Genomic DNA, 144179 nt, shown 5'->3' on the forward strand with positions numbered 1-144179 from the left:
GCAATTGGCCGTTTCCAAAAACAACGACCTGCAACTCAAATTATCTGGAGCGAAACAAATTCTCGGCTAATTTGCATAAATCGATAATGAGCAGAATAGCTGGTAGAATATTAGTGAGGGTTATCCCTGATCAACCTTGTTTATGTGAAAAGAAAACATAATTTAATCGCTTACTCGGGCAGCGACCATAAAAATGCTAAGTATTCCGTACGAGTGAAACAAAACATCGTTTGACCTTTTGCTTTTCTTGAAAATCGAGTCCACTTATCGTGAACATATTCCCAAACGCGTTTATAAATGAGGTCCATGTTTGCATGTAGCTAGTAGTGAATAAAACTAATCAACAAATTGGAACTGATACGATAGCAAGATTGAAAATAACCGAATCGAAGTAACTATAAAAACTGATAACAATTAGAAGAATTATAGAACGAGCGGGAACACATTTTGCAACAATCAAGGTTGGCGGAGCATGCAGGTTTTTTCGTCTCGGTTATTGGTGGTATTTAACGTCCGAATTGAAACAACGAATAAGTTTTTACAACAAGTCTACGCCCTCTTAAAACAGATTGCCACGTTTTTTTAAAACAGGGTGGTCCAATTATTGAGTTGTACTGAACTTCTGTATTTTGGCCAGGGTCGAACATGAAATATAATCTCTGGTACTTGGGCTAAAGTTCATATAACGTCATCATCTTGAAACCCTGTGGTGTAAAATAAAAATGGAAGCCGTCAAATACAAAATAAATACCGCATGAAGCAGTTTATAGAAAGACAATTTTTGGCAACAGTGTTTTTATTTGTAAACCGAAAATGAATGGTATGGATAGTTACGCGCCTGAGGAAAACTCTTCCTACCATTGAAAAATTATTTACGCTCATCTTGCGAGTGTTTTTACGAGAGCGCTTGCCGAGACCACCTTTTTGTTTCAAAATATTCAACCCATTGCCATTGAAGTACCGAAAGATAAATTTAAAAATTTGTCGTGTAGCATTTTCGGGGCAGTTTTAGGATAAAACCGTAATCTTCACAGACAGAAAATGACTACTTAATATCGGATTTATACCACGCGTTGTGATAGAATACAAAAAAATACTGGTAAATGGCAGTCAAAGCCACGAAAACGAGTCAATGTTTGCAAATTACGTTAGAAAACCTGTTCGGTTGAAAAAAGTGTCTGAGCGACTGCTGAAAGTTCAATAGTTACGACATCTTTAAAGCATTGCCACTGCCACTGTTATACAAAACCAAAAAGTCGATGCTTGGATGAATATATCCATTGCATACAGACATAAAGGTTAAACATTTTTCAGTTTTTCTGTACGAGCTATCACGACACGAGTGGACATGTATACCGATTTCATGTTTTCGCCAATACTGTTACTGAAAAATCTTCAATATTGATACACCGGTATTCGAAATTGTCGATAATGTATAATTATCATAATATAATATTATAGCTACCGGTATACTATAATATTGAGTGCGCGGGTTAAAATATATTCATCTGCAAACTGTATTTACAAAGAGCTAGGGCTATGGATTTGATGTCTGTGTTTCTTATGTTTACACTTAGTCGGAGCCGAAGTCGTATTTTCAATATCCTTCGAGTCGGAGTCAAAACCCACCCGTATCGGAAGAAGTGCTGCAGTATGCAATTTTCTACAGAATCTCAAAAGTCATTTACTAATCGTTTTCACAGTCTCTAAGTACGCATGCTTTGATTTTATAGGAATTGGGAGCTGGAGTCAAGTTGTTTTATTTTATAACCTGTAGCCGGAAATCGTCCTCAAAAATTTTCTTTAACCGGGTGTCGTTTGCAAACAGCCCTTCGCAGTTTGTGTTTGAAGAACATTATTATCAAATTATCAGAACGTGCGACTTCAAATCAGTATTTGTGATTCAGACACCTAGATGGCCACTACTAAGTGTTCGTTAAAATACTTGAATTATTAGCACCATAAATTGTTGCACGCTGTTTGAACTGTAAATAGTTAGGACAGGAATTATTAACCTAAATAATAAATTAAACAATTAGCAGTTTTTTATATTTTAGACCGGGTTTATTCTGGAACAAGCCTTTACGATTTAGAAACGACGATTTATAACACTTATAATCAGTCTTTGAATTTACTAATTTGGAGCAATAACTTTGAACATGGTGTGAATGAAGTTCATACATTTGTGCCATTATTTATTATACCGGATGCCAAAATTTTGCCTTTTCGGTTATTTTTCTTCAGGATCGGAGACAAAATCAATGTATCTGGAGAATGACATTATAATTTTTACTAAAGATCTAATATCGCAATATTAACAATAATCGAAAATTACCACGACGTTTCTTGTTTTGAGAATTTAAAAATTAGTAATGCGGATATGAACTGCAGTAACATCGTTGTGACAAGCGATGACGAAGCTGCGTATAAATAACATTGTTTGGTGCCCACGCTTCCTTAAAATGTTGCAAATGGCTCTCGTTGCATTATCTATGTACAACTGAGAATGGTCCTATCATATTTACTCAATTAGTAGGATGCGAGGTATCCATCCTTATTAGGATGCGAGGTATCCATCCATATCGAAACCGGAAGTGGTGCCAAATACCTTTTTTCTTCAGGTTTATATCGGTCGTTTATATCAACGTCACTATGTGAATTTAACTGGACTTTGTGCAAATGTATTAGCGTATATATTTACGGTATTAGTGCAACAACCTATACTTTGATAGTAACGAGTCGATAAAAATACTAATATCGTAAATTTTACGATTAACAACGACTTGGTTCTAATTCAGGACTGCGTTAGTTTGGGTTTTAGGACTGCCAGATTATATTATTTTGCACGCGGAATTAAAATTTAGACAGGGATTGTAACATTGCAGCTATATTTAAAAGTATTTAAATTTCAAGGTAAAAATGCAGATAATTTTAGGAATAATATTGTTAAAATACTCGACACGTATAGTTTATTTGGTAAGACATTTAAAAAAGTTTACAGGAATCATCTAATTAATAATCAGCTTCATCGTCTTACGAAGTGTTTATGATTCTTGTCCTAAATGGGCTTTGAACAACAAGTTACGAACGCACGAGAAAGCATATTTATTGTAATATTCAAATCCTCATAGTTATGCATATCTATTAGTTCTATTACCCATTCATTAAGTCGCTGTTAGAAGTTATAAGATAATGATAAGATAACGATAACGTTATTTTTCTTCATTCGCAAAGTTGGATTTTTATTTTGTGATATTTTTTATACTATAATTAAAATACTACTAAACCCCCAGTCACAGTTATAATTATCTTCACGCAACGCAGCGAGTATATAAGTCAGTGGTATGAATAAACATCATCTCAATCATATGCAATGCAGATTTTCATGTCTTTTCTCTGAAATGAACTGAAGATAACAGTTCCATTATCATTGCACCCTCGTACATTTGCAACCGTAAATTGCACCCAGGACATTTGCACCCATGAACATTTGCAACCATGTACATTTGGGGCCACAGACATTTTCACCCACGGATCCACCTAACCAAAGATGAACATACATAAAGTAAAATGATATTACTACAATTGAATTTGACCACAAAAAGCGAAAACCTGTTAAAAAAATTGAATGCTACTAAAAAGGAAAAAGGGATATTTTGGCATATTATGACAATACCAAACTATGATCTTAAAAAGATGAATTTCAATATCACTTAAAATATGTTTTGCATACATTATACAGATTATTTTCTATGTAAAAGTGCAATAAATTTATAACATGGAAAAGGATATTGATATATGCAAAAGGACTGGACTTTATCAAACAAAAAAACGCATGCTCTTCTCACAAAAAAGCTTCAGTGATGATGAAAGCGAGTCAGTTCACAACAGCAATCGCGGTTTTTTTTCTTGTAGCAGTTCTGATTATGACAGCGATTCCGAGTTTGAACAGAGAAAGCATCGTGCCGGAATGAACAAGCGTCGTGTAGCTAAAAAATGGAACTCTATCAGAAATCTCAATGAGATGAGAGCTAAATTTGACAGTTTTTTGTCCGATTGGTTATTGGAAAACAGAGAAGATGAAGTGAGACTGTCTCGGCACGAGACACGTCGACAATGGAGCTGGCGAAATTTATCTACTGGCAATTGTGAACCGACGATAAAGTCTATTCGTTATCAGTTTTCAAATAGAAATCAGAGCTTGATTATAGCCAAGTGTGTTCCACATGAGGAGGCGCCGGTGGTTAGTTATTTTTCAACGAAGATAAGGAGTAAAACAAGTCTAACCGCATGGAGTATCTCGCTTCCTGATGCCAAAATATACACTGTAGTCGGAGACGGTTCAGAAATTCATTGCTGGAAAGAATCTCCATCAAATAGCAATGAATATAACAGATATTTTTTTGCTGTAATGAATATTATGGGAAGGTATAGGTTTGTAACGATCAAAAGCGGAGATATAGAATTGGGTAGGGGTCAAACGGATATTGATACAGCTGCGGAAGGTCAGGCATTCCGTTATATTGGAGATGTGATGTCTGGAAAACGGCTTTTAGTTCCAGAGAATGACACCAGTCTCGCACTTAAAGTTCAAGAAGAAAATGGACGGCGACGTGTTTTGTTAACTGATATTTGGAGTGAGGCGGAATCTTGGGAAGGACTGGCCGATTTTGAATAGTTATTTTTTTGAGTATTAGACATCATAAATCTGCGACAATTCAAAAGACACAAAAATTGCATAGTAGTTTACTTATCTTTTCATAGTGTGCAAAAGATATTTTAAAAAACAAGGTTTTGTATTTCACTAACATTTAGGTTGTGTTTTTCAAATTTGATCACGGAATTTACGTAAAATCCAAACTGTAATATCAGTTATACCAACCAACAGTAAAAATGCACCACATGTAGTAGACAATTCAGTCTCATTAAAATGTTTTGGATGTTTGATGGCCTCGGTCATAAACCATTCTTCCTATAACTCACCAAAGATTCATTTATAATACTTATTCAGAGATTGTTTACCTAGCTTGGCTTGTTCGAACTGGTTATCAGCCGAATACTACGTCAACATCCGCTTAATGACGAGCCATTACAACGGGAGTAAACAAGGAAGTCAATGCCTGCGGAAGCACACACTGTATTCCTCATACATGTTATACATTTATCACGTTTATTTGTATTTTTATTTTATCTAGATTTGATTTTTGTATCAAATTAATATATTCATTTTTATGCAAGATAATAAAATAGTAGACTAGCACACAGTGGACTACCCCTCCACAGTCTTCGCCTGACCGAGAACGCGGGTCCGCCACGAGGTGCGCAATTTTTAATTTTGATGACGTCCTCGCACACAAACAACAAATCCTATAGAGTTCACAGAAGTTTTTGAAATGCATAAAAGCAATAACAGTCTAGCTCAGTGGTTCCTAAACTTTTTTGACCATCGCCCCCCTAAAGTAGTTTATACAACTTCATCGCCCCCCTGTACTACAAACAAATATAAAGTCAGAAACGAATATATTACAGACCAAATAAGAAGACAAATCATAGTTTATAGTGTTTTTTAATGAGATAGATGAGCTTGGTGTTCTTCAGCAAGTTTTTTATTATATCTAAAATTACCCCGTTTACTGATGGAAAGGTGATTTCGTTGTTTTAATAGCAATAGTAGCACGGCTGAAAACCCCCTTTTCACCATATAATAGGTCGGAAATAAAAGAATCCAGAGTTCTACCTCCTCAAAAACCGCCGTGTACTCTTGCCTTATAGCATTTCACTTCCTAAATTCACCCCATTTCACATTAAAATAATAAAACCAAAGTTAATTTTCCCAAACTTATAATAATGATTTTCGTACATCTCATTCATTCGTACAGCCTGATGACCTGCACCAAAAAACTTCGGAAAAATTCATCCCCGATTCCTCATCCTATCACGGCCTCCAGTCCGATCACCAGTCCATAATTAACCAGCCATTTGTTTTTGGATTCATAGACTCGGATGTGGAAGAAGCCGTGACTGACTATCGGCTACAGCCCAGGGGTCGGCAAATTTTATGTCGCTCGCAGGACAAAATTCAGGGTTGCTAGTATTTTGCAGGTAGCATATATTTTTCGAAAGTTAAAAACGGAACAGCGCGCAAAAACTGCGATAATTCGTGAACTCAACTCAGTCGTCTTATTAAAAAAATATTACAATGACATTTAATGTGACACTGTCTTATTGCTGCATCACGCTGGATAGCTATACGACGCCAAGATTGAAACATTTTCTAAATGGGCATCACCAAACCCATTTCTTCGCTTGTTCTTTGTAATGTTCATTTTCGAAAATAATGGTTTGCACAAATACGTACTTTCAAACATCGAAGTGAATATTTCCGCATGATTTGTGAAATTTTGTTAAATATTTTCTTTAAGAAGATACATTCTTACGAAAATTAAGCAGAGATTAATCTCTCAAATAGGATATGAATTTTATTTCCTTATTGCTTTGCAATATATTCGAATATTTACTGCGCTATTGAACCCCTCCCTGCACTCAGCATCAACTTTTCTGCGTGTTTCCATTTGTCTAATTATAATTAACTTGTAGGCTCGTTAAACGAGTGGCTGTTCACTAAATTGTTAGGATATAGTATAATTCAGTATAAACGTGTCTTACGATAAATTCTGTTACGTAAAAAAATGTAATTTACTCCTCGAGCGTAGATTATAAATAAATAAAAATTTCATCGTCAAAACCGCCGTTTGGATATTTCCCCGGGGATAGACTTCCTTGTTTACTTCGTGACATTGGCCAATCAGCAAGATGCAAAAAACGTAACAATGCCCCCTTTCGCATCCGCTCAGGCGCTCAGACACTCTCACTCAGACAGATTTTCAGGCGTGGTTGTGAACATTACCTCATTTTCGCGTTTTTGAATTATATTCGTTAGTTTTTAGTTGTTTTTCGGAAATTTGAATATAAATCAAATAAGTCAATGATTACTTTGTTTTTCTATGAGTTTCAGTTTAAACACAGCAATAAAAAATTAGTGTAGAAATAGCTGTAAAAGACTAGGCTAAAATTCTTTATCGGTACTTTTAAAAAACAGATTGTTAAATGGTGTGTATTAGAATGATAGTTTGAAACAAATACCCCATTTTACAGGCAACAATTCGCGAAACCACTCTTAAAATAAGTACCGAAAATTTTAAAATGGTAAAGTATGGAAAGAATTTTCCGCGATCAAAGGTCCATTCAGTGAATCGTCCCGGGCCAGATTATTTTATTCCAGCCGTAGAATTCGGTTGGAAACCGAAGACTTATCGATCGAAGGTTAGGGGATCCCCCAAAATAGGGGTCTCACCTCATAGTGACACCGTGTGTCCCATCACTAATTAATTAATAACTCGCTGATTATACGACATAATCCATCCAAAATCAATAGATCCTCTGATCCGAGCTAAGATGAATGCACATGCAAAATTTGGAGCAGATTGAACCTTGCTTTCGTGAGATATCGCGTGCATCTAACACACAGACAGACAAATACCTATTAACATAATTACCGATCAAGATCGATAAGTAATAACAAAACGATCCATGATTAATTTTGCGTCTAATTATGACCCCATATTTTATCATCTGAATCATCGAATCCACGATTCTCAATATATAGTGCGTATGTTAGCCGATATAAAAAGGGGTGGTTTACTCCAATTTTCGTTTTTAATCTTTTATCAGTATTAAAATCTTGCAAAATCAAATCTATCATAAACGAACATTATACGATTTGGCCCTGCTGTGCGTGGATGTGTGGCTAACGTCAGAACATAGCGCAAGAGAATAACTTACCCTGAAATGTCCATTAAAAAAACAGGTATTGGACACAAAGTGGATCTATGGACCGTTTTGTTATCATGTTGTTGTTCTTGTCGGTATTTTTCTTCTTATTGTTATGAAAAAATATCTTTTCTCTTTAATTACTAGACCAATTGCTTTGAAATTACCAGTGGTTAAAAACTGTATTTTTCGCTAGTAGTCTATTCCTTTTGTTTATTTTTAAAAAAAATTCTGTGGGCTATATAGGATTTGTATCTTGTGTGCCATGACGTCACCGAAAATTGTGCACCTTGTGGCAATTCCACGTTAGCGTTTGTTATGAAGGCTGCGGTACCACTAGTCTACTGTGGTAGATTGCATGCCTCTAGTCCTCCACTACTTCGTTTTGACTTTTATGTCCATATATTTGAGCATCGCTCTCTTGTTATTATTATAATGTTGTTGCAGGCTCTGGTATTCTTGTCTTTGTGGAAAATCGCCTTTCTCTTTAACCACTGGCCAGTGGTCAGTGTATTGTTGTTGTCGCTAGGAAGCTATTACATATTTTTGTTTCCAGATTCTCTATGAATCCTATGAGATCTGATAGTTCAATTTCACTGGTTTATTTTTATTTGGTCGGAAATTGTGGGTAAAATTTTTCTTTTTGGCTTTTGTGTCCATCTATTTGATCTTTCTTTGCTCTCTTGTAAAATATTTATTGTCAATAAAATATTGTATAAGCATTTCTAAAATTAAAATATGTTGGCAGAAAATAAGCAGCAACGATGTAGGTAGGACAAGTTGAAGCATTTCCCAAAGCAGTAAATCTAATAGCAAAAATGATTTCAGGGCGAAGTATGAGTTTAATGAAATGTAACATAATATATTCCAAATGGGGATATTGGCCGACTCCATTTTGCTGACAGTCCGGTACAAAAAACTAAAATTAGGCTATTAAGATTTGCAAGAACAATTTTTAGAACTATATGTATATATAAAAATAAGTCAAAGGATGGAGTAAATTTATAAATACTCATGATAGCATACTACTTTATTGAACACGTAGTGGACATAACAATCGTTTCAATATTATGTTGGTCTTGTTGTTGTTGTTCTTTGACACTTTTTGGACATCTAGTGGAAAATCTAAAAAAACGCTTTTCTCTTTTATTACTGGACCGATTGCTTCGAAATTTTTACTGGTTAAAGATGAAATTTTTCTCCAGAAGGCTATTACTTTCATTTATTTCAAATAATCTGTTAGCGCTGTGAGATTTGTTTTTGTTTGCTTTGACGTCACCGAACGTTCTGCGGACGCATAGCCGACACTCCTCTTCTTTTTGACCACGTGCCATCGAACGTCGATGGTTCGTAACGAAGTCCTTACGGTACTTTGCTACGATTTTTTCCTTACGCTGATCAACGGTACGGTAAACCGTACTGTACTGCGAACAGACGTGTCCATATATTTGGGCGTAGCTCTCTTGTAAATTAGTCTACTCAAAATAATCAAGGTAGCAATGGTATAGAAAGCTTGTGGTAAGACAATCGTAACGGAATGAAGTATTTCCCTCTAAGTAAAAGACAACCGAAATATTTCTTTCAAATTTAAGGGAAATACGAGAGTTCATCATCCGGTAGTCGGTAAGTACAAATGTTTATTGAATCAATTTATATTTTAACCAAACCTCCGTTATTGTGCATCCACACGTGGCCAACTTTCAAAAATATATGCAAATATTTAAACTGACTAACGTCGCGACTGTTTACTCGTTTTATCAGGAAGCTAAATCCAAGTCGTGCTTCAATGTCGTTACATTTCATGCTGACGCCATCGCGCTGCGTTTAATTTTAGCGACAATTGTCGGGTTTCAATTCGATGTTGATACGCGCTTAGAGGGTTGCAAAAATAGAAGCTAAAATGATGAATAAATGGCTTTTATCTGAGGTGTTTTAAATAGTAAGGGCTTTTCATTCTCAATCGCGTGGCGAACAATCATACTTTTCGGGGTATTATTGTTCGTGACTTTTTCTTCAGCGCACAGTTCTTAATTTCTTGTCTTGGTATTCCAGAATTTGTATTATGAGTTGAAAGATTTCGTTTATTCGCGGAATTACATAATATAAAATGTAGGAGAAATATTCAAGTTTTAATTCTAGTTGATACAGCTATGATTTTATGAGCCGCTGCAAAACAAGCATTTAATGAATGTATTACAATTTCGTGTTCGCACCAGTTATTAAACCAGGTTTGTTCACTGATGCATGTCGATGATTTTTCTATGCATAATGCCTCTGGTATAAATAACATACCTGTTGTGCGTGCATAATGTAATTACTGACGAGAAAGATATTGCTGCAATGTTCGATTGCAAAATCTGAAAATTGCTACACTTTAGTAAGGGAACCTTCACATTTACACGGATAAGCTCTTTATGTTACATATGGATTTAAAACGATTTCTAGATAGAATAAAATATGCTGGACCAACTAAACCTCTGGGTATCGATCTCTTGAATGAACTATGCGTGCATTTTGTGTCATCCATACCTTTTGACACGTTGGACAATTTTGGCGGAAAAAAACGAGATTTTCATTTGACTGTTCTTTACGACAAAATCGTACATGAACGAAGGGGGGAAAATTGCATCGGCCTCAATGCTATTTTATATTGGATGCTTCATGAACTTGGATATAGTGTTGAAATTTGTTTCGGTTGTGCTTATGACACTGGAAAGCAGTGCTTCGAGGATGATCGTCATCATATTGTCGTACTCGTAACTTTAGATAGTGGGCAAACATGGGTGGCGGATGTCGGTACAGGTGGACGATCTTCTTTGCTACCTCTATAATTAGACCGACTAAATGTAGAACAGTCGCAACCAAACGGTATATTTATCGTGACCAAACACGATAATTGGTACGTTGTGTCAAAGAAGAAACAAATTCAACTTGACACTGACGGAAGTAAGCTGCAACCACGGAACGCGCAAACGAGAACTTCTCAAAGCAAATACCAGATAAATGATGAATGGACGGGGATATTTGGGTTTAATGACGAGCCTAAACATTTAGATGACTTATCGGATATATATATTCACTCACAAGAGAAACATCCTCTCACTACCTGCAACAGTCTTGCTATCCAGCTTGACAGAAACCATCGAAAATTGCTATTGGGGAGTGTGTTCGTGGAAAAAAAGTACATTGACCCTATGACAGTTCAAGTCGTTCGAAAGCGAAATTGTGGGCATGGTAAAGTCATCATGTAATTCCATCAGTCAAAAGCAGATCTTTACTACAAAAATATTTGATGATCACAAAATGTTCATCTGTATAGTTTCACTTATTGCCGTTGTTCATATTGTTATTGTTGGGCCAATCGCCTTTAGAATATCGCGTTTGAAGATAAAATGATGGAAGGCTATATTATCTCATTCTTTATATACTATCTGAGCTCACTCGAGCTTGGTTAAATAAATTTGGAAAATTGCACGAAGTCATTGGTATTCTCGATTCCAGCGTGTTTGTAGTCAGCAAACACTGTGAGTTTAAATGCTGTCATCTATAGTCTATAGATCGATCCTTCATAATTCGGCTACTAATGCAAGTTTTATCTATAGACCTGTGTACGATTTCAGATGCGAAGGCACGTTTTATATATTCGCGCAAACGCTTGGAAAGGTGATCACATAAACTCGGCAATATGTTGCGATTGATTTGAGCGTCAATGATTATAATTGAATACTGTATTATTATCATCGGGAGTATGATGCATTGAAAGTTTGATACGTGACAATGACAGAAATGGCCAAAATTATTTAGACAGTTTGATCATTATATTGTTAACACGGTTTCTTGTGGCGTACGCACAGACTATAGCTAACCAGTAATTCATTCTGATGCATGAACTTGATTGTTGGAGATAATAATGGGTTTAGGACACTTCGGGTTATAATGAAGTATACAAGATCAACCGAGCCACTGAGTACCAATATTTCGTTTGATTCATCCGTGAATTTTGTGTCATCCATACTATTTGAGAAATTAGAGAATTTCCGCGGGAAAAGCGCGATTTCGATTGGGCAGTTCTTCATGAAAAATAGTACTTCAACGAAGAGGAAGAGATTGTATTGGTCGCATTGTGAGCTTAAATAACTTGGATATGATGTTGAAGTTTGTTTGGACCGAGTTTATGGTCCACAATGTGAATACTTCGATTAAAGTCAACACCATATTGTCACAGCGCTCTTACCTCATATTGACACCTTGTGTCTCATCACTAATTAATTAATAACTCGCTAATTATACGACATAATTCATCCAAAATCACCAGGCTTCTGGTACGACATATGATGAATGCACATGCAAAATCTGGAGCAGATTCAATCTCGTTTCCGTGAGATATCACGTGCATCTAACAGACAGACAAATACCTATCAACATACTTACCGATTAAAATCGATAAGTAACAACCACAACCAAATCTATATTCATAGTAGCCAAACACGATAATTGGTACGTTGAGTAAAATACAAAATTCGAATTGACGCCGACGGAAGTAAGCTTCAACGACGGAACTTGCAAACAAGAACTTCTCAAAGCAAACACCAGATAAATGATCAAAGAACGGTTATATTTGGATTTAATGACGAGCCTAGACGTGTAGATGAAGATTATTAGCAATAGTATAGCGATCGTACTTCAGAGAAAACTTTCGAAAATTTCCCCGGATGAATGTGTTTATAGAAAATAAATTCAGATTATTTGAAAACGAAGTTTCGAAGATGATGAACTTAATTAAATTCTTGAGATTGATTTTGGAATAGTTTTTGACTTGTACTGACACGTTTCTGCCTAAACCAGTGGGAAGACTAAGCACCCTGCAGCTAGGTAACGTACCATGCCCGCCGGAAGGTAACATGAATCTAAAGATCTATTTAAAAATTCATTAAAATTACTACGACAATGAATACTCAGTGAAACACACTACTGATTGTATTGAAGGTCACAAAAAATGAAATAATTTTTAGTATAAGAGCCGCATGCAGCAAGTCAGAAATGAATTCAGATTATGAATATTAGAGCTCGTTAAATCATTTTGCATTGTAACTGTTACATTGATACTAATTTGGGAGATGCGCCTTTGTGTAGTGCGACGCGAAACCGGAGTTTGGGCTATTGACAGCGACAACATCCACAATATTTTTTTTCACAAAATGCAGTCAGACTATGGTGTTTAGCACAAGCATTATTCCATGATATAACAAAACTGGCTTCAATTGTTGCATCGGATTCCTTGTTAAATGATATAATAAATTTCTGCTGTCTTAGTAATAATTTAAAATAAATTAATCTGTGTTTCCTTGCAGCTGATTAACGAGGGTAGTCTCGTACGAAATATTTGTGCTTCGTTTCATGGTGCCGTTCAAGATTGCTGACTTTATTCTGACTTAGCAGCATATGAGAGATTAAGCACGAAGGTTTATATTTTTGACTAGTCAATGCGTATTCTTCTTTTTATTTCCCATTCTGACTTGACAAGCCTATTCTCATCTTCGTATTTTCGCTTCTTACTTGACGACATATCGCACTGTAGATGAGACTAACCGCAATCTCTGCAATACCGCCAACGCAGCAACATTACATTTGACCATTCTGTGGTAAGATTATTTTTCACTTGCCTGATTTAAAATTCCACGCCACAACAATTTTCATACTAAAACATAATTTGTCCTAATCATTGATGAAAACTTCTTCTACCGCTTAATAAATTTAAAATACTGTTACATTACAGTTGCTCTCAAGTTAAATTTGAATTATTATAATTATATAAGAATAAATACTAGCGAGAATAGCCGCATCAAAACTCTCAGCGGCCCGCGAGTCGCGGTTTGCCCACCGTTGAAGGTTATAAATGCAATCGTAATGAGAAAGTCAAGCACTCGGCCACAGTTCGGTACACTAGTACGAAGAATCCTAACCTCGGTGAGCCAAAACGTTACATAAATACATTTGTGTGTTAGTATGAAGCAAGACCCTTGAATCTTATAGAATAGTCATTTTTATTCTTGCTACAGCATCCTTGCACTACACGCATACGACTCAACTCACGCAAATGCCTATAGAATAGAGCAAGGAATAGTAGTTAGTCTCGCATTACCCCAACCGATAGTTACATTAACTATAGCCTTTAGCAATTCCGTGTTGGGCACAGATGCAGTAGGTATGCTGTGATGAATGCTTTTTTTCATTTGGGCATTTGTAGATTGAAATCCAGTAACGAGAGGCCATCACTGCTATTGTGTAATAAAATTTTTCTTGTATCTACAACCTACCGATTCAAATTGTGATCCTCAAAATCTGTCACAATTATTGTCTACTTACACTCTACAGATACAGAAAAAAAAAATAGATCAGAGCTGTATCTGCCTTTGCAGTGGAAAAATAAACTTTTAACAAAAATATTCAAATGAAATGTTATAATAAATATATTTCAGGTGAATTTTCAAAATTTATTCGCAAAATACACCAACGGCTTGTTTGAAAACAATTTTTTTTTTTTTTTTTTTTTCAATTTTTCAACCGCGAAACTAAAGCAAAGTGGTGCGTGTTAGCACCTGTACACACTGTCGGAACAAAATTTTCTAAAATGTAAAAAAAAAATTGTTACAAGAGTTAATCTGCACCAGTGCGGCAGATTACGGCACCGAGTTAACACCACATTGGTTCTGTCCTGGTATGAATCAGGGGTGCCACAGCGAGCGTGTTCATAACGCAAGTTATTTCTGTATTGCAATAAATACCAGTACTATACCTGTATTCAGTGTATTAGTACTGGTACTTAGACTCTTACTGAAAATACTGAAAAACCGTAACAATGGAAACACAAATAGACTCACGTATGAATGACCAATCATGCGATCCACTATTCCTACAATGTTTTTTGTCGCGATACTTGCACACAGACTTCCTGCAGTGAGTTTTACCTTCCGTTGTGTTAGGTAGAATTTCCCGGTAAAGAGACCATATCCAACTTCTCTTTCTACCAGACATTTAGCAAACACTTCGTTACGGTATCGGTAGCGTTCCGATAATCGGCGCCTAACCGTTGGTGAAAGACGCAGCGACGACGTTCGACACCAGAATGCTCACTGAAAACCGAAAACTTCGCCACCTTTGTGAATCTGGCGGGTCGTAACTCCAACACGTGGTGGCGTAGTTGGACATTAGCGTTGTGCTACAGCTTGAGAGGGCGTGTTCGGGCAAGTCATCGCCCTGTCCGTAACATCCTGCGGCGTTTCGAATAGTTTATTGACTGAAAGAATCGATAAGGAGAGTTTTGCTCAATTTTTCCTTGTTTTAACCCATTTAATACAAAAAAAAAAACAAGTACAACCGCCACTTTGAACAATTCAGGCAAAAAAAAACATGATTTAAAACAATTGTTTCAAAACAAATTTTTTTGGACAAATCCCTATTCTGCAATATATAATTACCAACATGTTGCATATTTGAGGATTGCCTTTAGCTTCAATTGGTCTTCGTTATTCGATATCAGGTCAGGTTTTTTTGTCTTATACAAAATTCAACAGATTTCAACGCGCACAAGAGTTTGTGGCAAACACTTCATTTGAGTGACAATATGATTTTCACAATCCACTTATTTTATCATCCGAAGCAGTCAAGTCATATTCCAGAGTTTCCGTTTGATAATGACTAATGATTGACTTCAGTGGATCACGATCAGTGCAATACTAGAAGAAATCACGGGAGAAGATCTCAACCATGGCCGGAGAGAAATTGAAAATTTAAAAACTCAAATTTCAAAGCTGCCAATATCTAAATTTGGTATAGAATGTTTCGAAGCATCAAGTTCTATGACTAAATATTATAATGGCTTTGGTTAATCCACTGTCTTTGGAATAGTTAGCGCATGGGCTGATTTTTTTTATTTTGGCGTCCAGTCCACCACAATCTGGCCAAATCGTGGGCAAGTTGGTGAAAATATGTCAGTGCGTTCTGAATATCTGGATCATGAATCTCTAACTTCAATTTTTATTTTCGAAAGATTTCCCACAATAGTAATTGTTAGAAACGGCTTGTTCATGCCACTTTGCGTTTCCCAAATGGGTGACTTTTGAATGACTCCTTCTATTGCAGCTCGGGCTTCTCCCGACATGCCCGAAAGCAATGCTATTTAAAAATAGTGATTTTAAAACCCTACTGTCAGCAAACACGGGGTCATTGTACCGGATATATGTATTGTTACGTTACATTTATTGGTAACGAATAACTATTTGAGTATTTGGGACTCATTTCAGATTTGGGAATCTGATTTTTTCTCATCTTCAAATATAATCGACTTTGATATTGGTGAACAATTCGAAATATTTTGTTGGTATCACCATATATATATATATATATCAAATTCAAATGTGAAATCGCTTTAAATATATACTGTATATTTAAATAAAAGTGGGAATGAATTTCGCCTCGTTCCAAATAACTAAACGGTTAAACCCATACAAATGTGAATCAAGTATTGAGCCACAGGGAACTACACTGATTGGATCTATATCCCATATCACTATGATAATTAAGGTGACATCTTCATTAACGGCCGCAGGAGACGGTCGCAGGGGAAACAGTTTTATTACCAGCCCTATCAGCCCATGGTGTGAATGTGCACCGCAACATTCACGTGAGTTCATCAGTGCGGAAACATCAACAAATATTCCATAGAGAATTAATATATGTATGTACATCCACAATTTCAGATGCAATATTACCAATTCTAAGCGTATTTGAGTTGAATAACGCCTACCGCTGATGGTCCAGTGTGATTTAAAATCGTCCCTGTTCATCCAAAAATATTTGGAAAAAGGCAATACTAAACATGGAGTGGACGCATTTAGCGATTTGCGGTATTGTTGTTCTTGGTGTGACGTTGTTATTGGAAAAATTCGCTTTTCTGTCAACCACTAGCCCAGTCGATAACAAATTTGATTAACTACTAATGGAATCTCTTTTATTGCAAATTTTCAACGAGTATGGAGCCCGAAATTTTACCCCAATTTTGATCGTTTTGTGTGCATTTTCGTCACGCTTTTTATTGATCTTTTCGGTTTGGCAAAGAAAGACAGGGAAACGCAAGCTATTTCGCCTATTATTAACGTCAAAACGATTAACTTGGGATACTTGCTATCGAGTACACATCGATATTCAAAAATATGATGTAATACAATGAATTTGTAGATACCATAGTTTCGGTACACGTCATTATATACACAACGCGATAGCTTACGAGATCAGTAAAGTGTCGGTCTTCTCTGTGTTATCCGCATTTATAGAAAAAGATTGTAACAAACATAAACAGGTAAGGTGCGTTAAAACATTTAGGTTGTAGTATAATGAAGAAAAATTGTGCTAAATATTGGTTCGCTGGATCAAATCTCTTGGGAAAATTTTGTTTCTCGGAGTTACAGGTTGATTCACATACCACTGGTTCGTGCATCTGGAACAATGTCTTGATCAGATATTCCCAAAACTTACTGGCAAAAAGGGTCAATGGACAATATTATTACGATTTTAGGAATCTCACAGATAATTTTAGATGCACCAAGATTACCAATTCTAAAGTTTGTTAGAGTTGAATAACTGGCCTTCATCGACATATTATACTGCTGATAGTCTGGCGCAATTCAAATCCGCCCCTGTTTATCCTGAAATATTTGAACAAAAGTGGTCATTATTGAGGTAGGGTTTGGAAAATGACTTTTCTATGCAACGACTATTTCAACTGATTGCAAATTTATTCAATTACTCATGGAATCTATTCTATTGCAAATTTTCAAGTACTTCGGAGCAATGTTCCCTCTAATTTTTTGTAGTATGTGTGCGCAGAAATTTTGGTGTGTGCGCACTTTTTTTGTAATGACTAATATTTGTGCAAAAACCAATGAAGAAATTTTGGCGTTCTAACCAGGTAATGGGTGGGCCAACAACAAACTTTGTCAACCTGCCAACCGAGAACATTGTAACATTACATCGAAATACGTCTGTGCGCAGTAAATCTATGCGTGTGCGCAGCCTCTGGAAGCTGTGTGCGCGCGCACACGCGCACACCTTAGAGGGAACACTGCTTCGGAGCCCGATATTTCTCCCCAAATTTTGATTATTTTGTGCATATGTCGCCAGCACGGGTCATTTCGCCAGACTTATCGGTTGATTTTTTGGGATTGAAAAAGAAAGACAGGGAAACGCAAGCTATTTCGCCTAATATTATCGTCAAAGCAACTAACTTCAGAGTTCGGATACTTGCTATCCTTGACCTTGTATAAAAATTTCAAACCTAAATAAATAATGTGCTATCGATTGGGTTTCTACAAGACCAACTACTTTTCCGTTTTCTATGCTTTTGCGTCGGTGGATCCGTATGCATATAATGCAAGGATGCTGTAGCAAGAGTGAAGATAACTATCCTGAGTAATTCAATAAATAGTCTTGCTGCACACTAACACAAATATATTTCTGTAACGTTTCGTCTGACCACGGTCAAACTTCCTCAGACATACATATTTCATATTGAAATATGAGGAAGTTTGACCGTGGTCAGACGAAACGTTACAGAAATATATTTGTGTTAGTGTGCAGCAAGACTATTTATTGAATTACTATATAAATAAAACTGAAATGCGTGATTTTCACTATGACGTAACACGTCTATCTCACATGCCGAATATTTCGATACCACAGTTTCAGTACACGTCAATATATCGCGGGACAGCTTGCGAGTTGCTAGTATTAGTGAAGTCTCTTCCTCACCCACGGTTAACTGCCACTGTCGTAACTGGAATTTATACAGGAAAAGATCGTAGCAAAATATACAGCTGAGGTAAGGTGCATTAGAATGTTTAATTAAGTTGTAAGATTATGATGGGAGATTGGGCTCTTAGGCAAAGTTTGCCGAGCTTCTTGGCGTCAAAGTACATTCATCACTGGTTCGTGCATCTGGAACAATTTCTCGATTAGCTGTTCCTATAATTCACCCGAGCTAGTAATAATTACGATTTTAGTATTGTTTGAATCAAAACAACATGCTGGCCGTTTATGATAAGCTAAGTCGTAGGCTACTTCAGTCCATGCAACTTGTAAAAATCATGACCCCCTCCCTGAAGATTAGCGGATTTCTATATATAATGCACATGCCCTTTCTATAAGACTGTATGATCCTACTGAGAGGAACATCTCAAAAAAGGGTCCACTGAGCAAGCCTCTTTTTTTATAATAAAATAAGCTTATAACCTATTTGAAAACAACTAAGCCCTAAGTTAAAAATATAAGTTATGTCTTTTAATGAATATTAAGACTACCGGTATGTTTATTTGGAAAAGACTATAGAAAGGATATTATGTCGCTTCCAAACAGATATGCCTCTGAAAAGGCTATCTTTTCTAGAAATAAATTTGTTGTTGCTTCCTGTAGGCCAGGAGAGAGGTGTAAATTTCAGCTGTTGAAATATATGCCGTTTTAGATGTAGAATACCATTTTGCCGGTATAACCCAACCAATGCATTTTATTACCAGAATCATGGGTGGATCATGGAGTGGAGATGCCAGTCAGAGCGGAGGAAGTGGAAGCAGCAAATCGCACAATTATGCGAACGATAATAGATCAAACCAGTGCAACCCCAACCATTCTGAGTAAGAATATTTGCTGCATATCAGTAAAAAGTATCGTCGGCATATATAGCATTAAACGAAATTCTTATTATTTACTAATTTGTAAATTGTTGTCTTTCTATTTTTTGTTAACGTTTGCTATAATTTAGACAAGAGGAGCCTGTACTCTACTGTGTTTTGTCTTCTGTTTTAATATTTTGGATACGGTTTCAAAATCATGGAGGTTATGAATTCAAAAAGGAGAATTCGTTCATTTTCAGCCTTATAAAGAATATAAATCGCTCTACTTATGAACGAGAAATTTCAGTTTTTGATAACCGTTCGGTTTAAAATAATTTTGATAAAACTTTCTGCAATATTTTATTTTTAATCAGATATCGAGGTTACACGGGCAGTTACGGGGGCGATGGCTCGAAAGCAGATCGGAACAATCACTCCAACCAACTGAACCCCAATAACTGGAGGTGAGTATTGTTGAAGCTATTTCTCAAGAGTTTTATATGTGCATAAAGCAACACCAAAATTGAAACATTTAAACCTCCAACAACAACGTAAACTCCGGCCCGCCGACTTCAGATTAAAGAAGAATTTGATTGAAATCTTCATAGTATGCTTGCCTTCTTTAAATTGACTGATATATATTGTGTCCACATCAAGCCATTATCGTTTACGTAAAATTTTGTTGGTGAATCCTATTTCTGATTCGATAGTGTTCAAAAATTTTAGTGCGAACTCTCGGCAAAATAATACTAAATATACCCTAGCCTAGAATCCTAGATTATCCTGATCATTAAAAGTGCTTCTTGTAAAATGAACACTCGAGGATAGAACTGTCACAAATCAATGTTTGCTGCCCTCGCAGATCAGATGCCATCTCATATCCATAAGGCACGATGCTGTTCTATTACAAGTGAATTTCACCCATATCCTCGTTAAGGATGACCCATTGGAGCGAGTTTATAAAATGTTAATCGGTCATCGAGTACAACTTACACTTTATGAACTTACTTTCAATGCGTATCTTTTGGTCATGACTTTTATACTTTTAATATAACTTATTTTGTATTACAGATATTCTGGGAAGTAAATTGAAAAACTTATTTTCAACATCATAGCTTCATCGTATACTTTATTCTAATAATTCGATGTTTTTTGGATTGAATAAAATTCACTATGTACGAGAAAGTGTGCTTATCTAAACTATGTTTAAAATTCCGAAAAGCTATTTACTGAACTTTCGTTAGACATGCGTGTGATAATATCACAAAACAAGCAAGCCAAAGACTTATTTTATTCAATGGTAAATAATTAGAATAAAACTAGTAAAAGTGTCATTATTTTAAAAGAAATTAATGATATAGGTATCATAGGTGGGAGAGAGAGTTTTGGTTAGCTGTCCTCCAGCACAAATGCCATTTTTCATTTCTTGTTTTCTTCGGTAGACTAGTTTCCTATAAAACAAAAGAAAGGAGACTTAATACGTCTGAAACACGTTTCCCCTACTTTCACTTATAAGCATGTTAGTTTATGCATGCGGCCTCCGAACTAATTTTTTGCGACCCGACCTTTAATTCATGAAACAAAAATTGATCTGATTCTAAATTTGTTATTGTATTCACACGGATTTATGAAGTAAAAAATGCTGTACGGTGCTTGATTTGTGGTAAGTAGCGTCAGTTCTATGTCGTTTACTCGATGAACGTCCCATTGTAGGAGTAATTATATATAAGTTAGGTAAATCTTGATTTTTGAAATTTAAAAATGTCTGAGAAACGGTGGGAAGTTTGCAATGAACATCAAACATTGGACGGAAAAAATAATTTTTTTTCTTTGGCATTCCTATACCAGTTGCTTGAAATGCCAAGCCAGCATAGCAGTTGAGGGATATGATGTTAAACGTCATTACGAAACGTGTCATTGCAAATACGAAATTCGACCCGGAGTTGCGCCACTGCTCATATCTGCGTCAATGCAAAACGTATAATGTGCACGTTCGAAAGCACATATTGCTGAGAGCAGTTTTATATAAAATGCATTATACTAGGAAAAAATTTCGTACTCGCTTGTAAGATCATCATTTGGACGACGTACCGCGAGGCAAGTTGCCATTTGATTTTAACGCTTTGGCCATAACACACAAACAAACATCATCCTTGACATTAATATTAAGTAAATAAAAAAGGGGATTGTTCGATAATATATATATTGAAAAATTCTCATACACGTCTCATTGCGGCGGGTTTTCAACACGGGAATCGAAAGTGCAACAGAGTCATATGAGGTTTAATGTGGCGATTGTTGATATGCGGAATTAATGCGGTCCACACGCTACCGGAAATGAGTATATTTGGCCCGCGAGTACATAAAGTTTGCTAACCACTGGTTTATACCTTCAAGTTCCAGACGTCGTCGATTCGGCACTCTTATAGGCTGACATTTCTTGCCATCGCCGGTGTAATTTTCCCTGCTCAAAAAAGATAAGATATCTTTAGCGACTGTCACGAAAATAAAATATGAAAAAATAGTAAAGTCTGGGAATTTTGGTATTGAAAACTTCGGCGCACGGAGGCCTTCCACTGTTAATAAAGCGTTTATGGCTTTAAGGCAATTTTTTTTTTTTAAATCTGTGAGTGAAATTTTTTTTTATTAGAAGTCGGAAATTACGACTCCGGAGAATACAGAATTCGGACTCAGGACTCCAAATAGTTTGAAAATACAACAAATTTAAATAAAACATATCAAGCACCGACTAAACAATAATTTTGGGGTAGTGTAAGCCTACAAAAGACTATACGACACCGACCATCTTGCAACCATTCCGCTCATATAGGACATTGAATAGACTGAATATTGACTAAACTTGTCTGGAACATAGAAAGCAATAATTGCAACGTTATTTGATTACCTGCAAACACATTTGTACCCTCCATTCGTATTCACACATCTTGATATGTTTGTATCACAATCGTGTGTTTCCAACAAGCATTCGTTTGAATCTAAGAAAGAACTTTATTTAATTTTATCGAGTCTGGATAGCTTTTTTGTTGTTTGAAATTTGAGAAACAATTCATAAATTGGTTACTAAATGTTTAAGACAATGTCAACAAAATAGCGTACATACCTGTGCATGCTTTGAAATATCTGTGATAGAAAAAACCTTCCTTGCAAGAGCAAATGTAGGAACCAGGAAGATTTTTACAAAACCGGAATTCATCGTGTTGATTGCATTTGATATCCCGTTCGGTACATTCATTTATATCTAAAACATTTATTAAAAAATTTTAATGACTCCGTATCAGCCATATTTGTATTTCGTCGCGTGTATTCACAGATGCATTGACGCTCGCGATTAATCATAAGAGGAGATTATGAACCGATTGGCGTAGACTGAGTAAACACTTTACTCTGTTACATATAGTATAAGATAAATATATATAACTACTCATCGTATCTTATATATATTTAGCTTTAGTTAATCCCGGAAACATGTTGAAAATCAAACACGTAATCCAACCAACAACAAAGATCAGTTCGCCTGGCGTCAGTAGCTCAATTTTGATTCGGGACCGACTTAGAATCTATCGTGAAGGAACAACCTTCAGGCTCGTCAATTAAAAGCAAAGTATATTGTGACATAACGTAGTTGAGAGACACTTAGTTGAGATTTTGTGTCAATATAACACAGGCAACTGGGATTTGTGACTCTTGAGCTTTCAAGATATGAAAGATTACATTGACTCTGTTGTGACGCGGTGTATTTATGGTCGAATAACTGGAGCGGAAGCATAGGTGTTTGAGAATAATAACATTGATTGGAATTGGAGTATTTTAAAAAGATAAAGAAGCTCTTTGTCAATATATCTAAATATTGTATCGAAACGGGTACTGAAAGAAAGGCATTGCTGGGATTCGCAAGAATAGGCACGATCCCGTTCTTGGAATATCATGATAGTTGGCGTTTTTTGTACAGCGCCCCCCCTTACAGCACGTTATACATAATTTCCTTAGATAATTGCCCGGAAAAATATGGTATTGCATTGTACTAAAGGACGGATGATAATAATACCAGTATTCATCACTAACCTTTACAGCTTCTACCATCTTCAGATATCCGGTAGCCTCTCGGGCAAACGCATTTGGCATCTCCGCTATCCACATAACATTTATATTCACACTGTTTCAAATCACATGGTGGTATTTCTGAAATATATTATCAAACAAGTTTTTATAAACAGATAGACAATAACAATAATAAACAAAGAAAACTTGAAGGCATCAAAATAGAGGTTTATTATCGAAGTTCATGCAAAATATGCAGGCATATAAAAATGATTATAAGTTAATTAAAAAGAAACTTTGTGACGACAGAACAATCTCATTCAAAAAAATTACCTTTGCAACTTCCATCACTTTGTATCAGGAATCCTTCATCACAGATGCATTTATAACTGCCGTACGTATTCAAGCACCCATGTTCACAAACATCTTTTGCGCATTCGTTTTCATCTAATACATATGAATAAAAATTTCAACAATGTGATAAAGTAGCCTTTGGGGGTTGAGAGGAGTCCTTATTTTTTATATTTTAATTGGACCTCCTGAAGTATGTGCACCAAGATGACGCACAACCTGAACATAGTATGTGTACCAGATTAGGTTTCAGGTTGTGCGCCATCTTGGTGCACATACTTCGGGAGCGCCTTTTAATTTGTATGTTAAAATGTGTTATGGAATAATCAACTGCAGAGTTTGCATGAATTTAATATTCAATGTCTCAGTGATCTTATGGACATATCATAAGTGACTCAACTTGACTCGCGACTTGGGGTTTATGGATTTCCACTCAACATTAGTCAAGGGAATTTTATTTTGATCGGGACATCGATTTTTGTCATTTCTAAAGGGACGTAATAAGTATGTAGCCTCATCAGATTTCGCCAAACAAGACGTTAACTGGAGTATGGAATGGTCACCTTGTTAAAACCAGTATTAGTGCAAAAATTTGTGCTACGGATATGGAATATTTTAAAATGTGTCTTCAATAAAAAAAATATAATTATACCTATGTTGCACAGCGGTCCCAGGAACCCATTTCTGCATTTACATGTATGGCTGTTTTCACACGTTCCATGGACGCATGATTCGGAGCAAGATGCTGAAATGAGTTAATGATTCTCAATTATTGTTTTAAATCTGATAGTTGCAATCGAAAAATTTATATACGTTAAGTGATATCATGATGGTCATTACCAACAAATCGCCATCAAAATGCGACCTAACATTTCGCTGCACTCACTGTACAGGTCATGTTCAAATAAAAGACTAAATTATAGCTGAGTTGTGTAAAAGCGAAGGTTGCTTACTACACACTCAGTATTGAAGTTCATTCGTTTGGAGTATAGTGTACATACAGATATGTTAAAGCTTGGCGATAAATTTGAAGAGCTTGATTCAGGATACTCGAAATAATAGATTCAAATCATCAAAATTAAATAAAAAAAATATTTATATCAAAATTGGACAATATTGTGTTTTGAGATTGTATTCAAAACGCTTTCACAAGAGGTGGCTATAAATAACGGAATGTTCTGATGTGATTACTCTCAAAACGATACAATTGTAATTGAGCCACAAACGAGGCAATTGGGGGAGAGATACAACAGACTATTGCTGCAATAAATTGTGTCGAATGGCTAATTCATACTCACGTAGACAATAGCCCGTCAAAGCATGGTGACTCCATCCTTGGCAGCATTTTCCAATTTTGATATTTTTACATTTGTTTATGAGATATTTTCTCTGTCTCGTAAGAGAAGTTGTGGGATTTGATTTTTTCGGTCTTGAAATGTTGAATCTCATTCGATTATTTCCGGCTTTTGTTTGAGAAAATTTCCTTGATTTTTGATAAAAATTGGTGCCATCTGTACGAGGATTGCTCGTGTAATTGTGTGTCATAGATGTAGGTCTTGCCAAGATTGCTTGTTGAGGTTGGTGTCGAACATGGAAAAGGCTTCGTCGAATCGGAGATCCCGGGAAATATCCGCTTCTGTAGCGACTAATTCTAGGGAATGCTAAAATAGAAACTGTTTGTGGTTAGTAATGAACGCATGAAAAAAAAAAACATGTTTAATTGATTCAGAATAAAAGAAATGTGTTTCCGCACCGTAGTCTTAAATAAAAAAATCAAAAACTACTTGAGGTATCAATATCTAAAGATATTGGGCATTCGCCATTTTGATATTCGATCGATAATTTTTGGAACCCAATTTACCTTTTTTGGTTTAGTAAAATAACTTCTTTAGAGCGGATTCCAAGGATTAGAATATTTTGAAGTGCCTATATATATACATCTACCATTTATATTATACTGAGATAAAAAATTTATAAATTAAGGCATCGCATCGCCAAGTTAGTAATATGGGCAAATGACTGGTTAACTACAGTGAAATATCAGTGTTTTTCTACTATCTACGATATATGTAAATTATCATACACACCACGAGGTCGACGTCGTAAATCAGGGCTCCTTGAATGTCTTGAATATGACAATGTTGACTGAATTCCAGAAATTCCACGACGTCTAGGATACAATTTCCTAAAAGATAACGTACGTAGACAAATGTAAGGAGGATAATTATGAATCTTCAAATTATTTTTTGGATTTGTATTGCAAGCCATAAACAAAGTTCAACTCGCTATATTGTCGTATCTGAGAATTTTATCATTAACATGGAACCTAATACGACGAAGACAGTCGGTTTATATCAAATTGTTTTTCAAAGTATTTGCTAAAGTTTAACAAATAAAATACTTTGGAATGAATGAATCATTGAAAAATATTGAGGAAATAATCATAAAACTGAAGGAAGTATTTAAAATTATTAGATTTATTTGTATACCAGTGGGCCGCGCTAAAAATTCCAACTAAATTCCTTTTCCATTTTACTATTCGGGTATCACTTGAACAATTTGCTGACCACTGTTGAATACGAATGAGTATAAAATAACTATGAGACCAAATTTTTTACTAAAGATATTGTCAATGATGATTGTTATACCCAATCTGATCACTTTTCAAACGCTTTGAATAAATAGGTAAATTTTGAGGGCGTTGAATAATATTTCTCAAAATATATTAAAAATTGTCTGTTTTTCTTTGATGAGAAATTTTATTTTATCATTTTATTTCACTATTTGTTCATTTTAGTGAAATGAACTAAACGAAATTTCAAATATCCGTTAATTGCCAATCGATGTGAGCTGTATAAAATTCATTGAATTTTAATGCCATTTTATAACATGCAACCGTGAACTAGTCCCCGCGATAAAAAAAAACGTCCAAAATAATACAGTAATATAAGAGTTGGAAAATAGAAATGGCAATCATATCCAGTGATGTAAAATTACAAGGTAGTAGTAAACAACAATGAATACTTACCGATATTCACGCCCAGTTTTTGCTATTACTTCTGAAGATGAGCATGATATAATACTAAAAAGAATCAAGATACACAAGCAAATTTTTGTGCATGCCATTTCGTATACACTTTTCAAATATGCTCAGCTAACAATTGATATTTCATTATGACTGCAAATGAAAGAAAGACAGGATTATTATGTTACTTCTAAGAAGTTTAACTTAACCAAACTACGTCATTATAATATTGTAATTATACTTTTCTCTGGCACTGTTGGTGTTCATAAATAAACTGAAACACCCTGGAAAGTTTCCAATCGACCTTCTTCTGTAACCTCTGACTTTGAATGCATCTACAATGACAAAACTGGCATTTATACAAAGAGACGTCAACCCTTTTTTTTCATCCTTGTCGTTATCAACCATTGCCATAATTAGAAAGTCTACGCAAAGCCAAGTATAGAACGGCACTAAATGTGACATCATAAGCAAGTTATGGATAGAGATTGACTGTACAAAGCCGCTGTTAGAGTTGACTTGCCGATTTTGTTCCAATCTAGAACACTACTGATTCAATACGGTAAAAACAACAAATACCATGAACCTAATCAAGTATAATAATGCACTGATTAGATATGAAAAAGGAGGGACAAACTATTTGCAAGAAAAAAGCATACAAGTAACTTTGTATTAAACTATGAGCGCTTGTATAAGATAAATTTAGTTTACAATTTTTGTATCCTGGTGGACAATGTGAACCTGGCTCAATTTAATTAGACCGTGTTATTGTTATTCATTCGCTGTTTTGGGAGTTCAGCTTGATAATTTTTTTAATTGGCTCATAAAATAACTGTATCGCAATGATTTTTTTTACATATTCCAATGCCACGGATATATGTACTTATCTTGTTTCATTTGGTAGTTACTTAGGGACGAGGCCCGCAAATAATTACTTATCGATTTTAATCGGTAAGTATGTTGATAGGTATTTGTCTGTTTGATGTACGCAATATCTCACGAAAGCGAGATTGAATCTGGTCCAGATTTTGCTTGTGCATTCATCATATCTCGGACCAGAAGCCTATTGATATTGAATGAATTAGGTCGTATAATTAGCGAGTTATTAATTAATTAGTGATGGGACACAATGTGTCACTATGAAGTAAGAGCGCTGATATTCTCGTTTGTATATTATTGAAACATTACTATTACATAATAGTTCAGATAAAAAGAATAATAGAAGCAGGAACAGTGATAAAACTTTAGTATATCGTGTCCATGGCATTTTACTTTCAAATTGCTTCGCAAATATTAAGCTATATAGAAATGTAAGTTGTATTCAACCTATAAAACATTCTGGTAGTTGTGAGTGGCCTGAATTCTTCATGTTCAAACCCAGACAGAACCCTACAAGGCCGACCCTGCTTCGGAAATAGATAGCTCTAGATAGCCCGTGCTCCAAATAGATATACGATTGAGCCATATACACAATCAATGCAAATTGCATGATCGCCGTCCACTTTTTCAAACTCAAGTATCTAACAAAATCAAAAGACCGACCCAACTTGTACCTAAGGAGAAACTGCTATCGCTTAAACGCGGTTATTCAATTATCTGTCTCCCTCCGATGTTTGTTTTAGTCGTTAGGTTTGTCGACGGCGTCTCACATATGAAGACAACCATTTTATTCTTGATAACGTTAAACCTAAATGAAGTCATTGTGACCAGTATGTTCCCCAGCTTTTCTCTTTAGGGGGGGTGTTTCAAAATTTAGGGGGTGGTAAATAATTTGCTATCAGAGATAAAACTAGGCTATTTGTATTCTTAAAAAAATGGTATGTATTTAAGAGACGATGTACATGGGAGCACCCCCAAGTTGACTGACGGCGAGTCAAAATCCACAGCAGAATGAAATTGTAGGGCCAGAAAAGGGAAGCGAAGAAAAGTGCGGGACGACACGGCTGGGGTTCAGGGCGCGCTTAAGCGCCCTGAGAAAAATTTGAGAAATAGGCACCAAAATAGGCTCTAAGCTTGATTTTAGATACACCTAGCATCGCAGTTTGTTATGTAATAAAATCAATAATTATAATATTTAGCTGATAGAATTCCCGGGGAATAGATAACAAGCACGGCTTTCAACCGTAAATATATACTACTAAGTTTCAACAAGTAATTTGCAAATGATAGTGACTAATGAAGTAACTTGCTCATCTGTCATTGTATGAATGGCTACTTATGGCTAGTTTTGTTACACATTTCTAATTTTTTTGAACATGTTTGTTTGACTTTTGTATGAATTAAATTTTGAAATACGCTCGTCAACTGATCATAATGTTGTATTCCTTCAGAACTGAAATATTTTGTTGGTAAGAAGACAAATCGCTGAAGTTTGATTCTTTTTAATAAAGAAATAAAAACGCTGTCATTCATCTAAAAAACGTCTGTTTTCAGTGCCTAGTTTTCGTTTTGTGACATCTTTAAGCTTTCTTAATATACGGTGATATCTAAAATATTGCAGTGTGTAATCATTATACCCATACCTATACATAAGATACCAGAATAATTCAATTGTTACGAAATAAACGTGCTTAAACTGTGATAATGATGTAACAATAGACGGTATCTAAAATTCAAAAGGTACCACATGAAGGGTTAAACTATTTCACTCAAGTTCGGCAGGTCATTTTAAATGGTCACGCGGGCCGTAATTGGCCCGCAGACTGCGGTTTAGAACCCCTCAGTGTGGAATCGCACCTCAAAATTAGGAGGGGGGGGGGTGTTTTAAATTTTAGGGGGGGTGTTCACCCCCTATAGGGGGGGTGTAGGAAAATCACTGATTGTGACGTTTTCAAACAATGCTCTGTCATACTTATCTATGAATGGCGCCACTTGATATTTTATCAAACGCTGTGAATCTGTAAAGTATCCCCAACCTGTCCGACATGAGACAAGACGTGTATATAAATAATATATATATAAGTATCATTATACTGTATATTACCATGTTTGTATCTACTATGATGGCATAAATTACTGTGATAGAAGTTGTCTTCACACAAAGGTCAAAATGATTAGAATGTCGCAGACAGGCTACTAATTTACAGATCGCAACCATCGGGGTGCACTGCAATATCATACCGTTAGGTTGGAGGCAATATATAAGTGTTCGCAAAATAATAGTCAATTGCGAACATTATTGAATTAACACAACACAAAATGCCGCAAAAGATGCCTAAATATTTATGGTTTCAAGAAAGATATTATTCTTTTAAATCTACAACAACGGGTAAGGAAATCGACATGCATAACGTTATTATAAAAAAACGAGTTTATAAGTTCACGTAAAGCGCATAACCAGTATCCGTGGTAACCAAGGATGACATCAACAACTGTAAATCACTATGTGTAATGGACAGCGCGGGGCCTTGCCAGGGTAGAGATCAGAAGAATAACTGGATAATTAATAACTTTTATTTCAATCAAGTACTAAATCACGATTAAAGAAACTTGCAAAAACGATTTTTACGTACACAGAACATACAGACTGGGCTATACATGAATACATATATATTATAATGATTAAAATTAATAATTTTCACTTCAATTAGCGCGGCCCTGTGGAAGAGAGGGGCTCAGTGTGTTTATTTGATAGCTTTCCCTGTAAAATTGTATATGTGATATTATTAGACTACGCTGATCAACAGACTCGCATGACCGGCGTGATTCTGAAGCCAGACCAAAGAAAAACGCAATAAGCAAATTTAACATATGCTTTATTTCAGTTCAAACGCGCCCATGTGTATGTTGGTGATCAATATAGCTTTTTACATTTCTCACGGCTGTAGTTTGTTTTTGTTTATGTTTCGTCTGGCAATAATTTATATCCGATCAGTCTCAAATCATAGATAATCTCTAGTATCCAAAACGTTTTGTGTTCGGCCAAATATGAATATAGATATTTACCATCTAAAATCAAACGGGATAAAATTGTATATAAAATTATCAGTCCAGCGTGGCAGGGATCACTTTTGCAACGCAAGGTGACAGTAAAGTACGTCCGAGTTCTGCTGGAAGATTAAATTCAAGGTGGATAACATGGCAACACTGAGCTACTACGTTGTTCTCGTTTGCTTCGTGGCAACAACATCGTTTGCGAGTCTTTGTCCTGGAAATGGAACATATGAAGCGTTGGACCCAACAAAGGTAAGATATGAAAATGCAAATATTATCTTGTGCTGGTTGCAAACGAAGCCCTCGTCATCCAAATCAGAGTGTCAGGATTGGCGATAAAGTATTACTGTTCTTCATAAAACTATATAGCTTTGTTTGAGCGCAGCCTTCAAGATGCCTTATTTTTTTATTACTAGTCGGGGAAAAGCAATATTTTATATGAACATCTGCACTCTTGGTATCTCTGAACCGATTTACATATTTAAACAAAGAACAATGGAAAGCTACCAGGGTTATCCAACTCAGATAGATATCTTCATTTATTCCAATTTTCACTAGAAATACGAAGAACGCGAATGTACGCTCGTCTCCTAAGGATAATTTTCGTTAGTTTGAAAGAATGGGTGTGCTTTACACAAAGGGTATAAGATGATAAATTGAGGTTTAACTTTCAGCTGAGCAAAATGAGTTATCCCTTATACGACGTGATTGATATACCTGCTGCGATAAGTCATGTTGATTGCTGGGATCTCAAGGAGATTACTGGAAACAATGATGAAATTGTTCTCACATTTACTCAACAAGTGGAAGGGTAAGGTTTTGTTCTAGGGGCGCTTGAAAATTTGTTTATTTCAGTTCTGATATCGTTGTCTTTCAGTAGTTTCAGTCAAATAGGCATACTTCTTCTCTGAACACTAGGACATTTGAGGAAAAAATAGTTTGTATTCAGAGAATTAAAAGTGAATTCTACTGCCACGCAATATACGATATATTTGTGATGAATCACCATTCTTCTCAAACCGTTGCCAAACCCATACTTTTTAAAGTATTTGATGACTGAATTCTTGAAACACAAGCCCGCATCAGACCAATTTTAAGTGTTCGATGAGCAATTTTACTTTGAGATATCATAAAGAAAAATAGTATCAACTGCGCACTTGTTGGATGACATTGAATATACGATTTTGCAATGAAATCGGGAACAATATATTTTGGGCAAAAATTGATTCTGAATTCATCGTTTTCAAATTTTTACAATTGTAACAATTTTCACAATTGTTGGGTCCTTATCAATACAGTTAGTGATGTTCTTTTGAATTAAAAGCCACAGGTGATAAATTTGCGACGAACTAATCATTTTTTATGTAATTCTACATTATAAAGATGATTTGTACCTGAGATGTCAGTTAACGGTTATAATAAATCGTAACCGTTAACCATCTAAAATCGGTTAACCGGTTAACCATTCCCAGCCCTATTTTTTAGTCGTCCAGCAGAAGACTCGTTCGACGTGGATGTTTATTTTGTACATAATGGAGACGGAACGTATAAGGTCAATCCTAAAAACAGTAAGTTCACTTAGTTATGTTAGCTCGTTAGAAGCTCGTTAAAACTGCATAGCTTCATGTCCATGAACAAAATTATTTCGAAGCCAGTGAAAGCACAGCGTACCTCCTAAAGAAAAATTTGACGGGAATTTTGTCCTTGAACAACTAACTGGGTCTTCCTGTTTGAAATTCCCCAAATGTTAATATTTGTTAACAATCCTTGAGTGTGAAGGGAATTTGTCAAAACTAATTTTCACGACTATATAGAATTCAATTTTGAGAGCTCCTCAAAGTATTCACACGGCAGTGATGTCCACCTGGACTACCTGCGGAATCGGATACTGATATTATACCGACTCTGATAAAGCATTAGTTATATACAATGAAATATCAGGACTGCCCATGTCGTGCTGCAAATTAAATGAGAGATTATTTCTCACTACTCCATTCAACGTGTGCGGTGGTATATGAGTGATTTGCTCATGCTTTAAAATTTGTATTTTTTTGTAATGTTGAAATCTATCTCTTGGCTTGTCGTATCCCCCAATAGTAAATTTATTGCAGATTTACATTTCTCCGTTTTAGAACAAGAAGTGATAGAAACTTCTCAAGAATCTGTGAAACACAAAGCCGATGAAAAAATGCTGCAAGAAGTAGAAGATGGTAAAATGCAATTATATGCTTAGTGTTACATTCAAACGTAGTGAGAAATTGGTTTGTGTAAATTAAAAGTTATCTGATAACAGAGAAATACATTACATTTTCACGATGCTGGATGAAGTTCCCACTCAAATTGCCTACGGAAAAGTAGACTATTTCCTTTGAATAACCTTGTTCTGCGACTGATACTGTAAAATGTTGCAAATTCGATTTAAATTTCAATAGTTTTCATTGTATATGTATCACTATGTGGAACATAATGACCTAGACGAGTTTATGGAAATGAATTAAATTGTTTTGGATATTTCAGCTCTTCATAAAATATATGCATCGACTTATTTCTTCCTGACTGATTACAATAAATATTTCATCTTGAGTACATGTGCTCCAGGAAATCGTAAGTTCAGAAAATTAATTGTTTTTTGATTTTTTTTTTTTTCTAAAAATGAACCTAGCAAGTTGGGATAATTAACCAATAAATTATATCGCCTTTTGTAAAGCGATATTTTAAGTGAAATCTAATCAAAGTTTATGAGTTATAATATTCCTTCATGTTTAGTTTACATTTTTATTTTTCATTCACCTATTCCAACCTTTTTGCACTAATAATTTGAACTTTGTGACAATGTTCTATGTTATTGTACTTATTAAATAGGTCTAATCGGACTTGTGAAGCACATAAGAATGCGTCCTAGCGGTAAAGACGTTGTGGATATTTGGAACGAATATGCGAAATATGGCGAATCTACAACAGCAGAATGGGAAGAATATTGTACAAGCAGGAGAGAAACAAAGAAGAGCATTGGGCAAAAATGATCTGGTCGTTTAGGCCATGTTTAATTTATATTAGAGTTATATGGATTCCAGTTATTGAACGTTTCTCAATGTTTCATTCACTTCGTATTCAAGTGATGTGAAATACATGATGAAAGCATATTACACTTGCGATATATATAGTATGTTCAAATCAGATTTATGTTTCGGGGAGGCCCCGAGTCGGAAACGAGTCTTGTTTTTCAATAATTCGATTTATTTTTTTTAAAAACGCTTGTTTAACCTTCCGTGAGCCATCGAGATACCATATTGAGCCATCGATGACTCGGCTTGACCGTCACTTGATCGGACTCGCGCCTCGTCATTCAGAGGACTTCTACCCAACACTGGCATATAGGTAATGAGCACAAAACAAACTTAGTAGGAGAAATGTACGTAGCGCAAAGAATAGTAACCTCATGCCTACAGATACTGAAAATAAAGGATGCCTGTTCATTAATGTTGGGTTTAACTACGGACAGTGACTATTGGTATACAGTATCGGTTCACGAGTTTGGGACAAAACCTTTACCAGTTACAAATGGGACAGGCAATAAATCAACGACTAAATTTGAGTGATTTCGGTGCGGCCTACGATACACACGAATAGTATGTTCTATCTGATAAACACTCACGTTTATTCTCGAAAAGTGTAATATCCAACAGCTGTACCAGGTTAGGGTTATAGGCCATGATTGTATTCCGATTTTCCTTATTTTAGTTCTATTACGAAATCGTGGACTGTCTGTGTTAGCAAAGTGGATATACCCTCTGCTCATAACTTCCGTCTCTTTACACAACTTGATGTAAAGTAGGCGATCAAAATTAGTTACCAACATATTGGTTAAACACTTCTGAAGCGCCCAAATTTTTATTAAAAAACGTTGTTAGCAGTTATTCATTCATCTTATCCGCTTATATGATGAGTTTTCCTTTATACGACGTGATTGATATACATGCTGCGAAAAGTCTCGTGGATTGCTGGAATGTCAAGCAGATTACTGGAAACAAGGTTGGATTTGTTGTCACATATACTCAACAAGTGGAAGGGTAAGGTTTTTTACTGAGGCACTTGAAAATCTGGTTGTTTCGTTTCTGATATTGTTGTTTGTCTTTATATAGTTTCAGACAAAATAGTAATAATCTCATATTTCAAACTTCTTCCGTGCACACCAGGACATTTTGAGTACATATTTGTGATAAGTCACCGCTCGTCTCAAACCTTTGCCAAACCCATACTCTCAAAGTATTTGGAGTCTGAATTCACAAAACCGCGCCTGACCAAGTTGGCCCCAAACTTACGTTTGATATTGTTTGTAAGTCGTCCAGCAGAAGACTCGCTCGACTTCAATTTATATTTTGTACATAATGGAGACGGAACGTATAAGCTCAATCCTAAAAACAGTAAGTTCACATTTTACCGCACGTTAGCTTTTCAGAACTGCATAGCTTCATGTTCATAAACAAAAATACTCGAAGCGAGTGAAAGCAAAACGTACCTTCTTCTGACATTTGGTTTGACGGGCATTTTGCTTTCAAACAATTAACTGGTCTTCCTGTTTGAAATCCCCTAAGTGGAATATAAATATTCTTAACGTTTCTTGATTTTAAAAAATTATTTTCTCAAGGGAATTTGTCAAAACTGATTTTTCCGACTTTGGAATTCAATTTTGAGAGCTCCTCAAAGTATTCACACGGCAGTGATGTCCACCTGGACTATACCTGTACAATCGGATACTGATATTATACCGACTCTGATAAAGCATTGGTTATATACAAAAAAATACCAGGACTGACCATGCCGTGCTGAGTCGAACAACTCAAATTAAATGAGAGAATATTTCTTACAACTTCATTCAACTTGTGCGGTGGTATGAGTGAGAAAATCATTTTGTTAGTGCTTAAAAATTTGTAATTCTTTGGAATTTTGAATCTGTCTTTTTTTGTCGTATCCCCCGGTAGTAAATTTGGTGCAGATTTACATTCTCTGTTTAGAACAAGAAGTGATAAAAACTTCTCAAGAATCTGTTAATCACAAAGCCGATGAAAAAATGCTGCAAGAAGTAGAAGATGGTAAAATGCAATTATATACTTAGTGTTGCATTCAAACGTAGTGAGAAATTGGTTTGTGTAAATTAAAAGTTGTCTGATAACAGAGAAATACATTACATTTTCCCGATGCTGGATAAGTATTTCCAATCAAATCGCCAACGGAAAAGTAGACTATTTTCTTCGAATTACCTTGGGCTACAAATGATTTTGTAAAATGTTGCACATTCGATTTAAATTTCAATAGTTTCATTGTATATGTATCACAATGTGGAAATACAGAATAACCGAGATGAGTTTATCTATATGTAAATGAATTAAATTGTTCTAAATATTTTAGCTCGACATAAACTATTTGCATCGACTTATTTCTTCCTGACTGATTACAAAAAATACCTCATCTCGAGTACCTGTGCTCCAGGAAATCGTAAGTTTGGAATATCAGTTGCCTTTTTTAATTAAACCATATACGTGCCATATAGAGATTAAAACACAACGTAAAAGCTTTCACGGTTAATTTGAATTTCAGCAAGTTGGGGGATGAGCTTTAAATTATATCTCACTTGACAGTGTAACAATAAGAGGAAGTTCTGCCAAACAAACAGCTTGTTGCCTGGTGCCTTGTTTACAGCAATATTTCAAATGAAAATCTAGTTAAAATTTATGATTTATAATTTTCTTTGATATTTAATTTGCATTTTGATTCACTTATTGTAATCATTCTGTACTGATAATTTGAACTTTGTAATAATGTTCTGGGTAATTGTACCTATTAAATAGGTCTAATCGGATTTGTGAAGCACACGAGAAAGCGTCCTAGCGGTAAAGACGTTGTGGATCTTTGGAACGAATTTGCAAAATATGGCGAATCAACCACCGTAGATTGGGAAGAATATTGTACAAGCAGAAAAGAAACAAAACAGAGCATTGGGCAAAAATGATCTGGTCTTTTAGGCCATGTTTAATTTCTATTAGAGTTATATGGATTTCAGTCATTGAAAGTTTCTCAATGTTTCATTTACTTCGTATTCAAGTGATATAAAATACATGATAAGCATAATACACTTGCGATATATATATTCGAATCAGATTTATGTTTGGGGAGGAGCCGAGTCGGGAACGAGTCTTGTTTTTCAATAATTCGATTCATTTTTAAAAAGACGCTTGTTTAACCTTCCGTGAGCCATCGAGCCACCATATTGAGCCATCGACGACTCGGCTTGACCGAAACTTGATCGGACTCGCGACTCGGCATTCAGAGGACTTCTACGCAACACTGGCATATAGGTAATAAGCACAATACAAACTTAGTAGGAGAAATGTACGTAGCGCAAAGAATAGTAACCTCATGCCTACAGATACTGAAAATAAAGGATGCCTGTTCATTAATGTTTGGTTTAACTACGGACAGGTAATAAGTCAACGACTAACTTTAAGTGATTTCGGTGCAGCCTACGATACACACGAATAGTATGTTTTATCTGATAAACACTCACGTTTATTCTCGAAAAGTGTAATAATAAACAGCTGTACCAGGTTAGGGTTAGGCTATGATTGTATTCCGATTTTCCCTATTTTAGTTCTATTACGAGTTCGGGGACTGTCTGTGTTAGCCAAGTGGATATACCCTCTGCTCATAAGCGTCTCTTCACACAACTTGATGTAAAGTAGGCGATCGATATTAGTTACCTTCAGGTTGGTTACACACTTCTGGAGCGCCCAAATTTTTATTAAAAAATATTGCTAGCAGTTGTTCATTTATCTTATCCGCTTATATAATTAAAGCATATCATAGGATAGAGCATGTCATGAGCATAGGTAGTCGGTGTGGTCTTTAATGGCGGTATGGAGTAAAGAAGGTCTTTACAAATACCACACTTGAACACCTTTAACCGGGGTGAGCGGTACATTTGGCAAAGAAAACTGTAGGTTACCAATTTTCGTCAACTACGTATTCAACAGCAGGATTATTATGTTACTTCTAAGAAGACTAACTTAACCAAACCACGCCATTATAACAATGTGTTTATACTTTTCCCAGGCACTGTTGATGTTTATAAATAAATTGAAACACTCTGGAAAGTTTCCAATCGACCTTCTTCTGTAACCTCTGACTTTGAATGCATCTACAGTGACAAAACTGGCATTTATACAAAGGGACTTCAATCTTTTTTTTTTCATCCTTGTCGTTATCAACCATTGCCATAATCAGAAAGTCTAGAACGGCACTAAATCTGACATCATAAGAAAGTTATGTATAGAGATTAACCGTACAAAGCGGCTGTTAGAGTTGACTTGCCGATTTTATTCCAATCTAGAACACTACTGTTTCAATACTGTAAAAACAACAAATACCATGAACCTAATCAAATATAATAATGCACTGATTAGATATGGCAAAAGAGGGACAAACTATTTGCGAGAAAAAAGCATACAGATAACTTTGTATTGAACTATGTACTAAGATAATTTTAGTTTACAGTTTTTGTAACCTGGTGGACAATGTGAACCTGGCTCAATTTAATTAGATCGTGTTATGGTTATTCATTCGCTGTTTTGGGAGTTCAGCTTGATAATTTTTTTAATTAGCTCATAAAATAACTGTGTCGCATTGTTTTTTTTACATATTCCAATGCCACGGATATATGTACTTATCTTGTTTCATTTGGTACTTACTTTGGGACGAGGCCCGCAAATAATTTGTATATTGTTGAAAATTACTATTACATAATATTTCAGATAAAAAGAATAATAGAAGCAGGAACAGTGATAAAACTTTAGTATATTGTGTCCATGACATTTTACTGTCAAATTGCTACGCAAATATTAAGCTATATAGAAATGTAAGTTGTATTCAACCTATAAAACATTCTGGTAATTGTGAGTGGCCTGAATTCTTCATGTTCAAACCCAGACAGAACCCTATAAATCACGAAGGGCGACCCTGCTTCGGAACTCCAAATAGATATACGATTGAGCCATATACACAATCAATGCAAATTGCAGGATCGCCGTCCACTTTTTCAAACTCAAGTATCTGACAAAATCAAAAAACCGACCCAACTTGTACCTCAGAAGAAACTGCTATTGCTTAAACGCGGTTATTCAATTATCTGTCTCCCTCCGATGTTTGTTTTAGTCGTTAGGTTTGTCAACGGCGTCTCACATATGAAGACAACCATTTTATTCTTGATAACGTTAAACCTAAATGAAGTCATTGTGACGTTTTCAAACAATGCTCTGTCATACTTAACTATGAATGTCGCCAGTTGATATTTTATCAAACGCTCTAAATCTGTAAAGTATCCCCAACCTGTCCGACATGAGACAAGACGTGTATATAAATGATATATATAGAAGTATCATTATACTGTATAGTGTATATTACCATGTTTGTATCTAATATGATGGCATAAATCACTGTGATAGAAGTTGTCTTCACACAAAGACCAAATGATTAGAATGTCGCAGACAGGCTACTAATTTACAGATCACAATAATAATAAAATAAAAATCTAGTTAAAATATATTTCAAGCGTTGTACGTACTTTGAAACAGTGGTCGGCAACCATCGGAGAACAGTGCCATATCATACCGTTAGAGGCAATAGATAAGTTTACGCAAAATAATAGTCAATTGCGAACATTACCGAATTAACACAACACAAAGTACCGCAAAAGATGCTTAAATATTTATCGTTTCAAGAAATATATTATTCTTTTTAATCTACAACAACGGGTAAGAAAATCGACGGGCATAACGTTATTATAAAAAAAACGAGTTTATAGGTTCACGTAAAGCGCATAACAAGTATCCAGGGTAACCAAGGATGACCTCAACTACTGTAAGGAAATCGACGGGCATAACGTTATTATAAAAAAACGAGTTTATAAGTTCACGTAAAGCGCATAACCAGTATCCATGGTAACCAAGGATGACCTCAACTACTGTAAATCCTTATGTGTAATGGACAGCGCGGGGCCTTGCCAGAGTATAGATTAGAAGAATAACTGGATTATTATTAACTTTCAATTTAAATCAAGTGCTAAATCACGATCAAAGAAACTTGCAAAAACGACTTTTACGTACACAGAACATACAGACTGAATATATACATTAATATATATATATATATTATAATGGTTAAAATCAAGAATTTTCACTTCAATTAGCGCGGGCCCTGTGGAAAAGAGGGCCTCAGTGTGTTTAATTTGCTAGATTTCCCTGTAAAATCGAATATGTGATATTATTAGACTACGCTGATCAACAGACTTGCACGACCGGCGTGATTCTGAAGCCAGACCAAAGAAACACGCATAGCAAATTCAACATATGCTTTATTTCAGTGTTCAAACGCGCCCATGTGTATGTTGGTGATCAATGTCTTCTCACATTTCTCACTCCTGTAGTTTGTTTTTGTTTATGTTTCGTCTGGCAAAAATTTATATCCGATCAGTCTCAAACCATAAATAATCTCTAATATCCAGAACGTTTGTGTTCGGCCAAATATGAATATAGAGATTTAACATCTAACAATCAAACGGGATAAAATTGTATATAAAATTATCAGTCCAGCGTGGCAGGGATCACTTTTGCAACGCAAGGTGACAGAGAAGTACGTCCCAGTTCTGCTGGAGGATTAAATTCAAGATGGGATAACATGGCAACACTGAGCTACTACGTTCTTCTCATTTGCTTCGTGGCAACAACATCATTTGCGAGTCTTTGTCCTGGAAATGGAACATATGAAGCGTTGGATCCAACAAAGGTAAGATATGAAATTGCAAATATTATCTTGTGTTGGTTGCGAACGAAGCCCTCGTCATCCAAATCAGGGTGTCAGGATCGGCGATACCGAATTATTGTTCTTCATAAAACTATATAGCTTTGTTTGAGAGCAGCCTTCAAGATGCCTTATTTTTTTTATTACTAGTCGGGGAAAAGCAATATTTTATAGGAACATCTGCACTTTTGGTATCTCTGAATCGATTTACATATTTAAACAAAGAACAATAGAAAGCTACCAGGGTTATCCAACTCAGATAGATATCTTCATTTATTCCAATTTTCACTAAGAATACAAAAAACGCGAATGCACGCTCGTTTCCTAAGGATAATTTTTGTTAGTTTTAAAAGAATGGTTGTGCTTTACGCAAAGGGTATAAGACGATAAATTGAGGTTTAACTTTCAGCTGAGCAAAATGAGTTATCCCTTATACGACGTGATTGATATACCTGCTGCGATAAGTCATGTTGATTGCTGGGATATCAAGGAGATTACTGGAAACAATGATGAAATCGTTCTCACATCCACCCAACAAGTGGAAGGGTGAGGTTTTGTTCTAGGGGTGCTTGAAAATTTGTTCATTTCAGTTCTGATATCGTTGTTTTTCTCTAGTTTCAGTTAAATAGGCATACTTCTTCTAATGGTGATGAATCACCATTCCTATCAAACCGTTGCCAAACCCATACTTTTAAAGTAATTGACGTCTGAATTCTTGAAACACAAGCCCGCGTCAGACCAATTTTAAGTGTTCGATGAGCAATTTTACTTTGAGATACCATAACAAAAAAATAGCATCAACTGCGCACTTGTTGGATGACATTGAATATACGATTTTGCAATGAAATCGGGAACAATATATTTTGGGCAAAAATGGATTCTGAATTTATCGTTTTCAAATTTCACGATTGTAACAATTGTTACAATTGTTGGGTCCACAATACAGTTAGTGGTGTTCTTTTGATATAAACGCCACAGGTGATAAATTTGCGATGAACTAATCATTTTATATGTAATTGTACATTATAAAAATGATTTGTACCTGATGTCAGTTAACGGTTATAATAAATCGTAACCGTTAACCATCTAAAATCGATTAACCGGTTAACCATTCCCAGCCCTATTTTTTAGCCGTCCAACAGAAGACTCGTTCGACGTGGATGCATATTTTGTACATAATGGAGACGGAACGTATAAGGTCAATTCTAAAAACAGTAAGTTCACTTAGTTACGGCATGTGAGCTCGTTAGAACTGCATAGCTCCATGTCCATGAACCAAATTATCTCGAAGACAGTGAAAGCACAGCGTACCTCCTAGCGAAAGATTTGACGGAAATTTTGCTTTGGAACAACTAACTGTGTCTTCCTGTTTGAAATCCCCCAAATGTTAATATTTGTTAACATTCTTTGAGTCTGAAAAATAAAAAATTACTTTTTAAAAGGAATTTGTCAAAACTGATTTTCACGACTATATAGAATTTAATTTTGAGAGCTCCTCAAAGTATGACACGGCAGTGATGTCCACCTGGTCTACCTGCGCAATAGGATACTGATATTATAGCGACTCTGGTAAAGCATTGGTTATATACAATAAAATACCAGGACTGCCCATGTTGTGCTGCAAATTAAATGATAGATTATTTCTCATTACTCCATTCAACTTGTGCGGTGGTATATGAGTGATTTGCTCATGCTTTGAAATTTGTATTTTTTTGGAATGTTGAAATCTATCTCTTGGGTTGTCGTATCCCCCAATAGTAAATTTATTGCAGATTTACATTTCTTCGTTTGAGAACAAGAAGTGATAGAAGCTTCTCAAGAATCTGTGAAACACAAAGCCGATGAAAAAATGCTGCAAGAAGTAGAAGATGGTAAAATGAACTTATATGCTTACTGTTACATTCAAACGTAGTAAAAAATTGGTTTGTGTAAATTAAAAGTTATCTGATAACAGAGAAATACATTACATTTTCACGATGCTGGATAAATTTCCCACTCAAATTGCCCACGGAAAAGTAGACTATTTCCTTTGAATTACCTTGGTCTGCGACTGATACTGTAAAATGTTGCGAATTCGATTTAAATTTCAATAGTTTTCATTGTATATGTATCCCTATGTGGGACATTATAACCTAGAGTTTATGAAAATAAATTAAATTGTTCTGGATATTTCAGCTCTTCATAAACTATATGCATCGACTTATTTCTTCCTGACTGATTACAATAAATATTTCATCTTGAGTACATGTGCTCCAGGAAATCGTAAGTTCAGAAGATAAATTTTTTTTTTAAATTTTTTTTTCCGTAAAGCAAGCAGGTTGGGATAATTAACCAATAAATTATATCGCCTCTTGTGAAGCGATATTTTGAGTGAAATCTAATAAAGTTTATGAGGTATAATATTCCTTTATATTTAGTTTACATTTTTAGTTTTCAATCACTTATTCCAACCATTTTGTACTAATATTTTGAACTTTGTGACAATGTTCTGGGTTATTGTACTTATTGAATAGGTCTAATCGGACTTGTGAAACACATAAGAATGCGTCCTAGCGGTAAAGACGTTGTGGATATTTGGAACGAATATGCAAAATATGGGGAATCAACAACAGCAGAATGGGAAGAATATTGTACAAGCAGAAAAGAAACAAAGCAAAGCATTGGGCAAAAATGATCTGGTCTTTTAGGCCCTGTGTAATTTATATTACAGTTATATGGATTCCAGTCATTGAACGTTTCTCAATGTTTCATTTAATTTGTATTCAAGTGATATAAAATACATGATAAGCATATTACACTTGCGATATATATAGTATGTTCGAATCAGATTTATGTTTCGGGGAGGCCCCGAGTCGGAAACGAGTCTTGTTTAATAATTCGATTTATTTTTTAAAAAACGCTTGTTTAACCTTCCGTGAGCCATCGACGACTCGGCTTGACCGTCATTTGATCAGACTCGCGACTCGGCATTCAGAGGACTTCTACCCAACACTGGCATATAGGTAATGAGCACAAAACAAACTTAGTAGGAGAAATGTACGTAGCGCAAAGAATAGTAACCTCATTCCTACAGATACTGAAAATAAAGGATGCCTGTTCATTAATGTTGGGTTTAACTACGGACAGTGACTATTGGTATACAGTATCGGTTCACGAGTTTTGGACAAAACCTTTACCAGTTAAGAATGGGACAGGCAATAAATCAACGACTAACTTTAAGTGATTTCGGTGCAGCCTATACGATACACACGAATAGTATGTTCTATCTGATAAACACTCACGTTTATTCTCGAAAAGTGTAATATTAAACAGCTGTACCAGGTTAGGGTTAGGATATGATTGTATTCCGATTTTCCTTATTTTAATTCTATTACGAGTTCGGGGACTGTCTGTGTTAGCCAAGTGGATATACCCTCTGCTCATAAGCTTCCGTCTCTTTATACAACTTGATGTAACGTAGGCGATCAAAATTAGTTACCTCCATATTGGTTATCCGCTTGTAGGATTAAAGCATATCATAGGATAGAGCATGTCATGAGCATAGGTAGTCGGTGTGGTTTTTAATGGCGGCATGGAGTAAAGAAGGTCTTTACAAATACCACACTTGAACACCTTTAACCGGGGTGAGCAGTATATTTGGCAAAGAAAACTGTAGGTTACCAATTATCGTCAACTACATATTCAACAGCAGGTTTATTATGTTACTTCTAAGAAGACTAACTTAACCAAACCACGCCATTATAACAATGTGGTTATACTTTTCCCAGGCACTGTTGATGTTTATAAATAAATTGAAACACCCTGGAAAGTTTCCAATCGACCTTCTCCTGTAAGCTCTGACTTTGAATGCATCTACAATGACAAAACTGGCATTTATACAAAGGGACGTCAACTCTTTTTTCCTTTCATCCTTGATGTTATCAACCATTGCCATTCCATAAAAAAATAATTGTTTTTCATATACACGTGCCATTGTTTGCGCTTCGCATCGCTCTATTCAGTCGAGGTGCATGCTTGGATAAAATTGTCATCGCAATTACTCAGTGTCATAATCAGAAAGTAGTGAATCTACGCAAAGCCAAGTATGGAACAGCACTAAACATGACATCACAAGAAAGGTATGGATAGAGATTGACTGTACAAAGCGGCTGTTAGAGTTGACTTGCCAATTTTATTTCAACCCAGAACACTACTGATGCGATACTGCAACCAAGGCCAGAAATCTAATTTAATTATATATTATTACAAACTCCGTGCAAAAAACTATTCGGAAATATCCTATGCTTAGTAAATATATAAATATAAAATGCACTTATGGGATATGGCAAAAAAGGGACAAACTATTTGTGAAAAAGGCAAGGAGATATATTAGTATTGAGCTATGTGTGCTTGCATAAGAGAATTCAAGTTTAAAATTTTTGTAACCTGGTGGACCATGTGAACCTGGCTCAATTAGAATTAGATCGTGTTATTGTTATTCAATCGTTGTTTTGTGTGTTGAACTTGATAATTTTTTCAAATTTGCCAAGTGACTCCCGTAGCATTTGTACCTGAAATTATGGCCTAACACTAACCTGGTACACATACTACGTTCCAGTGTCCGCCATCTTGGTTAACATACTTCGGGAGTACCCATAAAATAACTGTGTCGTAATGAATTTTTGACATATTCCGATGTCACAGATATGTACTAATCTTGTGTGATTCAAGACTCAATTAGGAGCGGGTTCTTATATAATTTGCATATTATAGAAGCATGACTATAACATAAAATAAAAAGATCAATGGAAGCAGGAACAGTGATAAAACTTTAGTGTTTTGTGTTCATGATATTTTACTGTTTGCTGTCAAATTACTTCGCAAATGTATGTATGTATGTATGTTTATTCGTCTCGTAAAAGCAATATAAAAGAGTAAGTACTTATAAATACTGAAGACGGGATGTATGCACAAGACCATATTGGCCTAAAACACAGATGTGCGGCATACACCCCTTTGATTTATATAAATTATAATAGGGTAAATCAAATATGTACAATATGGTCCTTTATACAGGCAGTTGTGCGAGGAGGGTAGGTGGATGCGGTAACAGGGATATGGGTGGAGTGTACAAAACTGTTTGTACAAAGGAGTTTGTTAGACAAAACAACATCTATAAATAGAGACACAACACAACATGAAACGCAATGCATATGAATATAGTAATAAAAAATTTTTTTAAAAAAAAAAAAAAATTAAGAATTTGGATGAATGTACAATACCATTGAGTGATGATGCCACATACTATAAAACGCGGGAATGGTCAAGTTTAAAGGGTGTGTACATATATGGTATGCACCACTCAAGGGCGACAGTGTTATAAGTGGTCTATGGCTGTTCTGGCCAAAATGTGACCCTACAGGTTTTGGCGAAATATGATAAAAAAGGTATGTATCAAATGACTCACTATTATAAGGTTTTTTTTGAAATTCTGGATTCAGCCAAAAACAATGAAGTTTCAAAAAAAAAAATTAAAAAAAATTAATAAAAAGCATTTCCACAAAACCTATTATGGTTGCATTTCAGCCAGAAGATTAGAAAGGTATAAAGGTACAGTGGGATAGGGAATGATAAGTTATAAAGAGAAGCCATTTTACCATGTCATGGATTTTCCAATGTAAATTAAAATAATAAAATTATATGGTATCCTGGGATGAGCAGAAGAAAAAGTGTGATTCGGTGATAGGTAGCAACAATGGAAATAAATTGAACAGCATGCTACTCAAACAAAAACCATTGTCCCTACTATTTGAGCATTCTATCTATAACCTAAATTGCTGTGCTTTTGTTGTTGTCTAATTACGCATGATAATGAAATTAGAATGGTGTGCTAGTTATTAATTCAGTCCATTGTTCTATATTGAATCCGGGTGAAGTATCCTGTGGAGTTATTGAAATTGTCAGCTGGTCTATGGTGACTGAAGAGGAGGACAGATTCCTGATTCAATCCAAATAATCAACAGCTCTCCCTTTCAGTGTTGAGCTGACCTTAAAAAAATAATCTCCAAACAGTAACATGTTCAAAGCAGAGAAAATTGCTAATATGATGATAATATATATTGTTTAAGTTTGGAACGAAATTCTGAGTTCGATTTTGAATTTTTGATGTCATCGGGTAGGGAATTCCAAGCTTTTGGTCCACATACTGCGATTGATTCTTGTGAGATACTTTTACTGACAAATGGAATAAAAAAATTATCTTTATTTCTGCTGTTTGAATTTGGGTTTGCTTGGAACAGGCTGTTCAGGCTGGACGGAAGCTCTCCAATGTGACAAGAGAACATCATATTACATAGTTCGAATTTAGCTAAATCCACAACTCGTAGTAGCCTATGCTCTTTAAATAAGTCATCAAATATTAAGCTATATAGAAATGTGAGTTGTATTCGACATCCTGGTAATTGTGAGTGGTCTAAATTGTTGAAGTTCAAACCCAGACAGAACCCTATAAGGCACAAGGCCGACCCTGTTTCGGAACTCCAAATAGATATACGATTGAGCCATATACATAACCAATGCAAATTGCAAGATCGCCGTTCACTTTTTCAAACTCAAGTATATAACAAAATCAAATTACTGACCCAACATGTACCATAGGAGAAACAGCTATTTCTTGAACACGGTTATCTAGTTATTTGTCTCCTATCGACGTTCGTTTTAGTCGTTAGGTTTGTTTTACAAATCAAGTCGACAGCATCTCACATCTGAAGACAACCATTTTATACTTGATAACGTTAAGCTTAAATGACGTCATTTTGACGTTTTCAAACAATGGTCTGTCATACTTATCTATGAATGTCGCCAGTTGATATTTTATCAAACGCTGTAAATCTGTAGAGCAGGCCTGCACACCTCGAATTACCACGAGGGCCGCAAGCATAAATCTGAAGTCCCGGCGGGCCGCAAACTTTGCCACATACATATTTCTCAAGATGTACTACAAATCAAAATAATATTGGAAAACAATTAAATTTAATGAAACACTTTCATTACTGAGAAGCTTAAAAATTTGAAGACTCTTATTTTCTTGAGTAAAAACAAGGTACAGTATTTTTGCATAGGAGATGGCAAATATGTATTTAGTGGTCCATCTACCTTGAAAACGCACCCTTCGTTCCCAATATTTCTTTTTTATTAGAATTAGGTATTGCGTGTTGCAGTATAAACTGAGTGCAGGAAAATATTTTACTCATTTTCAGTTTTGTAAAATCGCCCCAAATATAGGAATGACAATTTCTTTAGTCATATTCACCGTTATTGGATATTTCCATTGTAGGCTAGACCAGTGGTTCCCAACCGCCGGTCCGCGAAGCTTTTTAGCCGGTCCGCGAGAAAATTTAGTTGTTTCGTTGTTTTCATGTCGTCTCAATCGCTTTCCCGATACGAGGTTGCGTTGGTTTATTACGCAAGTTCTCTTCCGCCGTCATATTGAGACATTGTGGTGCCGTCTTCCGCGACATCTTGGCGCCGAGTAACCACACTTTTCGCTTTTTCGGCTCCAATTCATTGCGAATGCGCTCAATCGAATCTCGCAAGATTCAGAAAACTAAAAATCGGCACGCATGCTTTTTCTGTTCTGCGTGCTTTTCCTGATTAATATAACCATCCACATAAAACTTTATGCATATATCTTTGTTTGAACCAGAAAACTGTCAAAAACAGTATAATATTCCAGTAGGACATGAACTTGTTGCAGCCCTGCAGGTGGTCACGAGACGCGCAAAAATCATGGACCGCAGAGATTTTTCCCAGTTTTTTGAGCAGGCACAGTAGAATTTTGATCCTGGTGCCAAGTTACCGACGACTTGTCATTGTAATTTCATTTCGTTTGAGACGTCGATCAACTACAGAAGGATATATATGATAAACCCGATAAAAAAGAAAAAGCTTGATTAATATTTGTGATTCTACTTTACAGTCCAGATTTTAAAAAATGATTCACTGTCACAATTTAGGATATCTTTTTATAACGAATACCCATCGCTAAGTAATCGAGCAATCAAACTATTGTCCATATTTTCAACCAGTTACTGCGTTATGCAAAAAAGCATTTTCATCACTAGCTTAATTAAAACACAGCAAAGAAATCGGCCGCACGCCGGTGAAGAGCTACGTGTTGCAGAAACTTCTTTGAGGCCTCGTTTGCAATCCTATACTGGAAACGAAACAGCGGCAAAATTATCACTATAGTTAATAATGTTTGTACATTTCGCTTGTACATGTTGTTTATGTCAGATGTTTTATGTGTGTCTTTCTTACGCATAATGGGTGTCCAACACTGCATTTCTTTACGCAAATTTATGGGGTTGTTTCCTGTTTCAACCATTTCAATTTTTGGCCATATTATTTGATAGTTTTTTTTCGTGTGATATGTATTTAAGTGTGCCTTTTTGTCTAGAAGTATATTGAGTGCCCGACACTCCATTATATTACGCAAATTTATTTTATGCTTTTCTGTTCCGGTCATTTCAATTTTTGACGGTCCGCGCGTACATTTAATTTTATTCTACCGTTCTGCCAGGGTAGAAAGGTTGGAAACCACTGGGCTAGACGAACAATCCGTTTAGTAGCAATAGATCTTCTTCTATTGTACTTTTTTGACTGTTAAATTACATTTTTCTACAAAATCTGCCTAATGTATTTGAAATTTTACAGTAAATAGCAAAATATTTTGTGCCAGAATTTTTGCACCATTCATAAATGACAGAATTGTTTTTTAGGTTTTAAATTTAAAAAAGAACTTCAGTTTCATAAACTGCTAGTACAAAAATGGAGTTATTAAGAGGTTTCTAATATGAACTAATGGGTGTGAGATTGTATACCAATATTGTTTTAAGCGTGATTCAGTCTGAATACTGAGATATCTAAATCAGGGTTTCCCAAACTGGAGGGCGAGGGGTCTAGTGACGAATTTTGGGGGTCGCGAAGGGCACACAAATTTCACACAAAGCTAGATATTTAGTGAAACTAGTGTAAACATAAATCTCACGATTTCGAATATGATCAGAGTAGCGGCGCGCTTGCATATCAATGCAGGCTTTGATTGTTAGACCCGAGAAGTGGCGCGCTTGCATATCAATGCCGGCTTTGATTGTTTGACCCGAGAAGTGGCGCGTTTCCGAATCACCCGCGGGCCGCACAGAAGTATCTAGCGGGCCGCATGCGGCCCGCGGGCCGTATGTTGTGCAGGCCTGCTGTAGAGTATCCCCAACCTGTCCGACAGGAGACAAGACGTGTTTATAAAAATATATATATATAAGTATCATAATACTGTATAATACCATGTTTGTATCTATTATGATGGCATAAATAACTTCACTGTGGTAGAAGTTGTCTTCACACAACGGTCAAAATGATTAGAATGGGGTTGCGGACAGACTACTAATTTACACGTGACGCACAACACGAAAAGGCCATAAAAAAGATTCTCAAATATTTATTTACATTATACCATTTATTGTACAGAAACGGGTAGGAAAATCGACGAACACGCAGCTATTACCAAAATACGAGTTTATTACATGTTTACCCAAAGCGCTAACTACTGACCAGTAGCCTTTAAATTGTCGCTCCGTTGATGCTGGCGCCGTGAATTTTTAACTCCCATAGCCTATCACGATCATGGTTACCAGGGTTGACCTTAACTATTGTTTAGCATTATGCGTAAGCGGGTCCCAGTCAATGTAGCGATTAGAATAAAATCTGGAATTTTATCAACTTTTGAATAAAATATTCACATTTTATCAACTTTTTACCAAGTACTAAATTACGATCAAAGAAACTTGCAACAACGAATTTTGCATACACAGAATATTCACACTGGACATATACCCTGAATGGAGGATACACCTGTGCCTGAGATATACATTATATATCTACTAAATTCTCTAGGATTACATATAGAAGTGACAATAGACGAAATGGCGACAATGCAATAATGCATGTTTGTCTTTTCAGTGTGCAACTGTGAGCTAAGCTTGCTTTCATCAGCCACACTAACGAAAGACGCTTTAGAAAACGCTTTAGCTTCACTCTATTGCAAAATACAAGATGAAATAGTGTAAAAAATAATTGCAGAACAATACAATTTTTACGTGATAAACGAGCATACATAACAGGTATGCGTTTAGAGCAGGGATGTGTATCCCGCGGGCTAAATGCGGCCCCCCCAAAAAAATTATGCGGTCTCCGGGGAAGCAATTTTGAATAATGTGTGGCCCATTTAACTAGTTAACTAGTCCAGGGCTTCCCAAACTAGGGGCCGCGGCCCTCTAAGAGGCCGCGAAACGAATTTTAGGGGCCGCTCTATTGTACTTTTCCAGACTCTTGATTCGAAATACAATCATTAAAAATAATGAGAAACAAAAATTTTACGATTTCGAATGAACACAACATCATTATGTGTAAATAAGACAATGTCTTCAATTTTATTTCGAAAATAACTCTAGGGCTTATTTGGGGGGGGGGGATGTAGTGAATAACGAGTTTTTTTATTATGCCAAATATGAATACCGATTTCCATTACTTAAAATAGCACGTCTTCATTTAAAATAACTGCTACTTATAGATTATTAACAAATTAAAAAGTATAAAGAGTAGAAATTTCTTGCTATCGACTAGGACTCAGTGGTTCTCGAACTTCATTGTATTGTGACGCCCTCCAAAAATATGCTCAATTTACGACTACCCGTGAAAATACGTATTGATACCTTTCAATAAAAGACTTTTTTTGCAATGAGTTTTATATAAAGGAACAAACAAAACATAACGACAGTCAGTAAAATCACATTTAATGGGCCTTGGTAGAAAAGTCTGCTTTATATAAAAACGAAATCGCAAAGGGGATGGGAGTCCTCAACGCTTTTTGACCCAAGAAAAATAATCTTTATCTACAGAAAACCGAATTTTCAGAATTAAACTTTTTTATTGTAACACCATCACATGTAAGATCGATATAATCTTCCCTTTTTTCCGTAAAAGTAGAAGATACGGGTTGTTTGAAAGGTTCACAAATCACGAAATTTTGCGACGTCCTAGCAAAATTGAAACGACGCACTTCCACGGGATTAGATAAAAAAATGCGCTATCGACTAAGTCTTTTTTAAAGGGGAGCGCTTATCCTACGGGTATCCTACATGCTGCAATTTCGCAGGCTGCAGTTTATTCATTTGCTGAACATGAGTGATTTTTTTAGCATTTTAGTGGAAAAACCAGGCAGAGATAAGATAAGTACATATTAACGATGACAAAATTGTGTTTTATTATCAGGTAGCATATTTTTTGTGTAGGTGCGCCATGAGTTTTTTCCATGATAATTTGGCGCCACACAAACCGCTGTCTTTTGCTAAGTTAGATCAATAAGAGTGAACAATGCCGTCGGTGGCCGAACATCGTAATTCATCATTTAGGCCTGCATAAGCAAACATTGAGCCAAGGCTGGACTTGCTATGCAGCAAAAAGTATTCCCACCCATTACACTGAATAATTAAGTAACGTTAATCTGAATAAATATGTGCTTGTTTTTGTACTTGAGTAGGCCTACTAAAAGTTGAGATATAGCTGTGTAAATAAAACATCAAAAATTTTAATATATTAAAAGGGGCCGCGAGTTTGGGAAGCCCTGAACTAGTCAATTTAGTTTAATCTGGTACGTACGAGTAATTCCACTAGTTATTTGTATCTGGCCCTCCTGTAATAAAGATTGCACACCCGTCACCTACAGCAGTGGTTCTTAACTTTTTCGGATCGGGAAATTGTCATTGTTGTGTCACCATTTTTGCAGCAACCATTTTTTGTTGTATAGAAATTGCAGTTTGGAGATCCGGAAGATGATAGGATACCTCAAAAATATTGGTAGCTCAAGTCGTTTGTTTTCCAAACTTCAAATTGCATTCAAATGCGGATCAAAGCGTTTTTCACAGATTTTTGTCCAATTTGACAAAGCCTACCTACGACTCGTCATTTTGAGGTCGTCCAGAACGGATGATAATTTAGCAAAGCTTCTCAATGAAATTATAGTTGCCACAAATGTATCACTTAATGAAAGTAAACATTTATATCAACTCATATACATATACACTTACTTCCCACATTCAACCTGTTCGAAAAAATGAACTACAATTTATTAGAGGATTAAGAATGAGATGATGCGCATGCAAAAACTTGAAACGCCAAGGTTTGTCATAACAACCAACCAACAACAAGATATTTTGTGCACATAAGCAGAAAGCATCTAAAACTGCTAAAACGTACAACATCTGCAGCATCGGTGACGATAGATAGATAATTTCTTTCGGAAACTCCATAACAAACATAAATTAAAAATGGAGAATTCTGGAGGGCAAGCAAAATCTATAAAAAAATTTAAAACATGAGTATAGGTGCTCCCGAAGTATGCTTATCAAAATGTCGCACAACCTGAACCCTAACCTGGTGCACAACCTGGGTTGAGGTTGTGCGCCATCTTAGTGCGCATACTTCGGGAGCACCTATACTTCTCATGTTTTAAATATCTCATGTGCCTGCCAATCTGCACGCACACAAAAACCCAAGCCCAATCAAATGAGGCTTAGGCCAAACTTAACAAACAAAATACACGATAGTGTTTAAACTTGCGGGCTGTCGTTCTTTTAACAATTAAGTTGATAATGACCAATACCTACAATCTCATGCAAAGATAATGTGGGGAGTGGAATGTAATAAATTTGCGACGATAGTCATACTCTCGAAGACATGACAGCTTTAAGAAAGACCAAGCCATGAAAAACTACACTGATTGCTAGATTGGGCATTGCGGAAAAGGTGATAAGTGGTTTAAATATACAAACAAACGCAAAACCATGGCGGCAAATTCGGTGTGCGGACACTCATAAAAGCAATATTCAGGAAAAACACTAATCACACGTGAGCAGGTCTGTAGCCTAATTGATATATACAGTACCGGTATACACATAAGTGATGCACTACTGAATTCAAATTGTAACAGTCATTGAAATGTGCAGTAACAAATATATCTGCGCAAAGCTACACCCAGGTAATCTATTTTACGACTTGTTTAAACGTGTAATATTGTATATCTTCAATGAACTATCACAATTTTAATATGTTTCCTCAAATAGTAGGCTGGGTACTGGAAAGGTTTCATCTTATAAAACCGTTCCAGAAGACCTTTGACGAATCTCCGAACAACTTCACCGAACCCCGGGGTCAAAACACTGACCTAAACAAATTTCGTATGCTAATTTCATTGCTTGTCTTATGTGTAATGATAATTGTTAGCTTCTACATACTTTAAACTTTTCTTAACATCAAAAAACTGTTGAATTTATCATAAGAAAATTTCAATTATTTTTTCCCGTGAAAAAGGAGGACATTTTGACTTTTTAGAGCGTCCTCCGAGGACGTAAAATTTTTAACAAAAAAGGAGAACAAATCCTTCAAAAGAAGGAAGTATGGTCACCTTACTATAGGCTACATGATTATAATTTATAATGATTGAATTTAATAATTTACATTTTAACTTGCACGGGACCTGTGGGAGAGGGGGGGGGGGGCAGTGTGTATAATTTACTATATTTCCCTGAAAAATTGTATGTGTGATATTATAAGACTACGCGGACATATGTTTCAACATATGTTTTACTTTTCGAAGACATCTATATTCTATGTGTATGTTGGTGATCAATATGTCTTCATACTTTTTACACTCCTGTATTTTGTTTATGTTTCGTCTGGCAATAATTTGTGTACGATCAGTCTCAAACTATAGATAATCTCCAGTATCCAAAACGTTTGTGTTCGGCCAAATATGAATAGATATTTAACATCTGACATTAAACAGGATAAAATTGTATATAAAATTATCAGTTCAGTGTGACAGGGATCACTTTTGCAACGAAAGGTGACAGTAAAGTACGTCCGAGTTCTGCTGGAAGTTTAAATTCAAGGTGGGATAACATGGCAACACTGAGCTACTACGTTCTTCTCGTTTGCTTCGTGGCAACAACATCGTTTGCGAGTCTTTGTCCTGGAAACGGAACGTATGAAGCGTTGGACCCAAATAGGGTAGGATATAAGAGTGTAAATATTCACTTGTTAATTGTTGTGAACGTCGTCCTGGTAGTTCTTTTAATTTGCTTGAATATGACCACCTCAAACAAAGTATTTAAAGTGGGTAGGCCAGCTCAATTACTGTTTATACTAAAGTATTGTATCAATATTTGATTATTTGGACCTTTATTGTTATGAGCAGTTTTAAAGCCCTTGATACAGCTCTTGCTATCCTGTTACAGCAGTGCTTTGTTCATAAATCACCTAAATAACAACAGGAAGTGACCATAATTATCCAGCACAGATGCTGCCATGAAACATGGAAACGCCCGTCTATCTCTTCTACTGAAACTTGGCCGACTTTTTTTTCAATAAATTACTTTGGATTATTAAGCATGGATCAGTCTTGCTTTATACAAAGAGTATGAAATGATAAATTAAAGTTTTACTTTCAGCTCAGCAAAATGAGTTTTCCCTTTTATATTTTGTACATAATGGAGACGGAACATATAAGCTCAATCCTAAAAACAGTAAGTTCACATTTTACCGCACGTTAGCTTTTCAGAACTGCATAGCTTCATGTTCATAAACAAAAATACTCGAAGCGAGTAAAAGCAAAACGTACCTTCTTCTGGGATTTGGTTTGACGGTAATTTTGAAACAACTAAGGGGTCTTCCTGTTTGAATTCCCCCAAGTGGAATATTAATATTCTTAACATTTCTTGAATTTAGGAAATAAAAAATAATTTTTTGAAGGGAATTTGTCAAAACTGATTTTTCCGACTTTGGAATTCAATTTTGAGAGCTTCTCAAAGTAATCACACGGCAGTGATGTCCACCTAGACTATACCTGTACAATCGGATACTGATATTATACCGACTCTGATAAAGCATTGGTTATATACAATAAAATACCAGGACTGACCATGCCGTGCTGAGTCGAACAACTCAAATTAAATGAGAGAATATTTCTCACTACTTCATTCAACTTGTGCGGTGGTATTAGTGAGAGAATCATTTTGTTAGTGCTTAAAAATTTGTAATTCTTTGGAATTTGAAATCTGTCTACTTTTGTCGTATCCCCCGGTAGTAAGTTTGGTGCAGATTTACATTCTCTGTTTAGAACAAAAAGTGATAGAAACTTCTAAAGAATCTGTGAAACACAAAGCCGATGAAAAAATGCTGCAAGAAGTAGAAGATGGTAAAATGCAATTATATACTTAGTGTTGCATTCAAACGTAGTGAGAAATTGGTTTGTGTAAATTAAAAGTTATCTGATAACAGAGAAATACATTTTTCCGATCCTGGATAAGTATTTCCAACCAAATTGCTTACGGAAAAGTAGACTATTTTCTTCGAATTACCTTGTCTGCAAATGATCTTGTAAAATGTTGCACATTTGATTTAAATTTCAATAGTTTCATTGTATATGTATCACAATGTGGAAAGACAGAATAACCGAGACGAGTTTAGCTATATATACAAATGAATTAAACCGTTCTAAATATTTTAGCTCGACAGAAACAATTTGCATCGACTTATTTCTTCTTGACTGATTACAAAAAATACTTCATCTTGAGTAAATGTGCTCCAGGAAATCGTAAGTTCAGAATATCAGTTGCCTTTTTTAAATAAACCATATACGCGCTATATAGAGTTTAAAACCCAACGTAAAAGCTTCCGCGGTTAATTTGAATTTCAGCAAGTTGGGGGATGAGCTTTTAATTATATTTCACTTGACAGTGTAACAATAAGAGGAAGTTCTGCCGAACAAACACCTTGTTGCCTGGTGCCTTGTTTACAGCAAGATTTTAAGTGAAAATCTAGTCAAAGTTTATGATTTATAATATTCTTTGATATTTAATTTGCATTTTGATTTACTTATTGTAATCATTTTGTACCATTAATTTGAACTTTGTGATAATGTTCTGGGTAATTGTACTCATTAAATAGGTCTAATCGGATTTATGAAGCACATAAGAAAACGTCCTAGCGGTAAAGACGTTGTGGATCTTTGGAACGAATTTGCAAAATATGGCGAATCAACCACCGTAGATTGGGAAGAATATTGTACAAGCAGAAAAGAAACAAAGCAGAGCATTGTGCAAAAATGATCTGGTCTTTTAGGCCATGTTTAATTTATATTAGAGTTATATGGATTTCAGTCATTGAAAGTTTCTCAATGTTTCATTTACTTCGTATTCAAGTGATATAAAATACATGATAAGCATATATATTCAAATCAGATTTACGTTGCGAGGAGTCCCCGAGTCGGAAACTAGTCCCGTTTTTCAATACTTTGAATTTAATTTCGAAATAACGTTGGTTTACCCTGAACGTGAGATAGGAAATTTAGTGTCAAAGTGACTCATATTTAGCCATCGACGACTCGGCTTAACCCGCCGCACGATCGGACTCGGGACTCCGCAATTAAGATATATTCTTATCCTTCTACTTGCAGTGTAGAGAATGTGGATTATAACTATGAATTTTAATGTTATATAAACCATTTTTATTACTAATATGTGAATTCCATGAATAGGTCAGTGCCCTGTTTTCCCTGATTATGATTTATCACGGCAAGCGCCAAGTCCTAGCAATGCTCTATGTATCGATCGTTCTTTGTATTAACGAATTTGTGACGTGTTTCCTCCGTTCGAGAGTTAAGGATTTAGTGTTTTTCATGTTTTTGTGTTGCTTACTGTTGTGAATTTCAACCGTATAACTGGTATTAATATTTAGGTGTATATTTGAATATATCTATCCGGATTCAATTTGCTCTTTACAGTATACGAACATTTGACATAACAGTACACTCTCTGAGGAGTCAGTTCAGGTTTACCCTAGGTTACCATATTTTTTGTGACCTCAAAGCGGGACGCCTCCAGGGCTCCAAAGACCATAGCTGTGATATTTTTAACTTTAAATTTATCGATTTTACATTAGAGGCCTACATTTAAAACCACTGCAGCTGTCCTCACTGGCCATATTGTTATCGAGAGTTCATTCGCTGTCTGTCTAAATATCGGTTTCAGTTCGAAAAATAGAAAGGAATATACGTTAACGTTAAGCACCCCTTTGCGTTAGGAGGTTTACACGTAACAAATTGTAGCAATTAAACAACGAAACAAACAAAACCACGCATTCACCTTCAGTTAGTAGGCTACCGGTACGCTACACAGAAACAACAGTACCGAGAACATGCTAATTCAGGGTGGTCCAAACTGCGGCCCGCAGAACAATTTTAGAGTACACCACTAAACTATTGGCAGATATTTATATTTATAAGCAGAACAATTTTGATTTATTTATAAACTATTCCAACTGGGAATAGTCCTTTTGCTAATCTCGATGTCCGGATTGATGTTTGTGAAAATCACGTAATTTCATTGTTGTATAAACGTCAAGACGGTGCTTATATGGGAATAACGTCCCGCGATCGGCAAAAAGAGAATCAATTGTCTTGTGCAGACAGGACCAAGTCAACGAGATGAGCTCGCGTCAAATAACTCCTCATTCGAAGAGACGTTTTGTAGCTTTATTTTAGTCTCTCCTATTTCAAGCGTTGGCCACGTGACAACAGAGACGAACCGCAGAGATGATTTAGCGCCGCGCGAACCAGTTTTTTTTTATCTGGGTGTGAGGTCCCAACTTAGACGGACTTGGTTGTTTTTCAACGGCTACAAATCACGCTACAAGTAATCAATTTTTTCAAACATAACAATCATACAAGGAGTGTAGATTGTAGAAAAAGGGTGACCGAAGTAAATAGAGAGGAAACGTATTTCCTTACACACGACAACGGTAAATCACAGTGTCTAAAGTGTTTTCAGGTAATATTCGTCACAGAAGAATATAATTTTAAGCGACATTACAAAACCAAACACGAGAAAACATACAGAAAATACCACGATATTTCTCGGGAAGCAAATTTTGAAATAACTAAAGGTTTTATACAGTTTCCTTGAAAAACTGATTAGACGGTTAAACTCTCATTCTTGAATATATTTGAAGTGAGAAAACTCGCGATAATTTGATTACTTTTGGGTTTCTCCGACTGCGGCCCGCGAGACCTCCTAGAAAAGTTTGGACCACCCTGTGCTAATTGGTAATGTTCGTGTTAGCTGGTTATCGAGTTATCGAGCAGCGACACCCAAGGTTTAAATATCTCATTTGAAAAATTGAAATTTTAGAGTTATGAAACTACTGTTTTTGACGGTAACTACCGTACGAATCATTAATCTAACATCGCTAAATAGAGATAGTTTGATTTCTCGAGATTGCATTAAAGAGTCGAAACACCATCTGCTGGACGGAAAATTTCACAAGTGAGATGAATTAATTGTAGCAAGAGCTGTTCTGAATATAGATTTATAAATATACACTCAATCTGGTCAATATAAACGAAAATTTATCCTGCAAGAATTACAAAAAAAAAGTTGTGTGTGTTGCGGTTTTACTGGGGAAAGAAAGCCAAAACTGATTTTCGAGCAGCGACACCCAATTTTTTATTATCCATATTAGAAAATTGGAAATTCGAAATTACTGTTGTTAACGGTGAGTACCATGTGAATTTTGTGTATCGTTATGCTTTTATACCTTGGTATTCTCTTTTTCTGTTTGTGGGGTCGAGTTGGGACTTGAAAGTAATGTAGAAAATGAAAATAGACGTCAATCTTGTAATCATATTCCCATAAAAACGGTTTTCTCCGATTTATTTAAACTGTGTTAATGCACTCCAATACAAATTATTATGTATTATTAGTCTCAAATTTAAAAAAAATTCGTTCATCCTTCTATCATCTCCAAATTAGCATAAAAATCGATAAATCTTCAAGCAATGTTTCCCGTTGTTTGTATTGCGTCGAGTGTAAATTGGATTAAAGTATGCGCAACAACAGTTTCATTTTGTTTCATAAACATTGCTCACTCCCCAAATCCTATTATTTTATTGCTTTACGTAGGCTTCAACGGAAATGTAAATGTTGTACACTCGCTGATTACACGAAAATAACTGTTTGTTACTATTTATTTATTTTTCATCATAATCTTCAGGAAAACAATAGACGAAAGAAAACTTTAAAAAATTATATTATCGTCTAATCTTGAGATGACGTTATTTCATCAATTCGCTTTAGAAAACTTGATGAAAATAATTTTCAGACATTTATTACAAAAAACTGTTGATTTTATGTTTATATTCCAGTATATATTTCATATTGCCACCCACAATATATTGCAGATTGAACCGATTTCTAGAGCAATGTTTCATGTACGTTGATACTAGTGCGTCTATGAATCATAAATATATATTTAGCTATTTGAAAATATATAATTTTGGAACAGGAAGTTGGTATTAAATAAAAAGTTATATGTCGACGAATCAAATTCTCATAAAAAGACCACAGCTCTTGAGACGTTAAACGTATCACTATGAGATCATCCTCGTGCAAGTTTTCAATAACGCAATACAAAACCATCCTTCTCTTGTATAAAAAAGTAGTTATATTAATAAAGAACATATTTTACGGTAATAGTAATTTGTAAGCGTTCCACATAATAAATATTATGTTATATTCATGCATCAAAATATTACTCATTGTTCAAAATGTTTGCATTAATAAGTATATACAAAAATAAATCTGAAATTACATAATAATTTGAGCTGCACACGTGCAACAGTATAGCTGCTAAGCAGTTAAAACATACTCAGTAAAAAGGTGGAAAAATGCATTCAGATCGAGAAGCAATCTTTATCATTCCTCAGATTTTATGTTGGTTAGCCAGAAGCAATTTTGAAATTGTTGAACGTTGCTTTTGTTTGACTATTAAGAATTTGAACATTACTGTTTTTGATACATTTTGTAATATCATCATATTTTCCCGTTTTGAAAGGATCCAGAATTAAAACATTTACGTTAAATGATTCAGATTTAAGGCTGAGTGAGTCCAATTCACTCATGCCTTCTGTTGGATAAATCATGTCTGTGACGGAAAAGAAACCGTTCTTCTTGTAGAAATTCACAGAACGATGACTGTGGGATAATGCGAAAAATAGAGGCGGGCATGTTTCGGAAATGTACGGGCCGCTTTCTATTGTTTCCTGGTTTCTAAATTTGTATTTGCAGTTAAAATCACTTTTGCATGACATCGGTATTTTTGATCCTGACGTTTTATTCATTCTTTCTTGCTCTCTTGTCGGAATATCTTGTGAATATCGCTGGCTATCGGATTTGTCGTTTTCGGAAATTTGACGTCGAAGTTTTTGCTTTGATGGGTTGTGATTTTCAAGATACCTCAGGCAAGCTGGTCCCATTAAAGTTCCGTGTCCCTGTCCTGTATACTCTGGATCCATTGCGGCAAACGGTCCATTCCACATTGGTATGCCGGTTGCGCACACATGCTTTGTTATATTCTCGTATTCCCAGTCTTCGTATCTGTACAAAAACACAAATTTCACATTACAAATCAATTGTTTAATTCATCACCATAATGAAATTTCACAATATACGTAAAAACTTGTATAAGTCAAATCAATATGGTATTTCAGAATAAAGCAAATCTCTTATAGTCTGATGAATAATGTTAACTGTAAATACTGTTCGCAGCAAATATTATTATTTATACTGAGATTTATCACATCATTCACTTAAGAACATTGTTACAAATTCATACATTGATCTTAATTAAATAATATTGGATAGTCGCTGTCGGAATATCGGTGATATCGGTAGCTCGAAATATCACCGATATCGGCAAAAAGTGAAATTGGCACATTTGTACTATCCATATATAAAATTTGTCATAAAATTCTTCAACATAGAAATTTACCTTTCCATACGCTGAAATGATTCTGGATCCAATTTCTTCAATTTATATTTTTCGTAAGATTTCATGAAATCTTCATTTCTTGCACATTCCCATCCTCCTGATTTCGATGGTGGAACAAGCCATATTGCACCAATGATACGTTTACTTGTTGAATAGATTGTGTTGTGGGGACATTCCTAAATTAGTATTTGAATTAAATTCATTAAATGATTGTAGAATTTTTATTTTCTACAAACACGAAAGGTTTAGGTGTCGTCTTCAAAGCCACAAGATTTATATTCTTCTCTTCAAAAAACTTTTCCATACCTTTGAATAACACATAATGTATATATATATATATCTACGATCAATGAAGAAAATTCGTTTGACAAAAGAATTGGATAGATTTCAAATATGATAATTTCCATCTTTATAATGGTGCGGTGGGACTTTACCCAGACTTATTTAAAACACAAAATGCGCATTTTTTTAGAAATGTAGGACATATGGGTCTGAAGTTACATTCTTTTTTTATTCATTATAATTTTCGTTCACTTACATTTACAACTTTATCAAATCCGTCCATTTTCTTGCTTATTTCAAGACATAGAATGATCGAATTTCCTTTCCTGATTGTGACTTCATAAATTGCGTCGAAATATCTTCTTAAAAATTCTGGTCGCTTGTTTGCATTAGGAATCATATACACATAAAGCGGGTACGAAATGAACGCACGTATAAAGCATTCTCTTGTCTGTATCCAATCCTCATCTCCAACGCAAGGACGCAAATAGGTTTCACTATAACGAATATAAAACGTTATTTGACACAAAGTGGTTGTTTTGGGGGTAAATCACCTTTCTGCACCTAAATTTTGTATGGGACCCGATATTTCATTAAAATTTTTGCTATTTTTTCCAATTAAATGGAACACTTTTTATTGCGTATATTGCCTATCGCCGATTTTCCCATTCCAGGTGATACCTGTTTTTGATGTAGTTTTATCCAAAAAACATTGTATAATATAGCATACAATTCAATTCTTAATTTTATTATTACGAATAAGCCTCTTCGACAGCCATGTTTAACGGTAGTTAAGACCTAAATATCCATATTTGCCTTCACTACTAACTAAATAGTTTACTGACAAACTTACTAATTGGCAGACTTGGTCGAGTATTTATCTAATAGTGTATTTATGAAATGCTCCACAAATTGATGAGAAAATTAGGATATTTGAATCTACACAATATATTATAAGGATGTCATTTAATCCATTCGTGTGCGACACTTACCCGTTCATCTTTTGCAAGCAGCAAAAATGCTTTCTGTCGCCAATGATAGTTCGTTATAGCTTTGCGATAAACGAGCGAAGACGGCTTGTTTTGGCTCCCACATTTATACTATTTCTTTTTACCCCCTTCTTTGCTGTAAAACTCTCAAAACTACGCGATGCTAATTTTCATTCTGCATATTGCTATACGTTCGAGACAAAGGGGAAGTGAAATAAGAAGGGGATACCAAGCGGTGTATAACGAAATAAATATTTTGTGGGAAGGCTTTGGGATACAGCTGGATAGACGTACGCAAATACATAGCTATTTGTAGAATGAAACCACTGAAATAATGTAAATGCTGGGATGCTTTATGCAGGGAGTGGCTAGAAAACGAGATTGCTTACATTCATCTTTTACGATTGTCAGTTGACGCTGGAGTTCTCGTACGGCAAAATACGACTGGCTTATTTTTTTATATGGCATGATAAATCGCCTTTTTGAACAATCCTCTTCTATCTCCAACCCGAATGGTTTTGACCCAACGTCATTGCGGGAATTACGCGATATATTCTAGGTTTCGAAATCGACCTATGATATCACATCCTTTTCCTCGATATTCTAAATCAAATATAGTATGTTGCCATTTTACGTTCAGTGCACGTAGACAAAACCACAAATAGTCTGGAAATGGAAATACAATAACCATTTTTGAATTCATTGCATCTTTAAATGTTAATTTGATCAGACTATATATTATGACATGTTTTGAGGTGTTTGAACAGCAATTTCCTAAACGAAATCAAAATAGAGTGAGCATGGGCGTTAGGATACCACGTTCTTGTGGTTTTTAAATGGATTAAAATTATTCTTTGTGGCAATTTTATTTATTTTGAATGACAGCTGTATAATGTGAATTTAAGTAGTTTGTTTGAAAGTGGATTACTAGCAGTAGTAAATGAAACATGAAAACCAAATCCTGTCGTGTTCTGTTTTATTAGCTTGTCAATAAGCAAACAGAAAAAAAGATTTAAGGTTTGCGTACAACGCAATATGTTTTTTTGCCAATTGAATAACTGCCAAAAAAGGAGACGTTCGACGTTCGTTCGCATTTTACTTGATTATTGATATAATTTATATATATTTATGGGCATATAAGTTGCGTTTATAACGTGCCTGATGGAATTTGCAGCATACGCTATGTTTCACGAAGCGTGAAAATGATAGGTTTTCGAAAACAGGGACTTTTAGGAGTTACCTGGCTAAATGCCATCCATATAAATGCTGGGGTAAACAGACATATGTAATAATCACTAATTGAATAACTTCAGAACGTCGGGGTGGAACCGGATTCGAGTCGAATCTACACATTTTGGGACTCGGATTCGAAAGCAGTTTTATCGAGTCCTCAATCAATTCTGATTTGGTTTAGTTTTAAGAAGTATTGTTTGCGTGACAATAGATCAGCTTGCGGCACAACGAAATGAAAAAGTCGCGGCACACTTATTACAAATCAATTATTTGAAATCCCCAATTTGCAAACATTATGCGTTTCGGGAGAGTAAATAAGCTTAAAACAAGATTTCATTAGAATCATGAAAATGCAAATCATTTTGTGTTGTACTGTATATATTGTCAACATATATTTTGTACTGATATATATTATATTTTTTAATAACGAGTGTTGAAACACTCACTCGCTGGAATGAGTTGATAGAAAATATACCTGATGGCGAAGTTCGACAAAATTTTATGTAAAATTAAAAGCTCGAAATAATCCGAGAGAAAATGTAAAAAATTATGAAAGTTATGTGATTTAAGAGTTTCTCTAATTTCTTAACTGCGGACAGCCTGAAAGGGATTGTTCCAGTAATTTAAAAGAAACGGTAATTTGTTCTTAAACAGCCATATTATAAAAACGATCCATAGATTATTTTGAATAATGACCGAGCAGTACTGGTTAAACAAAGCGGAATCAGGAAAATTGCAATCCTTCCAAAATTAGTAACCCATCGAGTATCAGTGTCTACTTGTCTATGGCTACAAATATTTCATTTGACAAATTTCCGTTAAAGTAACGAATATCAAAGTATTCGAACTCAAACTTTTAGCAGTCGTTGTGGACAAAAAGGGCTCAGTTTAAGTCCAGCGACTTCACTTTGAGCAAACTTGCATTGTTGGGTTGGGTTCGAAAACGTACAACGCCTTATTAGACAGGTGTGGCACAATACAACACATGTCGGTGTACATAAAATAATGAATCTTTATACGTGTGTTACCAAACAATACACATTACTGATTTTATGTAATAGTGTTCATGTTGATTATTGTGTATTGATCTAATAAATTTGGTGAAAAATCCGTGGCACGCTTTCAAGACTTTGGCGACACACAGTTTGCAATGAAAGTTTCCTCGAATTTAGGCTTCCCAGTCTTGTAATGTAGCAATGTATAAATAGGGAATGTTAACGAAACGACACAGTTGAAATTTAACCAGACTTCCCAGTCACCCATTTTTACTCTGATGGATTTTGAAGTACGGTCGGGAACATTGGCATCATCAGGGGTGATTAGTCAATTTTTACTAATGTTTTCAGATATTTAGATTTGAATCAATTAACTCAGCGTTCAATAACTGTCACTGCTTTTTAATGGCAGCTTCTTGGATATGTCGAAACAAAATGATGAATTTGAAGATTTAACAGTTCGCCAGCGCCAGCTCTTAAAACAAGAACTAAAAATGTGTGCAAGATAAAAGTAAATGGAGAGTTTTTCACGGTGAAACTATTTTTATGAACCTTGGTCTTTTTCTTTAACATTGCAAAAAAATGGTTGAAGATTATTGACCAACGGCATTCAAACCTTTTTAGTGCTGCGGGCCACTTTTACATAAAGAAATAACATACACAGACTTCGTAGGCTAGCTTGCGTCTCCTTTCTAGAAAAGCAATTTCGTCGCTTCGCAATGGCCGAAGAAAGCAAAGCAATGCCATTGACGGCAGATTTACAGCAGGGATGTGAACCCTAAAAATATGCTGAATATGAAATCTGTACAAATTTAAAATATTTATTATTACCCGAGATGTCAGTTCAAGATCAAAAGAAATCATAACCGCTAACCATCTAAAATAGGTTCGTGGTTGCAAATGTACATGAGTGCAAACGTCCGTGGGTGCAATATGTATGTTGAAGCTAGGGGAGTTTTTAAATTAAAGAGGCTTCCTCCAGTAATAAAATTGCCATGCATTTTTTATTCAAGTTCATTAATTATTGTCCAAACATTAAATCGCGAAGGTATCGCGACTAGAAATGGTTATTATGACGTTGGGTATATCGGATGACAGGTTGGACTGTAGCATTGAGTTTCCTCATTTCATTCACTATCCAATAAATCTACCTGGGCGATTAGCATTCGTATTTGGTCTTGAACTAAATTTCGTATGTCACGTATATTTCAAATTTTATTTATGTCATAATATATAACGTTATTAAAACCTGTTATGTCATAATGGATTGTTTATGATGTGTTTTTTAAGAGGGCGCCTCAAAAACGGCAACTCACATTATCTAAATCCGGCCCCGACTACAGATTAATATCGTACTGCCGGACGCTCCATGAAGAATTCAACGGTGTCATATTCTTCCAACTGAAAAAACACTTTGGTGATATTATTAATATTATATTGATAAACGCACTACTAGTACAGTCCGCCTGCATCAATTATGAGGTTATGCATTGCAAGTAGTTAGCAGAGGAAAATAATATCGGTATGAAAAATTGTTGCTCCTAATTGTCTGCTTCCATACAGAAAAACTTTAAACACCACATTCAAAAATAAATTATCCAACATCAAAGAAACAAATGATAATCCTGTTTCAAAAATACTGGAAAGCCACATAATTAATTCTGAGAAATTACTATGCAAGACTTCTGAAAAACGTTAAGCAAACTTAAACGTACTTTTGATAAATCACAAATATCGTCCTCAAATTCTTGGATTACAAGTCAAACTAAATGATATGGCTATTTCCTTTGAAATAATTTAGATTGTGTTCAAGCTCTTTTAGATGTTTAAATAAATTTCATCATAGAAGCATATTTTATGAACACCATCTTAATTCTCAACACTACGAATAAAAGTGATATGCCTAATAAATGAATGAATATAGGTGACTAAATGTTAAATTATCTCACAAATACTTAAAAAACATACAAAATATTTATACATACATTTATTTACAAGTAATTCATCAGAAATTAATAGGCGACTAATATGCTAAAAATTAGACATGTAGACCGACTATATTTTATATAAAAACTCACGCTCTGACCCGAAGTTAGTCGAGTTCAATAACTGATTTGTATATAAAAAAAATTCTTCACTGATGAAATGAATTTTTGTTGTAGAAATGAATTCAAATAATATAATATTTCCTTAAACTAATAAATGAAACGTTAGGAGCAATTCATATTAAAGTAAATATAAAACCACGAGTACTACAGTGAAACCCCAAAATGTATCTTAGCATATTAATATCACCAATAGTAAGAAAAATTAATGAATATAGGTTCTAAAAGGTAATGTTTAAAAGGTAATAGATTTCAAGCATAACTGCATATAAACATAGTTTCCAGAAGCCTAACGGTCTGTCAAAATGTTCAAATCACATTACAAGGAAGAAAAATATCAGTGTATTGAGAAGTTTCCTTTTACTTCGGCATTTTTGTTATGGGAACATATATAATCAGTGGCAAGTATTAAAATATAATAAACAAAATATAAGCAGAGCATAAAACTAACTATGATTGAAATATGCATAATTGCGAAGAAAATAGCTTGTACTAAAATAGCAAGATAGATAATAAGATGAGTAAAATTTGAGTAATATCTTATTTTAAATTTTGCATCAAAATAGAATAATTTGGAATGTTCAAAAGTTTGTCATAGATCGAAACAACAACACCCAGGCTTTTATTTGAAACCTATGGATCATTGTATCCAAGACGTTTTTGGGTACTCCTGAAGTATGCGCACCAATATGTTGCATAACCTGAACCCCTAACCTGGTACACAACCTGAGTTCAGGTTGTGCGCCATCTTGGTGCGGCCGCATACTTTAGGAGGTCCCGTTTTTGAGTACCAACAGCACAAGATATGAATATAAAACCCCAAACATATTTTAAAGATGCAAAGGTATAAAAAGGTTTAATAAAATGCATATTAGAGTGTGCTATAATGAAGTAATAATTATTTCGAAGAAAACTTGGGAGGTGAAGTAAGGCAATGTTGTGGAAAAAGTTGGAATTTCTTGAAATTTTCATATAAAACTGCATAAAAAATTTGCTATAACAAACAGAATTTAAGGAGCAAAAAAAGGTTATAACAATGCATCACCACAGCGGTTCCCATCGTGAAAAATAACAAAATTGTGTTAAACATAATTCAAATATGATTGAATATTTTACATGTTGTATTTATTAGAAATGTGTATATGAAAAGGTAATCAGTACTTATGAAGAAAGTTCAAAAATTTAATTGCTACTGAAGCTTTGGATTTGACTAAATTTAGTCAATAGTTAACTAATTCATCTTTCAAGAAATGAAATTATAATTCAAAAACAATGGAAATATGACTGCATATCTGATAAGTTCTAAAATACAATCTCACCGTAAGTAGAGATATATTCAACTCTGAGCAACTATTTTGTCCATATCTACAAGAAAACTGAGTGAACAGTGTTAAACACATAAGATTAAGGTGTTTCTTAATCTAGCTTGTAAAGGGACTACTTGTCCTAGGGTTTGTTCAGCACGAGTGCACTACGGCCTAAAAATTACAAGAAAAAAAATAAATTCATTTCCATAACTATCCTATTCTAAAAACTTATTGGACACGTTTAGTGGCCATAACGATCGTTTCAATATTATGTTGTTGTTGTTCTTGTTCTTTGACACGTTTTTAAAAAGTCGCTTTTCTCTTCGAATACTGGACCAATTGCTTTGAAATTTTCAGTGGTTAAAGATTAATTTTTTCGCTAGAAGGCTATTACTTTTATTTATTTCAAAATTTTGAATGTGCAATATATGTGTATATGAATACTATGCTTTAAAACAAACTTATCATCATAATAGGTAGCAGGAGATTAAGTTTAATATAGGGTTTGTGCAAATATAGGGTTTGTTCAGCAAGACGGTCTAAAAATTACAAAAAATAAATTCATTTCCATAACTACCCTATCCTGAAACTTATCTGAAATGGAAACAACTTCAAAAGGCACAAAGTTTGTTATAAATAGAATGACCTTTTCATAATATTTGACATGGTAGGTAGTAGTAAAACAGTGGTTTTTCAACCTTTTCAGTGAGGCGAAACCCTGTTGTGACACTCCCGAGGCAAACCTAATAGGTAATTGATTTATTCAACCAATGTACTTCAGTGAGGCGAAACCCCAAATGTGACACTCCCCGAAGCAAATCTGATTTATTCAATCAATATGCATGTAATAATATAGGTTCATGGATTTGAATAATAACTTTCGGAACCCTAGAGTGCCACAGAACCCGGTTGAAAATTTCTTTAGTAGTCACTAAGTACGGTGTCTTGTTCTGGACCAGGTTCACAATAGTGAGTATTTCATTGGCAACAATATGAAAAAACCTGTAATGAAGATGAACTACAGTTAGCAGACCAATAATGTTGGCTTCGAAGATTTAAGTCAGAATCGTCACGATTCCCAAACTAACTGACTTGGAGTGTTAAAAATATGTACAACGTTTGTTGAAAAAGAATAGACCGAGACAAATCTGACTGATGTTGTAGTTATTACGGTAGATCGTTCCACTCCACTATTCACTATGTGGCCATGTATTTTTTTCCTTCACTGTTCAATTGTCCGAACTGACGGTATCAAATTTTTAAAGACTTCATGAATATATTGTTGAATATCTCTTGTATTTGATTCCTTCCGCCTTTAATTTTGTCTTCAATGCATCAAAAAAATTACGTGTATGATCTGCATCAGGATATCCATTGCTGAAATAGATCAATATTAGCTGTGAAGAATCTTCAGTACAGCCTTGCTATACTTGATTTTAAGATTTGATGTGTACAAAGAATGTCAACTTAATTGTAGGTGGGGATGAATGAATGTCTAAATAATTTATTTGTATTATTCGCTTATCATATTGAATTCCAATAATATGGTTGTTCCACAGGTAAAAAGAGAGACAATGCGTGAAGCAGGACGATTATGGAATTGCAAACCCAATAACCTCCATGTTTAACTACTCGCCTTAAAGCAATATTTTGAAAATCGTCAATTTTATTCTTATTCAAACACGAGTTCACAAGTAGTTATAACTCCGGGTGATAAAAGTGATGCAGTTTTCGAATCATGATTTGAATATTGGAATCTTTATGTTGAGGTGTATTAAATGAGAGGCCACTAGTTTTTATAAAGATTGGAATTTTCCCTGGTATCGAAATCCCAAAAGGACAATAATTGTGCAGATTTTAATTAACTGAAATAAACTACCGGTCAGTGTTCACTATTAGCGCACTTTTTTGCGAAAATTGCGAAGCACTTTCGCAACTTTTTTTAGGGACTGCGAAATAGCACTTTTTTCCGATTTTGAAGAGAAATAGCACTTTTTTCTGATTTCGAATGGAATAAAAATTCAAAGTTAACAAATATTTTCGAGTATTAAGTTGACAAATAAGTAACATACTAGTACTTTTGTAACTCAATTCTGCATATCATAACGATATTTACCGGAATTCTAACCTATGAGATGCAGACATAGGAGATAAAGCTTTTGCATTAACGGCAAAATTCTTGTTTATAATATGATTATTATACAAGCACACCGATTCCGCTTCTCCCGCAAAAAACGCTCCAGGTGATGGAAACCAGATGTTGGAATAATACGCAGTGCGTTTCTTTGAACGAGAGTGGTCATGTGACTATCAATGATATCGATGAATTCAAAATGACTATAAAAGTGTTACCTGTTATAGTCACTTTGGATGAATTGTGACCAAACTGCACGATTTTCAAATCAGACGAAACTTTTAGCAGCATGTCACAGATTTGCAAAATCACCAAATTCACAAAATACCTTTAAGTGCCATTTTATTGTAATCACAATGTTGAAAGGACGTGGCATTTTCCGGAATTTTGCGATATTTACACAACTATTTCTCATTGATATGCGAGGTTGGGTGGGCAAAATTCAATATTTTTTTGAATCGAATATTTTTAAGGAGTACCGAATAAACGTGGTGGAAACATTGAAAAATCGGCAACAAAGCCTTTTTACTGGTTAATTCCGTTGTAATCGCTAATTGTTCTTGTCACCGATCGTTTTGGCGGCGATATCCAGGTTTTGGGTAATCTATATTCCCGCCCTCTCTTTTTTACAATATGAATTCTTGTGGGTCGGCGGACATCGAAGTTTTATATTTCGGGTTTACCCGTTCGTTCACATCGGCAACAGCTGTTGAAGACATTGAGGACTCAAATTAACATTTGTGTTGGCTTTAATATTACCTATCAAGATTTGTAGATTTACCGTCCTAATTTTATGCGAATGGTAATATTATTGTCCATACCGTGATGCAGATATTTATTAAGACGATAATTAACTTTCTCATGTATTTCTATGGTGATAAACTTCGCAAGTCTGAAATTGTGCCAATCCTGAATGTTGATTTAAAATAGTGATTGAATAATTCGGCAATAAAGGCATTTCTGCGTGGTCATAAGACGAGATGACGTCAATGAACAGCACTTCTTTTACAGGATATTTTACATATGCGACTTAATGCTAAAAAGATTGGGCTCGAGTGCTTTAGTGCCTAATAGAGGTCAGGCGCTAATTGTAACTAATTCCCTCAAGTTTCAACGTTTTTTCAACAAAACAATACCCCGGCGATAATTATAGCTGAAATGTTACCGAGCAATTCACAATTTTATTTATGGAATTTGCAAATTCACCAGTTTCTTGACGATTTTGATATTGTCACGCCCTAATTATTAGTGCAAAAAATACTCCCCTTCTTCCGCGGCGGTTTGACGGGTTCTTTGTTCCATTCTTCAGGAAGTTCTGACACGGAGATATAGAATACTGAATCCGGAGGGTTGAATCCCTGTCCACTTACTGGTGATTTTCCGTTTTGAAATGCGTGAAACATTCTCTATTTTAAATTAAATGACGTTTCGCGGGCTAGAGTTCTCCCCGAAAATGATGTGTTCCAGACGTTAGTTAGACGATAGATAAAACATTAGATTAATAATTTTCGCGACGCTCCGTTTTTGAAAATACAAAGTTATATCGCAAAAAATGTGTTATGATACATTTGGAATGAAACATTATTTACGGTTAATTCAGATCATATTTTACTCTTCATGACACCCGGTATCCGAAAATACAGTTGTATCTCGAAAAATGTGTTTTGTTACATTTAAAATAAAACCTTTTTGCAATTAATTTAGATCAACTTTTACCTTTCACGGCAACCCGTTTCCGAAAATACAAAGTTATATCACAAAAAAATGCGTTTTGTTACATTTATTTTGCATTCCCAATAAAATACATATTTTCCTTAATTAAGGTCGTCGATGAATCTGTTCCTGTCGTTCAAGCTCGGCACACGTTTGGACGAGTGTGGGGCGGTTTTTTGGTCGACGATAAAGTAAAAGTTGCCACACGTTATTTGTATAACGATAATAACTGAAAATTAAGATTTTATAATAGAAGTGAATTTGTCTCAAGATGGTATTTTACGATTCCTGCCCACAGAAAATAAACACGCTGACAGGCTTGGTTATAATTAATATTCGTTCAATTTATTTTACACTATTAATAAACGCGCCACACCAATTGCGACCATATAAATTGCAGTCGCATCGGTATGGACTGTATGTTTTTGGCGCTCTCACATTAATAATAATTTTCAACAAAACAATATCCCGACGGTCATTAAAGCTGAATTCGTTACCGAATAATTCACAATTTTATTTACGGAATTTGCAATTTCAATATCTCACTTGACGATTTTGATGATGTCATGCCCTAATTATTACTGCTTAAATGCCTCAAAATACAACAAATGTAATCATTTTCGACGATAACAGGCGCAACAATTCGTAAACGAGCCGTTATAACGAAACTCGCGATTGATTTTACCTCTCTCTTGTTTACAATTTTAACATCCCGCCGGCCATGTATGGTCGAATAAAATGTTCACATATTCGAAACATGACTTGGCCAAGGATGGAAGGGATCACTAAAGAGCTAATAGAAAGTACATACCGGTACGCGAGGGTATGATATTAATATCGAGAATATTTGTGAGCATATCACAGGACGGAAATATTTTGCACCCGGCTGTTTGTTGGCAGAACAACGATACCCTAAAGTTAATGGATCCAATACAGGGAAGTATTTATTTATCATCTCACTTGCGAACATCGAGGTTTTGGCGGAATTGTACGATCATGTTGTCTTTCTTAAATAATAACTTTTTCAATAAATGTTCATTTTTCTTTTGCGTCTTTTTTATATGCCGGGTTTTCATTTATTTTAAATTCGAAATTGTCCGAAATACTCCAACAGGTGTATAAGTACAATAATAATAGGACTTACCAGGGAAGTTTAATACACACGATGTGTAAAGGGCGTCGTAACTCCCGTTTATTAGTTATAAATTTTTTTACATTCTGCTTAAAAAACAACGCATGTAACTCTCGCGACCAACTCTTTTTGTTTTGTATGGCATCATCTTGGCGACGAATTTATTGCCGACTGAATTTTAATTGTGTTTTAGGATGAGTTATTTTCTGTTTGTTGGTTTCTAAACTTCACAAACTTGGGTAGCAATTACTATTAATGTGAAATTTGTGCATATAAACGATTGAATATCGCGACTGGATGTCCGATATCTGATAATGCGTAATTCTCTTTCAACATTAATTTTCAGGATATCAGCGGTCATGTGGTCGAATAAAAATTATTTATCAAATGGATTGGTATTTCGAGACACTCTCAAAATTATTTGGGACCACTATCATTTCATTCGTTTATTTTTTATATTCATGTTTTTCTCAAGAATCACCCTCGTTATATTTAGTGTACCTTCGCAAAAGAAAACTCTTTGGTGTCATCGTTCCTATTAGTGTAATTGAAATATATGGAAACCTCGCAAGTGGCGTTGTGATGCGAATATTTAATACTAGGTCAGCAGCATTACAAAGAGTGCTATTTATGAAAGCTGAAAGTACATGGCATTACTAAACATTTTGCCAATATATGATGTTTTCTGCCCGATTTAAACTAACTCGCACGCAAACCAAGGCATGTCGACATTTAAAAATTACTTGTCTTTGGGTGAGCTCTGAAATAGTATAATATAAATGTAAATGAGAAATTAGGTCACGCTAGCTCACGAAACGGGAGGATTTTCAAAGTGATCTTGTGTAATATTTCGGAGAAAAAAGTTTGAAAGGAAAGTAGGTCAACCTATCTCCTAAAACAGGGGAGTATCTTGCGATAATATTTCGGAGGGAACGTAGGTTAACCTATCTTTTAAAACAGTGGGTGGCGACTTTCAAAGTGGTTCAAAATCAAAAATTAATAATTATTAGATTAGGTTTAGGGGTAAATCGAAAAGTTGAATTTCCAGCGCACCTAACCCTAATTAGTTAATTGCTATTTATATTTGGAGGGGGGGGGGGATTATTTTGCACGGGATTTGTACAAACGATCTACCCTGTAACTAATATGGTTTCCAGCCTGCCTCGTGTCTGTTAGATGGAAGGAGTAACAAATGTGAAGTCTTTGCTGTTTACGCGAGTAAGCAACTGACACCGCGATACATTGCATGAAAATGTTTTGTCGGGGCAGGTGTTAGCAGATGTTATTTCGTTGCCGATGAATTCGCTTGTTTTAATTAAACATGAATTCGCTTGAAGGGAACTCATTCGCTTGAAGGGAACTCGGAAAAGGCTTCTCTTTAATTCATAATATTAACCGGAGGAGCGCTTTTTCGAGTATCTATGCCGTTTTAAATGGGTCATATGAAAGGCTAGGGCACCTAACTTGTTAAAATCGGAAAAAGCACTTTCGCACTTTTTTTCCCGACTGCGAAGCACTTTCGCACTCATAATTTGCTTAGAGTTAACACTGCTACCGGTACTTACTTATTTGGACCTCCATATTTGTTAGTCTTATGAGGAATTTCACCATTCCATTTTATCTCTCCTCTGTTGCTTCCAATTATGTTCCAGATCTTGAAGAGTAATCCTGCATCAAATGCTTTCTCTACCAATGCTTTAAGGCTATTATGTCCACGGCATGTTAATGGCAAATATTCAGTGAATTCCTTTGCAGCATATGAAACCCCCTGCAAAGATGAACATAGCAAGACATTGAACTCCCATTTCTGATGTATTTTATTGAAACTGATATAAACATCTGTGAATTTTCAACACAAAAATTGCATTGAATCTACAAAAGCATACAATTTCACAGGCATGTCGCGCCTTCACTACAAACAAGACCTTACACCGACAGCCACTAATACATATGCTACTAAATTTAATGAAATCTTTATTACTACTGGTATGGTGATCCAGTTAGCACATTTAGTCTAAGTAGGAGGAGCAGGTCAGATATCTAGGGTTCTAATGCTGAATAAAAAATATTCTTCTTCCTTCTCTCGCAAGCACATGCGTGTTGCTGTTTCTGTTTTGTCGCTTGCTCTTACTTGCGAAACACTCATACACATACAATTGTGCTATTCATATGAAATTTAATGGCGAATACGCAATATTGGGTGAGATCTAATTTTGAGACAACATAATAATGAGAAATGATTTCAAATGAATAAAATTATATTATATCTTCATATTCCAACACAAAAGCACACATGTTCGATATGAAATAAATTCAAATGTACATTCAAGAATCAAGATACTTTTTCCAACCAATAAAATCAATCTCATGTGAATTATGCAAAAAAAAAAAGCACCTGCCCTTGTTGGGAAAGGGAAATGGGTGCTCCTGAAGTATGTGCACCAAGATGTTGCATAACCTCAATCCTAACCTGGTACACATATAATATTCAGGTTGTGCGCCATCTTGGTGCACATACTTTAGGAGGTCCGGGAAATGGTATGGTATGCTCATGATGTTTTGTTCAAACACAAAGATACTTATACTTTTAAAAAAAGTTTGCTTTTTATTAATTAACAATTTCAAGCGTGGCACGAAGATTAACTACAATTATTATAGTTACTGAAGATTGTAGTAACTTGGCAATTAAATATTGCCATTGCAGTTCAATGTAGAAAATGGCAGAAAAAAACTAGTAGTAAGGTATGCTAATACGTCAGTTCCGGATTCAATGACAGCCATTGTGAAAGTTAATAAAGTACTATAAAAATAGAATAGGATTCAGTATTCAGCTTTTGACCTACGTATTCTAGAATACTCTACATTAGTAAATCATTCTGTTTGGGCCATTCCTGCTCTTATAAGCACCAACGATATTGGTTCCAGTAACACATCATTCAATCAACACATTCATTACATAACTCACCATTGAACTTCCAGCAGGAAATAGGTAGGTAACAACAAAAGTCGATCCATAATTATATCCTGGCAATGACTCTTTTTTCAACCTTTTAAATAACACATTTCCACCAGGTGGTTGTGGATAGAGGATGAATCTTGGACCGGATGGAGTGGCTTGACTAGAAGACTGAAATTCTGTAAAATGAAAAATTAACTTTATTTGAAGTAAATTAAATTATAATGTGTATTTATAGACAGGGGAAAATGAAAAAGGACTGATCGCATTTTTTTCAGTTTTCAAATTCGTAACCACCAACCAGTCTCTGCTTGAATCAGGTATTACATACTGTACATAATTACATTCTCATTATTTATCTCGGCTTCAGTTTCAAGTCGAAATTCCAACTTGGGAGTCTCAGCATTCAGCAATCAGCATCAACCCAATTTATTTGTTATTGGTGCCGAACGCTGTCTTCACAACTTAAAATTCACTATCCGTACACAACTTATAAGTCAGCAAGTAGTATGATTTTATATTGTACTTGAAACCAGAGTTTTGCTCAAAAAAAAATCAGGGTTTCGGTTTGTGGTTCAAATCGTGGTTTGGGTTCAGGAAAACCCAGTATGGACAGTACACCCTAGTATGAGTAGTTGGGACGTTTTTTTTAATAAATCACGACTAAATTGTTCAGAATTATAAAACAATAAGCTAGAAATGAAAAACCCCTGGTGGAATCAGACTCGGTAATCACACCATTAAACTCAGTTTTGCAGCAGAAATGCTAGAGGTTGTACCTGAAGTGTGCCTGAGCCTGAAGTGACCCGGGTATGCAAATGTGGGCAATTGTGGTTCTTGGACATACCCAAAGCCGTGACTTTGTGATGTAACGTTGTTCCAAAGAGTTCCTGTATCTCCTCTAGTTATTGTTGCTGTTGTAGATGGCTTCTTCCGTGCACGAGAAAATATTTCATCCACAAGTATATCGTAACATTCACGGGAATCTCTGACCAAAGTTTCTGAGCGGGCGGTTTGTTCAAGAAATTGCAGGGGAAACTTTTTGAGGTCAAGAAGGTTAAACAGAGCTTGAAAATCATTTTCCCTTTTTTGAATATCATGCTTGACCCATCGGAGAGCTCCATGCCATTTTACAGTCTCAGAAGAACATTTTGTTTTCGGGGATTTCAAAATCCTAATGATGGCATCTTTGCTTACATCACAAAACTCCTTTTTCTCAATGATTTGTTCAAAATTCGCTTCCAGGAATCTATCCATAACATATTTCACAGCTTCTCGGTTGGTAACTCGATGAGTGTCAACCAGATTCTTAAGAATGAAGAAGTTGTCAATCCCAAGATTTGTTTCGAGATTTTTGACATCAGAGAATAATGCAGTGATGACTGAATTCCTTGCAATGTCATTACTTTTCACCAGTGTTTCTTCCAATACAGTTTCAAGAAGAAATTTGAAAGGATAAGTCTGGATGTTGTTGACTGTGACAAGATCAGAAAAACGTGTCTCTGCATCTTCATCAATTGCTCTTGCCCATGTTATCATAGCATGCCATGATGTTTGATAACTCACATTTGAAAGTTTAATGTAACGTAGGAGATCTGGCTTGATAATGAACTGAAACATTTCAGAGGAAATAACTAATTTGAAATTAGTGATCAGAACCTGTTCTGCTTGTTTTTTTATATCATGACGATTGTACGCTTGTGCCAAATTGATCACAGAAAGACAATTGGTCCGAGAGAGATTGGTTTGCAAATAATGGAAACAAAAATTTGTTAAACCAACCATTTGCAACAAGTTGGATGCTTGCAGGATATGCTGAACATATTTCATTTTCAAACTTGCTCCTCCTTTATACATGAACTCTATACATTGAGAAATTCCATTCTGGTTAACATCTTTCATATCTATAAATCCATTATGACATTCCTTCATTTTGCTTGAAAACAGCGCTTTAAAATATCCTGACGAGGCAGCCAAGACACAGCGATGAGCCCGGAAGGACTTGTTACCAACTTTGACATCGAAATCGCAGAGAAAATTTTGTTCTCTTAAGCTATTGAGTGATGTCATAAGAAAGCCAGCTTGTGTTGAATTTGTTTGTTCAATGTAATTTGCATTCATGATCAGTCAACTCAAACTTACGCAGCTCAGTAACTGAATATGGCAATTCTAATGCCTTCATGAAAATTATTGCTATACAGAAAGAACAAAGAGCATTTTTGGATAAACAAACTGAAAACCCGGCAACCACAAGGAATCAATGTAAAAGATTTCAAAACAAAGCAAACAAAAAGCTCAAACAAAAATAATGAAAAATATACAATAGAGGTGTGAGGAGAGTGCTTTTTTCTGTAATGTGTGGAGGCCTGAGGCCACATGAAAGTAGACAAATTGATTTTGCTGTTTGGGTTCGCATCTTTTAACATTCTGACAACTCAATATATTCGAATCCAAAAGGATCCGATAACAGGATTCGGTTTCCGCCTCTTCGGCACTATGCGTCAATTATTGTTTTTTGTATTTCTAATTTATTGATCAGTGTGTCTGACAGGCGTTTTCTCTCGCGACGAAATCTCTCTCGTTTGATTATACTTGTGTTTTCTTGCAAAGAACCCGCAAAAGAGGCAAACACCGTAATCCCAGCTTGCATATTCAGAAAGCGAAGCTGGCGTAATTGCACTTTTTCGCGTCTTACCGTTTTACTATCTACTTCGCTTATAATAATAATTATTATTATATGCGAATGCCGACTTACTGGCGATTTTCCGATTGCAACAATATTAAATTTTTGGAATACGTGCAACATTCTTTATTTTAAATTGAATTACCGTACTTTTCGCGGCCTTCGAGTTCTCCCAGAAAATGATATGTGCCAGACGTTAGATGATTAAACATTATTTGCGATTAATTTAGATCAAAATTTACTTTTCATGACACCGCGTTTCCAAAAATACAAAGTTATATCGCAGAACAATGCGTTTCGTTACATTTATTTTGCACCCCCCTATAAAATACATATTTTACGGAATTCAAGTTGCCGATGAATCCGATCCTATCATCCAAGCTCAGCACACGTTTGGTCGAGTGTCGGGCGGTATTTTAGTCAACGATCAATTAAAAAACCTACCGTACCACACTTGGTAAGTATAACGATAATAACTGAAAATTAAGATTTTGCAATAGAATGAATTTGTCTCAAGATGTTATTCTACGAGTCTTGCTCACAGAAAATAAACACGCTGACATACTTGATTATAATTGATAGTCGTTAAATATATTTTACAACATTAATTACCGTGCCATACCATGTGCAGCACCCGTTGGGGGTGCATAAATTGCAGTGGCCTCGGTGTGGCAGCGCGCTCACATTAATAATAATTTAATGTTTTTTCTTACCTATTTTTTGTATTTTACAATTTACTATTGTTAAAATTCTTATATTTCATTGTCCTGTTTGGTAACAAATAAAATCCAATGCTCATGGTATTTTCAATTAAAAACAAGAGTAGTTAGTTATACATTCACAATTTTGCTTTTTTTAAGTTGTAAACCATCATTATGGTGGGAGAATTCCCAAATTTGAATACTAATAAAAATAAAACAGGATTCTGGATTCGATTCAACTATTCTAAAATAGTGAATTATTCTATATTGCCCATCCCTAAATGACTTTGCTTAAAGCTTCCACTGCTAATCCAATACTTTCACAAGTCATACATATACAGATATACAAGATGTTAGGAGAATTCTTTTTGTGTGGAGGTTTTGACAATTCACCTTGCTGCCTTGGCTGAAATGAAATCCTTACATCCTGGCATTGAAAAAAATGATTTGGTCATCATTAAAAAACTGCAATACTAATACAGCAATACAAAAATATCTTGACCTACTGCCTTTTCACAATATCTTTGTATTGCTTCTTGCTTGTATGGAGATGTGATTCCCCACTATACCGTACTGTTACCGTATTACTGTATTACTTTAATTCCCCTTTTTTCTTTGGTGTGAAGGAAAATGCCTAGGCTAACGGATACTGGTAGGATAGGATAGGATAGGATTTACATATTTATCCCGGGGGAGAGGAAAGCCGATAAGACGGCTTATCCATATGGCGAACCACGGCCTCTCGTCCGGTTACCATTCCAAGTCGGGTATGGGATTAGTTTTTTACTGTATTGTTTGTTTTCGGAAGCATGGACTTGGTGGTGGAGGAAGCCGTAACCGACCAGCGGTTACGTGAACCACCCAACGACGGCGAGGAGTCCAGCAATCCTCTCGCACATAACCACCCCTGCATGGGATTCGAACCTGCGAACCCACGCAGAGTAATTAGAGGTGCGGTGGCAAGCGTATTCCTAACGCTTAGCCCGTTGAGCCACACCGCCGCGCCTGGTATTCAGGTATTGGTCCTGGTCCATGGCCTTGGCACTTCTCCTCCAAATTAAATTCGAAAAATATTTCTAGTTCTAGTTTATCAGAACATTTTGCCCTTCTCTGTTTACTGGTTTACGTTTTCTGTCAGATCCTTCTTCCTTTCTATGTTTAGCTTGTTCTGATGTTTAACTTCCTCTTTTTATCACGGCGACAATGCTGCATATTTACGGTATAATTTTCTTTTCCTTCCTGGATTTTCTAGTTTCGCTTTGATCTTGATCTAAGTTTCTATTCTGCTACAGTCCAAGCAATATCTTGGAGTTATGTCTGTATGTAAATCACTACGGTATGGAATCAGCAATCTATATTCTATTTTCGACTAGATTCTATATTAGAAACTGAGTTAATATGGCTAAAGCGATACACCGGGTCTCCCTAAAACCAGGCACTTGCGAATTCAGGCACTTTTTCAGGCACCATTTCAGGCACTTTGATATTTTTTTATTTTTACCGTACGTCATTGGGGTTTCCAATTTACCTGACAAGATAATTAGACTTTAAATAATTTTTTACATCCCTATATTGCAATAAAACAATATTATTTCCAATTTATTAGAGTATAAATAATTTTTCAATAATAAAATGTGGCAATATTGATTACAAAATACAGAAATCAGGCACTTGTGAAATTTCAGGCACTTGGTCAAAACCTATCTTACAATGTATCTGATTACTCTAAAGCAGAAAATTAAATATATACACTTTGTATGGTTGAATTTACAACATTTTGGTAAAATACAATACCGTTTGTGACTGATGGAGACGTGTCATATTTCGCAAGTGCCTGATTTTTTATTTTTCTCGGTGACAGTTGCCATATTTTTTCGCAATTATTTTCTTAAATTATTTGCGTCAGCACTTACTATTCTTTGCTTTCTAACGCAAATTCATTGTTCCACAACAATTTGAGCGTTTTTAATATTGCAATGAGCAATACCATTTGACAACATATGGTCAACCATCGTACTTTCTGGATTTATATGAAATTGAATATGAATAATAAAATCTGGCAACCTTAAGCACAAAATACTAAAACCAGGCACTTGTGTGAAATTTCAGGCACTTCGTAAAAACCTATTTCTCGATGTTTTTACTTACTTTGAAGCAGAAAACTAAAATATACACTCTTTTGTATGATTGAAATGACGTCTTTTTGGTAAAAAACAAGAACGATTGGGACTGGTGATGAGGGTTCAAATTTCGCAAGTGCCTGATTTTTCATTTTATTCGATAACAGTTGCCATATATTTTCGCAACAATTTTTCTAAATTATTTGAGTCAGAACTTACTAATCATTGCTTTTTAAAATAAATTCCTAGTTGTACAACAATTTCAGCGTTTTTAAAATGAGCAATATTATTTGACAACATATAATTAACCATCGTACTTTTTGAATTTATTTGAAATTGAATAGGAATGATAAAATCTGGCAACCGCAAACACAAAATACTAAAACCAGGCACTTGTGAAATTTCAGGCACTCTGAAAAACCTATTTCTCGATGTTTTTACTTACTTTGAAGCAGCAAACAAAAATATACACTCTTTTGTATGATTGAAATGACGTCTTTTTTGGTAAAAAAGAAAAACGATTGGGACTTGTGATGAGGGGTCAAATTTCGCAAGTGCCTGATTTTTCATTTTTTTTTCGATTACGGTTGCCATATATTTTTGCAATACTTTTCATAAAATTATTTTCGTCAGAACTTAGTACTTACTATACTTTGCTTTCTCGGTAAAATGTTTTTAAGACAATCCGATGAATATTGAGTGCTATTCTTATCGCTAATTTCAATTCGACGTCTGCCCGAAGATGGTGCAAGTATTTATATTTGAAGTGAGTACATAGCTCTTCAAAACGCCCAAATGGAAGATTGAACAAGGCGGAGTCAACAAAAATTCAATCACATTTGGAACGTTGTCGCACTGCATCGTCGCCACTCATATACTCTGACATTCCGATGCATGAATTTTGCTTTCTGGAAAATAATAATTGGAGTGTCTGTTAAAGTGCGAACTGTATACGGGAGCACGTACAATACCAATGCTGCGTTTGCAAGCGTTGGTATCATAATACATGTGAGAAAGTATCGAAAGCGAAATTGTGGAAGTGTAAAATTTGTATTCGGTAAGTCGGTGTTGCAAATGTGGGTATTTTCAGGGCGCTCCCGTAGTAGCCTATGTGCTCCAGGATGGCGCACAACCAAATACCTCTATCTTGGTACACATACTATGTTCGGGTTGTGTGCCAACTTTGTGCACATACTACGGGAGCACCATTTTCTGAACAACCTATTCTGATGCTCATTCGCGACATGAAGAAACTATACGCCCGACATATAAAAGTAGGAAAATATACACAAATAATAAATATTTCTAAATAAATAAAATAAAATAAATAAAATAAATATTTCTAATAATTTTCAAACTGAAAGCTTCGATTAGTGTTCACTCATACACTTCCTTTGTGAAGTGTTTTTAATGTTTTATCTCCTTAATAAATTTAAATTCAAATTTATATCCCCAATTACTGATGGAGAAAGATCTATAATCGAGAGTTCAATACGGCTTCTGTGACATTAAAAACATTTACTGTTTTACGTTTTTATATATTTGTAACTTTTTGAATAACGCAAAAAAATTCGTTGACTGACTACTGGCGTGTTGAATATTGAAGGACTTTTATTGTAACATTCGTTTAACGATGCTTTTAAACCTAACTTTGCGCATATCAGCTACCTGATGTCATTCGCCGAGCGAATTTTGTTTAGGTGACATTGCCATTTCGTATTTACCATTCTTCTATTATTCTGCCATTCTTCTTATTTCGGAACTACGTGTTTTACAGTTAGCTGTTACAGCATGAAATAATGTACAAATAATTCTACGTAAACTATCCATGAAATCCATTCCATAAACTATCCATGAAAAGATATTACAGTCAGATCTTCAGGTTGTAAAGAATATTATACAACAGCAACAGCAAGTGATTGAATATCTTAATTGTAGCCGTGGTTGAACACCGCTGGTTGTCAATATAGATTTTGCACAGGCTTTTATACATTTTGTGAACGGTAAATTATGTTCTATTAGGGGATAATGTGACTTGGATACGTATTATAAAAGATTCTATACGACATAAGTCAATTGTTTCTGTTATGTAGTTTATATGAAGTCATAGGCCAAATTACATTATTGAAATTGTCGTCCGATAACAATTAAAACTGGAATTTTGAACTAATATTGCCAGAAGACAAATTAGGTTGTTTATAACGATGCGATTGCCACTACCTGGTTAATATATTACGTCGAAATGTTTATAACAAATTAGAAGAAGTTTTGAACCAATTTCAAGGGTTCCGAACATTACTATAAAGATGTCGTCTGAATAACTAATATTCCCTACAGATCTGTCAAATTTGAACCCGTATTTAAATAATACATATGTCATACTTTTGAATTAATAAAAATAAACCTCACAATGTCATTCAAACTTTACAATATTCAAATAGTTTTGCAAAAGCGTGATTGGTTTAATTAAATACCGATTTCCGGATGTAGATACTGATGTTAAAAGTTTAATTCCATTTATGCTAAGTGGAGCTCTCATACAAACATTGACTTTTATAAAAAAACGCAATAGGGAAACAACATATAAAAAAAAGACAAAAATTATAGAGATATGGCAACTACCATTGACAAAACCAAAAAATCAGGCACTTGCTAAATTTTCCACATTCCTACCAGTGACAGTTCTTCTTGTTTTGGACAATAAAAATACCAAATTCAGTCATACAAAATATGTATATTTGGATATTCGGCTTTAAAGTAATCAAAAACATCGGGAAATGGTTTTTTACAAAGTGCCTGAAATTTCACAAGTGCCCGATTTTAGTATTTTGTGTTTGCGGTTGCCAGATTTTATCGTTCCTATTCAATTTCAAATAAATCCAAAAAATACCATGGTTATCTATATGTTGTCAAATAATATTGCTCATTGTAAAAACGCTGAAATTGGTGTAGAACTAGGAATTTATTTTAAAAAGCAACGATTAGTAAGTTCTGACGCAAATAATTTAGAAAAATTGTTGCGAAAATATATGGCAACCGTTATCGAAAAAAATGAAAAATCAGGCACTTGCGAAATTTGACCCCTCATCACCAGTCCCAATCGTTTTTGTTTTTTACCAAAAAGACGTCATTTCAATCATACAAAAGAGTGTATATATTAGTTTTCTGCTTCAAAGTAAGTAAAAACATCGAGAAATATGTTTTTACAAAGTGCCTGAAATTTCACAAGTGCCTGGTTTTAGTATTTTGTGCTTGAGGTTGCCAGATTTTATTATTCATATTCAATTTCAAATAAATCCAGAAAGTACGATGGTTGACCATATGTTGTCAAATGGTATTGCTCATTGCAATATTAAAAACGCTCAAATCGTTGTGGAACAATGAATTTGCGTTAGAAAGCAAAGAATAGTAAGTGCTGACGCAAATAATTTAAGAAAATAATTGCGAAAAAATATGGCAACTGTCACCGAGAAAAATGAAAAATCAGGCACTTTCGAAATATGACACGTCTTCATCAGTCACAAACTGTATTGTATTTTACCAAAATGTTGTAAATTCAACCATACAAAGTGTATATATTTAATTTTCTGCTTTAGAGTAATCAGATACATTGTAAAATAGGTTATGACCAAGTGCCTGAAATTTCACAAGTGCCTGATTTCTATATTTTGTAATCAATGTTGCCACATTTTACTATTGAAAAATTATTTATACCCTAATAAATTGGAAATAATATTGTTTTATTGCAATATAGGGATGCAAAAAATTATTTAAAGTCTAATTATCTTGTCAGTTAAATTGGAAACCCCAATGACGTACGGTAAAAATAAAAAATATCAAAGTGTCTGAAATGGTGCCTGAATTCGCAAGTGCCTGGTTTTAGGGAGACCCCGATACACCTGTGCATTTGTGCAAGATATGACACCACCAGAGGGACCTAGTGGTTCAGCATAATATATATATATATATATTAAGCATATAGCCCAGGGGTCGGGAACCTTTTTGGTCAAGAGAGCCCTAAAATATACATATTTTCAATTGCATTTCCGTGCGAGCCATATAACATTTCTTCACTTAATCAGGCCTGAAACGTTTACTCAAAAGTCAACACATTCCATGTCAATATACATTTATTGTGACTTCTGATGCTGCATGTTGTCGCTGCGGGCCTCGAACGGTTGCAATGTCCCAATTTCAGCACTATGTTTTTGCGTCTGTTCTTCCTTCATGACGTCCAATACACTGCTTGCGACGGCGCATGCGACAGGGTTCCCGCCAAAAGTGTTGAAATGTAAAACTCCTTTCAATGATTGGGCGATAGCTGGCGTTGTGACAACGGCACCCATTGGAAATCCATTCCCGATTCCTACAAAAAAGTTCAAAAATTGTTTATTTATTTAGTTTCAGCTCAAAGAAGACTCGTTGCCGAGGTTGTTGTCATCTACTCGAGTCACCATTTATCGAAGACTCGAAGTGCCCGAGTCATCTAAATAAAATAATCTGGGCAGTAGTACTTAATTCACAGATGGGCCTGACTCGAAACTAGGACTCCTGACTCGACTCGGGGCTTAGAGACTTCTACGGAATTCTGTTAAGCAGAATGTAAGGTACTCGCGAACGGTTGCACACATGCAGCCCAAGTTGAAATCTACGATACTCATCACCCTTTTTCGTTTAGGCATCTCCGTAGTATTTTAAAACTCTATCGCTTTGTGATGTCACAATATATGTTCCAGAATCCCCATGTTTTGTCACAATTCCTGTCTGGTAATTCTCTTACATAACATAGACATGCGCTGGGTCCGCGTTGTCAAACGTATTGGGAATTTTTTTCCAAATTTGGCCATAAAATAGTTTGAAGTCTAGTAACAATAGTAAGCTTAATCTTAGAATAATAGATTTTTCTGGGAGCCATATGCCGTCACCAAAAGAGCCATATATGGCTCGCGAGCCATGAGTTCCCGACCCCTGATATAGCCCAAAGTTTCTTTCACCTTTTAGATCAGGGGTCTCCAACACGCGGGCCGCATGTTTTTTTACGCCCGCGTCATGATTAAGATTTTTCACAAAAACTAAAATAATACGATATCAACTATGAGTAAGTTTTATCGTGTTATTCAACATCAAGAGTCTGATCCGACAAACTGTAAAAAGTGAAACAAAAATTTCCCTTCGTTATTCCACTTTACGACGTTTACATTTTGGTGCTCTAGAAGTGTGTGTACCAATACGGAGGTAACTAATTTTGTTCCCTTATTTTACATCAAGTTGTATAAATGGACGGAAGCCCATTCACTTGGCTAACACAGACAGTTTTGAACTCGAAATAGTTCTAAAATACGGAAAAAAATTATGGCCTAACCATGGTACACACACTACAGGAGTACCCATATTTTACTCTATTGTAAGAATTAAATTGTAAATTCTGATGTAGTGCGTGGCTCTCAGATACACCCTAGTGTCATGACGATTTCTCGTTAAACTATACTATGCTATATTGATCTACTAAAATTATATGTTAATTAGATAGTTGAATCCTGGGTGCCGCTGCTAGATAATCAACTTTGGTTCCCCACGGCTCCCCTTCCCCAGTAAAATTATGTTCTTGAATTTTTGCTTATTTTTTTCATCATTCATTATTTTACTGGTTGGAAAAAAAACTTGACTATGACTATCAATAATTTTATTACGCATTTTTATTATGACGAAATAAACGAGTTTTGGTCTGATCATTGTGCCCGAATAAAGGTTTGCAAAGTTAATACAAAACGGTGCCAAATATCCAGCGCAAGTAAATGAATATGTTTCATGTCTCGTATGGTGTGAGGTTCAAGTGTAATTTCAACAAATACATTCAGATTTCTTTTGTTATTTTTATGAATCAATTTTATACCTAATTAGTTGGTGTGTAGCCCGCGTCGATAAAGTTCAAAAAGTGGCCCATGACATATTTTGAGTTGGAGACCTCTGTTTTAGATGGTTATTCAACTCTCAACAATCAAAAATAAAAACATAATGGAACGCTCAAAGCTACCATAAACACACAAAGTCGCTACCTGGCAATTGGTTCCTTTGCTTGATGTTAAGATGTTATGTTCCAGCCTTGAATATTCGAATCAGTTCATCGACATTTGAAAAATAAACTAAAATAGTTTCAATTTCCGAGTCAGATGTTTTCTTTTATCCTAAAACATTATAACAGTTCATGACAAAGTAAGCCCAGTCTACGATTTCTTTTTCTCAATATTATTTACTCTTAAAACGTGTGAGCAGATGATGAATCCCACGCGCATTTAATCTAATCGGTCGACCAAGGTCTCATTTTCTGTGATAAGTAAGCAAACTAGTTCCTCTGTACCTCAATTCAATTAGCATTTATAGCATTAGCATTTTATTTTAAAGAAAGGCTTGCTAGTATTTTTTGAGATAGTTGATCTAGATTAATTTACAATCGAAGGCATCTGCTTTTATGATTTCATATACATGGTAAATCTAAAATGTTAGTGTTTGAACTACTAAGAAATCTTGGAAAGTTCAAAGTTGTTTTGTATGTTATAGATCAAGTATCTAATAAGATTCTAAAGCAGAAGTTAATTTCTTTATTTTCCTCATCTCACTGAAATTACTCTGATACACACGACAAATGCAACAAGCAATTATATATTTGTTATTCCAAACAGTTTATTTCAGTGATCTCAAATACGTTCTAGAAAAATTGACAACATCATACTGCAGCAGTAGGTTTGAAATCACTGTCGGAAAAAGCATCTTTGCAAATTGGACACCGTATCAGATCAGTGGTTAGAAGGTTTCAGTGCATAGAATATCAGATGATAGTCATTTTTTCGAGAAATTAGGGTAGGATTAAATTTTCTTATCCATCCATGAGGAGAAGAGTTTCGATAAGACCGCAGAATAATATGGGAAACCACGGTCTAGTCTGGTTACCAGTTATTTGTTTCCGTGTCATATGTAGACTATAAATCGACCCGCTGTTAGGTTAACCACCGTACAACGATAAGAGGAATCGCGCACGTAATTAAATTCCACGGGATACGATATGTTTCCAGCGATAGTGTAATATTTTTAACCCTTTTTAAGTTGTTAGAAATATTGCAGATTATAAGAAATAATACTAGCCTATTTGCTTTTAAGTCTTGAAAACCTCATTTCCAAACGAGTAGCCGTGCAGAAATAAATGGCAGAAAGTGGTCAACCTCATCAAAAAGTTTTTCACCTTTATTTTGGAGAGAAAGTTGTCAGTGTTCAAGGAGACAATGTCGAGTAAGATTGATTTTTTCAAGGCTTTATAAACACTCACACTCTAAAGTGAAGAAAACTCAGTTCTGAATTACTGAGAAATTTTACAAAAATGGGTACTCCTGAAGTATGCGTACCAAGATGGCGGACATCGGAACGTAGTATGTGTACCAGGTTAGGCCATCATTTTAGGTAAAAATACTACGGGAGTCAATTGGCTAGTCTCCGGACTCGTAATAGAACTAAAATTAAAAAAAATGAAATAAAAATTATGGCCTAACCTGGTACACATACTATATTCCGATGTCCGCCATCTTGGTACGCATACTTCAAGAGTTGCCAAAAATGTAACGCTAAGAGTAAATGGAGATTCAAAGCAGTTTTAGTTATTAAATACGAGAAAGATGTCAGAGAATTCCACAGAACCAAGGTATTGTGGACAAACTTGGAATAAACAGCCTTTGTTATCGAAACTTATATAGTTTTTAAATTCGTTTCAAACCACGTCCGTTTCCCTGTGCCATTTTCATGTTGTTATGTTTTTTCCAAATTTTTCAGGTCGAAGACTGAAATCAGCGCTGGTAAAATTAGACAAGTCACATTTAAAGAACCAGGTAAAATATTGGTGTAATAACCAACAGTAATAAAATTGAAAGTAGGCATTTCTATTAATTTTTTAGTGCTTCTCAATATACAAGGTCAAGATTTTTGAAAAACCCTCTTTAAAACTTCAACTGATGTGTTGTTTTGGATTGGGTTCCTTGTGCTTTAGCTACAGTCTAAACCAAAACGTTTTGCAAACGCGCTGTGGCGTAAGTTCAACACCAACATGGTCAACGACAGAAATTTAGCGAAATGACCAAAGTGTCCAATTCGTGTATACAAATCAAATGATTGTGTATGCTCGAAATCTTTTGATCGTTATACTAAAGATTGTTTTATATATAGCAATCGGCCTATTTAAAACAGGGCTGTGCAACATGCGCCAGTAGACCACGACCCGGACCGCCAAGTCATTTAGTCAAGTGAGGTCCTTGTCATCATTCAGATTTTTCCCCATCTCGCATAAAATCCTAATCCGAAAGGGATATGTTTGAAACGCGCTCACATAATGTATTTTGCCCTTGTGGCTGCTGCGTTATATTTTTCGCCGCTTTGACTGGTTCAGTTATTAATGTAAAGCTAAGCGACAGCCGCATTCTCTTCTCTTGTTGTTCCGCTTATATTTTTGTGTGGCTCAGCTAGATTCTGGAGTTGAATATATGCCCCTCCGACAAAAATGTTACACACCTCAGAGTTAAAATGTTTATATATTAACAGATGCCGAACATGCTACATCCTCCAACCGAACTCAGCCCAACCCAGGGAAAATCCAGCCCGATTCATTTGCAACTCCAATGCGAACAGGTAAATTTCTAATGCAAATTCGTCCATTTCCTTCAATAATGATGTAAAGTTATAAAGCATCGGTTACCAAAAGAGGAGCCGCGGCGATTGCTAAGTGCGTCCCGAAAATTAACAGAATTGTGTTGAACATAATCATAATTGAATATTTTACAAATCCTTTATTATGACTGTTTCATTGTTTCTTATTTTAAATGCTGTGTATATGTATCAATGAATTCATTTTACCTTTCTATGTTGTTGACTTTGTTACGTGGTGTCTGGCTATATTGTTACGTAACAATGTCAAATAACACAACTGCTTTAAAGTTCGCGAGCTACCTTCTCTTTGTGTACTTTTGTCATTTGCAACTTCTTATCTCTGCAAAGCTGGGTTTTCAGCAGTGGCGTCAATCGAAACAAAATACCGGTCACGTTCGGCCATAGAGTGAAAATGCCGTGGTGCGTATCAAGTATAACACCGCACTTTGTGAAGATGTGTTCAGAGCAGCAGTCGTACACCTATCATTAAATAAATAGGTGTAAAATTTTGTTTGAAGTACGCCGTGAGTTTTTCTTCCTGATAATTCGACGCCTCACGAACAGAGAGTTTGGGAGCCACTGATGTAAAGAACGAAAATATCGATCGGAGATCGAAGACTTATCGATCGAAAGTTAGGAGATCCCCCAAAACAGAAACTGCGGTTTCGATTCAACCGCTCTCACTTCATAGTGACACCGTGTGCCCCATCACTAATTAATTATTAACTCGCTAATCATACGACATGATTCATCCAAAATCAATAGGCTTCTGGTCCGAGATATGATGAATGCACATGCAAAATTTGGAGCATAATCAACCTCGCTTTCGTGAGATATCGCGTGTATGTAACAGACAAACAAACAAATACCTATTAGTCCGGCAGAATCGGGCCTTAACATTGTTTTGGGAAATAAAGTTTTTTTTATTGTTTAGATATAATGTATAGGACGTATATAATGATACCCAGGTGGGTGTGGAGTATATAATGTTGAGCAATTTTTTTTAAGTGGATTCAAAGTATTCGGTTCAAGATGACGCACATCCTGAACCCTAACCTGGTAAACATACAATGTTCAGGTTGTGCGCCATCTTGGTACGAATACTTCCGGAGCGCCTTTTTGTTAAAAACAATTATTTCATAACTACATGGTTTATTTTTGCATACATAGTAACATTGAATCTTCTTACAATGTCAGAAATTCAATTTTAGTAGAATAAATGGTAGTTTATTTCACTAATACAAGCCAAGATCCATCGACAGCATCTAGCCACTTCCTATTGCGCTCTTCAAACTACATTTGCGTTGCCGCGCGCATTTCGTTTTCCTAGTTTAAGCTTCGGGACTTGGGAAATATTTTATTAGTTGAATTGGATTGGAATATTTGACCTCGTGAAATGACCATGTAAAATCATCCACTGGTAACTAAAGATGTGTAACGTGTTTTCTTTTGGAAGAACCGCAACCTTTCAGTGCTGCATTGACTTTGGCAAAATTAATATATCCTTGTGGAGATAGAAGGTATGCGTATGCGAAACCGAGATGTGCACCTGTTATGCCAACATAGTTGAGTCAAACGTTTTGAATACTAGTACATCACACACATTTTCTTGCGTGCTTCGGTTGTACGTAGTAACGCGCACATTTTTGCGCACATGCATCAAATTCCACTTGATTATTGAGCTATAGGTTTTTAACGAGCTTTTTTGTATGATTTCATTCCATAGAATTTGTATGCTGTTCTAAAGAATACTAGTTTCAGCTTTTTCATTCATTCAAACCGCGTGTTGAAAGTAAGTTTTGTAATATTGCGTGTTGGTTTCCAACATCCTTAAATCGGTGATGCCAGTAAATCTTTAATACAGAAAGATCAGTAACATCTGCAATAAAAACAGCAGTACCCACTCAAATGACAGCTGGGGGAGGTATACTCTTTGTATCTGCTCCATCGCGTGCCTCTTACAGTCTTACCAGTTTACATGAGTGCCAATTGGTATCTAAGCTCAGCCAGAGACAAAAAGTTTCGGACTGCAGCTGGCGTGACGAAATGTTTTTAAATATATATTATACAATAAGATTATTTGATTGCATACTACTGAAAGTTCCGCCTTATATGTCTTTTCCCATTGCACTATTCCTCTACTGATATTCGATAATATGACGCTCATCTGACATAGTTCTTAAAGTGTGTAGATGGGTATAATCTTTTCCACGCTGTTCAGATGGGAATGCGCGAATATATATAAGAATTGCTAATATTGGTTTGCAATGCGATGAAATCCCATCTTGGCATTTCTGCCTCTCGCAATTGCTGCGTATACTTATCGGGGGGAAGTTCTGTGGCGGGGTTATCAAATGAAAAAAAAAACATTTGGGTAATTTTCCTACTTCTCTACTACCATCAAACCTTGACATTTTGTGAAAACGTTTCTCCATGCAACCTTTTTTAAAACATCCCCAGCAACCACGATTAATTCTGTTATTAAACTTCTGAAATAAACACATAAAATCATCAACATATGCATATCACCAAGTGGATATTACTGAATTGATCTTTATTTTACCATTTTTCATGTAATTCTTCTTGGTAAACCTGTTATCTATCGTAAATACAGCACATTTGACAATGTTGTAGTGTGACTATTTTGGCCTCACATTTTTGATATGTGTAGTTAGAGCTCTTGGGGCTCTGTCAAACAAAGTTCCATACAAAATATTGGTTGTAAATTGCAAAACATGATCATGTTGTTGGAATAACTTGGCATTATACCACCCGTATATCATTCATTGTTGAGAATATTAATAAAATCATAAAATTTAAAAATCCGTTTTCGTGAAATTTTTGTTGTAGCTGAATTCCAGGGACAGCATGACAACAAGCAAGCCTCGTTTAGTTTATGACATGGTTTATTAAAAGGGGACCCCGTCCTCCTTGGAGGCCGCTGATCGGCTATCTGGGAGCACGAACAAACAGATGGAAATGCGAATATATAATAACAATGAATTTTTATAGAAGAGAAGAAGCAAAAGTGTTGAGAGTCTTTGGTAGTTTGAAAAGCATTGGCATGGAACATAAGAATGAACTACATTCTTTCTCAGGGATATACCATAAAATGTAGCATTTTTCTCATTCTTGTTCTCGTGATATCATTATCTTTCTCTGCGTCGTCGTGATCATCCCGCTGCATAACAATTCTCGCTAACAAATAATTGACTGTTCTCCACCGGGTGTATATCCACTTGAACCACTGGCGACTGCATTAGCAGACTTGTATTGTTAATTGCAACAAAAACGGGTATTTTGAAATAGTACTCTTTATTTTACGCGTATGTTTCGACAGTATTTCCATATACTGTATATGGGTCGCGACCCAAAGCTGGGCTCAACAAATACCTATGATGTTGATGATTTTATTTCCTAGTAAATTTGATGCTTGCGTAGTTTGTGCACCAAGATTGCGCACAACCTGAACATAGTATTGTAACAGGTTATGATTCGGGTTGTGCGTCATCATGATGCACATGTTTGACGAAAAACTCTAATACAAATATCTCAATAAATACCTAAAAGTTATTGATTTTATTTCCTAGTAAATTTGGTGCTTGCGTAGTTTGTGCACCAAGATTGCGCACAACCTGAACATAGTATTGTAACAGGTTATGATTCAGGTTGTGCGTCATCATGATGCACAGGTTTGACGAAAAACACTAATACAAATATCGAGCCGTAAAAAAATTGCTCAAGGCTGCAAACTCCACACCCATGTAGAAATGATGGGCAATGACCCCAAGATGAATAATCACAAATAAAAAAAACTTTATGTCTGAAATCAAACTTGGGCCAAAAAGGTCCCCTTATCTGCCGGACTATATCAATATACTTACCGATCAAGATCGAACAAACAAACAGACAAATAAATATCAACATACTCATCGATCAAGATCGATAAGTAATAACTGACTACATTTAGTCAGAGCTGCTGCGTGAAGGCCTGGTGGTTAAAACTTGAAGTGTTGGTCTCAATTGGCATCGCAGGTTAAAATACTCGTCATCAAATCTCATTCCCCGCCCTACTCGGGGTATAATAAACTTTTGAAGAATCAATTCCAATTCAATGACTCGGATACTTTCAAAATATAGTAGCTCATAACCTGCAAGTGCTTGCTTGTACATGGTTTGTACGGAATGTAGGCACAAAAATATTGTGCCTTTGGTTGAAATGTTTTGTATAAAGCCCCCGTCACTAATGAAAAAATTATAGATTTGAGAAAAACACTCCCTCCATGTTAAATAACAAATTATTAGTAATGATCCAGTTAAGGTTAGGAATGATTTGAAAATTTAAATTTCCAGTGCAATCTGCATTCCTAGCCCTCCCCCTAACCTGAACTAGATAATTACAAAAAAAAAATTATTTTGCGTAGAGGCGGAGATGTTTTTTTTGGCGCGGGTTACCACAAAAGATCCAAAATGTTAGATTTTGGACTTGACCTCAAGATCCTTCATTTACATTTTACAACGTATAAAAGCCCATCAAACAACCCCCACTACAGGACCAACTTGACCGAATTTATGTATCAATCTTCAACGTAGGAACCTAATTTATTAGATAGAATTTTTAGCGGCCCGAAATTATGCGAGAATTCACTTTGGTAACATCGATTACCGTACCTGATTGTTCATCCATTCAAAATGAAAAACTTCTGCAGGCGATCTCAAAGTGCAGGATCTTCATATCAAGGCATTTAAAGAACCCGGTCAATCTAAACAACCGCCATCTCGTGTTCAGAAGCTCAACCCTCAACCGAAACGGAGAGTAGCTACTCCGCCTCCCACGACTGCACAGAGTGGAACTAATGCCATAAACATTTCGGTGCTTCGAAGTAAGTTAAATTAATTCTGTTAAAATGTGGCGAAAATTATCGAAGTTGGAATAAGCGAAGTATTTTAAAATTGGTTTGAATTGAAGTATAATTCCTAAATACGCGGAATTATAATTTCCCCTTCAACAGAATAGTTTTCATAGATTCCAGAAAGACTTCGTTCCACGGACAACGAGAAACAGATTAACACGAATATTAACTTTTATCACCTGGATCTCAATAATCGAGAGTCGCACTTCTCGTGATGATTTATATTGCGTACAATAAGCCACATATACGTGAATAAATAAATACTGTTTTGAGGTTCCGGAATATTTCTGATTCGGGTTGACGCGTTGGGGGTTTGAAGCCAAGATCCTAATCTGTGACTAAACATGGCTAGGTCAAAGGCTCTAGTCGCCAGGCCATTCAGTTCAAATGTATTGGAATATACCGCATATTGTGTTTAGTGTGAATTATATTTAGACAAAATAATGTTTTATTTTCAGAAAAATCTTCCAATTTATTCGACATGTCTAAGTATGAAGAAGCAGTCCCGATTCTAGAAGAACTGACGACCTTACAAAGCCATAAGGATTTAGGTACAATGCTTATAATGATAGAGTGTTTTATACAACTTGGCAGAGAGAAGAAAGCTGAAAAAATTATCGAGAACCTACGAAACATCTTAAGGACGTCATCTGTGACCAGTGCTGATGACGTCAAAACCCTAGCGATCGAAATGATTTCTAATTCCGCCTACATACGCGCTATGATATTGCTTCGAATATCAAGTGATATGTATAAGGCTGAATCAAGATCGCCCAATGATGTAATAAATTGGATTGAGCTTTGTGTCAGTAACATGGATGATGCCACTGAGGGAATTTTAGGAGCCGGTGGTCGGTCTAGAATTATTGGAATTGATTACGGTATAGAATACATGACAGAAATGCTAGACGATCTGCGTTCAGTAAAAAACGCTGACCCTGTGATTAAAGCATTGGCTGAAGCTAAGTGCTCGAATTATATAGGATATAACTATGGACTGACAGGTGAATACGACAAATGCATAAAAATATGTATAAATGGACAGGTAGTTATGGAGAAACAGTTTGGTTCAAATGCTTCAAAATACCGAATTTACGGTTTATTGCTGCATAATATTGGCGTTGGAAATTATAATCTACTGAAATATTCGAGAGCAAAATCTTTTTATATCAGAGCCGTTGATGCCAAACAGAATGCTACTGATTATGAGGATGCAGCAGAGAGAGAGAATGATATTGATCGGTCGAAATCTGATCTGGAAAACACAAGGGCAAAATTAACCTGATATCCGAATTTTATATTCACGGCAAGTCGTAATTTACAGAAATTGTATTATGAATTAAATGTTCAAATCTTCAGTTTACATTTGCTGTGTAATTTGATAATACGAATTTTTTTTACTTGAGAATACAAGTTATATTCTCTCTATTTACTAAAATTATCCCAAATGAATGAACATTTTTAAAATATTTAAACCTCTCATTTACATTTGATTTATGCTGTGTAATTCTATACTGGTAAAAAGATTCAGTAGTTTTACTTGCGTAGACCAGTGATATCACAACTTTATTGTCACTAAATGTCCTTTTTAATCACAATCGTCTTATGAACAAATATGGCACATATATATATAGAAATATATCGAATCATATTCATCTATGAATCACATTTAACAGGGTACAGCTTATTTAACAAGTCCACACAATTTCCTCTAATTTTTGACTGATTCGTCAGAGATTCGTTCGATGATTTTTTTAAAAATTTAATTCATTTTTTACAATATCTCTAATCGAAGTTATCTCTGAAACGCTGAGAGATAATGCTATAAACTATATAGAACTATGGTAGGTCATTACGTGCACTAATTTTTACTAAAGGAGACCAAAGCTACTTGTCATATAGAATAATGGTGCACTGAGCATTGAGCGACGCTGTAAACACGATCAGATGAGAAACTATAATAATAATTTTTTTTTATAATTTTAATTGAAATAACATCTCATCTGTTCATATTTCTACAAGTATTAAAAAAGATTTATATTTTTCTTTTTCCACCATCAAATTGCATCTCATACTGTTAGCATAAGATAATTAGCATGATTTACTTTTCTGTTTTGTTGTCTACATTTAACCATCGGACTGGACAATGTTATGTGATTGCAGTATACTTCTATATCAGGGCTAATAAATATTGTAACATTATCTTACATTGACACATGTTAACGTCTTAGATAACTCGTGGGCCGTAAATTACCAGAGAATTGTAAGGCATTGGCCAAGGTTTATTCAACATTTTTCCGGATAAAAGTTACTCAATGAAGTGGAATTCGTTTGCGGATATTGTATTGTATATGTACTCATAATTGGCAAATTGATTTGTTTATCGTATTTTATCTTTATTTCTTGGTCAACTTTAACTGACATTACATTTCTTCGGCATTTAATTAATCGCATTTTTTTCATGTGACGCCCATTCACACCATTTCGCTCAGAATGAGGTTCTAAACAAGCGGCTACTAATACCTAATGATATGTAAGGATCTGCTAATGTTTAGAACAGTGTTTCTCAACCTATGGGTCCAAAACTGAGTCGTCTGAAAATACTCTTGGGCCGCTTGCTCTGACAACAAAAAACTTGCTTCAGTTGCATGGATATGATGGCAGAGGAATCCTTAGCCGACACCACCTGACGACGTGAACCCTTCTACGGCGGCTAAGAGTCCAGCAAACCCCTTGCACATGATTATTTCCACGGGATTCGAACCCACGCAGGCTAGTAAAGGTGCGGGGGCAAGCGTCTTCCTGACAGTTGGCACAATGCGCCACACCACCGAGCCGGTAATCAGTTGCAAGATGGCTTGATTCCTAACGCTCGGTACGCTGTGCTTACGGCTGTCATTGAGTGACACAATTAAGACCATTGCTTCAAGACAAATAAGACGAAGTCTTCAACATGTCATATGTTATATATTAAACTGAAACACTAAAATAAGTTGGTAAACAATCGCACCTTCCCATCAGAATCTGGTTGTTAAATACCCCGGGCAGAAATTAATTTTATATGACGTGCTTCATACAGGGCTGAATATAACCAGCTTCGAGAAATGACTGTCCATATCAATGCTGCACTCCAGTACGACATTCTTATAAACATACATAAAGCACATTTAAACTCTAGTTCATCGGTTCATTCATTCATCGGTTACCGGACGAGAGACCTTGCTCCGTCATTAGATTAACGAGATATATAAAAAATCTTATTCAGACTTATCTAATTGTAGTCGAATTGAGATAACAGAATCCAACGGATAGTGAACATCTTGTGACACCAGAAACATAAAATGAATCCCGGAGAACTCGAACTCGTACAAAATCCTGTTCGATCGAACCCAGTAGACTGTTTCAAGCGATCCATGTTAAAATTACTTCCACGATTGTATTTATTCCATATCATGGAGTGAAATTGAATTATTGTTATATATGTATATATATAACACATAGTTTTATCTATATATATATTTATTCTTATTTTATCGATTTGGTCAACAACACGGGGTTATTTTTGCTGTATTTGGGCGACGTGAATATTTGGGCGACATTTTGCTGTCGCCCAAATAGTTTGACATTTATTCTCTATATGAATTCATCGAGCAAAAAATCTGAAACTAGTTATATTTCATGTAGTTATTTTTGCTAAATTGTGGCTACAAATATATATCATGATTTTCTCTTTTCTTAATCGGTTATCTTTTGACCAGAATTGGAAGATTAGCAATAAAAAATTTCCGCTATCGTATTGTATTTCAATAATTCACCGAAAACTTATCTGGGACTAGGACACTGTTATGGTATATTTCACTCTGATAAAATGTGCAAACTTCAGACGAGACCTATGAGTCATACATAGTCTGTGTTTGCTCTGTCAGGAGCAATGAGAAGTTGGTTTTAGTTATCGATTCAAGTACTTAACGATGCGGGACATGTTATTATGTAGTACAAAGGCTCTGAGATATCGTATGCAAAGAAATAGTTTGGAATAATGTTATCACTTCGAGTCTGCAAAGTGTCTCACTACCTAATTATGGAATACATGAAAATAAATGGAGCATTCGTGATAGGTACTTTTTGCATGCTAGTGTACTTCGTTCAAATACAGTTTTTTTGCAAATAGATCATGTGTGGCCAACTGTATACCAACTTGCCTATTTTATACAGCAAACCGGATATTTAATACAACGATGACTTTGTAATACCTTGTCATAATGGAATTGTTTGTCGGTCAATGGTACAGAACAGTCACTCTGAACTACATGTGCATAACTGGTTTTGCAATGTAGCTTTTGGTTTTGCGGCTTAAATTTCTAAATTCTAACCGCTTGGGCCCCTTTGCGCTGTGGGCCCTCCCGCGACCGCGGGGGTTGCGGGGGTGGATGCTACGCCACTGGGTCGAAACTCACTGATGGGTCGCAAAAGGAATTTCTTAGTGGGTCGTGAAAAGATGTAGAAAGCTTTGATTATTTATCCTGGTTATTAGGATCGTGGCGACCACCTAAATCTTCGAAAAAAAAAAAATTTAAATTGAATTCAAATTCTAATCTGTGAAAGTTTCCTTTCAACGATCTTCTCAAAGGAACAAAAATTTGCTACACAAAGAATGACCATGTGGCTTTTTTACGCATAGCGGTTTTGTACACTGTACACTTGTACAGCCCTTCTTACCGTGTTCCCCTGAAATTTAGACAGGATTTAGATTTATTTTCTTTTGAAGAATAACACTATGTTTTTTTTGGAAGAGGTTTTTTGTGTTCATACATTAAAAATAAAATTACATTGTAGAAAAGCACGAGATTTTTTAATAAACATTATATGAACACCGACATTCATTGTTTGTATTTCCTATAAATCATGTGACAAATATCATAATTGTGATATCACACAATCTTGAATAGTGGTGTGACCTCTCCCACACATTTTAAATTTATTTTAAGAGTAGGGTTTAATTAGAATCATTTTTAAAATTCAAATTAGGTCTTGTTTTCAGGCCAGGTCTTATTTTCGAGGAAACACGGTAGTTTTGCGATGATTAGCCCTTGTGAATTGCTGGTACAACTTTAATAATATATGTTATAGTGAATGATGCATCTTTATTAACCTAAAATGAAAATCTTGCTATGTAACTAAATTTTTTAATGTTGTTGCTCAGTAAATGAATTTCATATTCTGAAGTTTGCAGATAACTCTTGCTAGACGTAAAGCCCTAAAGAATTCTTTTGGAAATCAAAAACCAATTGGGTGATTTTTTTTAAAGCTTCTCAATAATTGACAAAACAAATGGTGCTATTTGTTTTTTTACTGTAATACATTCCTCATGTAAATTTGATCAATTTCGTTTTGTCTTTATGTCAACCGCAATGATACCAATATTGAACAAGACTGTAGTGGTGGTCACGCCAACTCAAAACGGTGTCCACTTGGATCACAGTGTGCCACAGATGTTGATACTAGAATTAACTTGTGAACGCGGTCTTTTTCTTATTATGCTCTGACGGGACGGGGGGCATCAATGCCAATACATGGCTCCCCTGAAACTACTTTTGTTCCCAACAAAGGTGTTTCCCACAATTCCTAAAATACAAAATTAAGACGAAACAGATATGTTCACAATGAAATTGCAGTTAAATATCACAATATTCGAAGCACAAAATATTTGAAATCACTACATTGAGAAACTGAGTGATCAAGGCTCCCTGTCGGGGAATCCCCCTATTCTACACACAACTTTTATATATCTCTAAAAGATACAATTCTGCAACTCTATCTCGTTTCTCAGAATAGTAATGTCAAATTAGCACATCATATAATCAAATCACACTGAAAGATACACCAAATACTTCACCAAAAACTTCAAAGATCACACTTTTACTGCCAGAAAGTGGGAAAGTTATAAAAGGCCATCATCTACATAAAATTCATTTCTAACAAAATTAGCAGCATTAATCTCAAATTCTAATTCTCCATCATCACCAGCCCTCTAGAGGCAAAAATTAGAACAGCCGGGAGAACTCACTGCACCGAAAAGATGGACTTTAAGTCTATATTCTAGTAAACCTCCATTTTTAACGTCCCCATTGTCTCACCAAAGAAATCTTAGAAGATTTCTATAGGAGTTGCTAACATAAAATTGATGAAACATAGCCTCCATATCAGTCATGAAAGCAATGTTCTCTTTTCTGAATCTGCACAAAATGCCCAACATACCATTCATAAATCAGGACCCTTCAATAAGTAATCATTCAGTGACACCTTACCATACATAGCAGAACAATCAAAGACAACTCTGATCTGATCAGGTTTCTCATGATGATATACACCCATATGTGAAACATAATTTATCATACCATCATCGACACACAATTCGCATTCCGGGGCCTTTCGAGTCCAATTCTCAATAATACTGCCCATAAACTCCAAGTAGTCTCCTTTAAACTTTTGGTCTCCAAGTCTCGCTTTGCCGCAATGAGCGGGTTTGTTTGCTTGTCTTTAGGTTAAATGATAGGGTTTGATTTATTTTGCATAATTTAATGTTACTATTGTTTGCATATTTTAGAATTAAGTATGTTACTAACCTGTTTGTTGGGTTGGTCGTAAACTTTATCAACGCTCAACATTACTATATCAATTTATTTGGACCAGTACATTGCAAGAATTATTTACGCGTCTATCTTTACGATACTGGAATCATTTGTTTTTATCACCACACAATTTTGTCGTTTCATTCATCAGATTTACTCCGTCTATATCGCACTTGTGCATGTAGACTAATATTTCATCGATTGCAATAAATTTCAATCATATTCAAAGTGGTGGAGTTGTTAATCACGAAAAACCTAACAGGTTAACAAAGGAAGTTAATAGAGCAAAGTGCCACCGCCCAATACGTTATAGAGCCTCATCATAAGCACTAAGTCGCTTATATTCTACATAACATATCGACACTCTCGGTTGTATTAGCTTAACATATATGTACAAAACTGCGTAACAAACTAGAGATTGGCTCGTATAAATCACGCTTCTGGCTTGAATAGTGAGATCGTCGCCAAAGGGGCCCTAGAAAGAAAATTATCTATAGAAATGATCACACTTGCACAAGTTCACATGCAGAATGAGATATACTGCTTATCATCAAACTATCTCATTTGTCAAATATAAATTTCATTGGTTCTCCTCAAGCACGATTCTCTTGTCAAATATAAAATTCATTGATTCTCCTTAAGCACGACTCTTTTATCAAATATCAATTTTATTGATTCTTCTCAAGCACGAAAAACGAATTCTCCGCCTCGTGGTTTTTAACTGCCCCATGCTAGTCAGCAATTTCTTTGGTGTATCTACGCTCACTCTTGCATGATGTAACAGAGTGAAACTGATTACGCCCACCCATGGGAGGTTACAAAGTAAAACTGACTACGCTCACTCATGCATGACGTTACAAGGAAAAACTGACTTCGCTCACCCATGCATGACGTTACAAAGTAAATGACTACGCTCGTTCATGCATGACGTTACAAAGTGAAACTGACTATGCTCACTCATGCATGACGTTACAAAGTAAATGACTACGCTCGCTCATGCATGACGTTACAAAGTAAGACTGACTACGCTCACTCATGCATGACGTTACAAAGTAAAACTGACCACGCTCACCCATACATGACGTTACAAAGTAAACTGCCTACGCTCACCCATGACTGACTACGCTCACCCATGCATGAAGTTACAAAGTACAACTGACTACGCTCAACCCCATGCATGAAGTTACCAAGTAAAACTGACTACGCTCACCCATGCATGAAGTTACAGAGTAAAACTGTCTACACTCACCCATGCATGACGTTACAAAATACAACTGACTACGCTCAACCCCCTGAATGAATTTAGAAAGTAAAACTGACCACGCTCACCCATGCATGAAGTTACAAAGTAAAACTGACTACGCTCACCCATGCATGAAGTTACAAAGTAAAACTGACTATGCTCACCTATGCATGAAGTTACAAAGTAAAACTGACTACGCTCACCCATGCATGAAGTTTCAAAGTAAAGCTGTCTACACTCACCCATGCATGACGTTACAAAGTACAACTGACTACGCTCAACCCCATGCATGAAGTTACAAATTAAAATTGACTACGCTCACCCATGCATGAAGTTTCAAAGTAAAGCTGTCTACACTCACCCATGCATGACGTTACAAAGTACAACTGACTACGCTCAACCCCATGCATGAAGTTACAAATTAAAATTGACTACGCTCACCTATGCATGAAGTTACAAAGTAAAACTGACTACGCTCATCCATGCATGAAGTTACAAAGTAAAACTGTCTACACTCACCCATGCATGACGTTACAAAGTAAACTGCCTACGCTCACCCATGCATGAAGTTACAAAGTAAAACTGACTACGCTCACCCATGCATGAAGTTACAAAGTAAAACTGACTACGCTCACCTATGCATGAAGTTACAAAGTAAAATTGACTATGCTCACCCATGCCAAAGTAAAACTGACAAAAAAAACTGACAAAAAAAAACAAAGTGAAACTGACTATGCCCACTCATGCATGACGTTACAAAGTAAAACTAATGGCGCTCACTCATGAATGACGTTACAAAGTAAAACTGACTAAACTCACCCATGAATGAAGTTACAAAGTAAAACTGACTACGCTCAGCCATGCAAGACATTACTAACTACGCTGACTTATGCATGACGTTACAGAGTAGAACCGACTACGCTCACCCATGCATGAAGTTACAAGGTAAAACTGACTGGGCTCACTCATGCATGATGGTCAATTATTTCATGACGTTATAAAGTAAAACTAACACCCATGCACGAAGTTACGAAATAAAACTGAGTACGATATGACGTTACAAATGGTTTCCTATTGGCCTTTAACTGCATTTATTTTGGTAGTCTTCCGGAAACCCTCGTCAATTGCGAACATTGTTTATCTGATTGTTCATTTACCATTTCGATACGGAATAAAACAATACGGTTAATATTGAACAAAGCAAAGCAAACAAAGCAGGGTGTTAATAAAGTAACGCAAAATTTTTCGTCATTGCAACATACCATGTTATTATATATGGCGATTCCAATTAAACTCTTAACATAAAAAGCTAACACGACACACTTTGTAGTCTCTCAGTTGTGCATATCAAAAAAAGGATTGATTTGGTGAGAAATTACTAGTCATCTGGAAACATTGCATCATCAGCATCACGGTGATGAAAACCCACCTCGTACTTCCACAGTCACAGCTGACGATGGTGGCGTGCTCTCTCTCTCTCGCGCGCTTCATATCTCTAGTACGAGAGGGATGAAACACACAAACGAATTTAATTCATATTTCAAATCAGCTCAATGCGATTTATAAAATAAATAAAACTATTAAAGGTTAAATTTAGAGTTACTTTTTTAACTTTTATCATCCTCGACGAAATAAAAATTACCAAAATAAAAAGACCTTTCCGGTAACCTATTTAAATTTCAAATAAATTTAAGTAAACTTCTTGGTTTTTTTCGAAACTACCAATAAACAAGACTGATTTAACATGATGTATGCAAAATACAACTAAAACATATTGCAAAGTAACAGAATATAGATTTGTAAGTAATATATATTCATTGAATATAGTAGCATTGCTTTTTTAACAATTAAAATGAAAAAGAATTCTCTATAAACTGTCAAAATATAATACCGAGCTTCCATGTGGACCCAAGGGGTGTCGGTTTCCCACTCGTTAGGACTTGTTGATGGGGTCCTATCGCGCTCCAGAAAAATCTGAAACGCCCTATGCCCATATTTAAATGCCAAACGAATTAACTATTTTGGACAATTTGAGAAACAGGACCATACCACTAAAACCCCAATGGACACAAATAGTGGCTTGTCACAATTAAAATAAACTAGTCATTATTACATTATATTATACCTTATGGTGATTGTCTTCACAGATATTGATCGCCTTCTTCTATATCTCGGTAATTTTCTTCTAAAAACAAATACCATTTAATAAAAATATTCAATAGAATTGAACTTATTAAGAAAAATCACTTAATTGAACCTCTTAACATTAAAAATATCTAAACATAATAAAATCATTCAAAATGTATCATTATTGTATCAGTATTGATATAATCAGGAAAATAATACCTCGAACTAAAATCAAAATAAACACTAGAGAGAAAGAGTAAGCCAGTCTAATGAAACACATTTAACATATTTACCTGTATCCATTTTTCTTAATTCCTTCATTGTCTTCATAACCTTGTGTCTGTGAAGCTAGAATAATTTACATTTATTGTGTAGATTTTCCTTGTATCCGTCTTTTCTTAATTTCTTCATTGTCTTCAGAATTCTGTGCCTGAGACGCTAGAATAATAAAAGTATCTAATCCTAATAAAAATTGTAAAAATATTTACATGTAATGTGTAGATTTTCCTTGTATCTGCTTTTCTTCATTGCTTTCAGAATTCTGTGTCTCAGAAGCTAGAATATTAAAAATATCCACGGTGTCACGATATCCTGTTTCTTGTTGAAAATATCTTAGAAATAGAAGATAAAATAATGATTATGACAAATAAGATAGACAAATATGGATACAGCATATTACTAAAAGAAGTATCAATAATAAATATTCAATATTTACATGTAATGTGTAGATTTTCCTTGTATCCGTCCATTCTTAATTTCTTCAATGCCTCTATAATTCTACCCCTGAAAAGCTAGAATAACAATTAAAATATCTAAGCCTAATGATATTCCTATCATTCCTAATGGCGGGAAAGGGTCTAAATCTATCTATAACAAATACAATATTAAAAACAAAAAAAGCCATGGCAAGCGCTGTTGATATTTTTTTCTTTTGTCGGTGTCACGATATCCTATTTCCTGTGGAAAATATCTCAAAATTAGAAGAAAGAATAATGAATATGACAAATAAGATAGACAAATATGGATACAGCATATTACTAAAAAAGCTTTATTAATAAATATTCAATATCAATAATAAACATAATACTTCGTGCATTATTGTATCTGTATTGATAAAATAAGGAAAATAATACCTCGAACTAAAATCAAAATAAACACTAGTTTGAAAGAGTAAGACTGTCTAATGAAACACATTCAACATATTTACCTGTATCCATTTTTCTTAATTCCTTCATTGTCTTCATAATCTTGTGTCTGTGAAGCTAGAATAATTTACATTTATTGTGTAGATTTTCCTTGTATCCGTCTATTCTTAATTTCTTCATTGCCTCCATAATTCTGCCCCCGAAAAGCTAGAATAACATTTAAAATATCTGAGCCTGATGATATTCCCATTATTCCTAATGGCGGGAATGGGTCTAAAACTATCTATAACAAATAAAATATTAAGAACAAAAAGCCATGGCAAGCGCTGTTAGTATTTTTCTTCTTTTCTCGGTGTCACGATATCCTGTTTCTTGTGGAAAATATCTCAAAAATAGAAGAAAGAATAATGATTATGACAAATAAGATAGGCAAAAATGGATACAGCATATTACTAAAAAAGCTTTATTAATAAATATTCAATATCAATAATAAACATAATACTTCGTGCATTATTGTATCAGTATTGATAAAATAAGGAAAATGATACCTCGAACTAAAACCACAATAAACACTAGTTTGAAAGAGTAAGACTGTCTAATGAAACATATTTACCTGTATTCATTTTTCCTAATTCCTTCATTGTCTTCATAATCTTGTGTCTGTGAAGCTAGAATAATTTACATTTATTGTGTAGATTTTCCTTGTATCCGTCTTTTCTTAATTTTTTCATTGTCTTCAGAATTCTGTGCCTGAGAAGCTAGAGTAATAAAAATATCTAATCCTAATAAAAATTGTAAAAGTATTTGCATGTAATGTGTAGATTTTCCTTGTATCCGCTTTTCTTAATTTCTTCATTGCTTTCAGAATTCTGTGTCTCAGAAGCTAGAATATTAAAAATATCCAATTCTAATAAAATTCGTAAAAATATTTACATGCAATGTGAAGATTTTCGTTGTATCTTCTTTTCCTAATTTCTTCAAGGTCTTCATAATTCTGCCCCTGAAACGCTAGAATAACATTGAAAGTATCTAAGCCTAATGATATTCCTATCATCCCTAATGGCGGGAAAGGGTCTAAATCTATCTATAACAAATAAAATATTAAAAACAAAAAAAGCCATGGCAAGCGCTGTTAATATTTTTCTTCTTTTGTCGGTGTTACGATATCCTGTTTCCTGTGGAAAATATCTCAGAAATAGAAGGAAGAATAATGATTATGACAAATAAGATAGACAAATATGGATACAGCATATTACTAAAAAAATTATCAATAATAAATATTTACATATAATGTGTAGATTTTGCTTTTATCCTCTTTTTTTAATTTCCTCATTGCTTTCAGAATTCTGTGCCTGAGAAGTTAGAATATTAAAAATATCTAATCCTACTAAAATTCGTAAAAATATTTACATGTAATGTGTAGATTTTCCTTGTATCCGTCCATTCTTAATTTCTTCAATGCCTCTATAATTCTGCCCTGAAAAGCTAGAATAACAATTAAAATATCTAAGCCTAATGATATTAATATCATTCCTAATGGCGGGAAAGGGTCTAAATCTATCTATAACAAATAAAATATTAAAAACAAAAAAAGCCATGGCAAGCGCTGTTAATATTTTTCTTCTTTTGTCGGTGTCACGATATCCTGTTTCTTGTGGAAAATATCTCAAAAATAGAGGAAAGAATAATGATTATGACAAATAAGATAGGCAAAAATGGATACAGCATATTACAAAAAAGCTTTATTAATAAATATTCAATATCAATTATAAACATAATACTTCATGCATTATTGTATCTGTATTGATAAAATAAGGAAAATGATACCTCGAACTAAAATCAAAATAAACACTAGTTTGAAAGAGTAAGACTGTCTAATGAAACACATTCAACATATTTACCTGTATCCATTTTGCTTAATTCCTTCATTGTCTTCATAATCTTGTGTCTGTGAAGCTAGAATAAGTTACATTTATTGTGTAGATTTTCCTTGTATCCGTCCATTGTTAATTTCTTCATTGCCTCCATATTTCTGCCCCTAAAAAGCTAGAATAACATTTAAAATATCTAAGCCTAATGATATATCTATTATTCCTAAAACTATCTATAACAAATAAAATATTTAGAACAAAAAAGCCATGGCAAGCGCTGTTAATATTTTTCTTGTTTTGTCGGTGTCACGATATCCTGTTTCCTGTGGAAAATATCTCAGAAATAGAAGAAAGAATAATGATTATGACAAAGAAAATAGGCAAAAATGGATACAGCATATTCCTAAAATTCAATATGAATAATAAACATAATACTTCGTGCATTATTGTATCTGTATTGATAAAATAAGGAAAATAATACCTCGAACTAAAATCAAAATAAACACTAGTTTGAAAGAGTAAGACTGTCTAATGAAACACATTCAACATATTTACCTGTATTCATTTTTCCTAATTCCTTCATTGTCTTCATAATCTTGTGTCTGTGAAGCTAGAATAATTTACATTTATTGTGTAGATTTTCCTTGTATCCGTCTTTTCTTAATTTCTTCAATGTCTTCAGAAATCTGTGCCTGAGAAGCTAGAATAATGAAAATATCTAATCCTACTAAAATTCGTAAAAATATTTACATGTAATGTGTAGATTTACCTTGTATCCGTCCATTCTTAATTTCTTCAATGCCTCTATAATTCTGCCCCTGAAAAGCTAGAATAACAATTAAAATATCTAAGCCTAATGATATTCCTATCATTCCTAATGGCGGGAAAGGGTCTAAATCTATCTAAAACAAATCAAATATTAAAAACAAAAAAGCCATGGCAAGCGCTGCTAATATTTTTTTCTTTTGTCGGTGTTACGATATCCTGTTTCCTGTGGAAAATATCTCAAAAATAGAAGGAAGAATAATGATTATGACAAATAAGATAGACAAATATGGATACAGCATATTACTAAAAAAATTATCAATAATAAATATTTACATATAATGTGTAGATTTTGCTTTCAGCCTCTTTTCTTAATTTCCTCATTGCTTTCAGAATTCTGTGCCTGAGAAGTTAGAATATTAAAAATATCTAATCCTACTAAAATTCGTAAAAATATTTACATGTAATGTGTAGATTTTCCTTGTATCCGTACATTCTTAATTTCTTCAATGCCTTTATAATTCTGCCCCTGAAAAGCTAGAATAACAATTAAAATACCTAAGCCTAATGATATTTCTATCATTCCTAATGGCGGGAAAGGGTCTAAATCTATCTATAACAAATAAAATATTAAAAACAAAAATAGCCATGGCAAGCGCTGTTAATATTTTTCTTCTTTTGTCGGTGTCACGATATCCTGTTTCCTGTGGAAAATATCTCAAAAATAGAGGAAAGAATAATGATTATGACAAATAAGATAGGCAAAAATGGATACAGCATATTACTAAAAAAGCTTTATTAATAAATATTCAATATCAATAATAAACATAATACTTCGTGCATTATTGTATCTGTATTGATAAAATAAGGAAAATGATACCTCGAACTAAAATCAAAATAAACACTAGTTTGAAAGAGTAAGACTGTCTAATGAAACACATTCAACATATTTACCTGTATCCATTTTTCTTTATTTCTTCATTGTCTTCATAATCTTGTGTCTGTGAAGCTAGAATAACATTTAAAAATATCTAAGCCTAATGATATATCTATTATTCCTAAAACTATCTATAACAAATAAAATATTTAGAACAAAAAAGCCATGGCAAGCGCTGTTAATATTTTTCTTCTTTTGTCGGTGTCACGATATCCTGTTTCCTGTGGAAAATATCTCAGAAATAGAAGAAAGAATAATGATTATGACAAAGAAAATAGGCAAAAATGGATACAGCATATTACTAAAATTCAATATGAATAATAAACATAATACTTCGTGCATTATTGTATCAGTATTGATAAAATATGGAAGATATTACCTCGAACTAAAAACAAAATAAACACTAGTTTGAAAGAGTAAGACTGTCTAATGGTACACATTCAACATATTTACCTGCATCCATTTTTCTTAATTCGTTCATTGTCTTCATAATCTTGTGTCTGTGAAGCTAGAATAATTTACATTTATTGTGTAGATTTTCCTTGTATCCGTGTTTTCTTAATTTCTTCATTGTCTCCAGAATTCTGTGCCTGAGAAGCTAGAATAATGAAAATATCTAATCCTACTAAAATTCGTAAAAATATTTACATGTAATGTTTAGATTTTCCTTGTACCAGTCCATTCTTAATTTCTTCAATGCCTCTATAATTCTGCTCCTGAAATGCTAGAATAACAATTAAAATATCTAAGCCTAATGATATTCCTATCATTCTTAATGGCGGGAAAGGGTCTAAATCTATCTATAACAAATAAAATATTAAAAACAAAAAAAGCCATGGCAAGCGCTGTTAATATTTTTCTTCTTTTGTCGGTGTCACGATATCCTGTTTCTTGTGGAAAATATCTCAAAAATAGAGGAAAGAATAATGATTATGACAAATAAGATAGGCAAAAATGGATACAGCATATTACAAAAAAGCTTTATTAATAAATATTCAATATCAATTATAAACATAATACTTCGTGCATTATTGTATCTGTATTGATAAAATAAGGAAAATGATACCTCGAACTAAAATCAAAATAAACACTAGTTTGAAAGAGTAAGACTGTCTAATGAAACACATTCAACATATTTACCTGTATCCATTTTTCTTAATTCCTTCATTGTCTTCATAATCTTGTGTCTGTGAAGCTAGAATAATATACATTTATTGTGTAGATTTTCCTTGTATCCGTCTTTTCTTAATTTCTTCATTGTCTTCAGAATTCTGTGCCTGAGAAGCTAGAATAATGATAATATATAATCCTACTAAAATTCGTAAAAATATTTACATGTAATGTGTAGATTTTACTTGTATCCGTCCATTCTTAATTTCTTCAATGCCTCTATAATTCTGCCCCTGAAATGCTAGAATAACAATTGAAATATCTAAGCCTAATGATATTCCTATCATTCCTAATGGCGGGAAAGGGTCTAAATCTATCTATAACAAATAAAATATTAAAAACAAAAAAAGCCATGGCAAGCGCTGTTAATATTTTTCTTCTTTTGTCGGTGTCACGATATCCTGTTTCTTGTGGAAAATATCTCAAAAATTGAGGAAAGAATAATGATTATGACAAATAAGATAGGCAAAAATGGATACAGCATATTACTAAAAAAGCGTTATTAATAAATATTTAATTTCAATAATAAACATAAGACTTCGTGCTTTATTGTATCTGTATTGATAAAATAAGGAAAATGATACCTCGAACTAAAATCAAAATAAACACTAGTTTGAAAGAGTAAGACTGTCTAATGAAACACATTCAACATATTTACCTGTATCCATTTTTCTCAATTCCTTCATTGTCTTCATAATCTTGTGTCTGTGAAGCTAGAATAATTTACATTTATTGTGTAGATTTTCCTTGTATCCGTCTTTTCTTAATTTTTTCATTGTCTTCAGAATTCTGTGCCTGAGAAGCTAGAGTAATAAAAATATCTAATCCTAATAAAAATTGTAAAAGTATTTGCATGTAATGTGTAGATTTTCCTTGTATCCGCTTTTCTTAATTTCTTCATTGCTTTCAGAATTCTGTGTCTCAGAAGCTAGAATATTAAAAATATCCAATTCTAATAAAATTCGTAAAAATATTTACATGCAATGTGAAGATTTTCGTTGTATCTTCTTTTCCTAATTTCTTCAAGGTCTTCATAATTCTGCCCCTGAAACGCTAGAATAACATTGAAAGTATCTAAGCCTAATGATATTCCTATCATCCCTAATGGCGGGAAAGGGTCTAAATCTATCTATAACAAATAAAATATTAAAAACAAAAAAAGCCATGGCAAGCGCTGTTAATATTTTTCTTCTTTTGTCGGTGTTACGATATCCTGTTTCCTGTGGAAAATATCTCAGAAATAGAAGGAAGAATAATGATTATGACAAATAAGATAGACAAATATGGATACAGCATATTACTAAAAAAATTATCAATAATAAATATTTACATATAATGTGTAGATTTTGCTTTTATCCTCTTTTTTCAATTTCCTCATTGCTTTCAGAATTCTGTGCCTGAGAAGTTAGAATATTAAAAATATCTAATCCTACTAAAATTCGTAAAAATATTTACATGTAATGTGTAGATTTTCCTTGTATCCGTCCATTCTTAATTTCTTCAATGCCTCTATAATTCTGCCCTGAAAAGCTAGAATAACAATTAAAATATCTAAGCCTAATGATATTAATATCATTCCTAATGGCGGGAAAGGGTCTAAATCTATCTATAACAAATAAAATATTAAAAACAAAAAAAGCCATGGCAAGCGCTGTTAATATTTTTCTTCTTTTGTCGGTGTCACGATATCCTGTTTCTTGTGGAAAATATCTCAAAAATAGAGGAAAGAATAATGATTATGACAAATAAGATAGGCAAAAATGGATACAGCATATTACAAAAAAGCTTTATTAATAAATATTCAATATCAATTATAAACATAATACTTCATGCATTATTGTATCTGTATTGATAAAATAAGGAAAATGATACCTCGAACTAAAATCAAAATAAACACTAGTTTGAAAGAGTAAGACTGTCTAATGAAACACATTCAACATATTTACCTGTATCCATTTTGCTTAATTCCTTCATTGTCTTCATAATCTTGTGTCTGTGAAGCTAGAATAAGTTACATTTATTGTGTAGATTTTCCTTGTATCCGTCCATTGTTAATTTCTTCATTGCCTCCATATTTCTGCCCCTAAAAAGCTAGAATAACATTTAAAATATCTAAGCCTAATGATATATCTATTATTCCTAAAACTATCTATAACAAATAAAATATTTAGAACAAAAAAGCCATGGCAAGCGCTGTTAATATTTTTCTTGTTTTGTCGGTGTCACGATATCCTGTTTCCTGTGGAAAATATCTCAGAAATAGAAGAAAGAATAATGATTATGACAAAGAAAATAGGCAAAAATGGATACAGCATATTCCTAAAATTCAATATGAATAATAAACATAATACTTCGTGCATTATTGTATCTGTATTGATAAAATAAGGAAAATAATACCTCGAACTAAAATCAAAATAAACACTAGTTTGAAAGAGTAAGACTGTCTAATGAAACACATTCAACATATTTACCTGTATCCATTTTTCTTAATTCCTTCATTGTCTTCATAATCTTGTGTCTGTGAAGCTAGAATAATTTACATTTATTGTGTAGATTTTCTTTGTATCCGTCTATTCTTAATTTCTTCATTGCCTCCATAATTCTGCCCCCGAAAAGCTAGAATAACATTTAAAATATCTAAGCCTGATGATAATCCTATTATTCCTAATGGCGGGAATGGGTCTAAAACTATCTATAACAAATAACATATTAAGAACAAAAAGCCATGGCAAGCGCTGTTAGTATGTTTCTTCTTTTCTCGGTGTCACGATATCCTGTTTCCTGTGGCAAATATCTCAAAAATAGAAGAAAGAATAATGATTATGACAAATAAGATAGGCAAAAATGGATACAGCATATTACTAAAATTCAATATGAATTATAAACATAATACTTCGTGCATTATTGTATCTGTATTGATAAAATAAGGAAAATGATACCTCGGACTAAAACCAAAATAAACACTAGTTTGAAAGAGTAAGACTGTCTAATGAAACACATTCAACATATTTACCTGTATTCATTTTTCCTAATTCCTTCATTGTCTTCATAATCTTGTGTCTGTGAAGCTAGAATAATTTACATTTATTGTGTAGATTTTCCTTGTATCCGTCTTTTCTTAATTTTTTCATTGTCTTCAGAATTCTGTGCCTGAGAAGCTAGAATAATAAAAATATCTAATCCTAATAAAAATTGTAAAAGTATTTACATGTAATGTGTAGATTTTCGTTGTATCTTCTTTTCCTAATTTCTTCAAGGTCTTCATAATTCTGCCCCTGAAACGCTAGAATAACATTGAAAGTATCTAAGCCTAATGATATTCCTATCATCCCTAATGGCGGGAAAGGGTCTAAATCTATCTATAACAAATAAAATATTAAAAACAAAAAAGCCATGGCAAGCGCTGTTAATATTTTTCTTCTTTTGTCGGTGTCACGATATCCTGTTTCCTGTGGAAAATATATCAAAAATAGAAGAAAGAATAATGATTATGACAAATAAGATAGACAAATATGGAAACAGCATATTACTAAAAAAATTATCAATAATAAATATTCAATATTTACATATAATGTGTAGATTATGCTTTTATCCTTTTTTCCTAATTTCTTCATTGCTTCCACGATTCTGTGCCTGAGAAGTTAGAATATTAAAAATATCTAATCCTACTAAAATTCGTAAAAATATTTACAAGTAATGTGTAGATTTTCCTTGTATCCGTCCATTCTTAATTTGTTCAATGCCTCTATAAATCTGCCCCTGAAAAGCTAGAATAACAATTAAAAGATCTAAGCCTAATGATATTCTTATCATTCCTAATGGCCGGAAAGGGTCTAAATCTATCTATAACAAATAAAATATTAAAAACAAAAAAAGCCATGGCAAGCGCTGTTAATATTTTTCTTCTCTTGTCGGTGTCACGATATCCTGTTTCATGTGGAAAATATCTCAAAAATAGAAGAAATAATAATGATTATGACAAATAAGATAGGCAAAAATGGATACAGCATATTACTAAAAAAGCTTTATAAATAAATATTCAAAATCAATAATAAACATAATACTTCGTGCATTATTGTATCTTTATTGATAAAATAAGGAAAATAATACCTCGAACTAAAATCAAAATAAACACTAGTTTGAAAGAGTAAGACTGTTTAATGAAACACATTCAACATATTTACCTGTATCCATTTTTCTTAATTCCTTCATTGTCTTCATAATCTTGTGTCTGTGAAGCTAGAATAATTTACATTTATTGTGTAGATTTTCCTTGTATCCGTCTTTTCTTAATTTCTTCATTGTCTTCAGAAATCTGTGCCTGAGAAGCTAGAATAATGAAAATATCTAATCCTACTAAAATTCGTAAAAATATTTACATGTAATGTGTAGATTTACATTGTATCCGTCCATTCTTAATTTCTTCAATGCCTCTATAATTCTGCCCCTGAAAAGCTAGAATAACAATTAAAATATCTAAGCCTAATGATATTCCTATCATTCCTAATGGCGGGAAAGGGTCTAAATCTATCTAAAACAAATCAAATATTAAAAACAAAAAAGCCATGGCAAGCGCTGCTAATATTTTTTTCTTTTGTCGGTGTTACGATATCCTGTTTCCTGTGGAAAATATCTCAAAAATAGAAGGAAGAATAATGATTATGACAAATAAGATAGACAAATATGGATACAGCATATTACTAAAAAAATTATCAATAATAAATATTTACATATAATGTGTAGATTTTGCTTTCAGCCTCTTTTCTTAATTTCCTCATTGCTTTCAGAATTCTGTGCCTGAGAAGTTAGAATATTAAAAATATCTAATCCTACTAAAATTCGTAAAAATATTTACATGTAATGTGTAGATTTTCCTTGTATCCGTACATTCTTAATTTCTTCAATGCCTTTATAATTATGCCCCTGAAAAGCTAGAATAACAATTAAAATACGTAAGCCTAATGATATTTCTATCTATCCTAATGGCGGGAAAGGGTCTAAATCTATCTATAACAAATAAAATATTAAAAACAAAAATAGCCATGGCAAGCGCTGTTAATATTTTTCTTCTTTTGTCGGTGTCACGATATCCTGTTTCCTGTGGAAAATATCTCAAAAATAGAGGAAAGAATAATGATTATGACAAATAAGATAGGCAAAAATGGATACAGCATATTACTTAAAAAAGCTTTATTAATAAATATTCAATATCAATAATAAACATAATACTTCGTGCATTATTGTATCTGTATTGATAAAATAAGGAAAATGATACCTCGAACTAAAATCAAAATAAACACTAGTTTGAAAGAGTAAGACTGTCTAATGAAACACATTCAACATATTTACCTGTATCCATTTTTCTTTATTTCTTCATTGTCTTCATAATCTTGTGTCTGTGAAGCTAGAATAACATTTAAAATATCTAAGCCTAATGATATATCTATTATTCCTAAAACTATCTATAACAAATAAAATATTTAGAACAAAAAAGCCATGGCAAGCGCTGTTAATATTTTTCTTCTTTTGTCGGTGTCACGATATCCTGTTTCCTGTGGAAAATATCTCAGAAATAGAAGAAAGAATAATGATTATGACAAAGAAAATAGGCAAAAATGGATACAGCATATTACTAAAATTCAATATGAATAATAAACATAATACTTCGTGCATTATTGTATCAGTATTGATAAAATATGGAAGATATTACCTCGAACTAAAAACAAAATAAACACTAGTTTGAAAGAGTAAGACTGTCTAATGGTACACATTCAACATATTTACCTGCATCCATTTTTCTTAATTCGTTCATTGTCTTCATAATCTTGTGTCTGTGAAGCTAGAATAATTTACATTTATTGTGTAGATTTTCCTTGTATCCGTGTTTTCTTAATTTCTTCATTGTCTTCAGAATTCTGTGCCTGAGAAGCTAGAATAATGAAAATATCTAATCCTACTAAAATTCGTAAAAATATTTACATGTAATGTTTAGATTTTCCTTGTATCAGTCCATTCTTAATTTCTTCAATGCCTCTATAATTCTGCTCCTGAAATGCTAGAATAACAATTAAAATATCTAAGCCTAATGATATTCCTATCATTCTTAATGGCGGGAAAGGGTCTAAATCTATCTATAACAAATAAAATATTAAAAACAAAAAAAGCCATGGCAAGCGCTGTTAATATTTTTCTTCTTTTGTCGGTGTCACGATATCCTGTTTCTTGTGGAAAATATCTCAAAAATAGAGGAAAGAATAATGATTATGACAAATAAGATAGGCAAAAATGGATACAGCATATTACAAAAAAGCTTTATTAATAAATATTCAATATCAATTATAAACATAATACTTCGTGCATTATTGTATCTGTATTGATAAAATAAGGAAAATGATACCTCGAACTAAAATCAAAATAAACACTAGTTTGAAAGAGTAAGACTGTCTAATGAAACACATTCAACATATTTACCTGTATCCATTTTTCTCAATTCCTTCATTGTCTTCATAATCTTGTGTCTGTGAAGCTAGAATAATTTACATTTATTGTGTAGATTTTCCTTGTATCCGTCCATTGTTAATTTCTTCATTGTCTTCAGAATTCTGTGCCTGAGAAGCTAGAATAATGAAAATATCTAATCCTAATAAAAATTGTAAAAATATTTACATGTAATGTGTAGATTTTCCTTGTATCCGTGTTGCTTAATTTCTTCATTGCTTTCAGAATTCTGTTTCTCAGAAGCTAAAATATTAAAAATATCCATTTCTAATAAAATTACTAAAGATATTTACATGTAATGTGTAGATTTTCCTTGTATCCGTCCATTCTTAATTTCTTCAATGCCTCTATAATTCTGCCCCTGAAAAGCTAGAATAACAATTAAAATATCTAAGCCTAATGATATTCCTATCATTCCTAATGGCGGAAAAGGGTCTAAATCTATCTATAACAAATGAAATATTAAAAACAAAAAAAGCCATGGCAAGCGCTGTTAATATTTTTTTTCTTTTGTCGGTGTCACGATATCCTGTTTCCTGTGGAAAATATCTCAAAAATAGAGGAAAGAATAATTATTATGACAAATAAGATAGGCAAAAATGAATACAGCATATTACTAAAAAAGCTTTATTAATAAATATTCAATATCAATAATAAACATAATACTTCGTGTATTATTGTATCTGTATTGATAAAATAAGGAAAATGATACCTCGAACTAAAATCAAAATAAACACTAGTTTGAAAGAGTAAGACTGTCTAATGAAACACATTCAACATATTTACCTGTATCCATTTTTCTTAATTCCTTCATTGTCTTCATAATCTTGTGTCTGTGAAGCTAGAATAATTTATATTTATTGTGTAGATTTTCCTTGTATTCGTCCATTGTTAATTTCTTCATTGCCTCCATAATTCTGCCCCTAAAAAGCTAGAATAACATTTAAAATATCTAAGCCTAATGATATTCCTATTATTCCTAAAACTATCTATAACAAATACAATATTTAGAACAAAAAAGCCATGGCAAGCGCTGTTAATATTTTTCTTCTTTTGTCGGTGTCACGATATCCTGTTTCCTGTGGAAAATATCTCAGAAATAGAAGAAAGAATAATGATTATGACAAAGAAAATAGGCAAAAATGGATACAGCATATTACTAAAATTCAATATGAATAATAAACATAATACTTCGTGCATTATTGTATCAGTATTGATAAAATATGGAAAATATTACCTCGAACTAAAATCAAAATAAACACTAGTTTGAAAGAGTAAGACTGTCTAATGAAACACATTCAACATATTTACCTGTATCCATTTTTCTTAATTCCTTCATTGTCTTCATAATCTTGTGTCTGTGAAGCTAGAATAATATACATTTATTGTGTAGATTTTCCTTGTATCCGTCTTTTTTTAATTTCTTCATTGTCTTCAGAATTCTGTGCCTGAGAAGCTAGAATAATGATAATATATAATCCTACTAAAATTTGTAAAAATATTTACATGTAATGTGTAGATTTTACTTGTATCCGTCCATTCTTAATTTCTTCAATGCCTCTATAATTCTGCCCCTGAAATGCTAGAATAACAATTGAAATATCTAAGCCTAATGATATTCCTATCATTCCTAATGGCGGGAAAGGGTCTAAATCTATCTATAACAAATAAAATATTAAAAACAAAAAAAGCCATGGCAAGCGCTGTTAATATTTTTCTTCTTTTGTCGGTGTCACGATATCCTGTTTCTTGTGGAAAATATCTCAAAAATTGAGGAAAGAATAATGATTATGACAAATAAGATAGGCAAAAATGGATACAGCATATTACTAAAAAAGCGTTATTAATAAATATTCAATTTCAATAATAAACATAAGACTTCGTGCATTATTGTATCTGTATTGATAAAATAAGGAAAATGATACCTCGAACTAAAATCAAAATAAACACTAGTTTGAAAGAGTAAGACTGTCTAATGAAACACATTCAACATATTTACCTGTATCCATTTTTCTCAATTCCTTCATTGTCTTCATAATCTTGTGTCTGTGAAGCTAGAATAATTTACATTTATTGTGTAGATTTTCCTTGTATCCGTCCATTGTTAATTTCTTCATTGCCTCCATAATTCTGCCCCTAAAAAGCTAGAACACCATTTAAAATATCTAAGCCTAATGATATTCCTATTATTCCTAAAACTATCTATAACAAATAAAATATTTAGAACAAAAAAGCCATGGCAAGCGCTGTTAATATTTTTCTTCTTTTGTCGGTGTCACGATATCCTGTTTCCTGTGGAAAATATCTCAGAAATAGAAGAAAGAATAATGATTATGACAAAGAAAATAGGCAAAAATGGATACAGCATATTACTAAAATTCAATATGAATAATAAACATAATACTTCGTGCATCATTGTATCAGTATTGATAAAATATGGAAAATATTACCTCGAACTAAAATCAAAATAAACACTAGTTTGAAAGAGTGAGACTGTCTAATGAAACACATTCAACATATTTACCTGTATTCATTTTTCCTAATTCCTTCATTGTCTTCATAATCTTGTGTCTGTGAAGCTAGAATAATTTACATTTATTGTGTAGATTTTCCTTGTATCAGTCTTTTCTTAATTTCTTCATTGTCTTCAGAATTCTGTGCCTGAGAAGCTAGAATAATGAAAATATCTAATCCTAATAAAAATTGTAAAAATATTTACATGTAATGTGTAGATTTTCCTTGTATCCGTGTTTCTTAATTTCTTCATTGCTTTCAGAATTCTTTGTCTCAGAAGCTAGAATATTAAAAATATCCATTTCTAATAAAATTACTAAAGATATTTACATGCAATGTGTAGATTTCCCGGGTATCTTCTTTTCTTAATTTCTTCATGGCCTTCATAATTCTGCCCCTGAAAAGCTAGAATAACAATTAAAATATCTAAGCTTAATGATATTTCTACCATTCCTAAGGGCGGGAAAGGGTATAAATCTATCTATAACAAATAAAATATCAAAAACAAAAAAGCCATGTCAAGCGCTGTTAATATTTTTCTTCTTTTGTCGGTGTCACGATATCCTGTTTTCTGTGGAAAGTATCTCAAAAATAGAAGAAAGAATAATGATTATGACAAATAAGATAGACAAATATGGAAACAGCATATTACTAAAGAAATTATCAATAATAATTATTCAATATTTACATATAATGTGTAGATTTTGCTTTTACCCTCTTTTCTTAATTTCTTCATTGCTTTCAGAATTCTGTGCCTGAGAAGTTAGAATATTAAAAATATCTAATCCTACTAAAATTCGTAAAAATATTTACATGTAATGTGTAGATTTTCCTTGTATCCGTCCATTCTTAATTTCTCCAATGCCTCTATAATTCTGCCCCTGAAAAGCTAGAATACCAATTAAAATATATAAGCCTAATGATATTCCTATCATTCCTAATGGCGGGAAAGGGTCTAAATCTATTTATAACAAATGAAATATTAAAAACAAAAAAGCCATGGCAAGCGCTGTTAATATTTTTCTTCTTTTGTCGGTGTCACGATATCCTGTTTCTTGTGGAAAATATCTCAAAAATAGAGGAAAGAATAATGATTATGACAAATAAGATAGGCAAAAATGGATACAGCATATTACTAAAAAAGCTTTATTAATGAATATTCAATATCAATAATAAACATAATACATCGTGCATTATTGTATCTGTATTGATAAAATAAGGAAAATGATACCTCGAACTAAAATCAAAATAAACACTAGTTTGAAAGAGTAAGACTGTCTAATGAAACACATTCAACATATTTACCTGTATCCATTTTTCTTAATTCCTTCATTGTCTTCATAATCTTGTGTCTGTGAAGCTAGAATAATTTACATTTATTGTGTAGATTTTCCTTGTATCCGTCCATTGTTAATTTCTTTATTGCCTCCATAATTCTGCCCCTAAAAAGCTAGAATAACATTTAAAGTATCTAAGCCTAATGATATCCCTATTATTCCTAAAACTATCTATAACAAATAAAATATTTAGAACAAAAAAGTCATGGCAAGCGCTGTTAATATTTTTCTTCTTTAGTCGGTGTCACGATATCCTGTTTCTTGTGGAAAATATCTCAGAAATAGAAGAAAGAATAATGATTATGACAAAGAAAATAGGCAAAAATGGATACAGCATATTACTAAAATTCAATATGAATAATAAACATAATACTTCGTGCATTATTGTATCAGTATTGATGAAATATAGAAAATATTACCTCGAACTAAAATCAAAATAAACACTAGTTTGAAAGAGTGAGACTGTCTAATGAAACACATTCAACATATTTACCTGTATTCATTTTTCCTAATACCTTCATTGTCTTCATAATCTTGTGTCTGTGAAGCTAGAATAATTTACATTTATTGTGTAGATTTTCCTTGTATCCGTCTTTTCTTAATTTCTTCATTGTCTTCAGAATTCTGTGCCTGAGAAGCTAGAATAATAAAAATATCTAATCCTAATCAAAATTGTAAAAATATTTACATGTAATGTGTAGATTTTCCTTGTATCCGTGTTTCTTAATTTCTTCATTGCTTTCAGAATTCTGTGTCTCAGAAGCTAGAATATTAAAAATATCCATTTCTAATAAAATTACTAAAGATATTTACATGCCATGTGTAGATTTTCCGGGTATCTACTTTTCTTAATTTCTTCATGGCCTTCATAATTCTGCCCCTGAAAAGCTAGAATAACAAATAAAATATCTAAGCCTAATGATATTCCTATCATTCCTAATGGCGGGAAAGGGTATAAATCTATCTATAACAAATAAAATATTAAAAACAAAAAAGCCATGGCAAGCGCTGTTAATATTTTTCTTCTTTTGTCGGTGTCACGATATCCTGTTTTCTGTGGAAAATATCTCAAAAATAGAAGAAAGAATAATTATTATGACAAATACGATAGACAAATATGAAAACAGCATATTACTAAAGAAATTATCAATAATAGATATTCAATATTTACATATAATGTGTAGATTTTGCTTTTATCCTCTTTTCTTAATTTCTTCATTGCTTTCAGAATTCTGTGCCTGAGAAGTTAGAATATTAAAAATATCTAATCCTACTAAAATTCGTAAAAATATTTACATGTAATGTGTAGATTTTCCTTGTATCCGTCCATTCTTAATTTCTTCAATGCCTCCATAATTCTGCCCCTGAAAAGCTAGAATAACAATTAAAATATCTAAGCCTAATGATATTCCTATCATTCCTAATGGCGGGAAAGGGTCTAAATCTATCTATAACAAATAAAATATTAAAAACAAAAAAATCCATGGCAAGCGCTGTTAATATTTTTCTTCTTTTGTCGGTGTCCCGATATCCTGTTTCTTGTGGAAAATATCTCAAAAATAGAGGGAAGAATAGTGATTATGACAAATAAGATAGGCAAAAATAGATACAGCATATTACTAAAAAAGCTTTATTAATAAATATTCAATATCAATAATAAACATAATACTTCGTGCATTATTGTATCTGTATTGATAAAATAAGGAAAATGATACCTCGAACTAAAATCAAAATAAACACTAGTTTGAAAGAGTAAGACTGTCTAATGAAACACATTTAACATATTTACCTGTATCCAATTTTCTTAATTCCTTCATTGTCTTCATAATCTTGTGTCTGTGAAGCTAGAATAATTTACATTTATTGTGTAGATTTTCCTTGTATCCGTCCATTGTTAATTTCTTCATTGCCTCCATAATTCTGCCCCTAAAAAGCTAGAATAACATTTAAAATATCTAAGCCTAATGATATTCCTATCATTCCTAATGGCGGGAAAGGGTCTAAATCTATCTATAACAAATAAATTATTAAAAACGAAAATAGCCATGGCAAGCGCTGTTAATATTTTTCTTCTTTTGTCGGTGTCACGATATCATGTTTCTTGTGGAAAATATCTCAAAAATAGAGGAAAGAATAATGATTATGACAAAGAGTAAGACTGTCTAATGAAACACATTCAACATATTTACCTGTATTCATTTTTCCTAATTCCTTCATTGTCTTCATAATCTTGTGTCTGTGAAGCTAGAATAATTTACATTTATTGTGTAGATTTTCCTTGTATCCGTCTTTTCTTAATTTCTTCATTGTCTTCAGAATTCTGTGCCTGAGAAGCTAGAATAATGAAAATATTTAATCCTAATAAAAATTGTGAAAATATTTAAATGTATTGTGTAGATTTTCCTTGTATCCGTGTTTCTTAATTTCTTCATTGCTTTCAGAATTCTGTGTCTCAGAAGCTAGAATATTAAAAATATCCAATTCTAATAAAATTACTAAAGATTTTTACATGCAATGTGTAGATTTCCCGGGTATCTGCTTTTCCTAATTTCTTCATGGCCTTCATAATTCTGCTCCTGAAAAGCTAGAATAACAATTAAAATATCTAAGCCTAATGATATTCCTATCATTCCTAATGGCGGGAAAGGGTATAAATCTATCTATAACAAATAAAATATTAAAAACAAAAAAAGCCATGGCAAGCGCTGTTAATATTTTTCTTCTTTTGTCGGTGTCACGATATCCTGTTTTCTGTGGAAAATATCTCAAAAATAGAAGAAAGAATAATTATTATGACAAATACGATAGACAAATATGAAAACAGCATATTACTAAAGAAATTATCAATAATAGATATTCAATATTTACATATAATGTGTAGATTTTGCTTTTATCCTCTTTTCTTAATTTCTTCATTGCTTTCAGAATTCTGTGCCTGAGAAGTTAGAATATTAAAAATATCTAATCCTACTAAAATTGTAAAAATATTTACATGTAATGTGTAGATTTTCCTTGTATCCGTCCATTCTTAATTTCTTCAATGCCTCCATAATTCTGCCCCTGAAAAGCTAGAATAACAATTAAAATATCTAAGCCTAATGATATTCCTATCATTCCTAATGGCGGGAAAGGGTATAAATCTATCTATAACAAATAAAATATTAAAAACAAAAAAGCCATGGCAAGCGCTGTTAATATTTTTCTTCTTTTGTCGGTGTCACGATATCCTGTTTTCTGTGGAAAATATCTCAAAAATAGAAGAAAGAATAATGATTATGACAAATAAGATAGACAAATATGGAAACAGCATATTACTAAAGAAGTTATCAATAATAAATATTCAATATTTACATATAATGTGTAGATTTTGCTTTTATCCTCTTTCCTTAATTTCTTCATTGCTTTCAGAATTCTGTGCCTGAGGAGTTAGAATATTAAAAATATCTAATCCTACTAAAATTGTAAAAATATTTACATGTAATGTGTAGATTTTCCTTGTATCCGTCCATTCTTAATTTCTTCAATGCCTCCATAATTCTGCCCCTGAAAAGCTAGAATAACAATTAAAATATCTAAGCCTAATGATATTCCTATCATTCCTAATGGCGGGAAAGGGTCTAAATCTATCTATAACAAATAAAATATTAAAAACAAAAAAAGCCATGGCAAGCGCTGTTAATATTTTTCTTCTTTTGTCGGTGTCACGATATCCTGTTTCCTGTGGAAAATATCTCAAAAATAGAGGAAAGAATAATGATTATGACAAATAAGATAGGCAAAAATGGATACAGCATATTACTAAAAAAGCTTTATTAATAAATATTCAATATCAATAATAAACATAATACTTCGTGCATTATTATATCTGTATTGATAAAATAAGGAAAATGACACCTCGAACTAAAATCAAAATAAACACTAGTTTGAAAGAGTAAGACTGTCTAATGAAACACATTCAACATATTTACCTGTATCCTTATTTTTTAATTCCTTCATTGTCTTCATAATCTTGTGTCTGTGAAGCTAGAATAATTTACATTTATTGTGTAGATTTTCCTTGTATCCGTCCATTGTTAATTTCTTCATTGCCTCCATAATTCTGCCCCTAAAAAGCTAGAATAACATTTAAAATATCTAAGCCTAATGATATTCCTATTATTCCTAAAACTATCTATAACAAATAAAATATTTAGAACAAAAAAGCCATGGCAAGCGCTGTTAATATTTTTCTTCTTTTGTCGGTGTCACGATATCCTGTTTCTTGTTGAAAATATCTTAGAAATAGAAGAAAAAATAATGATTATGACAAATAAGATAGACAAATATGGATACAGCATATTACTAAAAAAAGTATCAATAATAAATATTCAATATTTACATATAATGTGTAGATTTTGCTTTTATCCTCTTTTCTTAATTTCTTCATTGCTTCCAGAATTCTGTGCCTGAGAAGCTAGAATAATGAAAATATCTGATCCTACTAAAATTCGTAAAAATATTTACATGTAATGTGTAGATTTTACTTGTATCCGTCCATTCTTAATTTCTTCAATGCCTCTATAATTCTGCCCCTGAAAAGCTAGAATAACAATTAAAATATCTAAGCCTAATGATATTCCTATCATTACTAATGGCGGGAAAGGGTCTAAATCTATCTATAACAAATAAAATATTAAAAACAAAAAAAGCCATGGCAAGCGCTGTTAATATTTTTTTCTTTTGTCGGTGTTATGATATCCTGTTTCCTGTGGAAAATATCTCAAAAATAGAAGGAAGAATAATGATTATGACAAATAAGATAGACAAATATGGATACAGCATATTACTAAAAAAATTATCAATAATAAATATTCAATATTTACATATAATGTGTAGATTTTGCTTTTATCCTCTTTTCTTAATTTCCTCATTGCTTTCAGAATTCTGTGCCTGAGAAGTTAGAATATTAAAAATATCTAATTCTACTGAAATTCGTAAAAATATTTACATGTAATGTGTAGATTTTCCTTGTATCCGTCCATTTTTAATTTCTTCAATGCCTCTATAATTCTGCCCCTGAAAAGCTAGAATAACAATTAAAATATCTAAGCCTAATGATATTCCTATCATTCCTAATGGCGGGAAAGGGTCTAAATCTATCTATAACAAATAAAATATTAAAAACGAAAATAGCCATGGCAAGCGCTGTTAATATTTTTCTTCTTTTGTCGGTGTCACGATATCCTGTTTCTTGTGGAAAATATCTCAAAAATAGAGGAAAGAATAATGATTATGACAAAGAAAATAGGCAAAAATGGATACAGCATATTACTAAAATTCAATATGAATAATAAACATAATACTTCGTGCATTATTGTATCAGTATTGATGAAATATGGAAAATATTACCTCGAACTAAAATCTAAATAAACACTAGTTTGAAAGAGTGAGACTGTCTAATGAAACACATTCAACATATTTACCTGTATTCATTTTTCCTAATTCCTTCATTGTCTTCATAATCTTGTGTCTGTGAAGCTAGAATAATTCACATTTATTGTGTAGATTTTCCTTGTATCCGTCTTTTTTTAATTTCTTCATTGTCTTCAGAATTCTGTGCCTGAGAAGCTAGAATAATGAAAATATCTAATCCTAATAAAAATTGTAAAAATATTTACATGTAATGTGTAGATTTTCCTTGTATCTTCTTTTCTTAATTTCTTCATTGCTTTCAGAATTCTGTGTCTCAGAAGCTAGAATATTAAAAATATCCAATTCTAATAAAATTACTAAAGATATTTACATGCAATGTGTAGATTTCCCGGGTATCTTCTTTTCTTAATTTCTTCATGGCCTTCATAATTCTGCCCCTGAAAAGCTAGAATAACAATTAAAATATCTAAGCCTAATGATATTCCTATCATTCCTAATGGCGGGAAAGGGTATAAATCTATCTATAACAAATAAAATATTAAAAACAAAAAAAGCCATGGCAAGCGCTGTTAATATTTTTCTTCTTTTGTCGGTGTCACGATATCCTGTTTTCTGTGGAAAATACCTCAAAAATAGAAGAAAGAAAAATGATTATGACAAATAAGATAGACAAATATAGAAACAGCATATTACTAAAGAAGTTATCAATAATAAATATTCAATATTTACATATAATGTGTAGATTTTGCTTTTATCCTCTTTCCTTAATTTCTTCATTGCTTTCAGAATTCTGTGCCTGAGAAGTTAGAATATTAAAAATATCTAATACTACTAAAATTGTAAAAATATTTACATGTAATGTGTAGATTTTCCTTGTATCCGTCCATTCTTAATTTCTTCAATGCCTCCATAATTCTGCCCCTGAAAAGCTAGAATAACAATTAAAATATCTAAGCCTAATGATATTCCTATCATTCCTAATGGCGGGAAAGGGTATAAATCTATCTATAACAAATAAAATATTAAAAACAAAAAAGCCATGGCAAGCGCTGTTAATATTTTTCTTCTTTTGTCGGTGTCACGATATCCTGTTTTCTGTGGAAAATATCTCAAAAATAGAAGAAAGAATAATGATTATGACAAATAAGATAGACAAATATGGAAACAGCATATTACTAAAGAAGTTATCAATAATAAATATTCAATATTTACATATAATGTGTAGATTTTGCTTTTATCCTCTTTCCTTAATTTCTTCATTGCTTTCAGAATTCTGTGCCTGAGAAGTTAGAATATTAAAAATATCTAATCCTACTAAAATTGTAAAAATATTTACATGTAATGTGTAGATTTTCCTTGTATCCGTCCATTCTTAATTTCTTCAATGCCTCCATAATTCTGCCCCTGAAAAGCTAGAATAACAATTAAAATATCTAAGCCTAATGATATTCCTATCATTCCTAATGGCGGGAAAGGGTCTAAATCTATCTATAACAAATAAAATATTAAAAACAAAAAAAGCCATGGCAAGCGCTGTTAATATTTTTCTTCTTTTGTCGGTGTCACGATATCCTGTTTCCTGTGGAAAATATCTCAAAAATAGAGGAAAGAATAATGATTATGACAAATAAGATAGGCAAAAATGGATACAGCATATTACTAAAAAAGCTTTATTAATAAATATTCAATATCAATAATAAACATAATACTTCGTGCATTATTATATCTGTATTGATAAAATAAGGAAAATGATACCTCGAACTAAAATCAAAATAAACACTAGTTTGAAAGAGTAAGACTGTCTAATGAAACACATTCAACATATTTACCTGTATCCATTTTTTTTAATTCCTTCATTGTCTTCATAATCTTGTGTCTGTGAAGCTAGAATAATTTACATTTATTGTGTAGATTTTCCTTGTATCCGTCCATTGTTAATTTCTTCATTGCCTCCATAATTCTGCCCCTAAAAAGCTAGAATAACATTTAAAATATCTAAGCCTAATGATATTCCTATTATTCCTAAAACTATCTATAACAAATAAAATATTTAGAACAAAAAAGCCATGGCAAGCGCTGTTAATATTTTTCTTCTTTTGTCGGTGTCACGATATCCTGTTTCTTGTTGAAAATATCTTAGAAATAGAAGAAAAAATAATGATTATGACAAATAAGATAGACAAATATGGATACAGCATATTACTAAAAAAAGTATCAATAATAAATATTCAATATTTACATATAATGTGTAGATTTTGCTTTTATCCTCTTTTCTTAATTTCTTCATTGCTTCCAGAATTCTGTGCCTGAGAAGCTAGAATAATGAAAATATCTGATCCTACTAAAATTCGTAAAAATATTTACATGTAATGTGTAGATTTTACTTGTATCCGTCCATTCTTAATTTCTTCAATGCCTCTATAATTCTGCCCCTGAAAAGCTAGAATAACAATTAAAATATCTAAGCCTAATGATATTCCTATCATTACTAATGGCGGGAAAGGGTCTAAATCTATCTATAACAAATAAAATATTAAAAACAAAAAAAGCCATGGCAAGCGCTGTTAATATTTTTTTCTTTTGTCGGTGTTATGATATCCTGTTTCCTGTGGAAAATATCTCAAAAATAGAAGGAAGAATAATGATTATGACAAATAAGATAGACAAATATGGATACAGCATATTACTAAAAAAATTATCAATAATAAATATTCAATATTTACATATAATGTGTAGATTTTGCTTTTATCCTCTTTTCTTAATTTCCTCATTGCTTTCAGAATTCTGTGCCTGAGAAGTTAGAATATTAAAAATATCTAATTCTACTGAAATTCGTAAAAATATTTACATGTAATGTGTAGATTTTCCTTGTATCCGTCCATTCTTAATTTCTTCAATGCCTCTATAATTCTGCCCCTGAAACGCTAGAATAACAATTAAAATATCTAAGCCTAATGATATTCCTATCATTCCTAATGGCGGGAAAGGGTCTAAATCTATCTATAACAAATAAAATATTAAAAACGAAAATAGCCATGGCAAGCGCTGTTAATATTTTTCTTCTTTTGTCGGTGTCACGATATCCTGTTTCTTGTGGAAAATATCTCAAAAATAGAGGAAAGAATAATGATTATGACAAAGAAAATAGGCAAAAATGGATACAGCATATTACTAAAATTCAATATGAATAATAAACATAATACTTCGTGCATTATTGTATCAGTATTGATGAAATATGGAAAATATTACCTCGAACTAAAATCTAAATAAACACTAGTTTGAAAGAGTGAGACTGTCTAATGAAACACATTCAACATATTTACCTGTATTCATTTTTCCTAATTCCTTCATTGTCTTCATAATCTTGTGTCTGTGAAGCTAGAATAATTCACATTTATTGTGTAGATTTTCCTTGTATCCGTCTTTTTTTAATTTCTTCATTGTCTTCAGAATTCTGTGCCTGAGAAGCTAGAATAATGAAAATATCTAATCCTAATAAAAATTGTAAAAATATTTACATGTAATGTGTAGATTTTCCTTGTATCTTCTTTTCTTAATTTCTTCATTGCTTTCAGAATTCTGTGTCTCAGAAGCTAGAATATTAAAAATATCCAATTCTAATAAAATTACTAAAGATATTTACATGCAATGTGTAGATTTCCCGGGTATCTTCTTTTCTTAATTTCTTCATGGCCTTCATAATTCTGCCCCTGAAAAGCTAGAATAACAATTAAAATATCTAAGCCTATTGATATTCCTATCATTCCTAATGGCGGGAAAGGGTATAAATCTATCTATAACAAATAAAATATTAAAAACAAAAAAAGCCATGGCAAGCGCTGTTAATATTTTTCTTCTTTTGTCGGTGTCACGATATCCTGTTTTCTGTGGAAAATACCTCAAAAATAGAAGAAAGAATAATGATTATGACAAATAAGATAGACAAATATAGAAACAGCATATTACTGAAGAAATTATCAATAATAAATATTCAATATTTACATATAATGTGTAGATTTTGCTTTTATCTTCTTTTCTTAATTTCTTCATTGCTTTCCGAATTCTGTGCCTAGGAAGTTGGAATATTAAAAATATCTAATTCTACTAAAATTCGTAGGAATATTTACATGTAATGTGTAGTTTTTCCTTGTATCTGTACATTCTTAATTTCTTCAATGCCTCTATAATTCTGCCCCTGAAAAGCTAGAATAACAATTAAAATATCTAAGCCCAATGATATTCCTATCATTCCTAATGGCGGGAAAGGGTCTAAATCTATCTATAACAAATAAAATATTAAAAACAAAAAAAGCCATGGCAAGCGCTGTTAATATTTTTCTTCTTTTGTCGGTGTCACAATATCCTGTTTCTTGTGGAAAATATCTCAAAAATAAAGGAAAGAATAATGATTATGACAAATAAGATAGGCAAAAATGGATGCAGCATATTACTAAAAAAGCTTTATTAATAAATATTCAGCATCAATAATAAACATAATACTTCGTGCACTATTGTATCTGTATTGATAAAATAAGGAAAATGATACCTCGAACTAAAATCAAAATAAACACTAGTTTGAAAGAGTAAGACTGTCTAATGAAACACATTCAACACATTTACCTGTATCCATTTTTCTCAATTCCTTCATTGTCTTCATAATCTTGTGTCTGTGAAGCTAGAATAATTTACATTTTTTGTGTAGATTTTCCTTGTATCCGTCCATTGTTAATTTCTTCATTGCCTCCATAATTCTGCCCCTAAAAAGCTAGAATAACATTTAAAATATCTAAGCCTAATGATATTCCTATTATTCCTAAAACTATCTATAACAAATAAAATATTTAGAACAAAAAAGTCATGGCAAGCGCTGTTAATATTTTTCTTCTTTTGTCGGTGTCACGATATCCTGTTTCCTGTGGAAAATATCTCAGAAATAGAAGAAAGAATAATGATTATGACAAAGAAAATAGGCAAAAATGGATACAGCATATTACTAAAATTCAATATGAATAATAAACATAATACTTCGTGCATTATTGTATCAGTATTGATGAAATATGGAAAATATTACCTCGAACTAAAATCAAAATAAACACTAGTTTGAAAGAGTGAGACTGTCTAATGAAACACATTCAACATATTTACCTGTATTCATTTTTCCTAATTCCTTCATTGTCTTCATATTCTTGTGTCTGTGAAGCTAGAATAATTCACATTTATTGTGTAGATTTTCCTTGTATCCGTCTTTTCTTAATTTCTTCATTGTCTTCAGAATTCTGTGCCTGAGAAGCTAGAATAATGAAAATATCTAATCCTAATGAAAATTGTAAAAATATTTACATGTAATGTGTAGATTTTCCTTGTATCCGTGTTTCTTAATTTCTTCATTGCTTTCAGAATTCTGTGTCTCAGAAGCTAGAATATTAAAAATATCCATTTCTAATAAAATTACTAAAGATATTTACATGCAATGTGTAGATTTCCCGGGTATCTGCTTTTCTTAATTTCTTCATGGCCTTCATAATTCTGCCCCTGAAAAGCTAGAATAACAATTAAAATATCTAAGCCTAATGATATTCCTATCATTCCTAATGGCGGGAAAGGGTATAAATCTATCTATAACAAATAAAATATTAAAAACAAAAAAAGCCATGGCAAGTGCTGTTAATATTTTTCTTCTTTTGTCGGTGTCACGATATCCTGTTTTCTGTGGAAAATATCTCAAAAATAGAAGAAAGAATAATGATTATGACAAATAAGATAGACAAATATGGAAACAGCATATTACTAAAGAAGTTATCAATAATAAATATTCAATATTTACATATAATGTGTAGATTTTGCTTTTATCCTCTTTTCTTAATTTCTTCATTGCTTTCAGAATTCTGTGCCTGAGAAGTTAGAATATTAAAAATATCTAATCCTACTAAAATTCGTAAAAATATTTACATGTAATGTGTAGATTTTCCTTGTATCAGTCCATTCTTAATTTCTTCAATGCCTCTATAATTCTGCCCCTGAAAAGCTAGAATAACAATTAAAATATCTAAGCCTAATGATATTCCTATCATTCCTAATGGCGGGAAAGGGTCTAAATCTATCTATAACAAATAAAATATTAAAAACAAAAAAAGCCATGGCAAGCGCTGTTAATATTTTTCTTCTTTTGTCGGTGTCACGATATCCTGTTTCCTGTGGAAAATATCTCAAAAATAGAGGAAAGAATAATGATTATGACAAATAAGATAGGCAAAAATGGATACAGCATATTACTAAAAAAGCTTTATTAATAAATATTCAATATCAATAATAAACATAATACTTCGTGCATTATTGTATCTGTATTGATAAAATAAGGAAAATGATACCTCGAACTAAAATCAAAATAAACACTAATTTGAAAGAGTAAGACTGTCTAATGAAACACATTCAACATATTTACCTGTATCCATTTTTCTTAATTCCTTCATTGTCTTCATAATCTTGTGTCTGGGAAGCTAGAATATTAAAAATATCTAATCCTAATAAAATTCATAAAAATATTTACATGCAATCTGTAGATTTTCCTTGTATCCGTCTATTCTTAATTTCTTCAATGCCTCCATAATTCTGCCCCTCAGAAGTTAGAATAACATTAAAAATATCTAAACCTAATAAATTTCCTATTATCCCGAATGGCGGGGTTGTGTCTAAATTTCTCATTAAAACGGTTCTAATGAATTCCCACTAAGGGAGACAAAAACCGAAAAGTCAAATATTTGCACCAGCGAATTGCGTTTTTTTATGAATCTGTTGTTGTGCATTGCTTTCAAACATCTGATCAAGACTTTCTGGTATGGCGGAGATATAGTGTCGGGAATCTTGTATAAATAGACATGGTATTAGGAACGCGAATTTTGCAGTTCCTTCCCTTAACCACATAGCTTAAGATTTCCGCAAAATACCATTATGTAATAGAGCATTGCTCTGTAAAGCACTCGCAAGCCCTAATAAAGAACAAACTGGTCAGTATCGTTACGAAAAATTTTTTCTCAAATGGTAGGATTACCATATTTTTGTGACTTCAAAGCGGGACGCCTTAAAAGACAACGACCCCTTAGCTAAGATTTTGTAACTTCACATTTTCCGATTTTACTACATATGCCTACATTCAGTGGTAGGATTCAAATTTTTTGTCAGCTGGTTCCATCACCAAAGGTCATATTTTTCGGCCGGTTGTGTTACATGTTTTTTTAGTAATGCTAACCGATTCGCTGATCTCATCAAATTCCGTGTGACGGTTCCATAGAACCGGTGCGAACCGGCTGAATCCCACCACTGCCTACATTTTGAGCTGTCCCGGCTGTCTTCATTGACCATATTGTTACCGAAATTTCATGCGCATATTCTCTGTACGAATATCGGGTTCAGTTCGAAAAATATAAAGAAATTGACATTAACGATATCGGTACAAATAATTCGAATTTAGACTAATTAGTAATGGTTTTACATGCGATGTCTGCTATCAATGGGAATCAGCGGAAAACAAACCCAATCACCTTCAGTAAGTAGGCTAGCGCTGCGCTTCACAGAAACAACAGTAACGAGAACATGTTCGAGTATTATGCTGGATGGCTGAACGCAAAGGCGGGACTTTTGGCTGACTTGTCGGGATGGCGGGACAAGACGCTAAAAAGCGGGACGTATGGTAAGCCTATCAACTGGCGACATCAAATAAATAATACTACGTAACGCTGTGTGATTTTTCAAATCTTAGTTAACCTTGACATTTCCGAGCCTGTCGAACCCCTGCGCTATCCTGAAAGCTCTGGCCAAACCTCATTGTACCGAATGGTTGAAATTGGGAGCCCAATCCTAACTTTAAAAAGGGGAAGCCTAATTTCATGCGAGGGTATAGGAAATGAAAATATTCAGCTTGAAAATCCTTGGTTTGTCATAACAACCAAAGATGTTTCGAAGTCATAAGCAGAAAGTATCTAACGGCACAATCATATAAGCCCAAACACCAAAGCGCTCGACATCCGTGGAGATGACGGGTTCACTAAAACTTACAACTGCGCAACGTTATACAAACAGCAACGCTAATTTATTAGTTGTTAAGTTTAGTTAAATGTAAAAAACTGTAGTTAAATTTGCATAATCAGTAGACAATGTGATAGAAAAGTCCTATAATATAGAACTGTTTTAATTTGAAGGGCCCTCGTCGAACCCCTGGAACAGCACCAATGAACACCAAAAATTTAATTGAACCATGGTTAAAAACTACTGTTCTAGAGTAATGAAACACTGAAAAAACGCTATGGCGACTAAACAAACCTATAAAGTACGAATACAATAAATACTATAAAATGAGCACCAACCAATTGTATTAATTGCAGCCCCAATTGCCCCATTGCCACTATTATAATCCCATTGCTGGCGACTGGCGCGTACTTCAATACTTGTCAAACGATGGGAGAACGCCCAAAAAGAAATATAACCCGCGTCTTATCGGGAATTATGTATACGAAATGAACAAAGCAGCAAAAATTATTGCATACCAGCTAAAAACTGCACACATACCCGTGAACTAACGATTGCAATACACGACTTTACGAAATTATAAAAATAAAATTGGGAGAAATATTTTGGACATCTTTTGAGGATAATTCAAATATTTGCAGTTCTTCCTTACTAGCGGGATTTAACATGATATATCAGTTTATACCTGACAAAATATGAATTGAAAGATTTATAAGATTACATACTTGCTCTTTACTCTTTGGACTATATAGGCTTCCATCTCACTCCGTGATGCAGCAGACTATTAACAATGTCGATTCAGTTTGATGCATAACTCTTCCAAGCAGTGTTCTAGAAAACGGAAAAAAAAAATATAGTTTCATTATCAAGTTTTGAAATTATAAATCACAAAAAATGCTGTTTGACAGAGGTAAAGCAAAGGTAAGCTTATATTGAAAATACATAAAAAAAATCAATTTAATGTCATGATTATGTGTATACCGAGTTTATCTAACTCTAAGTGGAACTGAATTTCGTTGACCTATGACATTATCAAGTTATTTAATTCACAAAAAAATTCTAAATGCTAAAATCCATGAGTTAGGGTTAGTATGGGTTCAAATATCCGTAACAAAATTTGCTCATAAGTACAATAGTATGCAGATGCAATTGCCGTGGGTTCAAATTACGGGTGCAAATGTGATGGAACCCCATCTGTCAGATCCACCTACATGGTACTTCGCGTGACCGACCATTTGTTGTGAAAACGTGTTTCAAGGTTAATAAAATAAATGGTATATGATATGCAGAATGATAAGGACTATGCTTTTAACGACGTTAGACATGTTAGCTTAAGAACCTCATGATAAACGATTTTAGAGTCGTAATATTCGCATTAATAAAGCGTCATACATAGATACATACATGCATGGATATAACATATGAATACTCGCATTTAATAACATACTCAACGAGACTAATACCGCGAACACAATCATTCCAAGCAAAAAATAATTTTCATATTAGTATTTGAACCTACTTTTTAAAACATTCTGGAATAGATTAATCAGTTAATTATCTTGGAAATATCAGTCTACATTTAGCCCAGGGGTTGGCAACATACGGCCCGCGACGAGATTTTGACCGGCCCGCTGACTGTATCCAACCACACCCTGTAATGTGGTCCGACGCATCATTCCTGAAAGTTGCCGATCTACTCTCACCGCACTGTCAGTGCAAGCTGGTAAAATAAACAATTGTCTTAGTGAACAAACAATTGCGTTAGCACACTTGTTAAACAAACAATATAATGTCAAAGCAGAAAGCTTTGGAAAAATTCCATAAACATAATCCATATCCACATAAACAGATTTAAAATTTTGTCAGCCAAAAACAAACAATCATCAATACGAAAAAATACATAACACAAATAAAATGGCTTTGGTATTGACAGGAGGGAGCGATACGACCATGAAGTCATCGAGGTCAACTCCCACCCTATTTTCTGATGTGATTAAGTTTCACACTGAAGATGACTATTAGAAAAGTTGGTCTGTCAAATATTACTTTTAAAAATTCGATGTAATCTCAGAAAACTATTGAGGGAGGACATGTTTCATTGAGAACTCATTTACACAATAAAAGTTCTATATGCTTTAGATCATAGGTTCCCAGCCGTCGGTCCGTGGACCGCTGCCGGTCCGCGAGGCTTTTTTGCCGGTCCGCGGAAAATTTCATTTCGTTGTTTTTCTACCATCTCAATCGCTTTACCGAAGCCGAAAAAACGAAGTTACGTTGGTTTATTACGCAATTTCTCTTCCGCCGTCATATTGCTGTTGGATACGTGCGGGATGGCCCGGCGACGTCTTGGCGCCGAGTAATCATACTTTTCAGTTCATCGCGAAAGCGCTTCGTCAAATCTCGCAAGATTCAGAAGCCTGGAAATCAGCATGCGTGCTTTTACCGTTCTGCATGATTTTCTTGATTAATGGGTCAAAGTTATGTTGATTTATTGCGCAATTTCGCTTCCGCCGTCATATTGGTGTTTGATAAGTGCGGTATTAATGGCCCGGCGACGCCATGGCGCTGAGTAATCACTTTTTGCTTTTCCGGTTCCGATTCATCGCGAAAGCGCTCCGTCAAATCTCGCAAGATTCAGAAACCTGGAAATCAGCATGCGTGCTTTTTCCGCTCTGCATGCTTTTCTTGATTAATCCAAATCAATCCAAATAAAAGGTTATGAATATTGTACCAGAATGTATCAAGATAGACAGTATAATATTCCAGAGCATGACCATGAGAATCTAATAAAGATTGGATACCGAAGAATTTTTGTAATCATCAGGCCCGCCGAGTACTTCATTTTCCCACATCTGGCCCGCCGACTAGAGAAGTTGCCCACCCCTGATTTAGCCGATTTCGATACGAATACCGATACCAAACAATTTGCCAATATTACCGATACCCGATATCTTTTACCGAAAGCCTTTTAAATTGTGTTTTGACCAGCACTGACTGTATAGCGACATTGGTGTTTGTTTTAAGCGCAGAAGGTAGAACACCCATTTTAACCATTCCATACCGAAATTGAAATAAATGAAAAGCCAATATACCGCAATTAATGATAAAATAAAACAAGTAAATCATACACGATGGTGATATGAACATTCGTCGAAAAATTAATATTCAGGGCAGACGATATTATTGCAAAATGAACATAGCATATTGCGTTATAGTTTAGCTGTTTCAACTCAAAATTATCCTAATTTGATTCGAGCATTAAAATTGGAACCAAGTTAAAGTAATAAAAAAGCGACTACTAGAAGACAATATATTTTCATGGCATCGTGATACCAGAACAAGTTTATAGATGTACAAGTAATAAAAAAGCGACTACTAGAAGACAATATATTTTCATGGCATCGTGATACCAGAACAAGTTTATAGATGACCTCTTATTAGGGGAAAAAAGAAGCACAAACGATAAGCGAGAGACTCGAGTAGAAAATGCGTGTAAACATTCACACTATATGGTCTTTTTTAAACCTAGAGAACAAAAAAACTGTAAAATTAGTATTATCATGAAGTCTTGACAACAAAAAACAAATAAAAAAGTATGAAACGCAAAGAACTACAGAAAAAATGTCCATTGAAGTTCAAAATGGACAGCCATTTTTCTTCTTTACAGGTATTTCATATTACTCTCTTTATAATGTTAACGGCGTTCTATATTTTGTACTGAACCCAATGAGGGTTTATTTGATTTGGGAGATTCGTTTTCTTTGATATTTAAGGTTACGTTAACATATTTTCAAAATATGATTTCAAAACAATCGCACTACAAATGAGAATTTTAGGATGTACCTGAATGAAAGTAAGTAGAATTCGCATTTTTATTTTTTCAAAAGCTCAAAGTAGTATAATTTTATCACAATTACAGCTAACAAGGCTCATTAACGCAACGCGCGTATTTTTCTTTATTTTGTTGGGCTTCAAATTTCATTAATGTGATACGAAATGTATAAAAGCAAAGCATTTTAGTAATCTGTCGGCTAAATTTAAAATAACCACGCCAAATCTTTCCAAACAGATTTTAAAGCACAAACAGATTCTGTCTCGTAATAATTATTTTACCTCGGCCTCATGTTAGGACTTAGTTGTCTTTTGTGTATATTTTTCAGTTCACGCACAAGTTTGACCAAAGCTCCGCATTTCTACAGAGACATTATCTAGCATATTGGGTTAATTAAAACCTAACGGTTCGAATGAATTCGCTGAGGGAGAGAAAATCCGAAAAACTTTCGCTTTCAATTAATATATTTTCGGTCAAATATTTGCACCAGTAAATTGGTCTTTTTTCCATGAATTTGTTGTTGTGCATCGCTTCCAAACATAGGAACAAGAATTTTGCAATTCATTTCCCTCTGTTCACCACACAGCTTAAGATTTTTGTAAAAACCATTATGTAATACAGCATTGCTCTGCAAAAGTACTCGCAAGCTCCAATGAAGATCAAACCAATCAGTATCGTTACGACAAAATCAGAAAATTCTAAAAATTCAATAAAAAGACCTCATGTTGCGTGCTTTTAAATCTACCAATTTATTACGCTTCATCATAGATTCATTTCATTTCTTTCTTAAATTCGTGGAAACGTTCAGCGCTTTTTTGTTAATACGTTTGCTTTCATTTCCCCAATATTTAGCTTAACATTCTTACTTTCCATCTTTACTGTTTTACTTAAGTAAAAACATTTAACATCATTTAGCATTTTTCAATGTATTTTTGTACAATTAAGACATTCATGCGACAATGACTTAGAATCAAATTATTATTTATCAGATTTTTTTTTTATTTAAATTAAAATTTACCAAACACAAATTTGGATCGGGCATTTAAGTTACCGACAGATTTAAATCCAATTCAAAGGAAGCATTAATTTCAAAAAACACTCCCGAATGCAGATTTCAAATTTGTAAATCATTCTTAACCTGACACCTAACCCAAGCTGAACAACTAATTTGGTATTTTAAAGTTGGCGGGGATGTTTTCCCAAATCTCTCATTTTTCCAAAGAAACATTCTCAACTGTCGTAATATTCTTAAATAATTAATATACAGTGCGAATGAAATTGGTAATAAAACACAATAGGTTTTTTCAAAAATATTGAAATATTTCGAACTTTTCCGACCTAGCGGGGAAAAATTTAAATATTCCTTTAAATCGAGCACAAATATAAAAAACTTAGTTCAACAAAAAGTTGTGGGGGCACAATGTGGTATTCGAAGATGGTTTTACAAATATTGATTAATTTCAGAAGAATATTTAATTATTTCGATCTAATTTCGGCTTCAGGGTTAAAATTTGAATGTACCAATGACTTTTCGAACTATGTCATTATGTGACCGATGTCAAGTTTTGGCTTTATGAATGACAGAAAATGTAATACGATATGAATTGGATATATATTTCATCAAATCTAGCTGTACCTGACTGTTTCTGCTCTCGCGAAATTGCAACATCAACAAAATAATACTACGTAACGCTGTGTGATTCATCTTGAAAATCATAGGTTTTCCATAACAACCCAAGATGTTTCAAAGTCATAAGCAGAAAGCATCTAAGGGCACTATCATATCAGTACTAACACAAAAACGCGCGACATCCGTGGAGATGACGGGTTCACTAAAACTTACAACTGATCAACGCTATACAAACAGCAACGCTAATTTATTAGCTGTTGAACGTGTAAGTTTAAATATCTGAGATGAACTGTAGTTAAATTCGCATAATTTGTGAACGATGTGATAGAAAAGTTCCATAATATAAAACTGTTTTAATTTAAAGAACCCTCGTCGAACCCCTGGAACAGCTCCATCGAACACCAAAAATTCGATTGAACCCTGGTTAAAAACTACTGTTCTAGACTCTTGAAAAACTAACAAAAAGCTATGGCGACGAAACAAACCCATAAAGTACGAATACATTAAATACTATAAAAGGAGGCCGATTAATTGTATGAATGCAACCGCAAATGCCCCATTGCCAGTATTATAATCCCATTGCTGGCGACTGTCGCATACTTCGAGACTTGCCATCGATGGGAGAACGCCCAAAATTGAACATACCCGCGTCTTTTTGAAAATTATGTATACGAAATTAACAAAGCAGCAAAATTTATTGCATACCGGCTAAATACTGCACACCTGCCCGTGAACTAGCGTGTGGAAACCATTGCATTACATGACTTTACGAAATTATATTACTAAAATGGGGCAAAATATTTTGGACATTTTGTGAGGATATTTGCAGCTCTTCCTGACTAGCGGGATTTAACATGACATATTAGTTTATACGTGACAAAATGTGAATTGGAAGATTTATAAGATTACATACTTGCTCTCTACTCTTTGGACTATATAGGCTTCCATCTCACTCCGTGATGCAGCAGACTATTTACAATGTCGTTTGATGCAATGACTTTTTTAAGCAGTGTTTTAGAAAACTGAAAATAAATATATAGTTTTATTATCAAGTTTTGGAATTATAAATCACAAAAAAATGCTGTTTGACAGAGGTAAAGCAAAGGTAAGCTTATATTAAAAATACATAATAAAAAAAATCAATTTAATGTCATGATCATGTGTATACCAAGTCTATCTAACTATAGGTGAAACTAGATTTCGTTTACCTAAGACACTATCAAGTTATTTAAATCGCAAAAAATGATATTTAACAGGAATACAGAAAAGATATTTAGTTGTTCTAACTATGTCATTATCAAGCTTTGGAGTTGTGAATAACAGAGACATGAGAAGCTAAGCTTATACTAGAAGTTTATACAAAAATTAAAATATAATTTTTCGTTTTATATAAAATTATTTGCTGATTTCCACGAAAATTACAATTTTTGCTTAATTTGAATGATCTGTCAGTGCATTATTTTCTATCTCGCCATATAAATATCGACTAGTCAATTATTTATTAGTGCAGTGGTTTTCAAACGGCGTGGCGCTCCTCACATGGGGACGTAAACATTTTAAGGGGACGTGAAGCTGATTGATGAAACTTAAAAAAAAGCGTAAAATCTTCCATACACGTATTTGCAACGTGCTTCTTGACGAAAACTTACGCCCTAACTATCTGTGTTTTGTAGCACATTGTTAACTAGTTATTTTGAGGTGGGGGCGCGAGACTTGAGAAATTCCAAACTTGGGCGGCTTAAAATGTTTGTGTACCACAGGCATTGTGCGTTATATTTACCTGAATATCCAGGTCCTCTATTGTTTTTCTTCCCAACAACTAAAAATATATATTTCATCAAATAATTTTCAATAAGTTTAATAAGCCACAGGGATTGTATACATTATACATTCATTATAAGAACATAACATATTAATACTCGCAATAAACTACAAAGAAATAAGGAATATATTTCTATATTTGAAAACTTGATGCCATCTGTCAGATTCCCTTACATAGTATGGTACTTTGCGTGACCATCTGTGGTGAAAACGGGTTCCAAAATTAATAAAAAATGGTAAAGGCCATGTAAAGTGATAGAATGATAAGGACTATGCTTTTAACGAAGTTAGACATGCTAGCTCAGGTACCTCATGATAAACGATTTTAGGGTAGTAATATTCGCATTAATTAACACATTGTCATACATAGATACATACACGCATGCATAGATGATATGAATACTCGCAATTAATAACCGCGCATAAGGAATATTACCAGCTTTGAACACTTATCAACATGCAACATATCAGTGACTACCAAGGACTACCAATGACTACCAAGGATTGTCTTTCAATCTACACTCGGAGGGTAGATTATATTTTTTACGTAAGAGAATTTATCGTGCGATATTCATATTATAACCTAATAATTTAGTGAACAGTTAGTCGTTTAACGAGCCTACAATTTAAATATAATTAGACGAATCGGAAAACGCAAAAAAGTTGATGCTGAGTGCACTGTGCAGGGGTTCAATAGCGCAGAAAATATTTAAATGAAGATCCGTGAAATGCAAGAAATGAAGAAATAAAGTTCATGTTATATTCGAGAGATGCACCAATGCCCCTGATTTTCATAAAAATGTATCTACGTCATGCAGTGGCGCAACCAGGGGGGGGGGGGTCGAACTTTTGAATTTTCTGAAAAGTGAAAAAGTTGCCGATAACACGTACAATTGCCTTCTGCTAAAATCGCCGTTCGTTTTCAACAACGCGGCATGTTATTTATGCCGTAAACGTCCTTTACATTGTTGTTTATTCTCTTTAAATCACAAATTTATGCCGCGGGAACAATGATAATTATTTTATTTTTGTACCCGCACGGAAATGTGAAAACCGAAAAAGCGTGCAATTGCCTTCTGCTAAATCGTGTTATATTTAGGCCGTAAAAGCCCTTACGTCGGTTTTTATTCTTTCTAAATCATAAATTTGTGCCACGATAAACAAGATAGTTATTTTATTTTTGTACTTTGCACGGAATTGTGAATTCGTGAGTTATTATACGTTCATCGGTGGCGAGGTTCTAAAGACAAAAGCAGGAGTAAAACCGCGATCTAAATTTGATTGAAAAGCGGCATTATAAAATACTGAAAATAAAACCGTAATCGATGAGTTTTGTTGAGTCCCGCGACAGTCTAAAAACGCTTTTCTAGTCGCAAAATCGCAAAATTTCGTGTGCCTACGGCGCACATTATGTTTGGTCGCCGTTTAGGAACATACCGTCATTAAAATCGAAACACGGTTTATTGTGGGTGGGATTTGCCTTTCATCCATTACTTTAAAATTGTCGTAGAAAATTTTCGTGTTATCATTAAACAAGGTTGAAAACGCGATTTTTTTTCCGGTTTGTGATGATATATAAGATAATTAATCCGAAGTATATCCATCAATTTTTATTGTACTGAAATAAATTTTACTCCATGAGA

At 34.0% G+C, this 144179-nt stretch overlaps 7 protein-coding genes and 2 long non-coding RNA genes across 10 annotated transcripts; 6 read left to right on the forward strand and 3 right to left on the reverse strand.

The window, feature by feature from the left end:
• The first annotated feature begins 10253 nt into the window (after nucleotides 1-10253).
• On the forward strand, nucleotides 10254-10661 carry LOC120347517 (arylamine N-acetyltransferase, liver isozyme-like). The gene has a single exon (XM_078112100.1). The coding sequence runs from the start codon at nucleotides 10254-10256 to the stop codon at nucleotides 10659-10661; it is 408 nt and encodes a 135-aa protein (XP_077968226.1).
• A 6439-nt stretch (nucleotides 10662-17100) lies between these two features.
• Nucleotides 17101-20678, forward strand: LOC120348576 (uncharacterized). 2 transcript variants are annotated; one of them, XR_005570242.2, is made up of 5 exons: nucleotides 17101-17188; nucleotides 18568-18706; nucleotides 19398-19514; nucleotides 19868-19957; nucleotides 20565-20678. It is a non-coding gene; the product is annotated as an uncharacterized LOC120348576 (long non-coding RNA). The 2 variants fall into 2 exon arrangements; XR_013474999.1 differs by lacking the exon at nucleotides 18568-18706.
• Nucleotides 20679-20766: 88 nt separating this feature from the next.
• Nucleotides 20767-27099, reverse strand: LOC120348574 (uncharacterized). The gene is made up of 10 exons (XM_039418734.2): nucleotides 26932-27099; nucleotides 25991-26088; nucleotides 25202-25564; nucleotides 24556-24648; nucleotides 23886-23999; nucleotides 23577-23693; nucleotides 22615-22752; nucleotides 22399-22489; nucleotides 21884-21957; nucleotides 20767-20944 (listed from the first exon to the last, which is right to left on the reverse strand). The coding sequence occupies exons 1-10, from the start codon at nucleotides 27027-27029 to the stop codon at nucleotides 20937-20939; spliced, it is 1194 nt and encodes a 397-aa protein (XP_039274668.2). The 5' UTR covers nucleotides 27030-27099; the 3' UTR covers nucleotides 20767-20936.
• Nucleotides 27100-30907: 3808 nt separating this feature from the next.
• On the forward strand, nucleotides 30908-34007 carry LOC120348575 (uncharacterized). The gene is made up of 6 exons (XM_039418735.2): nucleotides 30908-31113; nucleotides 31536-31672; nucleotides 32347-32429; nucleotides 32994-33071; nucleotides 33379-33465; nucleotides 33724-34007. The coding sequence occupies exons 1-6, from the start codon at nucleotides 31006-31008 to the stop codon at nucleotides 33882-33884; spliced, it is 654 nt and encodes a 217-aa protein (XP_039274669.1). The 5' UTR covers nucleotides 30908-31005; the 3' UTR covers nucleotides 33885-34007.
• A 6486-nt stretch (nucleotides 34008-40493) lies between these two features.
• LOC120348573 (uncharacterized) lies at nucleotides 40494-43508 on the forward strand. Its single transcript, XM_039418733.2, has 6 exons — nucleotides 40494-40698; nucleotides 41123-41259; nucleotides 41845-41927; nucleotides 42507-42584; nucleotides 42889-42975; nucleotides 43227-43508. Exons 1-6 carry the CDS (start codon nucleotides 40591-40593, stop codon nucleotides 43385-43387), a joined length of 654 nt encoding a protein of 217 aa, XP_039274667.2. The 5' UTR covers nucleotides 40494-40590; the 3' UTR covers nucleotides 43388-43508.
• An 11776-nt stretch (nucleotides 43509-55284) lies between these two features.
• On the forward strand, nucleotides 55285-57576 carry LOC120348248 (uncharacterized). Its single transcript, XR_013477356.1, has 4 exons — nucleotides 55285-55331; nucleotides 55925-56002; nucleotides 56315-56401; nucleotides 56755-57576. It is a non-coding gene; the product is annotated as an uncharacterized LOC120348248 (long non-coding RNA).
• A 2244-nt stretch (nucleotides 57577-59820) lies between these two features.
• LOC120348288 (uncharacterized) lies at nucleotides 59821-63044 on the reverse strand. The gene is made up of 4 exons (XM_039418409.2): nucleotides 62907-63044; nucleotides 62171-62411; nucleotides 61633-61808; nucleotides 59821-61238 (listed from the first exon to the last, which is right to left on the reverse strand). The coding sequence occupies exons 1-4, from the start codon at nucleotides 62912-62914 to the stop codon at nucleotides 60581-60583; spliced, it is 1083 nt and encodes a 360-aa protein (XP_039274343.2). The 5' UTR covers nucleotides 62915-63044; the 3' UTR covers nucleotides 59821-60580.
• A 3506-nt stretch (nucleotides 63045-66550) lies between these two features.
• On the reverse strand, nucleotides 66551-80435 carry LOC120348630 (uncharacterized). Its single transcript, XM_078111369.1, has 4 exons — nucleotides 77258-80435; nucleotides 76488-76657; nucleotides 75088-75290; nucleotides 66551-69920 (listed from the first exon to the last, which is right to left on the reverse strand). The coding sequence occupies exons 1-4, from the start codon at nucleotides 78597-78599 to the stop codon at nucleotides 69812-69814; spliced, it is 1824 nt and encodes a 607-aa protein (XP_077967495.1). The 5' UTR covers nucleotides 78600-80435; the 3' UTR covers nucleotides 66551-69811.
• Nucleotides 80436-89011: 8576 nt separating this feature from the next.
• LOC120337637 (uncharacterized) lies at nucleotides 89012-97119 on the forward strand. Its single transcript, XM_078117562.1, has 5 exons — nucleotides 89012-89266; nucleotides 89801-89856; nucleotides 90563-90649; nucleotides 95377-95550; nucleotides 96039-97119. Exons 1-5 carry the CDS (start codon nucleotides 89181-89183, stop codon nucleotides 96863-96865), a joined length of 1230 nt encoding a protein of 409 aa, XP_077973688.1. The 5' UTR covers nucleotides 89012-89180; the 3' UTR covers nucleotides 96866-97119.
• The last annotated feature ends 47060 nt before the right edge of the window (nucleotides 97120-144179 follow it).

Source organism: Styela clava, chromosome 1, assembly GCF_964204865.1.
Source record: "Styela clava chromosome 1, kaStyClav1.hap1.2, whole genome shotgun sequence".
Taxonomy (NCBI): Eukaryota; Metazoa; Chordata; class Ascidiacea; order Stolidobranchia; family Styelidae; genus Styela; species Styela clava.

Bases quoted from the DNA above. Each gene is read 5' to 3' on its own strand.
- LOC120347517 (XM_078112100.1), top strand. From the start codon at position 10,254: ATGGATTTAAAACGATTTCTAGATAGAATAAAATATGCTGGACCAACT.
- LOC120348574 (XM_039418734.2), bottom strand. From the start codon at position 27,029: ATGGCATGCACAAAAATTTGCTTGTGTATCTTGATTCTTTTTAGTATT. The intron at 26,089-26,931 runs GTAAGTATTCAT...GTTATCTTTTAG, and splicing joins AAAACTGGGCGTGAATATCG to GAAATTGTATCCTAGACGTC. The intron at 23,694-23,885 runs GTAATTTTTTTG...AATATATTTCAG, and splicing joins AAGTGATGGAAGTTGCAAAG to AAATACCACCATGTGATTTG.
- LOC120348575 (XM_039418735.2), top strand. From the start codon at position 31,006: ATGGCAACACTGAGCTACTACGTTGTTCTCGTTTGCTTCGTGGCAACA. The intron at 31,114-31,535 runs GTAAGATATGAA...TTTAACTTTCAG, and splicing joins AAGCGTTGGACCCAACAAAG to CTGAGCAAAATGAGTTATCC. The intron at 32,430-32,993 runs GTAAGTTCACTT...TCTCCGTTTTAG, and splicing joins TAAGGTCAATCCTAAAAACA to AACAAGAAGTGATAGAAACT.
- LOC120348573 (XM_039418733.2), top strand. From the start codon at position 40,591: ATGGCAACACTGAGCTACTACGTTCTTCTCATTTGCTTCGTGGCAACA. The intron at 41,928-42,506 runs GTAAGTTCACTT...TCTTCGTTTGAG, and splicing joins TAAGGTCAATTCTAAAAACA to AACAAGAAGTGATAGAAGCT. The intron at 42,585-42,888 runs GTAAAATGAACT...TGGATATTTCAG, and splicing joins GCTGCAAGAAGTAGAAGATG to CTCTTCATAAACTATATGCA.
- LOC120348288 (XM_039418409.2), bottom strand. The intron at 61,809-62,170 runs GTAAGTGAACGA...ATACTAATTTAG, and splicing joins GATTTGATAAAGTTGTAAAT to GAATGTCCCCACAACACAAT. The intron at 61,239-61,632 runs GTAAATTTCTAT...GTTTTTGTACAG, and splicing joins TCATTTCAGCGTATGGAAAG to ATACGAAGACTGGGAATACG.
- LOC120348630 (XM_078111369.1), bottom strand. From the start codon at position 78,599: ATGAATGCAAATTACATTGAACAAACAAATTCAACACAAGCTGGCTTT. The intron at 76,658-77,257 runs GTACAACCTCTA...TTCATTTTACAG, and splicing joins CAGGCTCAGGCACACTTCAG to AATTTCAGTCTTCTAGTCAA. The intron at 69,921-75,087 runs GTAAGTACCGGT...GATCTATTTCAG, and splicing joins AAATATGGAGGTCCAAATAA to CAATGGATATCCTGATGCAG.
- LOC120337637 (XM_078117562.1), top strand. From the start codon at position 89,181: ATGGCAGAAAGTGGTCAACCTCATCAAAAAGTTTTTCACCTTTATTTT. The intron at 89,857-90,562 runs GTAAAATATTGG...ATATATTAACAG, and splicing joins AGTCACATTTAAAGAACCAG to ATGCCGAACATGCTACATCC. The intron at 95,551-96,038 runs GTAAGTTAAATT...TTTTATTTTCAG, and splicing joins AAACATTTCGGTGCTTCGAA to AAAAATCTTCCAATTTATTC.